General features: G+C 39.2%; 2 protein-coding genes across 4 annotated transcripts; both read right to left on the bottom strand.

Annotated features, from left to right (window-relative positions):
• Positions 1–6,986: 6,986 nt before the first annotated feature.
• PIWIL4 (piwi like RNA-mediated gene silencing 4) lies at positions 6,987–104,823 on the bottom strand. Of its 3 annotated transcripts, XM_081064070.1 has the most exons (21): positions 104,602–104,724; positions 99,983–100,087; positions 50,355–50,433; positions 47,280–47,411; positions 45,159–45,373; positions 40,380–40,501; positions 38,761–38,841; positions 37,053–37,250; positions 35,512–35,623; positions 27,673–27,796; positions 26,494–26,611; positions 24,043–24,154; positions 20,913–21,097; positions 18,786–18,858; positions 14,958–15,158; positions 13,859–13,962; positions 12,068–12,138; positions 10,509–10,662; positions 8,536–8,661; positions 8,276–8,423; positions 6,987–7,594 (listed from the first exon to the last, which is right to left on the bottom strand). In XM_081064070.1, the coding sequence occupies exons 2-21, from the start codon at positions 100,010–100,012 to the stop codon at positions 7,478–7,480; spliced, it is 2,502 nt and encodes an 833-aa protein (XP_080920196.1). In that variant the 5' UTR covers positions 100,013–100,087; positions 104,602–104,724; the 3' UTR covers positions 6,987–7,477. The 3 variants fall into 3 exon arrangements, with proteins under 3 accessions (XP_080920196.1, XP_080920197.1, XP_080920195.1); XM_081064071.1 differs by lacking the exon at positions 50,355–50,433 and having other exon boundaries at positions 47,280–47,405; positions 104,602–104,823; XM_081064069.1 differs by lacking the exons at positions 99,983–100,087; positions 104,602–104,724 and adding an exon at positions 52,456–52,629.
• FUT4 (fucosyltransferase 4) lies at positions 59,726–70,460 on the bottom strand (the record flags this gene model as incomplete). The annotated part of the gene is made up of 1 exon (XM_081064950.1): positions 59,726–70,460. The coding sequence occupies one exon, from the start codon at positions 70,458–70,460 to the stop codon at positions 68,910–68,912; it is 1,551 nt and encodes a 516-aa protein (XP_080921076.1). The 3' UTR covers positions 59,726–68,909.
• Positions 104,824–118,017: the final 13,194 nt, after the last annotated feature.

Below are 118,017 nucleotides of genomic sequence, written 5' to 3'. Positions count from 1 at the left end.
GGCACACACAACCCACACGAGGGACACTCTGGAACATACAGTGCAGGTGACCAGGGAGACTGTGCCACTGGGCCCCACGCGGTACCTAGTACATAAGGCCACCTGGCCAAGACTGGCGGACCATAGCAGATCTACCTAATACACAGAAGCAAACAGAGAGGTCGCCAAAATGAGAAAACAAAGAAATACATCCCAAATGAAAGAACAAGAGAAAACTCCAGAAAAAGAACTTAAGAAAATGGAAGCAAACAACCTACCAGAGACAGTTCAAAACATTGGTTATAAGGATGCTCAAGGAACTTAGTGAGAACTTCAACAAGGAGATAGCAAGCATAAAAAAAAACATAGAAATCATAGGGAAAAAAAAAAACCAGAAGTGAAGAATGCTGTACACCAGAAGCTAAACATTAATGAATTCCAACTATAATTTTATATATATAATGTGATGGTTCAGTGTGAGGTCGGAGGGATAGTGGATGGGGGGAGGGGGGTTCACAGTGTGAGGGATATAAATGATGAACGTCTAAGTATTACCTTGTCTTGTACACCTGAAACTAATAAATAAATAAATTAATTAAAAAAAAAGAAGTGAAGAATGCAATAACTGAAATGAAGAGTGCACTAGAAGGAATCACCAATCGACTAGTTGAAGCAGAGGATCGAATCAGTGATTTGGTAGACAGGTAGCAGAAAACTCCCAATCAGAACAACAAAAAAGTAAAAAGAATCCAAAAACATGAGGATAATTTAAGATACCTCTGGGACAGCATAACAACATTTGCATCGTAGGGTTGCTAGAAGGAGAAGAGAGAAACCAAGGATTGAGAACTTATTTGAAGAAATAATGACTGAAAACTTTCCTAACCTGGTAAAGGAAACAGATATACAAACCCAGGAAGTGCAGAGTCCCAAAAAAGATGAACTCAAACAGGCCCACACCAAGATGCATTATAATTAAAATAGCAAAGGTTAAAGACAAAAGGAGAATCCTAAAAGCAACAAAAGAAAAGCAGTTACTTACCTACAAGGGAGCTGCCACAAACTGTCAGCTGATTTCTCAACAGAAACTTTGCAGGCCAGAAGGGATTGGCATGAAATATTCTAAGTGATGAAAAACCAGGACCTACAACCAAGGGTACTCTACTCAGCAAGACTATCATTTAAAATTGAAGGACAGGTAAAGAGCTTCCCAGACAAGAAAAAGCTAAAGGAGTTCATCACCACCAAATCAGTATTACAAGGAATGTTAGAGGGACTTCTTTAAGATGGAAAAAAAAGAGATAAAAAATATGAATAAAATCACAATAACTACATGTCTATCAACAATTGCTTTCAATGTAAGTGGATTAAATGTTCCAATCAAAAACATAGGGTGGCTGAGTGGATAAGAAAACAAAACTCTTACATATGCTGCTTACAAGAGACTCACTTCAGATTGAAAGACAGACACACAGACTGAAAGTAACGTGATGGAAAAAGTTATTTCATGAAAATGGAAACAAACAAACAAAAAGCTAGGGTAGCAGGTGGCCGGATGGCTCAGTTGGTTAGAGCATGGGCTCTGAACAACAGGGTTACTGGTTCGATTTCCACATGGGCCAGCAAACTGTGCCCTCCACAACTAGATTGGAGACAACTATCTGCTGCTGAGCCCCCGGAGGGGCAGGCAGATGGCTCAGTTGGTTAGAGCGTGTGCTCTTAACAACAAGGTTGCTGGTTCAACTCCCACATGGGATGGTGGGCTGCGCCCCCTGCAACTAGATTGAAGGACAAAAAGATTGAATGACTTGGAGCTGAGGGTCCTGGGAAAAACACACTATTCCCCAATAAAATCCTGGAAATCCAAAAAAAAAAAAAAAAACCCGAAAAAAAACAAAAACCAAAAACAGAAAAAACAGAAAAAAAAGAAAAAAACTGGGGTAGCAATACTTATACCAGGCAAAACAGACTTTAAAACAAAGGCTATACCAATAGACAAAGTTCTTGGAATTTACCTGAAAAAAACCCAAACGCTACTTCGAAGGACATGTTCCATATGTTCATTGCAGCATTGTGTACAATAACCAAGATGTGGAGGTAGCCTGGGTGTCCATTGATGGATGAATGAATAAAGAGGAGGTGGTACATATATACAATGGAATATTGTTCAGCCAGGGAAGGGAATGGGTTCTTGCCATCTGTGGGGGCATGGATGGACCTGGAGGGTATTGTGCTGAATGGAATATGTTAGACAGTGAAAGATGCAATGTGATTTCACTTATATGTGGAATCTAAAGAACAAAATAATCAAACAAAACAGAAATAGACTCCTAGATACAGAGAACATTTTGATGGTTGCCAGATGGGAGGGGGGTTGAGAGGGTGGGTGAAAAAGGGGAAGGAATTAAGAAGTACAAATTGGTTGTTAGACAGTAGTCATGGGGATATAAGGTATAACAGAAGGATTATAGTCAATAATATTGTAATATCTACATATCTATGTATGGTGTCAGATGGTTACTAGATTTATCGGGGTGATAAATGGGAGAGGGGTTGAGGGACAGGGTGAAAATGGTGAAGGGATTAATAAGTACAAATTGGTAGTAAGGAAATAGTCATGGGGATGTAAAGCATAGGGAATACAGTCAATGATATGGTAATAACTACGCATAATGCCAGGTGACTACTAGACTAGTCAGGGGTCTCATTTCTTAAATTATATAAATGTCTAACCATATGCTGTACACTTGAAATTAATATAAAATAATGCTGAATGTCAACTGAAACTGAAAAATTAAAAAGGAGGAGGAAAGTTAAAGGGCAATAAGTAGCCCAAATTCCCAGGTATTAAACAAGTAAGTCATAGGGATGTAATGTACAACATAGAGAATATAGTCAGTAATATCACGATAGCATGGTACGGTGTTGGATTGTTGCTGGACTTACAATGGTGATCACTTCTTTAGGTATATAAATGTTGAATAACTATTGTGTGCACCTGAAACTAATACAATATTGTATGCTAACTATATTTTTAATAAAAATCTTTTTTAAAAATCCTGCTATTTTCTTATTAACATATGCTTTTATCTTTATTTTCTAATTCTTTTGGGGGGATTTTCTCTGTTCTTTAGTTTCTCTCAGTTAAATGCTTAAATAATTCCAATATTGTTTTCTAGTATGCACATTTAAGCTGCAAATTTCCCTGTAAATATCAATTTAACTTTATCCTTCAAGTATTTTATTATGTAGTGTTCTTTTCTAATTAAAATTTCCAATGTGATTTTCTTTAAGCCACAAACTATTTTGAACTGTGTCCATAAATGTATCTATATGGTATAAATTATTTGGAATTTCTACCAGCTTGCTTTGTGACTATTAAATCATATTTGCTGTTCTTTCAAATAATCGATATAATTTCTAATGATTTTGTCTTTTTTTATCAGTTTTTGAGACACATTAAAGTCTCCTTTAATTGTGAATTAAAGAAATTAGCAAATTTCTCTCTGTAATTATTTCAGCTTTATGTTTGTATTTCATTTACACTAATCCATGCCTACTCATTCATGATTGTTATATCTTCTTGGACTTATTTTGCTACTTTTGTAAATATGTAATGTCCCTACTTTTAGCCTTAAATTCTGTTTTGTTTGATATGAATATTGCTATTCCAACTTTATTTTGACTATTAATTCAAAGTATATATTTTCCTATTTTACTTTTACACTTTCTATGTTGTTTCATTTTAGATATGCCTCTTCTATACAATATATAACTAAATTTTTTAAAAAACCCTATCTCCCAGTCTTCAGTAATAAATGATATTAATTTTTTACATTAATTATATTTTTGAGTGTATATGTACCATTTTATTTGGTGTTTTCCAGTTACCATGTTCTTTTTTCTTTAGTCTTCCTCTTCTCTTTTCTTGTCCTCTATTGATTTGATAATATCTTTTATCCTCTTTTCTTCCCTTCCATTAATTTAGAGTAATAGATAGTACTATTATTTTTAGAAGATACCCAGATTTTAACTTTATCTTCTAGTGACATGTAAAGTTAATTATCTGTAACCTCCTTTCTAACAAGATAAGGACTAGAGCACACTTTAGTTTTCTTCTAAATGCTCTCATCTCTCTTGTGTTACTGTTGCCCATCTAGAGGCTGTCGGCCAGCTCAGGAAGATCTGACTGGTACACCTCAAGGCCGCCACAGTAATGTATTTAAAGTACACTTTCTTCAAGAGTCTCCGTCCTACCCCCCAAATAAAAGCAAATCCAAAAACCTTCTCCATAAAACAGCAAGTACTAGACTACTTATAGCTGGAGACAATATTAAGCTTTTCCTTAAGTAGGACTGTAGAATTCAGAACCTAGCACACAGTGCCTAGCACATTATATGCGCCTGTGAGTACCTGTTGACTAAATTATACCATTTAACACTTCTCTTCTCATGAGGTAAAATAATGTCATTCTTTATTAAAGTCAGATACTTTAGATATTTCTAATCTTACAACAACGCTATGATGTGGACATTGTTAGGTATCTGTACAGGCAAATCGGCTCGGAGAAGTTAAGTAACTTGCCCAAGGTCATATAGCTAGTAGTAAGTGGTGGTTCTGGCATTCAAATCCAGCGCTATCCTAGACAGTAGTCCTCAACCCTGGCTAACCATCAGAATCACCTGGAGAACTTTTAAAATATTCAGGTGATCAAGCTTTATCTCAGACCAATTAAATCACTATTCCTGGAGGCGGACCCAGACATCTGTATATTTTTTAAAGCTATTAAATATCTATTCCAATACTGTCTCATATTGCTGATGGGTAACTGAGTTTCAGAAAGGGGACCTTATTGCATATTGCAGCTAACAGTGTTGGAACCGGAGCTCAAATGAAGAGTTTCCTAATCTCATGTTCTCCCGTGGAGTTTGCTCACCTGATGTTGACTCTTCTTCCACTGTCTGTTGAACCCCACCCACAAAGGGAAAGGGCTCTGCTCATAGGACAGTCCTTGTGTGCCCCCTGGTGGACTAATATGGTAAAGGAGCCTTTACCTTGGGCCAATACTTTATAGTCAATAGGTAAGAAGCTCTACACACCAGTGTATTGATTAATCCAAATACTGCATGTAGATTTATTTAAGCCAGCTGTTAGGTGGTGGCACTTGACAGCATCCTTGCACTTGGAAGGAAAAAAAACAACATCCACACAAAAACACGACCACTCTGGATTGGTCCAGTACCTTGCCTCCACTTGCTATACGATGCCAACTTTAAATCATTTAAGGCACTCCCTCATCTAAGAACCCAAGGAAGCAATTTAAAATCTTATTGTACCTTATCATACCTTGTTAAAGCAGTAGAGTCTTGTGGTTCATCTCACAGGTTTTGGAGTCAAACACACCCAAGGACAAGTTCTAACTCCACAATTTATTAATATTATAAACATTGGTGAGTCACATGGCATCTTTAATCCAGTTTTATCATCTGTAAAATGGTCATTATAGGGCCTAATTCATACAGTTGTGGAGTTTAAATGTGAATGTAATGTGTTTGGCACTGTGCCTGGAAAGTAATAACCCTCTCCACCCTCATACCCCACAAATGGTTATCATTATTACTGAAATGGACCACGTTACCAGGCCTGGAAAAACTCTCACATTGGAGAATGTTTTCAGTGCCATCTTCTATGATCTCTGCATTGGTGTCTGCTTTTCCTTTCCGCTCTGAACCTTCGGCTCTCTAATTCCCCTTCACTGCAGCCTTCCGCATAATATTTCCCATGAGAATCTAGAACTCTGTTTCCTTCATTGAAGCAGTTTTTGCATGTAGCCATATTCTCATTTCTGGGCATCTCATGTGCAAATGATGAGATGAGGAGAAACCAGCAAAGGAGACTGGGAATGAGTGGCTGATGCAGTAGGAGAGAAACAAGGAGAGTGTGTTATCCTAGAGGTCAGAGTGTCTCAGGATGCAGGAAGTGACCAATTGGGTCACATGCTGTAATGTTAGGTAAGTTGAGGACCTAGACTTGATAATCAAATTCAGCAAAGCAGAGGTCATCAGTGACCTCAACAAAAGCAATTCTGATGTAGTGGTTGTTAAATTCTTTTTTATTTTTTTCCCCTTCTTCCATCTCCCCTCCCCCCAACTCTGGTTCAAGCCATTGTTTCTTAGTCTAGTTGTGTAGAACACAGCTCCCTGCTGGTATTATGAGCCTTGCACTCCCCCCAGTGAGGCAGTCGGACGCTGACTGAGGCAGCCTAGCTCCCAGGAGAGCCATTGTTCACAATCTTAGCTGTAGAGGGTGCAGCTCACTGGCCCATGTGGGACTTGAACCCACGACCTCATGCATTAGGAGCACGGCGCCCCAAACACCTGAGCCACCCTGTTTGTTAAATTCTGATTGGAGTATTTGATATATCAAACACAGACTACTCTTTTGAGAAATTTTTCTGTAAAGAGGAGGAAGAAATGGAGGTGGTAGCTGGAGGGGGAAATAGTTTCTTTATTAAGATGGGAGAAATAACAGTATACTTATCAAGCCGATGGGAATGATCTGGTGTGAGGGGGAAATTGAAGATGCAGAAAGAAGAGGAAAGAAGTGCTAGAGAAGCGTCTTTCATAGGTCAGAAGGCATGGGGTTTAGTACAGAGGTGGAGAGCCTTCCATAGAGCACAGACACGGTTTACTTATGATAGCAAAGTGAAAGGCAGGGTCAATGAGCATAGATGCCCTTAGGCGGGTAAATGGAATGGGAGCCTGTGCAAGTTCTCTTCTGATGGAGTATTTTCTCAGTGCAGTATGAAGTAGGGTCATCAATGAGAGTAGTTTTTATGAAGTAAAATCAAGTACCATGAAGAAAGCAAGTGATACGTTCAGTTTTAGAAATGTAACTCAGAGTGATTGTGATGTAGTCTAGTGGGTAAGAATCTTTGCTGAAGACACTTACAAAATGAGGTGCACCTGTAATTTCAAGTGAAATTCAAATGACAATAAACACATTATGCGATGCTCTAAATTTTCTTTATTTTCTAATAACTATTTAAACCAGTCTACAAAAATGCTCTATACCATTATTTAAGAAAACTTTTGTAAAATTTAGGGTGAGAATTAGACCCCATTTACCTACCATCAAACATCATGCAATTGCTTCTCCGCCTTTTGGCTAAGATCAAGTGTAAAACATCATGCAAACATTGATTTTCTTAGGGGCTATTTAGCTTGTGGAATTAGTTACAGGTGAGGGTAAATTTTAATTCCGTGTATCACAATAAGAATTTACCCCAAGCATATAACTCTAAAATAACACAACATACATTTCTTTTGAACCTTTTCAGATTAAGTCGTTTTGTTTTGTTTTTTTCTTCCAGAAGTTAAAATTAAGCTTTATCTCCTTTCCACAGTCACGGCCTCGATTGAGAACTGATGGCAGATTTGCACAAAGTATACTGACTGCTCCTCGATTCCTCATCTAGTGGTGCCAATGGTTCATGTCATCACAGATAGAAGAGAGAATTGGCTAATTCCAAACTTGGTTCTTTATGAATGCTTTGTGCCACCAAGAAGGTAAGCTTGTGGGCATACTGACACGGTGCTGGGATACTGATTAAGCCCTGAGGAGGAAAAAATATTGATGGAAATTAAGAGGATAACTTGTTCTTCAAAGTGATTTTTTCCCATGAGACTTTTCATGTACTAGTTACATATACAATAGAGTATATTTGTGAGTAAACAATAACTAGACTCAACCAACAAAGCACATCTTTGCTCATTGGGAACTTAGGCTAACTGGGCAGAATGGGGTGGAGGGCCAGTATGGCTTCATGGTTTCCAAGCCGAGATCTACATTTCCTACCACTTAATGTTCTGCGGGGCTCAGAGCAAATCTTGGCCTTGGACTTTGACAGCAGCTCTTGGGGTCGTGCACAGGAACACAGACAGAGCCACGCCTGTTACTTTCCCACCAGACAACATCTGAGGTGGCTTTAACTTCCTCAACTCTAATGTGGAAATCACAATATCCTAATTTTCTCCCAGTCTTACATAAGATAATGTATATAATGAAGTCCTCTGGCAATTATAAATACTAATGTATTATAACAGTTATTGCTATTTTGTTGCTATGACAGACTGGGTTTCTCCCACTATGGACTCAATAAGTCATTCATTCATTCATCCTTTGTGAAAAGTCAGACATAGTGCTAGGTGTAGGGATACGAAGGTGAATTGGGTGATAACTCCTGAGTAGCAACGTAGAGTAGCAATACTCACATACGTAAACAGCTGTCACTCACCGGCCAGTTGTAGTACAGGTGGCATAATTTGAACGTAAGTCTTTGCATGTGGTCGGGCTTCAAGCCATTGTCATCATAGATGACATTATAGTAGGTCGGACTAACAGTTCCCCGACAAGCGGCCTGGCTGATCAAGTAAAAGTCATAGCTGAGGGGGAAAAATGGAATGAATGTGAGAAAGAAAGCAAACAGAATAGGGGCAAATGTGAACACCACACCATGAATGTCTTATTAAAAATAAGCTTTCTAACAACACTTACCATTCAGGACGCGTTGCTTCAGAGTCGACCACGGTGCCAAGTGGTGGGTTCTGAGCAGTGCGGTTCCCCTCCGTGAAGAATCGTGGCACGCACTTCTTCCTGACCACAATCACTGACAGTTTGGAGCTGGGAAGAGAAAAACAAAAAAACCAAAACAAATCAAGACAGAAAGAACTGGAATCAAGCCATGCAGCTTTCCATTTCTCTCTCTCTCTCTCTCTCTCTCTCTCTTTCTCTCTCTCTCTATCTATCTCTGGTAATATTTTGATGGAATAAATAAATTCATTAGAAAATGACTGCAAAAATGAAGAAAATAAAAATTACCCCAATCTGTCCTCCCCTAGAGATACACACAATTTTTTTAAATTAAGGATTGTCCTTATTTGTTGCAAAAGTGTGTTGGTCCAGTCACATGGCTAGTTTATGTCATTTAAAGGGGATGGGGCGGAATGCCAACTATAATTTTATGTGTATAATGTGATGGCTCGGTGTGAGGTTGGGGTGGTGGTGGATGGGGGGAGGGGGGTTTACAGTGTGAGGGATGTAAAAATAGAATAAAATTAAATTAAATTAAATTTAAAAAAAAGGGGGGGGATGGGGAGGAAGGTTGATAGGGCAATGAACTTCAATTAGCATTTCTAAAGAAAGATTTTCCAGAATCATCCATGGAGACAAGAATAGTCCCTCTATTATCCACCTTTAATCTTCCTCTCAATGTCTGGATAGCAAAGGAAGAACCACAAGTCCCACTTATTTCTTAAATCATTGCTTCTGAATCCTGCAAAACACACATCTGGTACGATGAGCGGACTGACCAAATATACATTTGGGCCAAATGCTGAATGACCAAGTGTTAAAGTCAGCATTTAGTAAAGCCAAGGCCAATACATCATGGAAGGAACCTCTGGGATGCAAGGAGTCACCATGACATTTCACATTAAGCATTTTCATTGCATTAAAAATGTTATAAATATTTTCAATACTGAGACTTTTAAAGTTGATGTTATTGTGTAAGAAAACTAACTCGTTGTCACTGTCAGCTATCCCTAAATTGCATACTTTTGATTCTGAATAGATACATTCACCTGAGGTCAGTGGGGAATGAGATATCTTGGCTCTGACAGTTTGGATATAGCTGAAGGTGGTACTGCCCCAAGCTTTTAGGCTCTGCCTCCTCTCTAACAGTCACTGCTGAGGTCAACGCTCAGCTTCTTGTGGCTCCTGGCTGCAACACTTGGTTGATGGTGGTGATGGTGGTTTAACTCTACAGACAGACAGCTGTGCACTGCTTGAAAGAAGATGCTTTCAGAATCTTTTAAGAAGCCAACTGAAGATTATCATCCTCCTCCATTTTCCAGCTCTAATATTTTTCTTGCACTTGCCACTTGACGTAATTAAAGGAAAATGTTGTACCGAAACATCGAGTCTAGAAATGTGACGTGGAGCCAGGTGCTGCACTGGTGTTTAAGATGGTCTGATTCCCACATGCAGCCAGCATTCAAAGCACTACACAGTGCTTTTCAGTACCTTCCACAGACCTAAGCTGCCCATCAGAGCCTGCATTTCAGAGGCTCCAGCTCTGTGTGGATTTGGGTCTTGAATTTGAAACTATAGCTTGTTTTTTTCCCATGGTATGTTACTATGTGCAAAGCGTCTTCATCTGCCAGCAGCCCCCGCAGGCTTCCTGCTGAATCTCAGTGTCAGCTGCTCTGGAGGATGTCACCTGCCTTCTTCCAAGTGATTCCACCAAGGGTCCCCAAAGCTCACACCACCCAGGCTACTAACATAAGACCATCCCCACTACCTTCCAATCTAGGGGAAATCAATCTATCCAGCTGTACTCAAATGATACAGAAACAGAGCAAAACTTAACTGCATGGAAAAAAAGATATGCTGGCATTTGTTAATTTTAACAGTTACGATGAACGTGCTATGATAATTGGGAATGCAGAGAGAGAACACAAATTTTATACCTGACATTTGAAGTGGCTTCTGTCACACTGCTCAGCAGCTGTGGAACTTCGTATTCAACAAGTGTTTTGAGCTGGCCGTCCCCTACGCCATCACGATACACAATGACCCGTGCTGGCAAGCCATGGTTGTGCTTGTACCATTTGTTGAGTGCTCCTGCAGAATTTGGTGTTAGTAAGAAAACAAGAACTTTTGTCTGATGCCAACAAATAAAATCCCCATATCTTTCAACTTAAATAAGTCTGCTACTTCAAACCACTGTGAAATAGGGTCATGCCTAATTTGGGTTCTATTGGCAATAATATAAAAATGGATAACTTTAGAGAACATCTCTGCATCTCTGCTATTCAGGGAATCATAATAATCTCTACGGCAATGTATTTTATACTTAGCATTTCTCCAGCAAAATGTTAATATTTATGCAATAAATTAAAATGTAATTCATACAATTCATGCATTCAATTCATGCGTACACATTCCCCAAACCAAATTAATACCAATTTAATTTCTTCTCCCCAAAGCAAATTAATACTAATTTAGTGTCTTTAAATCCTCTCAATAAATAGAAACGGGATAATTTTATATCATTTTCTTCTCTAATGAACATAAATATGAAAACATGAGGAGAGGACTTGGCTGTTCCTCTCCATGCATCTTTTCACAGAAACTCACCCAATTAGATTCCAAGTCTCAGACAATATGAACTCTGAGAGCATACCCACCCACTCTAACTAGAAATCGCCTAAAGAGCAAAGCCCAGATAGTTATTCCTACCTAACAGAAACTTGTCATAACTACTAAAACAACAACAACAAAAAAACCAGGTTTGGGTAAGGGGAGAGTAATATGATACAATAACTCATTTCACGTATATATGTTGTACAATTGCTTTATAACAGTTTACTGTCCAGGAAATGCAATTTAGTTCAATAGAAGATGATCACATATGTAAGTCCATTACCAACACATATCACCAAATTCACTTTTTTAGGAAAGAAAATATTTACAATCCCCCAAAGTTTACAGATGGAAAAATGCAGGTCAGGGAGGGAGTGAGAGACACCAGCACACTAAGGATGGCAAAGCCACATTTGGGCCAGGGCTGGGGAGGGGATGGGAACCCTAGACCCCTCTTCCCACGGCATTCCACTGTGGAAAGGGCACCGTTCCTCGCCTGCATCTTCTTCTGCTATGCCACACTTGATCTGCCAGCATCCCTATCCCATCCCAAAGACTTCTCTCCTCTTTCTAGACCTAACCCTGCTAAGTCATGATCCTTGTTCCTCTAGGGTAGGTTTCTTTTGGCCTTCAAACTACTTGCAAAAGCCACCAGCAGCTACAAACTCTCCCTCCTCCTGGCTTTCTGTTTATCACACAGACTATAAATTCTACAGTCGGGCTGGTAGCCTGAATCAGGACACGGCTTTGGGGTTTCCAACTGACTGCCAGTTGACTCAGGCAGGCCTGGAGAGTTTGCTTTCTCCTATCTGGTCTGGCATGTGGACTTTGGGTCTGAAGGAATAGTCTTTGGAGCCCTCCCTCATTGTTGTGTTTTTAGTACCGATCATGAAAACTTTTAAGCAATCTGCAACATCAGTTGTTGTTTTCTGAAGGATACAGCGGGAAAACCACCTACAGGAAGCAAAGAACAAAAGTAAAGTTCAACTTCAAAATTTCTACTATAAACATGTATTAGGATTAAGACATAGATATTATGAGTAAAAATCAATGTTCATACTTGTGTGTATGCTATACCATCACAACTGTATTAAAAAGCTCCCCCCAACCACAAAATGAAGCTTATAGTAAAGAGAAGCTAAAGCATTGTGCTGGCATCAAACACATCTGGGTACAGATCCTGGCGGTATACTCCTCAGCTCTGTGACTTTGCTGTGTGAACCTAAGTGTCATCTGTACGAAGGCAATTTCCAAGACAGTAATGTAGTTACTACCTCATAGGGTTGCTGTAAAAATTAAATTAGATACTATATGAAGTCCTTAGCGCAGTACTTGGCACATAACAAGCACTAATAGAGGCCGGTATGTTATTATTATAAAGGAATTTATTACTTTAGCAGTGTATCTTCTATTCTCAATATATTCAAGATTTCTCATGCATAAACTTCCACTTCTATAAATGAGCCTTTTAGATTTAAAATCTTAACATGATAAACTTATTTAGATTTCAGAAGCAAGTTCTCTTGCTCAAGTCATTAATTAATTAAAAGCACTTAGAAAATGAAGGTCATGACTTGGTAAGTATGAGTCAACATTATTATAGTTCTCTAAATACTATATGCAACAATAATGATGCAATGAGGAACGCTGCTAACTCGCTGAAAGTCCTTTATCTGCTCAAGGAAGTGACACACAAGGTAGGGACCTCATACAACCTGGAATGAAGTCGGAGGCATGCTGCTACTTTTCCTGTTTCCCACAATCCCAAATATATGCCTGACCACAAATTTAATGGAGTAAATCAAACAGCTTAAGGCTAGGGAAAATTTTTTTTTGCAAATAGTTCCTACAGCCTCAAAACATTGTTTAGTAACAAATACTAAAACAATTCTAAGAAGTAAAATTTAATAAGCATTGGGTCCATGTTTGAGGTGTCATCTCTAATCCTGCCTATGTTTTTTTTCTTCATTTTTTTTTTATTAGGGAATGTTGGGGAACAGTGGGTTTTTCCAGGGCCCGTCAGCTCCAAGTCGTTGCCCTTCAATCTAGTTGTGGAGGGCGCAGCTCAGCTCCAAGTCCAGTCGCCATTTTCAATCTTAGTTGCAGGGGCGACAGCAACTTCCCATGCGGGAATTGAACCAGCAATGCTGTTGCTGAGAGCTCACGCTCTACCAACTGAGCCAACCGGCCGCTCCTCGGCCTATTTTTTAATGGTTGTATGAATAACCACTACATCAAGTATCTGTGAGCATTAAGGATAATAAAATAGTAACAAGCATGTATCGAGCATTTACACAGAACAAGTGACAGGTCAGGATACACATGAGGGAATCTGCTTCTCAACTGCTTGACAGAATGTATATCAAGTTCCTAGTACAGTGCATAACACAGAGCACATGCTCAGAAAAGAAATGCACAAGAATTTCGACACGGCCATCACTTTTGGAATATGACTGGCAGTAGATTTTCCTAATGTATATATAAAAATAGTTTCTTAATGAGGCTACCTATTACTCCAATATTATCAATCACATTTACATATGCAGGTATGGTTTGTGACCATAAATGTTCATATTTTAAAAATGAGTGACTACAAACTATTCCTTGCTATACAGTTAAACCACAATTAGTAGGCAAATAATGGAAGAATGTGTAAGGGTAATTTTAAACGTACCTGGTGATTCTGGGGTTAATACTGGCCACAAATCCAACCACCACCATTCCCTTGTTGAATGCATCTTTACAGACATCAATACCAACTACCATCAGGGACTTTAACTGTAAAATTAAATTTTTTGTGATTTAATGGGATGAGATATTATTTCCCCAAACAATGATTTAATATGAAGTTTTTAAAAAACTGTCCCTTGTTATTTAATTATTCAAGTTAAGCTATGTGCCAGGGAGATCAATGTCCAGGTGAGGAAGATTATTAAACCAGAAACCAAAGAGATTTAAAGATAGAGGAGAGAATATGGTACATACTTTGCTTAGGAAACTCACTAGAGTCCAAAACAGCCACCATCCTTTGTGGAGGTGGCCAGGAACCATCAGTGGCTCAAGAGATTCTGGGAAAGTGGTCAGTCCATTTATCCCTTGCCTCTGGACTGAAGGAATCTGAAGAGGAATTTCATTTCCCTTTCTTCAGATGTCTAAAGAATCCTCACTTGGCTCTATAGCTCCTCCAGGAGGGGCAGATGGGGGTAAGCTCATACACCCTGCTTATGGAAACATAAAGGAATGGGCAACATTCCCTCACTTCTTGTCCCCTCACTTCTCCCACAGTGGCCATAGTTCAGGAAAGAAGAGGATTTTCTCAGTTCCCACTAGAGTTTGGAGGTTTGGATCATAGGCTTTGCCAGTTCCCCGAGGTCTGGGGAAGCCCCATGCAGGGCGCAAAGCTACTCTGAGAGTTAGCACCTTCTGAAAGCAGGTAAAGGCAGAGGCCATGGAGCACAGATTTTAAATAGCGGTTGAGAGGTTCCAAATAAGGCCTTCCAAGCCTATGTCAAACTAGATTCTCTTTCATGAAATATTCTGTTATCGGCTTAACTGAAGCTCCTTGAGAACAGGGGCCACGCCTCATTTTCTTCTGCGTACCCTCATGGTGGCCTTGTGTAATGTTAGCACCCAGAACAAACTACAAACAAGCCCAACACACAAACAAATCAAATACCTCTAAGATTATGTAAAAATATCTCCTACTCTAATTTAATGTTTAAAATTAATTAACTGATTGATTACTGAAAGAAAAAGCATGACAGATTGCTCACAGGGATCTCAACAGCCCACAGCTCGCCTCCGAGTTTACAGGTCATTTGCATGGCAATCTTGGTGGCGACACTCATCATCATTCCCTGTTTATTCAAGGTCCGAACAAGCACACACTGGCTTGGGACTGGACAGTCAGAGGTCAAATATTTCTTAATGGAATCATAATAGTTCTGCTGATTAGAAGGCAGAATACACATTACCTGAGAGAAAACACACACACAGGAGGAAAAAAAGTTAATCTAGTTATGCTTAGAAAGAGTTTTTAAAAAATGGGAGGGAGGTTTAGGGATGAGAAAGGGGAAGGGATTAAGAAATACAAATTGGTTGTTACACAGTAGTCATGGGGATGTAGAGTAAAGCATAGAGAATATAGTCAATAATACGGTAATAACTATGCATAGTGTCAGATGGGTACTAGGCTAGTCAGGGGATCACTTCTTAAATTATATAAATGTCTAGGCACTATGCTGTACACATGAAATATAAAATAATATTGAACGTCAAAATAAAGTATAAAAAAATAAAACAGAAAACTGAAAAAAATATAATGAATATGTGGATTCTCCAAACATCTTTTGCCCTTAAGTTTCCAAGAAGCAGATATGAACACGTCTACAGGCCTTTGAACTTTTAAATAGCCTTTAAACCACTGACAGTTAAGGCCATTTGAAATGCCTTTTCATCACTCCGCCAAGTCCCACTCGAATCTTACCCATCTCCCTTGCTTTCCTTTCCTCCTCATTTCTCTACTGATTTGATTCTATTACTGTCCTCAAATTCCTTTCTAACCTAGCTCTTTCTCCAGCTACCTCTCCCTTCTTTGCCAAGATCCTTTTCTGTGGTTCTCCAGCTCTCAACCCCTCTGCCCCATCCCCAACTTCACCCATGGATAAGCCAAGTGAAGAATTAGCTTACACTGTGGTTTTTTTCCCAATAGGTACTGACTGGACAACCAAAATTTAAACAAACAAAAAAAAAGACCAACAACAATTTTTTTGTTTACTGGGACTTGAGAGTAAGGATTTGGGAGGAGGGAAAATAAGGAGAAAGAAGCTCCAGAGCCTCCGGTATTTTAAATTCCACCCATTTCTGTCACTGCCCCTACTTCTTATCAGGTATTTCCCTCAGAGAAGGGTCTCTCCTGGCCTATTTCTATCTCGTTTCTATCTTTTATTTTCTGCCTTCAAAACCCCCAAATTATAGAAAAGATAAGCAATATTATGATTATCAAAAGAACATTTAAAAAGTGATTTTTATTTTTATCACCAATAGAACTGACAAAATACTGTCAAGAGCTAAAATTATTTACACTTAATGATATAATTTAGGGGGAAATATTTTTAAATTGTCAGCAAAATTCTCTTAGGGCTCTTCCTTCCTTCCATCATATGCGTTTGGGGCCAAGCAAGTTAGGTGGCAGAACAAGAGTGGAGCAATGGGGCGAGAATCAAAAGAAGGTGGGAGCCAAGTGAGACTGGTTACACAAGGGATAGATGAGTAAGTACATATGTGTAGAATGACAGTAGCCACGTTTTTCACTATCAGAGAAGTGGGGATACAAAAATGGAAAGGGGGAATGTTTTCCTGTAATATTGGATTGGAATTAGCAGTATGAACACGTTTTTAATATATACATAGATACACCTAGTAATAAAATAGATGTGATTGTGCATTATATATATGAGTATGTATATGTAAACACATATATACATCTTCTAGCTTTGCACATTGAGAAAGCCTGAACCCCAGTAGCAAATGAGCATATCCAATGCCCAGATCTTTGTTCCTAAATACTGTTCTCTACCCAAAGGAATCAGGGCTCATTGGAGAAATATCTTCCAGAGCTAGGCAGCAAAACTTCAAGATTAACCTGGAATATCTTATTGTGCCAGACAATAAGGAAGCAGTTCGTGAAATATGGGGACATGTCAAAGAGACACAGAAGCCAGTTTGAATAAGGCTCCCACTGGCAAAACAAGGGACAATTTGGGCAGCAAAATAAATAATAATCATAATGGACTATAAGTTAGTAAATAAAATAGGGATCCATGAATCCATATTGATAAAATAAATGAACAAGGAAATGGGGAGAAGAGAATTGCTCTTTTCATCTAATGCCACCTAATAAACGTAGAGGGAAGTATGGAATTAGGAATCTACAATTTGGCAACCATCAAAGTAATAATGAATTCAGACAAGAATTATCAATGGATTCTAAAACTATTGGGTGAACATTTGATGAGGAACAGGACATTTACAAAGTCTCAAAGTATATCCCTACCAAAAAATTAAAACTAATTAATTCCAAAGAGAAAATGTAACTTTGCAGTGAAGAAATTTGACAGATACCTCCTTAATCAATGGGTACCCCAAGATAAAATGCAATAAAAACATTTGCTTTAGTAATCCTGCCAGAAGTACATGACCTGAATTTAATCATCAAACCCAAATTGAAGGAAATTATATAAAATAACTGGTTTATACTCTTCAAAATTGGAAGGTCATCAAAGTCAAGGTCATCATGCAAGATTCAAAGAGAGACTAAAAAGACAGACACATTAGATCCTTTTGCTAGAAAGGATGTTTTTTGGGACAAATGTTCATAAAGTCTGTGGATTAGCTGTTCGTACTGTGTCCTGATTTCGATGGGTCCTATGGTTGCTGGAGAGTGAACTTGTTTGCAGGAAATACGTACTAAAATATTCAAGGATAATGGGGAATCATGTCTGTAATTTATTTTCAAATGGTTCAGGAAAAAGATAGATGATAGGTATAGATATAACAATGGATGATAGATATAAAATGATAAAGCAAATATGATAAAATGTCAACAATGGGGGAATCTGAGTGAAGAGTATGTAGGAGTTCTTTGTACTATTCTTGCAATTTTTCTGTAAGTTTGATTTTATTTTTTTAAGTGAATAACAAATACTCTTAGGGTGAGAATTCCCTTTGTTTAATAAAACCTCTTTATGGACCTTTTTTTTTTATGTGTGTGTCTGACTAAGAGAAATAAAGGGCTAAACTTCTTTGCATGAGATATAATAGGAATGTTGGGAGTTGGAATGAATGAGCTAAGGAGGTAAGACGAGGAGATGGGACAGGAAAAGCATTGCTATATAGTATGAGGCTGAGGCCTCAAAGAAGAGTGAACACTTCCAAGAAATAAGAATGGTTGAGAGATTAAAAAAAAAAAAAAGACGTCAATTTTAACTTGTCTGGAATGTTGGGGTGTGATGTAATCATGCCTTGGACACAAACCCTCTGCAAAGTCAGCCTCACACTCCCTCCCGCTCCGACCCCCCACACAAATACTCTGGGAAATGAGTCAATTGTGGCTGTCCCACAACGTGATGCAATGCAGGAGGAAATGGCACTCACAAAAGATGAAACACACAGAGGAGGGCAAGAATTCAGAGGAAGTAGAACACATGGGGCAACAGGTGACATGGAAAATATAAGTCCTGCAAGAATCCCCTGAAACATTGGTGAGAATGCTGGGTGCCCCAACATTTATAGGATAAGATGGAAGTCCATTATCTTAAATCTTAAGTAAGTGATGACCCTCCCGAGAAGTTGGAAAATATGTAGACATCAAAGAGGCTGATACAAGGGTAACAACAGTGTTTGAAAATGATTATTAGAAATATGATAGAGAAATAAGCTATTGATTAAAATACTAAGATTAATACTTGCTTGTGTGCTTAAAGAAATGCACAACAATTTGCAAACACATCTGAGAACATGTTCAGATTCTTTCAAGACTGTTAGATATAACAAAAAAAATTAAAACTACACATGAAAACACAAAAAGTATCCATACTTACCAACTGAACACTAGGATCGAAATGTTTCTGTACGGCACTAAGAAATGCAGCTGGGGTTTCTTGTACTTTTATGCTACATAAAAAAGATTTAATTTTGAAGATATACAACCCATCTTAGTAGCATACAATCATATGTAGTTTAAAATAATAAAAATGGATTTTTATACCATACTAGCAATTTGAGGGGAAAAAAAATCACTGAGAAAATTGACATTTTGAGCCTAAAATTGTTTCTCCCACTATAAGATATGCCAGCAATGTTTAATAATCATTTTTATTAGCTTAAAAGTAGTTTGGTAGAAAATAAAAATTTCTCAACTGTATAGAATACAATTAATAATTATGTTGTTCAAAATGGGGTTGAAAGTGAACTTTTGAAATCACAAGTCTCAATAATCAAGTATCTGAAACAGGATTCAAGTCCAACTGGGATTAAGATTTCTCTAATACTTAATCTCCAGGGTAACTTTAAAATGAATGTTTCAAAAATCATCAGATTAATAAGACCAAGATATTCAACTAATCTGTATGATTCAGACTAAAAGATTTTTCCCCCCCAAGTGGCTGCTTGTTTGGAGACTGGAATATTTAGCCTTCATCGATCAGTCAGCAAGTACTTAGCAATTATCTGTTCTGTGCTTACATTATGTCAGGGGCCAGAGGCTATAGAAATAATTCCTACACAGAGGAATTTATAAGTCCACTTTCTTTATGTGGAATCAGCCTCTCATATATGTGGATATGACTGGATTGTCCCAATGCCCAGTGGCCTTTTAAAATTTGCCCAGCAGGGGGCAGGACCTCTGTCTCCTGCTCGCTGATTCCAAATGAGCTGCCAGAAGGGCTTACAGCTCTGTTTAAACAACTAAATGCTTCTGACTTTTCCAATTCCATCTCTTGTATGCAGACCCAACTGCTATTTTACTGTTTAGTCCTTCTAAACTCATCAGGCAAATGTGTCAGATGGGAGAAACTATGCATATAAATCTAACAGGTAAATGGATACTTCATGGGAAAGACAAAGGATGGAATAAAATACGGGTTTTCAAATAACACAGGCCAGGAACAGAATATAGACACGAGCTTGTTCGTGGACCTGGTGTGAGAAAGACGCCAGCCCAGGGTCTGCTGACTATGGCTTTTTTCAATAATCTTGTCTTGCTTTATTAGCTCATGGGTTTAGAGAAATTAGAGCAGGTGAAACTCAAACCAGGCGATTTGTTAACAGATTTGATAAGAGGAGAATTCTAAACTACAGTGTAAAATGAGACTTTGGAACTATCTGTGGTTTTCTACAATGCTTGCACTACTGATATAATTAATTACTAACCATGTGTTTCAAGAATAACTGCCCACCCTGCCAGTGAGGACATTTGTACCTCCACCATAACAAAGAAAAAGAAGTATCCACTGCTTCTTGCTAAGCATATCAAGCTCAACAAAAGAAGGCATGATCAACTTTACGGCTTTTCTAAAGCAAAACAATATTCAATTTTGAGTGTGACTGTGTATGTATGAATCCCCTACTAATCTGAAAGCCACTTATCTTTCTCATCCCCAGCAACTGGTACAGTATCTAGCATATAGCAGATTCTTAATACATGTTGAAAAACAAAATGAATGATGACCTTTGTTTTCTCAGAAAACTATCTAAATGACTAATTTCATGGTATAGTAACAGAATCAGAAAAGCTTATTTCAAATCTATTTTTACATTAAATTTTGAAGTATCTAATCTATCAAATAAGTCAGGAAATGCAACTTTTATTTCTTGATATCCTTTTTGATGCTGTTTCATAAATAACTGTTATGAAAGAATTTTTTAAAAGTTGAGGAGGTAATATATGGATTTATTAAGGATTTATGCCCTAACTAGTACTGATTTTGAGGTAATCAGACTATTGCCTAAACAACTATGAAAACAAAATTTTACAAAAAACAACAAAATATATTTAACTGTATGAAATCATTTATCTACTTATATCTATTTTCTTGGCACTTTATATTAGAAAAATTTACTGAGATAAAGAAGCTTTTCTAGCTACCTCAGCCCTTATTTCCTAGCTTTGAACCAAACCAAATTAATATATATAAAAAAAGTTGGGATGATTTTCAATGCATTCTCACATTTTGGGGCAGTCCACATTAAAGCCCATGGAATTTCCAACTCTTCTCAAGCAGCTCAAAAAGTTCTCAGTCACATTTTCAGCTCTGTCGCTACATATAATCAACCATTTATTCAGAGACGGCGTACTTAAAATCTTCCAAGTTCGCATATCCTTGGACCAATCAGCAGCAGATGTTGGTTGACACTGAGAAAAAATAATAATAGTGAAAGGAAAATGAAAACATGTATTCAGAAAGCAATTGAATGATGACAATGTGAAGCTGGTCCACATGTGTCCTATGAGAGCTGTTCAGTACAGTTTGTTATTCACAGACTCGAAACACTGATGTAGACATCTACAGAACACACGTGTTTCCTGGGAGTGGACGCATCTGAGCATCATCCCGTCGGCTACTCCCTGGCTGCTGGTCCTTGGACAAGTCGCTTTACTTCCTGGGCCTCCACCGTGTGCAAAGAAAGGTGCCTGGTCCAAAGATCAGAATTGATCTTTGACTCTAAGAATTGCTGACCTTTATTATGAATGCTCAGGCAAGCAGGCTGTCCAGTTTGGTGTCTTTGCTCTAGGCAGCTAGATGTCTCAAATAGAAAATGCTGATTACTGATACTCCAGGTCATCATACTAAAACTAACAAACCCCAAGGGCAGTTAAGAATATACATTACACTAGGAGTAGCTGCGTCTAGCAGCAAAGATGTGGCCAAGATACAAGCTCCTTTATTACTCTTGGAAGGCTCCCAGGTGACCAGGAAAACAAGCTCCCTGCACTGAAGAGGGGAGATTTTACACTGGTCACTAGCCTGCTTATATCTATGGATTGGAATTGAATGGAAATGTCCTCGTTGTGGTGAGCTGGGAAGAGCTCAGCATTGTTAGACTTTAAGAGGACCACCCTGTAATCTAATCCTTTATTACGCAAAGTGTTGTTTTGTGGCAGTATAACTATCTCCTGAGAGCTTGTGAGAAATGCAGAGTCCTGGGCCTCATCCCAGACCCCCTGAATGAGAATCTGCATTTTAATTAAAAAAAAACCACAAAGAAGTTCCCAGGTGATTCATCTACACATTAATGTTTAAGAAGCAATGTAACCAACCCCTTTGTTGTATAGACTCCAAAGCTGTGGCTGAGAGAGATTATGGAGCCAGTTAGTAGCAGTGACAGTTTAGAACGCTGATATTCTTGACATTGACAGCAGGACACTTTCTACCAAGCACTCAACAACCAGCCATCCTCAAGATGTCTTGCCATTAGGTGGCCAGGTGGGGACTCAGCTGCAGAAGGAGACCTTAGCCTAAGAATGAAGGGGAAGGGCAGCCCTCCATGAAAGGTTCTATCTGGAGCCCAGGTTCGTTCCTTCCCATTACAGCCAGTATGAGGAGAGCCACGGCCCTCTCACCTACACTCCTACCTGTGATGGGCTGGCAGGAGACCCAGGTCAAATGCTCAAGGCCCACTTTGAGACCTGTGACCATTCAGTTTACTCAGTTCCTAGAACCCAATTTCAGAAAAGCTGAATTGGTCAAGAAGTCAATGACACAGTCACCTCTAACCATCTCCCACAAACTCTAGGGAGCGGGTTCTTCCATTTATTGCCCCCTTACCTATGGAGACTTGTTTTCATACCAAAAAATGCAAAAAAAAAAAAAAAAGCTCTGACAAATATGACTTTACTTACAGAGACGAGGACACAGGTCATTTTAAGTATTTGTAATCCTGTTTTATATGTGGAACTCAAACTCAGCTTCTCTTTACTAACTCCTGACCAAAATCCTAATTGGGGCCTACCTTTTCACACTTCACCAAATTTTTTGTTTTGTTTTGTTTTATTTTTAAAAAGTAGTTTTTCCTCAGCTTCTCCAATAAGGGTTTTGGTAATTTGGAATGGATTATCAACAAGAAAAGATTTTAAAAAATCCTTGGGCTGGCCCTGTGGCTCAGGTGGTTGGAGCTCTGTGCTCCTAACGCTGAAGTCTGCTGGTTCAATTCCCACATGGGCCCGTGGGCTCTCAACCACAAGGTTGCCGGTTCAATTCCTCAACTCCCGCAAGGGATGGTGGGCTCTGCCCCCTGCAACTAAGATTGAACATGGCACCTTGAACTGGGCTGCTGCTGAGCTCCTAGAAGGCTTAGTTGGTTGGAGCGCAGGCTCTCAACCACAAGGTTGCCAGTTCAACTCCCGCAAGGCATGGTGGTCTGTGCCCCCTGCAACTAACAACAGCAATTGGACCTGGAGCTGAGCTGCACCCTCCACAACTAAGATTGAAAGGACAACAACTTGACTTGGAAAAAAGCCCTGGAAGTATACATTGTTCCCCAATAAAGTCCTGTTCCCCTTCCCCAATAAAATCTTTAAAAAAAAAAAAATCCTCAGTCTGCCAACAGAAAACATTTTTTGTTCAGTTATATTAGTTTAGACATGTTGGCTTATTATATCAAATAAATGCAAGAAGAGAGCCTTTAAAATGATATGAAATATAACTAGATTTTAAAATGGGCATAACACCAGGGATAAGTTGAAAGTTAATGCACAATTGTTGCATAAAGTAGATACATCTCTTCAACAGAAGTTGAAAGAGGCGATGATTGGTCTCTTCAAGTTTCAGAATACCTTTCTCCCTAAATACTATGGCTGAGGGTGGTTTCTACGTGAATATCTTCCTGTTTATGCCAGCTGAGCAGCATTCTACTTTGGGAAAAAAACAACTCTGGTATCAGGAAGCATAGTCTATTAAAATTAACCTTCACCAGTTCATAGAATTTTCCCACATACTATGGCTTTTTTTTTTTTTTTTTTAGTGACAGAAGAGCACAACACCCAATAACAGGGGGGTATGTTTTAACTGCAATGGTTTGAAATGCCATTTTCTAATACATCTTTAAATGTGACACCATATCATACTAACTGACTTAAATCATGTCCTGTGGGTGCCACTAAGCCCACGCAAGTACACTGAGATTGAAAAGGAACACAGAGGGGACCTCAAGGTTTAGGACAAAGGAAGTACAGGAACATGGCAGCTCTGGGGAAACCAAATGAATAGGACAAGCCCACTTAGTCACTCTGGCATCTGATCCAACTTAACACATATTCAAGCAAATACTGTTAGATAAAAATAAAATCACAGCACTTACTATGTGATCTTGCATTAGTATTTTTTCTGAAGGCACAACCCGGCCAGTCAGAGACATCTGGCATCCAAAATGCAGTCCCCAGGTCTCCAGCTCAAAACGGGCATCCTTGTTTCTGTGAGAGAGTTGAGTTTTAAGTCATTAAAGTGCTATCTTCTAAAGAATTTTAATCATTAGAGATAAAATTATAATTTACTGAATTATTCAGAGGTTGATTTTTTTTTAAAAGATTCCTGACTTATATTTCTACTCACTATTATTTTTTTCCTCCTGCTCTAAAGAATTAGGGGACTGTGCCCATTTGGGACTTACAGGGATGGAAAAAGCTTCCAGTGCGGCACATTGGTTAGCAAAATGAGCCTTTGAGCCAGACAGACCAAGGTTTTATTCCTAGTGCTGACATTTAAGCAAACTTTTAAGTCTTTTAAAGCTGTGGTTTCCTTATTGGCAAAATGTAGGGATAATAGAACTAGCTACTTCATAGATTTGGTGTAAAGATTAAATATGACAATACACAGAAAGTAAAACCAAAGTGCCTGGCACATGCTCTGTGCTCAATAAAATGTGACATATTATTCCTGATAGTAAACTTGTTAATAAAGAGACATTGTGGAGCCTCTGGATGTGGAGATGTCTTCTGGGAATATCTGAATTTGGCACTTGGGAGTGGATGAAGAATGACAAAAGAAGGGGACATAAGGACCTTACGTTTCAGAATATTCATAGGATAGAGAGGGCAATGGGAAGACTAAGAGGAGAATATTAGTACTAGCAATAACCACTTTATATTTGCAAAGCACTTTAAGTTTATAATTTAGTACACTTTAATCATCGTTTCTCTATTATCTCAGTGGTATATGATGTATGGTCATCTCTATCAAGCTGTAAGCTCCTTGAGGAGAGCTACCATATTGATTTTGTGTCCTGGCCTCTATTACAGTAGCCCGTGCATGGTAAGCCAGGCACTCACAGAAGAGACTGATAAAATTCATGCTTTTATTTACTTATCAAAGCTTCCCCTCTCTTTAGGGAAGCTCGAACCTCTTTACCACGGACTTTATCACAGATCATTATTTCCATCTATTCATGTTATGTCTGGTCCGGTCACACCGAATATTTTGAATTCATTATTTTGTTTTAGATACTATCTGTCCAAGAAGAGATATGTGAGAAGATAATTGGTCAGGACCCTGGGTGGGAATAAATGGGATTATTGGAAGGTGGCAGGTAGCTGTGTCAGGAAGATTAATCTACAGCCTGGTATAAGGGGAGAGAATGAGAAGTAAGTAGGAATAAGTTATTCTCACGTAGGAATAAGTCTGAGGGATGTCCAGGATAAATGACCTAAAGTGTAGCCATAAAATAAAAAACTCTGAAACCACTAGCATGATAATAAACATGCACAGTTATCGTATGGAAATGTTCAGGAAGAAGCAAGTTACAAAACATAATGTAAGGTACTCTGCCATTTTCCTCAAGAGAACATGATAATATGCATTTGAAAATATCTGAAATAATTTACATGAGTCATTCATTTATTAAACAAATATTTACAGAGTATACACACACACCTCTTTTTGTTTATGTAAATTTCCAATTTACTCCTCCAAATTTTTCATTTTTTATAAAAGAGACCATTCTCTAATAAAGTTGCCCAGTAGAAATATAAAACAAGCCACATATGTAATTTAAAGTTTCCTAGTAGCCGCATTAAAAAAGTAAAAATTAACAAATGAAATTATTTTATATATACATAGATATATGTATATATAAAATATATATCCAATATATCCAAAATGTGGTCATTCCAAGATGTGGCACTAACCACATTTTAAGTGCCCAGTAGTTACTTGGGGCAACCCTACTAGAAAGTGACGTTTTGGGAGGTCAGAAGGAGAATGGAGGGGGTCGGGGGGAGGCTCCATTTTCCCATCACAGTTTATAGCAAACTATCATCAACGAGGGTAGGAATGCCATCTGAGAATCAAGTGGGCTGAACCAAAGGTACAAAAGTATTCCTAAGTTTAAAGAATACATAGTGGGGTTTTCCTAATCATCAGTGTGCTGTAGCCATTCTATTCAGATCTGAACATTCCTGACCCTGAATATTGGAGGCTTGGAATCGTTTTTTGTTTTTTTAATTACAACCCTTTTCTTCATTCAAAAATTTATCCAGAATCTCAATGTATTAAATAGATGAAAGCAGAGCTGTGTAGCTGAAGTGGGGTGGTACCTCGCTTCCTGCATGGCCTTCAGCCACATCCCCTCAACCCATAGTCCTGAGGCCTCTTGGATGAACCTGGCTCTGGACAACACATTTCAAAAGTGCATTGCTCTGAATCAGTAGAAATAAGACATTTTCATCAAGGAATGAAGTGTCTTATATATCATCCAATTCTATAAAATAGGCCTTCAAGTGGGGTGCACGCTGGTCCCAGCAAGGTGTCCGAGTACCTGTGGATGTCATCAGCAAGTCTGGCCAGGCGCTGCTGCCTTCCCAAAGGACTGAGCCGCATTTCTTCAGCCACGACCTTCATCAATTGGAAATCAGAGGTTACCCGGCTACTCAGCCCTATTAAATGGAAATAAAAACAGTGAAAAATGAACAATATACCATGTAACCCCAGCCATCTCGGGCACAGGGTAAGCTTTCCAGTTAAACTGAATCAGATTTAGTATCTGGATAGCACTGTTCAGTAGAAATGCAAGCCACAGATGTCATTTAAAATTTTCTACTAGCCACGTTAAAAAAAAGAAACAGTTGAAATTATTTAAATAACATATTACTAATAATTATTTAACTCTATCTAAATTATCATTTCAACATGTAATCAATATAAAAAAATTACTGAGCTATTTTCCTTTTTTTTGTTCATACTAAGTCTTAGAAATCCAGTCTGCAGTTTACACTTACAGCACAGCTCCATTCAGGCCCTTAGGTGTGCTAGTCACGTTTCAAGTGCTCAATAAACACATGTGGCTACTGGCTACCAGGTGGGACTGTGCAGATCTAGGATATCAGAATACCAGTAAGAATCAGCACCCCTCCCTTCACGGATTATATCCTTATGAGTGTTTCCAATTGCAAAATAAACATATACACACCATAACTGATTCAAGCAAAACAAAAAATGTAAAAAGTAGAAAGTCTGCCCTTCTTAGTCCCACCCTGTTAATCAAATGAATGTCATTAAGAACACTCAAGACAGTTATTCAGATTCTACTACATAGTGAAGGTTACCTTCTGGAAGCTCATGCTGAAAGAGACACAGGATCATTTTGGCACACTCAAACAGTATACCAGACGAAAATCAAAGTCTTATGGCTTCCTGAACTAGTGAAGTTCAGAAAATGGTGAAGAGCTGCTTTGTTTTAGGACAATATCTGGGGCCTATTTCATGAAGTAACAAATGGAATACGTGAGATAAAGGAAACAGGTAACTTTCAATGTGCCACGCAATTTCCAAAGGGCATTCCATCCTCCCTCTTGCTCTACTATCAAAATAAATCATTTAAGGGTCCATCCGCTGAGGACTGAATTCATGCTCAGCTAACTGAAGGAGGGTCTGCCCACTGCTAAGAATCAGAAGCCTGTGATCGAGAGCCTGACAGAGTATAAAATATAAACATTACCCGTTAGAAAGCAGAGCTCGGGTATCAGGTGGGCCATCTGAGCCTCAGCGTTGTCATTTCTCTTGCTTTTCAACAGACTAACAAGCATTGGCTGATGTAGGTCAGATAAAGTAATATCATATTGCTACAGAATGCAAGATTAATGAAGGAAAAGTTAACATGGAAACACTGTAAAATGAGCATCTTTGCTTGTAAGCAACAAGGTAATCCCAAAATGCATAAATAAGCAAATGTTTTCAATGAAGAAAAAAATAATCCCAGTTACCTACTCATTTCTACTTCCCAGGCTCTGTCTTTTATAGCTGAGGGTCAGGTTTATGATTTTATCTACCTTTTATAGGGCAACATCATTTTGTTTTGTTTTTAATCATTTTCCTCCTCTCTTCTGGGTTTCACTCAGGGTCAGCATGGCGTCCGGCTAGCTCAGACGTCGTACAATGACCCTACTGCAGCGGACTCAATACCGGCATTTCCGCTACTGAGAACTGAGGCAGACTGCCCCAGGCATCGCTAACTGGCTGTAAGAATGTGTATTCATTTTGAAACTGTCTATACACAAGTGGGAGGCAAGGGTTATACTGAGTCAACCTCGGATTTCCCAAAAAAGCATGACTTCCTTCACTTCCAGGATTGCCTGATGTTATAGATAAGCAACTGTGAAGTCTGACAAATGTGAATGTGATCCCCGGCTCTTCTACTTAATTGGACTGGACACTGGGGAAGTCACTTACCTTTTCTCATCTATGAAGTGAAGCGCACACCAACTCAGAAGCATGCCATGTAAACCACTAAGCATAGTGTCTGGATTTTAATGAGCTCCTACCTCACCCCCTTTCCTCACCTAAACTTGAATTTCAACATTCTCACCTTGTCAAAACTTCCATTTGCCCATCCAAAGGCAAAGGTTTCAATTCACATTCATTACTAGTATAATTCGCTCAGTACTCATAACAGAACACATGGAATTATAAATTACAAAATCCCTGGGCACTATGTGATGCTCACATCAATAATTATAATTAAGTAAGAAGTGAGAATCTCTCCAATTCAATAAGGACTTTTATTTATTTAGTCATCAAAATAAAAAACAATTCAGAAAAGTGCAATGTAAAGTCGTGATTGCAGCTAATGTTATGGCTAAAAACCCTGGACAAGCCTTTCTAGAAAGACAGTTTTCATACATGACTCCTTTAACTCAGTACACACGTCTGTGCCTACTATGCTCCAGGACCACAATGGAAACGAAGATAAAAGAGGGCACAGTCCCCGCCTTTACACATACTCCATCATCTACGAAGCAAGGTAGACGAGAAGCACAAATAATGGCATGCTAAGCACCTGCATCTTTCCTCATTTAATGTTAACAACAAACTTATGAGACAGATATTATCATCATCCCCTTCGTAGATGAGGAAACACTGTGAGATACTAAACAACTTTCCAAAGGCCTCATAACTGGACATTAGCACAATTTAAGACTTGGGAATCACTGCTTGTTACACCACTCAGTATGGGGTCCCTGAGGGTGATGGAGGAATGGTGGTGGTGGTGAAACAATTCATGGTTGGTAAATCAGGGAAGACTTCATGAAGGAGGGAGAATCCAGAGAGTACCTTGAAGAAAATGTAGGTTAGATAGGTAGATAGAGAGACCTGGGTAAGAGCTCAAGCAAAGCTGGAGAATGTTCCAGGAAGAGGTATTCTCTTTACCAGGAGCATGGCCAAGAACTCTACCCCGTAAGCTGTGTCATAAGGCAAATATCAACATGTCTTCCACTTCGAAACTTGGCTACATAATTATTTGGTGTTCCTTTCCTGAATGGAAAGGAAAACATTTTAGAAATTGACATAATTTTGTTTTGTTTTTTCTCCCTAATTACAATATAAATGCAGTGAACACAACTCATTACAAAGTAAGTGAGTTGGTTTTACTATGATTCCTTTTTCAGAATGCCAAAGGTCCTTAAATACATCTGTTCACAGAAGAACAAATTTAACCATGCAAAAAAGAAACCCAGATGTTTAACAGACTTTGTGTTTCATAAACAAACACTTGTAGACCACATTTTATGCACAAGATGCTTTGCTAGGCACTACACATCAAGGGCTAGCCAAATGACATCTTGTTCTCCAAGGAAGATGTGTTCTAGAAGCAGCCTGATGTGTGGTACAAGTGCGTAGAGAAGTGAACATACAGCTGTTCTGTGACTTTGCCAGGAAACAAAGTCAGAGAGGACTTCACAAATGAGGTGGCAGTTGACCTTGAAGCTAGGATTTTCCTGGTGGTGAAAAGGAAAGGTACAGCGTGGCTTTATGCAGATGTCTAGTGAACACGAGCAAAGGCTGAGGAACATTTCGTGACAGCAAGTGGATTGGGATGACAGCAGCATGGGGTGTGTGATGGGAAAGTTGTGGGAGATGAGGCTAAAGGTGAGATGGGGCAAAACTGTGTGATGTTAGAGATGAAGAAGCAGAGGCTAGGAAAAGAGGGGCAGGGTCCCCACTGTTTACCTAGTACTCGCAATGTGCAGGCACCGGGCTAACGGCTCTGCGTGCGTTACTATCTCGTTCAAAGAGTACACTGCACCACGAAGGCAGCAAGACAACTCCCTTTACAGACAACACTTCATGGTCAGTGATTTGCCCAAGATTGCACAGCTAGTGCCAAGACCATTTCATTCCAGAGCTTATGTTTTGTCTTTTTTTTAAAAAATTAAAGTTTATTGGGGTGACAATTGTTAGCAAAGTTAGATTTCAGGTGTACAATTCTGTAATACATCATCTATATATCCCATTGTGTGTTCACCACCCAGAGTCAGTTCTCCTTCCATCACCATATATTTGATCCCCCTTACCCTCATCTACCACCCTCCACCCCCCTTACCCTCTGGTAACCACTAAACTATTGTCTGTGTCTATGAGTTTCTGTTTCTTCATTTGTCTTGTTCTTTTGTTGTTTTCAGTTTTATATCCCACATTATCAGTGAAATGATATGGTTCTCAACTTTTTCTGTCTGACTTATTTCTCTTAGCAGTATAATCTCAAGATCCATCCATGTTGTCACAAATGGTTCTATTTCATCTTTTCTTACCACTGAATAGTATACCATTGTGTACATATACCACAACTTCTTTATCCAATCATCTATCAAAGGACACTTTGGTTGTTTCCATGTCTTAACCACTGTAAACAAAGCTGCAATGAACATTGGAGCACACGTGTCTTTATGGATAAATGTTTTCAGATTTTTTGGGCAGATACCCAGGAGAGGAATTGCTGGGTCATACGGTAATTCTATTCGTAATTTTCTGAGGAACCTCCACACTGCCTTCCATAACGGCTGCACCAGTCTGCATTCCCACCAACAGTGTATGAGGGTTCCTTTTTCTCCACAGCCTCTCCAACACTTGTTACTACTGTGTTTCCCCAAAAATAAGACAATCAGCTCTAATGTGTCTTTTGGAGCAAAAATTAATATAAGACTCGGTCTTATTTTACTATAAGACCAGGCATAATACAATATAATATAACATAACATAACATAACATAACATAACATAACACCGAATCTGATATTCATTTTTGCTCCAAAAGACGCATTAGAGCTGATTGTACGGCTACGTCTTATTTTTGGGGAAACACGGTATTTGTTTTGTTGATGATAGCCGTTCTAACTGGTGTGAGGTGATAATCTCGTTGTGGTTTTTATTTGCATTTCTCTGATGGTTAGTGATGTCAAGCAATTTTTTCATATGTCTATCGGCCATTTGTATGTCCTCTTTGAAGAAATGTCTCTTCAGGTCTTTTGCCCATTTTTTAATTGGATTTTTTGTTGTTGAGTTGTATGAGTTCCTTACATATTTTGGATATTAGCCCCTTATCAGAGGCATTGTTTGCAAGAATCTTCTCCCATTCTGTTGGTTGCCTCTTTATTTTGTCGGTTTCTTTTGGTGTAGAAGCTTTTTAGTTTGCTATAGTCCCATTCATTTATTTTAGCTTTTACTTCCCTTGCTTCCCTTTAGAGTCAAATTCATAAAATGTTCTCTGAACCCAAGGTCCATAAGTTTAGTACCTACGTTTTTTTCTATGCAGTTTATCGTTTCAGGTCTTATATTTAGGTCTTTGATCCATTTTTAATTCATTTTGGTACATGGTGACAAATAGCAGTCTAGTTTCATTCTTTTGCAGGTGACTTTCTAATTCTCCCAGCACCATTTATTAAAGAGGCTGTCTTTTCTCCATTGTATGTTTTTAGCTCCTTTGTTAAAAACTGTCTGTCCATATTTATGTGGGTTTATTTCTGTGTGTCTGTTTTTCTGCCAATACCATACTGTTTTGATTATGTCATTACAGGCCTATCTCAAGAAACAGGAAAAATCCCAGATTAATAACCCCTTAAAGAACTAGGAAAATAAAAGAACAAATGAAACCCAAAGTCAGCAGAAGGAAGGAAATAATAAAAACCAGAACAGAACTAAATGAAATAGAGAATAAAAAGACAATAGAAAAAATTAATGCAACAACGAGCTGGTTATTTGAAAAGATTAATAAAATTGACAGACCCTTGTCTAGACTCACTAAGATAAAAAGAGAAAAGACACAAATAAACAAAATCAGAAGTGAAAGAGAGGAAGTTATCACAGATGTCACAGAAATACAAAGAATCATCCAAGAATAATATGAAGGACTATATGCCACCAAATTCAATAACCTAAAGAAATGGATAAGTTCTTAGAAACATATAGCCTTCCTAGGCTGAATCACGAGAACTGGAAAATCTAAATAGACTCATCACCAGTAAGGAAATTAAATCAGTCATCTGAAACCTTCCCAAAAGCAAAAGTCCAAGACCAGATGGCTTCACTAGTGAATTCTACCAAACATTCAAAGAGGATCTAATACCTGTCCTACTCAAACTCTTCCAGAATATTGGTGAAGAGACAACACTCCCTAACTCATTTTATGAGGCCAACATTATCCTGATACCAAAACCTGAAAGGATAGCACAAAAAAAGAAAATTACAGACCAGTATCTCTGATGAATACAGATGCAAAAATTCTAAATAAAATTCTAGCAAATCGAATGCATTAAAAAGATTATTCATCACAACCAAGTCGGGTTCATCCGTTGGGCACAAGGATGGTTCAACATATGCAAATCCATCAATGTGATACATCAAATAAACAAAATAAAGGACACAAACCATATGATTACATTAATTGATGCAGAAAAAGCATTTGACAAGATACAACATCCATTTATGATTAAAATACTTAATGAAATAGGTATAAAAGGAAAATACCTTAACATGATAAAGGCCATATATGACAAACCCTCAGCTAATCTCATAATTAATGGTGAAAAACTGAAGCCCTTTGCTCTATATTCAGGAACTCAACAGAGCTGTCCCCTATCACTTCTGCTTTCCAACATAGTGTTGGAAGTCCTCGCCAGAGCAATCAGGCAAGAGAAAGAAATAAAAGGCATCCAAATTGGGAATGAAGAAGTTAAATTGTTACTTTTTGCAGATGACGTGATGTTATATAGAAAATCCTAAAAACTCCACCAAAAAAGCTATTAGAAACAATAAACAAATACAGTAAAGTTGCTGGCTACAAAATCACCATACAAAAATCCATTGCATTCCTATATACTAACAATGAAATCTCAGAAAAAGAAATTTTAAAAAATTCCTTTTGCAATTGCAACATAAAAAATAAAATACCTAGGAATGAACTTAACCAAAGATGTGAAAGACCTATATACTGAATACTGCAAGACATTTTTAAAAGAAATTGAAGAAGACAAAAAGAAATGGAAAAGACATTCCATGTTCATGGATTGGAAGAATCAACATAGTTAAAATGGCCATATTACCCAAAGCAATATACAGATTTAATGCAATCCCCATCAAAATCCCAAGGGCATTTTTTTAAAGAAGTAGAACAAAAAATCATCAGATTTGTATGGGACCACAAAAGACCCCGAATAGCCAAAGCAATCCTAAGGAAAAAGAACAAGGCTGGAAGTATCACTTTCCCTGACTTCAGCTTGTACTACAGGGCAACAATAATCAAAACAGCATGGTATTTGGCAGAGTTTGTGTGCTTAACCACATTTCTGGGCAGAATTTCAGAAAGATCTCTCCAGTGACCATAAGGATGGCGGATCACAGAGGAGAGAGCTGAGGCAAGACCATAAAAGGGTGATGGAAATCCCCAAATGGGAATCGTGAGAAGTTCTGCATTGATGCAGTGAATAAGGCTGGGGAGAGTCACAGGTTCCAGAGAGAATTCAAGGGTAAGGAGACAGAACTCATCTTGGTGACAACTGAATGAGGAGGTGAGGGTGAAGCAGAGGAAGGAAGCAAAATGATTTCCTGAGAGGCAGAGTTCCCAAGGAGAAACAGGAGTGGGAAAGACAATGAATTCGGTATGAATCATGTTAGTTTGAGATGCCTGCAGGATATTTATGCAAATATGGTCTGAAAATAGGGACGAATATGTAATTTAGAAATGAGGTCAAGGTAAAAATACTGTATTTGAGAGGTCTCAAAATATGAAGAAAAGATCCAATACAAGGGAACCGTGGTGAATAATAGCATTTAAAGTTTGGGGGAAAGGAGGGGGAAACATCAAAAGAGGATGAGAAAGGACAACCTGAAACCTACTGGAGACCCACCAGGGGTGTGCCCCGGGAGTCAAGGCTGGCAGTTCAACTAGGTGGAAGTGGTCACTAGTGTCAAATGCCATCAAAAGCCCTTTAGGATGAGAACAATAACTGAATGTAAGTTTCAGGGAGTTATTTCCAAAGCAGCGAAATTGGGTAACAGGCTGCTGAGGCTTCAGGAAGGAAGAACTGAAGAGATGCTGGGCGCTAGTGTAGATGACCTTCTAAAGAAATTAGCTAAGAAGAAGAAAAGAGATAGCTTTTCTTGAAGGCATAGAAAGGTCAAGGAAGGGTTTCTGCTTTGGTTTTTAAAACATCTGTGAGATTTTTCAGACTCTCTTGAATATGACTGTACATTAAAGAGAAGGAGCGTCTGAAAGGAACTGAAGGTGGAAAGTGGGGGCATCGGTAATGGTGATAATTGTGACTCATGTTCCCAGAGCAGCAGGTGATTCCATCAATAAATGTTTGAATATCTACTACGTGCAAGGCACTGTGCTAGCTCTGGGTATCCAACAATAAAGAGATCCAAATCCAAGAGGGCAGTCAGACCATGCACGTTCTGCCTATAATAATCTGACGCAGCTAACTGCAGGGGAGGGAGCCCTGGGGAGAGCATAATGGGGCTCACCTAAGAGTTGATGGCTGAGCTGAGTATGAGAGGGTGTTTAGTGATTGGCTGGCTGAAAAGGGGTGTCCAGGTAGAGGAAGCAACATGTGTGAAAAAGCACAGGGGAGTAACTAACTCGAGGAACCACAAACAACAGGCACAGCAGAACATACAAAGGAAACGGATGAAGCTCAAGAGGCAGGGAGTGGCCAGATCATAAAGGGCCTTGGAAACTGCCCAGGAAATTAGATATGGCTCCTAAGGCAAAGGGGAGCGACGGAAATGTTTTAAGCAGGGAAGTGACATTATTAGATACGCTGTTAAGGGCGATTGCTCAGATGACAGGAATAATGACAATAGGAGACAGGATGAGAATCTGAGTCAAGCCAAAGATGGTAGGGATGGAGGGGAAGGGACAAGTCAGAGAATTATGCTGGAGGGAGACTCAACTTGACAATTTGGTGTGTGAGTGGGGAGGTGCTGTTGGACTTGGAAAGGAATAGAGAGACTTCTCTGAGCTAAGAGGAAGGGAGATGAGGATGAAGAGGGAAAAGTCCTACCTGCTTGTAGTAATCCACATAGGTGATCTCAGTGCCATCCCGCTTCTGAAAGGTATGCGTGGGCTTCACTGACCAGTCAATGTCATCGATGCGATAGGTTTTGTTATTGTATCTGGTGAATGCAAGGCATCTTTAAAATAATTTTTCCAAATCATACAAGATAAGCAGCTATTTCACTACACTTTTAATTCAAAGTATTAGACTCCAGAATTTCAGAAATTATGAAAGATAGTAACACAAGAATGATCACTTTTTAACAAAATGATTAGCTCTTATCTAAGAAAAGAAATAATTAACTCTTCAGTGTACAGGAAGACCTCTGTATTCCAACAAACTGGTAGGAAAGCCGTTAGACCACAAACGGTTTTTTTCACTGCTCAACACTCTGACTTCAGGTAAATCATTGTTCAATGATGGAAGGCCAAACCCTTGTTCAAATCTTTCCCATCAAAAATTCCCAACAGGAAATTTTGAGCTCCTAGATAGCTTTTCGAATAAAAAGCACAAAAAGAATGCTCATCGACCATGCAGTTCTGGCATGCTGTTCCATCTCCCATCCAGGGCTGGCTCTAACCAGCGGAGCACTTCAGCTAAAACCATGCTAAGCCCTTTTTCCCCTTCAGCGTTGCGTGGCCTGGAATATCTCCTCATGCTGCCCCAGCCTTGGGACAGAACCCTCCCTGTCAGGTTTCTGCAAGGCTCTTGGTACTTTACAAGGTGACTTTTAAAAAGTGTGATAAACTAGGTAAACTAGTCATACAGATCACGACAGGAGGATAAGAAGGCAGTCTTCTCATCCCAGGTGGTGCGGAATTTAACAAGCCCCACCTCTCTGCTATGTAAACCAGAAAAGCAACTTGCAGTGGAACTTCCAAGCCAGACCACAAGAAGGCCGGCAGGTCCATTAAAAGAAGTACTGTGGACTAGCAGCTGCACGTGGTCAGCTTTTTCGTACTCAGGAAGCCACCTCATCTGCCCATGTTGAATTTGGCTCAATGTGCATCAAGGGAGTATTATATATAGACAAACCTAGAGGTCTCAGAGACCTCCTAATCTTATAGAGAAGATGAGAATGGGCCTATTGTTCTATCCCATAATGTCATAAAATGAAACAAAATGGCCATAAAGAGGAGGCTGTAAGCAATGTGCTCTTTGAGCAGCACAGGGATGGAACTGAATCATTTTAACTGAGTGCACAGAAAAGCAGTAACATTTGAGCTAGGCTTTTGTGGAAGCAAAGATTTAAAAGCAGAATTAGGGATGGGGAATGCAGGCAGAGACACTGCAGCAGCAAAGTGCAATCTACTGGGGGGTTAAGGGAGAGCAAGAGATAATGCAAGGCCACGTCAGACTGTGGACAGTCCAGAACACCACTCAAGAAAGTCTGAACTCTAGACAACTGAGAAGGATATGGTCTTCTGAACAGGGGAATGAACTGATCAGATCTGTGCTTAGGCCAACACCCTGATGCTCTTCCTGTCCCCAAATACCATAAATAATTCATTCTCTGGGGAAAAGTTTATTTAAATGCAGGCATTTACCTTGTAAGGACAATGAACCCAATCAGCTGTTTTTCACATGTCTGGGTAAAGCCGGACATGCCAGTTTGGTGGCAGAGACCCGTCATGAATTCCAGAACAGTCTCATTCCGGAGGACTTTATAACTCACATCAGCACTGAACAGGAGCCTGCTTTCAAACTGTGACACCGAAATGGTGAACCCAGGCCAAAGGGACAAGCTTAAACAAACAAATAAAATTTAAGTTATTATATCAGAAAAACAGCAAACATTTTTAAAGAGTGATTTTACATTCCAATTTTCTAGATTTTTATGAAATAGTTTTTTGTTTAGTCTGATTTCTTCCAGTCGCTAACCAAAAACCTTGGATATTTCCAGCTGGAGTGTCTTTAAACGTATATACAAGATTAAATATACTCGTATTCCTGTAGAGCAGGGTTTCTCATTTTGGACTGGATAATTCTTTGTTAGGGGCTGTTCTGTGCATTGTAGGATATTTAACATATCCTGGCCTCTCCCTAGTAGCTGCCAGTAGTAGCCTCCCTGCTGTGACAACCCAAAATGTCTATAGACATTGCCACATGTCCCTGGGGGCAAAACTGCCCCTGGTTGAGAAGCTCAGCAGAGGACTGATACGTTTATGGAGTGATCTTTCCCAGCATAAAAACATCTAGGTTCAGAAAAGCATATTGACTCAGTAGTGAAGACAGTAGACAGACTTAATAATGAGATTAAGAAATAATCGAAGTGGTACCCTGTACACACAAGAGAAACTGCAGTTTTCTCTTGAGAGGCTACAGTTCCTTTCCACATTTATTAATATTATGACTGAAGTCTTAATTAAGAAAAAGGGATGGAAATGGCATGAAAGAAGAGACAAACATTTTTTCAAAATCATTTCAGTTGATATTTCATGGACTTCATTCACTGTGAAAGTAAGCCAGCCTTCAGGACAAGCACACACACTGAGTGCCCAGTGCAGCTCAGCACACACTGGCCCTGCAAGAATTTCTAATCCAGGTGGAGAGATAAGTGAGAGGGAAGAACAGCATGCTCTATACAGACCACTCTGACACACTGAATTAACACATGAAACCCCGTTTTCCTCCACCTGGCAGAAGGCCAAACACCCTGCCCTATTTTCCATCTGCTGTGCACTTCACCCTTTGTTTACATATCTGACCTTGGGTTACTAGAAGCCTCTCTGTCTTGAGCTTGACCAAATTATTTGAGTAACAACCCATTCAAGACATAACTGAACACTTTCCCTGCAGCCTCTACTTTCCCAGTTAGGGTGAAAATGCTACAAGTGTTCCTAACAGTTCTACCCTTCACTCCGGTAGTTTAGTTGGCTTGTTTGTCTGACCTCTGCTTACCCAGGAATTTCAAATCAACCACCCTGCCTGTGCTAACTTCCTGTCAGTAAGAAAACAGAGCACCAACTCTGTGGTGTAACAATACAGCTTATTCTGCTTTCATTATTACTTGTCATTCAGAATCTGCATGCCTTCTAGGATTTACGATCACAATCTAGCACACTAATATAAGAAAACTGTCTAACTTTAGGGTGACATTCTCCATTCCATAAAAAACTTGAAAATTAAAAACATCCATTACTTTTCATACCATGGAGTCTCTTATAGGAGGCATAATGGTATCATACTGCATCGTAAATTATGGTGCTCATATTATAACAATGTCAGAGGAACAGAAAATATAAATAAACCTACTTGTGCTGGGGAATTTCCACTGGCTCGGAAGGCTTGTAGAAGTTCCGTCCAATTTGGTACATAGACAACTTTTTTAAGATCCTGCAAGTATACATTTTTTTCACTCTTTAGTAAACATCAGTGAATGACAGTGTAATTCTAAGTTTGCACTTATGCTGAACATAATGATACAAATATGTAGAAAGTACAGAACTCTCATTCTCACAGCCCTGGAGGGTTCAGATACTTAAAATACATATGAGTGTGTACTCGTATGTGTAAGAATGATCAGTTCTTCATATTTGAGAATGACAACTGAAATTATTTTTATTTGCCTGGGTTTAATTGCAATGCTAAATACGTTGTCACCAATTACCACTGTGGTTATAACATTCTGGTTAGCCTGGGGGAGAGTGAAGCAAGCCATGTCTGAAGGCTCTTTCGGCCTCTTCCCGATTTTGAGAGGAGGGGGCTGCTTCTAAGAAGGCTACTCAAGCTCCCCAGGTGCTACCAATTAGCATGGCTGCGTCTTTGGCCACTTATCCTGGTCACCTTTGGAACCTGACACATCACTGATCTGACGCTGCCCAGAGGTTCCAAATATCACTAAGCCTCAGCCTCCCCATCTGTAAAATGGAGAGTTTAATAGTACCTGCCTCAGGGCACTGAAGTGAGGATCCAATAAGATGAACTACAAGGAAAGAGTTCTGTAACTGAAAAGCACCTTCGAAATGTTAGCTAACGTAGTTCCCTCGCAGGAGGGCACACGCAGGACTGGCTTCTGGAGAGCATTATGCAGTACGAAACTGAGCCCCTTGTAAGATCTAAAAACTCTGCAAGTAGTCTGAGTAGAATGAGAAAATAATGTATGGGGGGGGGGGGGATTCCTTTATGTGCCCTACTCAGCAAAACCCCAAACTCCTCTGTCCTCATCCTGTCCAGAGGCCACTATTGAGCAAAGGGCTCGAATCTTAAGGTTTGTGTTTTTTTGTTTTTTTAACAGATCATCTTATTGATCCACACCAGTAGCACGGAAAACAGTGGTTCACAAGCTTTTGGGTATTCACGTGCCACCCGAGAAGCTTGCTAAAAATGTGGATTTTCAGGCCCCACTCATGAAATTCTGTTTACTGGGTCCATTGAGGGACTAGGGAATCTGCATTTTATCGAGTTCCACCCAACCTCCGAGATAATTCTGCATCAGTCTAAAGAACACTGAAAAGCTGAGTCACCATCTTCCTTCTGCCCCCCCAAGTGAGAGCTGAGAGCAGCTGGGAGGAAAACAATGCCTTCAGTTTCCTAATCCAGAGAAGCCTAACTATTAAGTCCAGGGGTAGAGGATAGAAGGGAGTACAGGGTATGGGAAAAGGTACACTCCCCACTACCACTGAGACATCACAACCCTGAGTTCTTTGTCTCAACTCAGAAAATACTGGATAATGACAACTGATGCCAGTTCGAGGCTGTGATTCACTGCAGTGCACGTTATTGCACAGGTTCAGGAAGGTACACGGATCATTGCCCTAAGATGACATTGTGGCTGGCACATTGCCTACCAAGTGACTAAGAATCTTAAGACCCAGGCTCTATGCCGAAGGACATCATTAGGCTAAATCAGATTCCCATTTCAGGCACCTTACTTTCTGAAGATGATGCTGAAGACCTGGGTGCACACGGGAGAACTTGCTGGCAGCTCCCTTGTGAGAGTGACCGTCATCTTCACAGTCTCACCTCTTTGAGTTTCACTTGACAGTTCTGTGACCTGGGAAAAGAAGTACTTCGTATGCACTCTACATATTACCCCCGAGTGTGCAGAATGGAGATATGATAAAGCCAGCACAATTTAATTCCCAGGAACACAAACAAGACTACCAATGATAGCATGGGAGTAATAATGTCATCAACACATTATGTTTGCTGCGGTTATTTTCTCTGTATCTTGCTAATCCTAGAAAAATGACGTATCTCTCTACTCTATAATTTCTTAATGGAGAATTAAAACCAGACTCAGGGTTTAAAGATTCAACCCAAAGAGAATTCCAGAATAGTGGTTCTTAACTTTTTGTAGGGAGTGGTGGGAGAGAGGCCATAGATTACTTTGAGAGTCTGATAAAAATTACAGACATTCTCTCAAGAAAATTTCACATCTGTATAAACCACAATGATGTACATAACATACCCACTTTCAGGGGGCTCATGGATGCCCAGAAGCCTGCTGGGGACTGTCCTGCCCATCTTGGGTGCATGGTTTTCAAGTAACAGTCTCTCAAAAGTTTATTTATAAAAGAGAAGAGAAAAAGAAAGCTAAGGACAGGGGATAGACGAGGGGAAGTAAACATGGAGAGAAAGGAGAAAGTGGTAGAAGTTTAAAAAGATAGGAAATTGCTTTTATTAATTTTTGAAAAGTCTAGAGAAATCCCTAGGGTTTTTATAATCTGAAACAATGTTCTAACAATATAATGAACGCATGAATAGGTCTCTGTATCAGCTGCCCAACTAAATTTAGAGCTCCTTCAACCAGACAGGGTTTGGTACAGGTTTCTGAAATAAAAGAATGAATTGAATCAGTCAATAAAAATCACTGATCAAGGATTTTTCAGAAGGGTAAGGAATTAGAAGAGGTCAGTTCATTAGCAAGCATTTATATATTTTACCCTTATTTTCTACAGTTAAAATGTAGTTTTAACTATTTAACTACTGTTAGGTTGAACCAAGAATGTAAGGCAGGAATGGCTCATTGCATGGAAACAGAGAAACGGGTCCTTTCCCAGGATATGAAATATTTCACTGAGGCAATCTCTTGCTTCAGATAAAATTGCAGAGAAATCAAGAGGTGGAGAGCTTCAGGAAGAACTCATCAACATCTAGGAGAAGTCTGGCAGGCAGGAGAGATGAGGGGCTCCCCAGAGATTTCCGGACAAAGAATTAAGATACCAGAAGATGCTGGCTGGCATGAGTAGGTGGGGGGAGAGCAGATGGTCCCCACCAAGACCTTTAGCCAGCAACAGCATTCCTAACAGCCTACTGTGTTTCCCCGAAAATAAGACCTTACCAGAAAATAAGGTCTAGCATGATTTTTCAGGATGACATCCCCTGAACATAAGTCCTAATGCGTCTTTTGGAGCACAGCTTAATATAAAACCCGGTCTTATTTTGGGAGAAACACAGTAAGAGCAACCTCTTCAGCGACCTCTGCACCTCCTTCCCCAAACACCAACTCCTTGCTTTGTATGTCTGCTGTTGGACACCGCACCCTCCAGTCCCTGCCTGGGCTGCTAGCCTCAGAGTGAGCTGTCATTTTTCCTCCATCCACTATCTAATTGGTTGGCAAGTCTTAGCGCTTCTACATCAGCAATGTCTAATTTCAGCTGCTCCAGAACCCCAGTATTTAGCACAGAGCTTAAGAGCACTTGATTTGGAATTGGACCTCTGCTTCTCGCAGCCTGTGTGATGTGGAGCAAGGCACTTCAACTCTTTTAAGACCTTTCCCCATCTCTAAAATGGAAGTGAGTCCAGGGCTCCCTTTACTCTCAAGATGAAATGAGATAATTCATGGATCTCATCCACAGCAGCACTTTGAATCTTTGTTCAAGACCTTTTGACAGCCTGCCCAGGTAATTCCAGTGACACTTTATTAATAATCTTCCCACCTTCTCCTGTCAACCATTCAGTAGGATGTGATCAGAGTAACTGTAATTTAACACAGCTACCATAGATGCTCTCTCTCAAAGGCTTCAGGGGCCAATGGAGGACAGTCCCTCTGCCTCAGGAGGACATTTAAAGTTCTCCCGACTTTTAGAGCCACGCTTCTATTCCTTCCTGACTAAAAATCTGAATGATCAGAAGTTTCTAAAATGTGCCCCTCACTTCCTATCATTGTGCCTTTGCTCCTTCTGGTTCTTCTGTCAAGAAACCACCCTCCACCTCCACCCAACAATTCCTTCATTGATCCAAATTCTACCCAAGAAGCGAATTAAACATCACTCCCTCTGAAGTGTCCTGCTAGAAACGATCTTGCCTTGCATTAAGCTCTGTACCCAGACTTTAGACTTCACCTCTCAAAGGCTCCGGGTGATGAGAGGATTAAACGAGACAAATGTAGCCTGGCAGGTGTAACAGCAGCACTGGTGGTAGGTGGGACAGAAAGTTTCGATCTGTTCAATATAAGAGAGCAGTGCTGGGGCTAATGCAGAGAACCACCAAGCACAGCATCTAACACCTAGGAAATGCTCAGTAAATGTTAGCATATTCAAACTACTCATTATTATCATGGCACTTATTTTGCTCCACTTTGCACTTCATTTATGTGTAGGTAACTTCAGTACTAAATTGAAGTTTTTTTGACAGCAAGCGCCTTTCCTTACTGACTTTTGTTTCCTCCATAGTGGCAGAACCCTGCCAGGTACACAGTCGGCTCTTTCTAAGTATAGAATGAATGCATGAGAGTGGCAAATAGATGTGACCAGTGACAGATACCCAGAATGTGGCCACAGATGGGGTCTGTGAGACAGTGGAAGGCCAGGAGGCAGCAGCACAGGGCTTCTAGAACAGTACCATTTGGGAGTGCAACGAATGAATCATTGGAGGAGCTCTCAACTAAAATAAGCTTCCGATGAAGTATGCAGAGATGGATGGGAGTGCAGGATTCCGCCTGAGTCAGTATGAAGAAGGCTAGAATTCAAAGGTGAGAATAGCAACAGCTTCGTTAGGACACTATTTCTTTTTCACTGTCACTGGGTGGCAGGCCATATGTTGATAAGGAATAAGACAACACACTTCTGTCTAAAGCTAAGTAAACCTAGGTTTCTGTCTAAACCTAGTATCACCTGTGTCTGGGAAATAAAATCAACAGGCCTGATTTGCCAAACCATGATTTTACCATCTATTTACTCACCTGCCTCCTCATTAGACTCATCCCCAAGAACAGAAGGTATGTGGCACATATTATATGCTCATTTTGAATGAGAACTGAATAATATTAATGTATTCCTAGTATCTATAGAGTAAAATTTCTCCACTTTGGTTAGGTACATTAAGTAAGCTGGACCACTCAGGGGGGATATATAATAATTTTAATATATCTAAATTTCCAAACCGTTACTACAGATGTAGCTATCTATAAGCAAGATAATCTTAAATGACAACAATACACTTGAAATATTTATTTAAGTGGAAATGTAATGGCTTGGTGTGATATCAGAGGGATAGTGGATGGGGGGGGGGTCCACACAGTGTGAGGGATATAAATGATAAATGTTTAAGCATTACTTTGTCTTGTGCATCTGAAACTAATAAAAAATAAATAAAATAAATTATATATATATTTAAGTATGAGTGGCCATATTACCACACTGTCAACATCTGGTCATATGCTAAAACACTGAGAGATCAATAAGAAGTTATGATGAATAAAAATGTTTCTACATTTACAGGTAGAGATTTTCCAGGCCCTTAAATTTAATCATATGGTATAACTTTAAAGTTCCATATCCAGATGAAATAAACATTCAAGTAGGCTCCTATAAATCTCAAGATCTCGTAAAAAGATACAGGCCTCAAAAGGACTTAGAAATACATTTCTTGAGGAAATTCACAAAAATTTACACGGAGTCCAGAAATTTACATTTATGCTATTGGTACCATTCTGATCAAAATGTTGAACTAAAGGATTAAGTTTTCCAAGGGATAGAAGCACAACGTTTTCATCCAATGCTCTGTTTTAATTTTTCATACAGAATCTAGTTCTTTTTTCCTTGTAGTGATTTTAATATTGCTTTAGAAGAAAGCATGTGATGAAACTTCAAGACCAATATCTTTGTTTTAGAACTGAAAGTATTGAAGGTATAAAAAATAGATAAAGGAACGTGAATCATGCAAGTGCCATATCCAGTGGTCACACAATTAAAAATATATTTTTAAGACTGATATCAATAACATTACTTCATATGATGGGGCAAGTCAGGAAAGAAATGACAGTTTTAGAATCAGAGATTGATGTGAAGTTATTAGGACACATGAGAATAATCATGCAGGAGCAAAAATGTACAGTAAATTTGAAGCTCTGAAGCCACAGGATAAATAGTGTTTCTCAAAGTCTTATCTATTTTGGGAAAAGTTGTAAAAGAATGCCTATTTTAAGGACATTTTGCCTAAAACACGTAGTTGTGAAAACAGTGTTTGTATTACACCTTTTATTTTTAAAATGCCAGAGCATCAGGTTCTTTATTAAGAAATTAATTACTGATGAGGCCTTATTTAGGAAGTGCTTTTGCTCTCAGATGTGGGAACAAGCAAGAAGAAAGGAGTGAGGGAAATACCCATTCCAACTGTCATGAAAATCAGCTAACCTCTTAAATATATATGGATGAGTATAAATATATGCGCGTGTGTGTATATTTTTAAAAATAACCATATTATACCTTTTCTTCCAGCTTTTGTGAGAGAAAAAGGATGACACCATCAAATGCTTTTGCTTTGTTGGAAAGTTCCCTATGACTATAAAGCAAAGCAATTCTCATTCTTCTAGATTCTAAATTTGGCGTGTATGTCACATGATACTGGTAAAGCTGCCAGTCCTGGGGCAAATCTAAACTAAAGAGATTTGTGACCAGTTTCACAGGTATTCCACTGGAACCTGAGGAAAACAAATAAAAACCATTTTTTAACAACAACAACAAAATCATTCCATGTTAATATTAATCACAACATTTAAAAAATGTATTTGCATATATAAGCACAGCTATTGCTACAAAGCCAGTATTCTCGTTCAGTGACACAAGACAAGCTCTGATAACCTATAGCTTTATAAACTTATGGAGTCTTATAAACACACATTTGGGAATTAAAAAGGGGTTGTGCGTAAAGCAGGCCTCATAAGAGCAGACACTGACATTCTTATTCCTGGGAGAAGAGAAGCATCTGAATTCAACTTCCCCAGGACTCCTTCCAAAGCTTGCCTTCCAGTTCTGATTCTATGCAATTCAAACCAGCTCAAATAATATTTTCAGATGCTACTCTGAAATTACGCTGATCTCAGGTTATAAAGAAACTGTCCAGTTCTTACCATGAATACCACCCCCAACCTCTTGGAAATCCAGATAATCGAGTTAATCATACTTTTGAAAATTCTAAAATAGTTCATTCCGTGGTTAGACCGCTCTACAAATCCCAGAGATTGAGGGGAGGACTGAGGAGAGAAGGAATTATACATCTTTCCTCTGTGAAAACAGGGCCATTGGGCTTCTGTTTTCTGCAGGCACAGGAGGCCATGTGTGCTTCCAGGAATTCCATCACTTACAAAAATTTTTATTCACCTCTTCTAAGTCTATAGGACAGAATCAGAGATGGCCACGATATATTCCAGTTGGTCAGTGCTCAAGATGGCGCAAGTTCCCTTCAGGACAGAATCCAGAAGGGCACAAATGAGGTATTTCTCATCTCTCCTTGAAGGGAATTATCCAGTGCTTGTCTTATAGAAAAGAATTATATCAAACAATGGGAGAAGTAGAAACATGAGCCCCCGAGTTGATGAGAAAGAAAAAGTATATGCCTTAGTATTTCATCAGCTTCTACCTGTGGTATAAAATCTGTTAGGAGCAAGGAATTATTGTGCTATTTTAATTAAACAAAAGCTTTCGTTTGTTCTTCCAGATCCTGAAGAAATAACAACATGTTTTACCTGCTCATATTAGGACAAAGAGAAGTCATCCTAGAATGTCAGAGCTGGAAGATCCTTCGAGATCCTCTACACCAGTATTTGCAAACTAATCATGACACCCCCCCCCCATCATTTTCATGAAAACACACAACTGAACTGGGTCAGAGAGACTTCCACCCAGTTAGGGCAAGCACTGTTTCATGAAACCTGTTTCAATTGTGTGTGTATAGTTTGTGTATGCTGGATAACAATATATCTACTTCTTATTTTACTGCATGGTTTTTAAAAGTTTGAAAAAGACTGATCTGTATCAGGAAGTCTTAACTTTTGAGAGGGACTCTCAAAGCCTTTTGAGGATCCAATGAAAACAACAGACCTACTTCCCTGAAAATGCTATTCCCACAATTCTGGGTGCAATTTCAGGGGAGAGCCTAGAATCTCGGTTAAGAATTAAAGAACTAGGCCACATTTTTATTTTCTACAGCTGAAGTAGAAAGGTTATTATTCCCATACAGGAAAAGGACTAAGAAAGAGACAAAGCATCTTTTTTAACCCCTACCCCAGTTATAAAGAGAAAATGTTTTCAATGAGTGAAATGGGGAAGCATTTGAGATCTTGCTCCACAGCATGGCATTAGCTTGGCTCAAATAAAATCTCATTAAAAAAAAAAAAAGTGAACTGCAGTTTTGGGGGAAATGTTATTATTTCTATTAATAAAAGAGATTTAAGGCTAAAAGAACTATGTCTAGATAATGCCTTGAATATAGACGTTCAATAAACATCTATTAATTATATGCACTCATTTATTTTAGATCTAGAAATTAAAATTCCTTAAGCAAGATCCGGTAACATTAAAAAAGTAAGGTACATGAAGACCAGGTACCTGTTTTGCAGTCTCTCACATGGGTCAATTTCTCTCTGGTACACACACCCAAATCCATGAAGTCTCGTCTGATTTTCCCACCTCTTTCCATGAAGGTACAACCAGCATCATCTGAAGATATGTTATCTTTATCTAAAATATGAAGAGAACACCGTAATACCTCATTTTATTCTAGTGATATTGTTTACAACTATTATATCAAAAAAATGCATCTACAACCAAAACTTAGATTTTTGTGGTTTTTAATAAAACTGGTCCACATTGCTGAAAACAGTCATGGTTATACTGACGTCTTTAGCCTAAAAATTGGAAATTGTAAAGGAAGCATAGCATGTTTTGTTAGAAATAATAGACCCAAGTTAGCCCCATTTCCTAACATTGTGGTCTGGTCTGATTCTCCTCTTTGCTAAGGAGATAGCTCTATGTCCCTATGTCCCATCCCACACCCACTTAAGGAGGGTACTCTCCCTCCTTCAGCTCTCATGTAACACCATGAAGCTATACAAGGTCTGACAATTAAGTTTGCGAACTTGTTGCTAACCTTTTTTTTATATCAGAAGGATTGTTCATTATGAATTTGCACCAACTGGACAAACAATTAACCAAAGTTTACTATTTGGAAGTGCTGAAAAGTCTGCATAAACAAGTTAGTGGAAAACGACCTGAACTTTTCGCCAACAATTCATGGCTCTTGCATCACAATAATGCATCAGCTCACACGGCACTGTCTGTGAAGGAGTATTTAACCAGTAAACAAACAACTGTATTGGAACACCCTCCCTACTCACCTGATCTGGCCCCCAGTGACTTCTTTCTTAACCTGAAGATAAAGAAAATACTGAAAGGAAGACATTTTGATGACACTCAGGACATCAAGGGTAATACGACGACAGCTCTGATGGCCATTCCAGAAAAAGAGTTCCAAATTGCTTTGAAGGGTGGACAAGGTGCTGGCATCGGTGCATAACTTCCCAAGGGGAGTACTTCGAAGGTGACCGTAGTGATATAGGACTTTCTCTAGGATGAGTTTGCAAACTTAATTGTCTGACTTTGTAGACTAGGACCGTCCACACCAACTTCTGCACAGATTGGGGCTGAATCTCTCACCTTTCGCATCACAAGAAGAGAAATGCCCAAAACACACTGCCGTAAGTCTTTATGCTCGATCATTCCCTTGAGAAGGAAAGCCAGCATTTCACCTTGGGGCATACCACTCACAGTTAGGTTCTAGAGAATATGCAATTAAAATCCAAACGTGTATTTTCTGTTTAAACGAGTACAACGAGATGTTGATGTTTTTAGATACAACTTAGGCACTCTAAAGATAACATGACAATGTAAAAATACAGAATAGTACAACAAAGTAACAGGACTCACAGTGTGACGCATTTCCAGAACTCTGACTTGACCACTGTCCTTCAACAGAGTCACTGGATACAACTAACCCACATGACATCATCACTTTCCCAAAACTGCTGTTCACCCCGTTTCAGTGGAGTCTGAGTCTTCCAGGAAATTTTTAAAATTTAATTTTTAAAAATTATCCTCACTAGATTATCCATATTATTCTCTGCTCTTTGTTTCAAAAGATGTTGGGTGGTTTCTAAAAATTCAGTCTACCATAGAATGGTAGTTGCCAGAGGTTAGGAGAAGAGGGAAATGGGGAGGTTTTGTTTCATAAGTACAGAGCTTCAGTTTTGCAAGATGAAAGAAGTCCTAGAGATGGAGGGTGGTGGTGGTTGCTGAACAATGTGAATGTCTTTAGTGCCACTGGACTGTACAATTAAAAATGGTTAAAATGGTAAATTTCATGTTATATACATTTTGCCACAATAAATAAATAAATAAATAAATGCTGAATCTACTCTCAAAGGATGAAGGGTTTCCATCACTTGAGAGTCACAAGAATGTATAGCAAACATGGAACGAAAGTTCCAAGGAGAAGCTGGGTTATGGTTTGAATGGGGACAGGAGTGTTGAACCTGACGCACTGGCTCTCGGAGCAGGTCTTCTGAGGGACCGCATTCACTTCTGTGACTTCAGATCACAAAGGGTACTTGAGCAGAGCTAGGAAAACCCCAGTGGAAAACAAGAGAGCCAAAGTGGGTGGAAGGACTGATGATCCTAAGAGTCTGGAAGAACCTGAGTGCTTAGAGCTTACATGGTTATTAGCAGTTAATCACTTAACTTCACCTGGTCACAGCAAAGGAGATGGCTAACAGATTTCTGCAGTGGTTTTGGGCTGAATTCAACAAAATTCCTATGTTGAGGTCCTAACCCCTAATATCTCAGAATGTAACTGTATTTGGAGACAGACTCTTTAAAGAGGTAGTTAAGTTAAAATTAGGATGGGGCCTAATCCAGTATGACTGGTGTCCTTATAAGAAGAGATTAGGGTACAGACAAGTACAGAGGGGAGACCATGTGAAGGCACAGGAAGAAGATAGACATCTACAAGCCAAGGAGAGAGGCTTTGAAGAAATCAACCTTTCAGACACCTTGATCTTGGACTTCCGGCCTCTAGAATTATGAAACGTACATTTCTATTATTTAAGCGGCCCAACTTGTACTTTGTCATGGCAACCTTAGCAAAGTAATGCTTTGGGTATATCAACTCACACTGTGATAGCAGCTACTTGGAGTAGCATGTTGACAAGAAACCTGAGTCCAAATATGGATTTACAAGGAAGAGAGCCACCAAATGGTGAGATTTGCCACAGGTGGGGAAGGAAGGAGAGAGCAGTGGCAGCAGGCACGCCAGGTTTCTACCATCCCTGCCAGGTGAAGTCACTGACATTTACATGTCATAAAGAATTTTAAAATGTTTTTTCAAAAATTATTGAGTCAACACAAAGAATCCAAACACTAGCTTCCTGATGTCTGCAGATTCCCAACTGCCAACCACCGTCATGAAATTCAGCAGCAGACTCTGTGTTTGGGAGTCCCAAGGAAACACAACAAACACAGGGGATCCTTCAAGAAAAGGTAAATGGGATGCTCAAGACGTGACCCTGCTGCTGTAAGGTTTAGTAGTCACTCCTGTTCCATTCAGATGGAACAGACTATCGTACTTACATTGCTGTGAAATCCCGCTTGTTCCCACGAAGCCACGGTTAGACAATGCTTCATTATTACTAGGATCAACAGATATAAGCTAAAATGGGCAAAAAAAAGTTTTGGTCAGATAGGAGATGTTCATTCATAAACCAAAATGTTATAATAAAATAAGACCAAGGCATGTCCTAAGTCATTAAATTGCCATGAACTAACATTAACAGGTAAAAAGCTTAAGAAATGAGAGATTGCCCATTCTAGAAAAATGGATAAGAACAAGCAATGGTTCTCCCCATTCATCAGACTTTGATTTCAGTACCAACTGTGAGCCAGATACAGCCGTTAGACCCTGGAGGTATGAAGAGGCAGGGATGTGATCCTTTCAACCAGGGAGCTCATTAAAGGAAGTGGGTACACGTGACCATCACCTCACGCTTCCATGGCCCACAGACACGGGGCCTCCGATGTGAACATGTTTGTAGCAAGAAATAAATTGAAACAAAAACTCATAGACACAGATAATGGTTAGTTTAGTGGTTACCAGAGAGTAAAGGGGGAGGGGGTGGTAGATGAGGGTAAACAGGGTCAAATATATGGTGATGGAAGAAGAGACTCTGGCTAGTGAACCCACAATGTTATATATATGGATGATGTATTACAGAATTGTACACTTGAAACCTATGTAATTTTACTAACCATTGTCACCCCAATAAATTTTAATAAAAACAGAAAGAAATTGAGCCCAGAGGATCTGGGTCACCAGCTCAGGTGATGACTGTCCTGAATAAACTAGTCCAAATTAGTTCATAGGTGACGGGGAGCCGTTAATTTTTCTTTTTTCACAGTAACTACTTCTCTTTGTTCAAGAAGGAATATATCTTGTGCTGCTAGAAAATGCATGAAGTCAAGCGAAGACATTTTTGTGAGAGTAAAGGCATAAAGACCACAGGATACTCACTTCCGTACTTTTGGTTTAAGAGATTGCTCCAAATACTAAAGAATACGAGTAACATCACTCAAAAGTTATTCATTTGATGGTCAATCCATTCCAGCTGCCTGAGTCTAAGAAGGAGCCCTACCTACCCACAGAGGCTGCTCAAGAAAAAGTAGTTGAGGGGCCGGCCCAGTGCCTCAGGCGGTTAGAGCTCCGTGCTCCTAACTCCGAAGGCTGTGGGTTCGATTCCCACATGGGCAGTGGGCTCTCAACCACAAGGTTGCAGGTTCAACTCCTTGAGTCCCGCAAGGGATGGTAGGCTCCGCCCCCTGCAACTAAGATTGAACAGGGCACCTTATGCTGAGCTGCTGCTGAGCTCCTTGATGGCTCAGTTGGTTGGAGTGCGTCCTCTCAACCACAAGGTTGCCCGTTCGATTCCTTGACTCCCGCAAAGGATGGTGGCTGTGCCTCCAGCAACTAGAAAAACGGCAACTGGACCTGGAGCTGAGCTGCGCCCTCCACAAGTAAGACTGAAAGGACAACAACTTGAAGCTGAACGGCACCCTCCACAACTAAGATTGAAAAGACAACAATTTGACTTGGAAAAAAGTCCTGGAAGTACACACTGTTCCCCAATAAAGTCCTGTTCCCCTTCCCCAATAAAATCTTTAAAAAAAAGAAAAAAAAAGAAAAAGTAGTTGAATCAAAACCATAACTATGTCTGAGATTACTTATATTTATATATGAATTAGCAAGAGGATTCGTATTAAATTATATACCATATAATGGTACTACTGAAGCTACAGCAATTTTTACCAGAAGACTTAACCCCAAATCAAGTAACTAAAATTGAGAAACTAGCAAAGGACAACACACTTGCCTCCAATTTTCAGTCCTCTTCACTGGCCAAAATATCTACCTTAAAAATCTTACTCAGGATAAGATCCCAGAAGAAAAATAAAAAAGAGAAACCCTGGAAAGACTCAAAGTTCAGAGAGACGATAACCCACTACTTCCTAAGAGAGAGGAAGAGAGATCCACAGAAGGCAGTAGCCATGAAGGAGAAAGGTAGGAAGGAAAGGTGGGGTGGGGGGAGGAGAAGGGAGAGGGGGAGCGGGAACGGAAGCGGGGGTGGGGGTGGGAGAGAGACAGAGAGAGAGAGGAGGGAGAATGTCCCCTTGTACGCACCCACTGCGAGGATTCGGGGCGCCCTATTTCCACGGCGCTGGGGCTGCGGGCGATGCCTCTCGCTCTCACGCGGGCCCGTCCACTCATGTTCCGGATGAGCCGAGTGATTTCCAACGCAGTAAAGTGCCAATTAGCCTATTTTTCCATTGGCATCCAAGTGGCACGGCTGTGACTGGAGGTGGTGGTTCTCTGGTCCCTGGACTGGAAACGACCCGCGTTCCCACGCGTGGGCGGACAGAGCACGCACAACCCGCTGGTTCCAATGAGGGTGGGGAGGAGAGCAGTGGAGAGAGCGTGGGCGGGGCGGGGGCGTGGGCAAGGGCGCAGGCTCCCCTTTTCTTTCCACCCTCCTACCCAAATTTGGCATTATTCAGCTCCCTAGTTTTTTGCTCATCTTATGTAAGGTCGCATCAAACTTTTTCTTTTTGTATTTTCTGCTCAAGTGTAGGTAAGCACCTCATGTATGTGATACCGTATAAGACCCGGTCTTATTTGGGGGGAAACACGGTAGTTCTGTAGTTTTTCATTCTGTGAATTGTCTGTTTATGTGCCTTGTTTTTAAAGTTGGGCTTGTCGTGTTTTCCTTTGTGATTTGGAAGAAGTTTTATATATTTTTTGACATTGCAAATATCTATTCCCAATCTATCACTTTGTAATTTTGACTCAAGTCCTTTATCTAATAAGGTATGTACTCAAATATACCAATTTTTAACTTTATGATTTGTCTTTTCTGGGTCTTCTTGAAAGAAAATTTTCCCTGCCCTAAGATTACAAGGATATCATATGGCATTAAATATCTCGTAGCCTTCAGGAATATGTATGGACACAATGCTAGATGTTTCCATCTGTTCAAATTCCCTTTAGATCCTTTAGTAGCATTTAAATTCTTTTTCATAAAAGTCCGGTGTATTATTTAATTTCTGGAAATTTTATAGTTTTTTTGTTACTGCTGTGAACTGTATCTTGTTTTTGTTATATTTCCTCATTAGTTATTACTTGTATAGCCACAAAATACTGATTTTTATACATTGATATTGTTTGAGTTTGCTAAACTCCTTAGTTCTTATAGCTTCTCTTCTGATTTCATTTGAGTTTGAATGTAGATGATCATGCCACAAATAATAACAATTTTATTTCATCTCGTCTTATCTTTATTTTTCTTGTCATGTTGGTCAAGTTTTCCTGTACAATGTTGAAAGTTACTGTGACAGCTGGCATTCTTGTCTTCATGTTATTAAGTTAACTACCTCTGTAATGCCTTCATTTTGTTTGACGTTTGCTGTAAATATCTGGTTTATTGTGTTTATCATTTTAAGGAAGCTCTCTCTATTCCTAGTTTTCAAAATTATTTTAACCATAAATATGTGTAGAACTTTATTACATACTACTGAGGATCAATTGAAAAGCTTGTGCTAAGGTTATAGGCACAGGACAGACAGTTCATCAGAGTTATGTGGGATTCATCAGGATGGGCAATAGGTGGGTAAAATGTGGTAGATGCATAGAGTGGAACACTAGGCCAACAGTCACAAACAATGACTTAGCGATACATTCAGCAGCATGACTAGATTTTTACACATTGCGTTAAATGAAGAAAAGGCAAGAAAAGATTGACATCTATACTATGGCAAAACACCGCGTTAAGTTTTAAAACATTAAGGACATTTGTACTTGGATATGTACTAATTTTTTCAAGTAAGGATTTATACCCAAGGATATCCAACAGGTATAATAAATTGAATACCTATATAAGGGAGAAAAATAGAGGAGTGGGAATCGGAGAAATGAAAGGGAAAGCAAAATATAATACAATATAGAATTTGCATAGACCCATGAAAACCATGTATAATGAACGGAAGAATATGGTTCATTCAACTTTCTGTACTTAAGATCCTACAATTAAATAAATATTATAGCAAATGTCCAGAGAAAGAAAAATTCCCACTATGTACTAGATGTTAACTGCTTAACTATTGTGATAGAAATCTTCCCTAACATTATCTGCCTCCTGATCTACAGTGAATGCTCTAAAGGTCAATTAACTCCTTCTGGATACCTGAACTTACAAGCATTGACTATTCTGTGCTGCAGAAATGTATGTTTGTTTACACAGAAACCCACTGTGCTTCAGAAAAGGATTTAAATAAAACAAGAGGGAAAATGGTTACAGTGGAGAGCTCTCTGTTCGCTAGTTCCTCCCTAGTTCTCTCGACCTTAGGTTTGTACTTTCCTAACCCCAGCACTCTTTCCCTGGGAAAATCTATCCATCTCCAGCAGGAAGCCACACCCAATGACCGGAGGGTCAATTTTGATTTTCTTTGGCCCTAGTACTTTTACTTTGGTGGGAACCTTCTTCAATTAAAAAAATATACATATTAGAAATTATATCTGACAAATTAGATGGTATAAAAATGAATATAGTTTAGATTCCACGTATAAGTGAAACCATATGGTGTTTGTCTTTCTCTAGCTGACTTATTTCACTTAGCATAATACCTCTTAGGTTCATCCATGTTGTCACAAATGGCAAGATTTCATTCTTTTTTATTGCTGGGTAATAGTCCATTGTATAGCTATACCACATGTTCTTTATCCATGCCTAGAAACAGAGACCAAAGGGATGGTTACCAGAAGGGATGTAATGGGGGTAATGGGTGAAAAAGGTGAAAGGGAATATAGTCGATAATATTGTGGTAAGTTTGCACAGTGACAAATGATTGCTAGAATTAGTGGGGTGATCACATTGTAAGGTATAAAAATGTCCAATCACTAATATTGTATACCTAGAACTAATACAACTAACATAATATTGTATAGCAACTATACCTAAATTAAAAAAAATTATTCACTAACCTCAATAAAATAAAATAATATATTATATATATTAAATAATTTTCTTCTACATCAAATTTTTTCTCTTCTGCTTTTAAAGGAAATTAAAACATTTTCAAGCACCCCCAAAAGTACTGTGGGCCTTAGGCACTGTGCCTGCTGTGTCTGCTGCTATGCAGCAGACTTAGGCCGTCCTGCTCTGACCTCCATAAGCATTTCGCAGATGGAATGATGTGATATGGAAGCATAATCAGGGGCTACAGCAAGAAGGTCAGGGAGGATCCTCGACTGCCATTCCCCACGGAAGTGTGCGGGAGGATCCACTTAGGGTGGGTTCTAAGCCCAAGATCAATAGCCAAGGTTATATGTGGGTCTCCGGGTCAGAGTTCCTTTACAGTATTGTGTTTCCCTGAAAATAAGACGTAGCCAGACAATCAGCTCTAATGCGTCTTTTGGAGCAAAAATTAATATAAGACCCAGTCTTATGGTAAAATAAGACCTGGTCTTGATATGATATGATATGATATGATATGATATGATATATGATATGATATGACATGATATGATACGACATGATATGATACATGATATGATACCCAGTCTTATTTTACTGTAATATAAGACCGAGTCTTATATTAATTTTTGCTCTGAAAGACCCATTAGAGCTGATTGTCCAGCTAGGTCTTATTTCCGGGGAAACACGGCAGTCCCTTCTGTGTAAGTCGCAGGTATGTCCACTTTTTAAATCATGGAATCCTTCAGAGTAGTACATGTACTTCTCCTAGGGAAAGGTATAATATGGGGGTTCGGGGGGAGGTATTGCTTCAACTCACATTAGGAAAGGAAATATGTCCTTAATTAGCAGGCTTCTCCTCCTTTCCTGCAAATTAATATGTCTCCCATTTTTGTGTGGAGTTGCCTTTGGTTACCACCTCTGCCTTGGAGCCTACCAGAATAAAAAATGAAGTTATATACTCTCAGCATCGGCTGCTTACTTTGTTCCTCCAAGGAAGGACTCCAAATTTATAACTCTAGTAAGAACTCAATGAAAGCTTTTGATTTTTTCAGTCTAGAGATTGAGATGGAGAGATACAGTTCATTAGTAACTCTATACTATGAAAGAGCATTATCAGGAGTCTGCAACACACTGGCCTAAGATTTTCAAAATTTAGAGCTGTTGACTTCAATCTGTAGAATTGAGAACGTAAACCTCCTACATGTCCAATGGGCTCAGCTGCCACTCACACTCCCTTACTGAACTCATGGCTCAAATAACTCCACCCCCAATATGCCCTATTGTCAGACTTGAAGGTCAAAGTCAAGTCTGCCCAAATGGAGTTATGATAGCTGAGATTTTTTATGGTGATAAAATTCAAATTTGGTAAGATTCCAAGTAACTAAGTCTAATCTTGTTTTAGCCTGATATTACGGTAATATTCACTAGACAAAGAGTTCCTGGGACACACTGGAGCTTAGTCATTGAGAAGGAGTTTCCTCAGAGGGGTGGCTGAGGGAAGCAGTGAGTAAGGCTCTGTCAATACACCCCGGTTCCAATAGGACTACTCTGCTTTACTTCATATATTGAAGTTTCACACACAATTTTGCTTGAAAATTAGATTCTGCTCCTAAAAAGAGTTTGAAAACCACCCATATAGGCTTTTCCCTTACTTTGGGGCAAGAAACTACCTAAACAATGAGTTCTCGTGTGTTAGAGAAACTTATTTTATTTATTTGGTTACTTGTTTATTTTTTGTTCCTTCCATATGGTTCCACCATGAGGACTTGAACTTCGAGTGTCTCTACTTTATCCCCAGCAACTAATCAGGGCCCAGCACTTAGGAAAATATTTGTTGGATGCTTGAAGATGCTTGAAGATCATGAAAAATTCCCCTTAGTTTTTTCCTCTCTCCTTCACATTGTCCTATCACTTCACACTTTTCCATACAGAAATTTCATTTCAACTCTTTCAAACTCATTTTGAAAACTCATTTTCAAACTCATTAGGGATTATCTTTCCCTAATGACTCAGTAATTTTGGCAATTATGGCAACAGAATACAAGTTAAAGACAAAAATTGTTATTCCAATGTGTTATGATATCTAGAAATAAACTTGAATCTTGCTTCTGTAGTTCAACTTGCTCACTGCTTAGAGTCTAGGTCATAGACTAATACACTTAATAAATAAAGCAAGATAGTATAACCATAATCCCAAAAGAATGAAAAGGGAATTTCCAGCAGAATGGCAGGTTGCTAAAGTTGATGTCGAAATAATTCTGCCAATCACCAGAATCACTGAATTAATTGAACTAACTAAATTTCATTAGGCTTCAGATGTGCAAATGGAACTTGGTAAACTGAACACGTGGGACTTCTATCTGCTCAAAAATCTGTGAAGACAGGAAGCACTGTCAAAGGCCATATGTTCTCTTTAGGATTTATTCTGGGCAAACTAAACTGATTCCTTTAGTGTTTCCCCTCACTTTTAGAAAACAATCCAAAGTTCTTATTCACAAGTTCAAGGCTCTTAATGATCAGACCCTGCTCTTCTCTCCAGAATCACCTCTTAGCCTCCTCACCTCCTGCCCCCAGCACACTCTTGTCTTCTACTGTGTTTCCCCGAAAATAAAACCTACCCGAAAAATAAGCCCCAGTTAAGATCGTCAGCCAGATGGACACATTTAGTACATTATGATGATGTTCCAGAAAAAGATGACATGACTTTGAATAAATGTAGGTTGTTGTACATGAAAAAAAATAAGACATCCCCTGAAAAAATACCCTAATACATCTTTTGGAGCAAAAATTAATATAAGACCCGGTCTTATTTTGGGGGAAACACGATAGTCCAGTTCCTCTAACCTACGACATTCTCTCACACATATGGGCTTTTGCCCTTGCGAGTTCCTCCCAAATAGATATCTCTTATACTCACATCTAGTGTGTACTGCTAGACTCAAGATTCACACAGACTTCTCTAGATGAGGGACATCTTCCCTCATTCCACTCACTCTCCACACCCAAGTTGAATTAGATACCCCTTACCTATGCTCCCATTATGCTCCATACATTCCTTTGCCATGACTCTAATCAAGCCACTTGAAAACTGTAGCTTCATTTGTCTGTGTCTGCTTCTAGACTGTGATCTCCTTGAGGGCAGGGACCATGTTTTCCACCTCTGTATCACCAGAACCTAGTATAATACCCATTATGTGTAAACAGATATTGATTAAATGAATGGCTGACTGGATTCTTGCCTGGATGTGGATGGATGGAGGTTGGATGGATGGAGGTTGGATGGATGGATGGATGGATGGATGGATGGATGGATGGATGGATGGATAGATGATAGATAGATAGATAGGAGCTATAGAATAAGTAAGTGAAAAGCACTCTGAGAACTGTAAATTTCTGTCTCTGTGTTTCTTGTGCATCAATACATCTGAATGCCTCCCTGACTGATTTGGATTTCTACTTATCCCACCACCTGTTTTCAAATGTGAAATTCATAAAGATAAAGTTAAGATTATACTGTGGAAGATAACACATACCAGGTTGGAGGGGACCCACATATTTTAGCATTGGTTGGCTATGGATGAACACCATTCAGGAAATACTAGTCTCATCGCTTGCACAGTATCAGACTAGCCAGAGTTACTATATACTCTTCCAGTTTGATTGTGGTTCTTAAGGCCCAGATTTAATCTCAAGTATAATGTCAAATAACTGAAATATAACTCTAATTCTGTCTACTCTGCTTCGAGGAAAAGGAGAAGTGACAGGAATGGAGAGAAGAGGATGATACACTTTGCTTAGAAAATTAGTTGGGGATAGAGGCAGGCTTAGATGAATGAAACAAACATGAATAAATTTTAAAAATTAACTACATGTGAGGGAACAACCTAAGAACAAAAAAGTACTTTTAATATGTACTTTTGGCATAACAATGGCTTCTCACAAGTATCTTTAAAATTTAATGAGTTGGTACAATATAGAATTCAAGTAATATAAATAAATATGCACATAATGTGGTATAAACAGAAAAGCAACCAATTGTCAAGCTGTTATTAAAATAGTATTGAGAGTCAGTGTAATAATTTTGAGTTTTGGTAATTGGAATATTGCCCTAATTTTATCATATCATAGTTTCTAGTTATTTCTGTTTGCCTGTAGTGCAATATAGTTATTAATAATAAAAGCATAATTCTAGAACAAAGATACCTTAGCTATGAACATAATTCCAGAGTAATGATACTGTAACAAAATAGGAAATATCTGATATCTCGGAGAGGATAGACACATTCTAGTGTTCCAGTTTTAGACAAGTCTATGTAAGGAGAAATCCACAAATCTACACTATGTCAGTAACACTTAGATCAAAACGGTGTAGAGAGCTACCAAAGCTTTTTTTTTTCTTTTTTTTTTTTTGTTATTCAAAATTTTCAGTTTAAATCAAGAAAGCATCTACTGACTATGGTAAACTCTGTCAGTCCCCAAACGTCTGGTTCTCTAAAAGCAAAGAAATAATCAGAAGCCCCCAGTGCTGCATAGCAACATCTCCCTGGCAGCCCAACATGCACACACCTCCTCTGCCCATTCACTCACAGCGAAAAGGATTTTGTCCCGATTGAATTGGGGCATTCAACACAGATAGCATAAACCCTCAGTCACCAATCCATGAGCAGGGAGGCTGTCCTCCAAAGTTATGGTACCACATTCTAAAACCCCAAATTGGGAAATGGAGATAAATATGCCTACATCACAAAATATTGTAAATTGGGGCATCTGAGAAAATCCAAGGCCATGGCTGCAATAAGTTGGAGCTGAAATCAATGGCCAGGGCTCCATATCACTCTAGAGCCAGTACTATTTCTTCATGTTACCAGTATTCGCTGTGCTTCCACCACTGAGAAATGCAAAGAACTAGAAAGGTAGTGACATGATGGAACCTGGCTCAATAAGAGGGACCTATTAAGAAATGCAGTTGTGTTTTCCACCCCGTTTCCCCAGCCCTGCTCAAAAGACCTAGAATCTTCTCTAGCTTTTGCCAATGTCAAAATTAATGACAGACTTTAACCAAGATAAGAATCAGTAGCACCTGTAGGAGGGGCTTCCCCAGGTATATATATAATTTCTTTAGTAAAAGGTTTATCTGTGTCTTAAGTAAGCCCTGCCCATTATTCTTGTGCATCTAGGTTAACACACTTTTGAGATGCCAGAGTAATCCTCTTTTTCAGACCCATCAGGCAAAAGCACCCTTGAGGGATCACATAGTTTTGGTAACTGTCCTGTAATCCAATCCCCACCATGCTTTCTCCCACATTCGTTTAAACTCCTTATGTTCCCTCCTTAATTCCAAGTAAAAGAAACTGTCATTCGCCAAGAGCATCTGAGATCTTCCCGGCAACGTCATCAGTTTGGCTCAAATAAACTTATAAAATTCTCTACGTGTTTGGATGTTCTTATGTCAATAACACCAACCTCGTCCTTCTAGGGTCTAGACCCCATTTTCTGCACTCCCAGCCTGTGGCTGTGAACCTGCTTAGACATCATTGACTGACCACCTGAAACAGCAAGGTCACTGCTTCCCATCTGGCCCCAAGTCATGTCCATCTGGAGATTCTTGTACTTGGCCCACAAGATCACAACTGCTATTAATTTGATACTGGCCCTCCCCTGAGGGAAGAACTGCTGGGACTATGCAAAGGCATTGCCTCTAGTGAGTCAGGCAACGTTATCTAAGCCCTTCCCAGTCCTGGCTCCTGCTTCTTTCTAAATGTCCCTGCAAGCTTCCTGGTAAGCCAGTGCTAGGTATGTGCCCCCGTATTTTACAAGTGAGAAAATCCAAATTCAGAGTAAAGATTGTCCATATAAGCAGCTGAAGATTAGTGAAACATATGTAAACTAAGACAGAGGGGCATGTACCCACCACGGTTACAAAACTTAGACTTACTGACAGAGTAGAGTACTATACTGAAAGATTTGGAATCACCAGGACATATATTAGGATCTTGGCTCGGGTACTATCTGCATGACTGTATGAGACTCACCTCTTTATCAGTTTTCTTCTCTCTAAAGTGGGGATGATGCCTGCATTAGTTATCTATTGTTGCATAACTTATACCCCCAAACAAATCCTGAAACAACAAACATACATTATGTATACAGAGTCTGAGGTCAGGAATCTGGGTACAGCTCACCTGGATCTCAGACTCAAGGTCTCTCGTGAAGTTGCAGGTAAGATGTCAGCCAGGCTCGGGGTCTCATCTGAAGGCTCCACTTGGGGAGAATCATTTCCAAGCTCACTCATCCGGTTAGCAGGACTCAGTTCCTCTTGAGCTATTGGACTGAGGACTTCAGTTTCTCACTGGGGTTGGCCAGAGGGAATCCCTCAGTTTCTTGTCACAGGGCACCTACGTTCGCTTTTCTCCCAATAAACAAGCTAGAAAGCAAGAAAAGGCTCCCCAAGACAGAAAACCAGGCTTTTTCTAACCTCATCTCAGAAGTTTCAGCCTTTCACTTCTGCCATATTCTCTGTTCATTAGAAATGAGTCACTAAATCCAGATCAAACTCAAAGGGAGATAATTACTCAAAGGTGTGAATACCAAGAGGCAGGAACCAAATGAGGGTCATCAGAGAGGCTGCCTACCACAGTGCTTTTAATGTAAAGGAGAAAAAAAATATGGCAAGTATCCTGTATGTAGTAGGAGCTTCATAAATAACAAATATTAGTGAACTACAATATCTGACAAAGAATCCGTTTAAAAGCCACAAATTTGTACTTCCAAACGGAGGCTGGCTAAGTCATTAGATAAGACTCATGTTTATCTAAAGGTATTTCTCTTCACTAAGATGGTTGTGCTTAATTGTAGTTCAGAGTAAGTTTCAGGTAGTGGAACAGAGATTTCTAAAATGTTTACCTAACATTATGAGAACAAGGAAACCATAGGATGAGACAGGTATTCCTAGTTGCTAGAAGATTAATCCCTAGAGAGATTAGTCATTTTGAAGGTGATGCTTAATAATGACATTTATTTTGAACTGTCGTATTAGTGAAAATAAGCAGGTAGCTGTGTTGAGACCAGAGGCTGCCACATTTGCATTTCTCAGAAAGAACATTAAGACGTAGTTTGTGATGAAGGAAGTTCAGTCCTGACCCGTAGTCCTCTGACCCCTCTGAGGCTGCTACTGCTTTCTTTTCCTTCAATTCTGTGATTCTGCACATTATCGAACACATCTTTCTCTGACAACACTTATGTGTTAGGATTATCTGTCAACATGTCTGTTTCTCCCACTTGAATATACTTGTTGAGTGTAGAGTGTGGGGGCAGAGCCCCAGAGAGCGGTTTCCAGGCTCTCGGCCTCATGTGGAGAGGTGCTGGCTCAGATAGTGGATGGCCGTCAACTGTGGCTGGTTGGCCATCAGCTGTAGCCATTAAGCCATTGGTCACTGATATAACTGCCTTGGCTACAGAGGGGAGCCGAGGAGAGTGAAGGAGGAGACTGAAGGAGAGTAAGGAGAGTCCAGGAGAGTTGGTCGGTTGGCAGCAAAGCGGACAGCAGGTCGCACGTCGTGTAAACCCAGCCTCCAGTGAGACCATAGTGGTATGACTTCCCTACCTATGGCTCCGTGGGTGTTCCTTTCTGGCCTCACCATGTCCTGCGTTCTTATGTGGGGAGCGGGAGCAGAGACCCCGCAGGCCGCCCCGCCGGACACCCTGCATGACAAGAGTCTTTGTCTTTGTTTTATTTACATCCCCAGTCCTGCACACAGAAGGCACTGAAGAAATGTTTAAGTATTGTTGAATAGTCCATTTCTACCCCTTTTAAAAATCATTCAGATTAAGATTTTTAGCACTCATGGTCTAATAGGGCACTATTTTTTAGTCTATGTAGGTAAGATTCAGTAATTTTTAAGAACATTAATTTGAAGATCTCAAAAATCCAATTCTTTACAACTTAACTTGAAATAGTTTTGTAATAGGGTTCCACACAAAACTAGTAAGTGCATTAAATGTACTGAGTCCTTGACCCTTCCTTCTTCCAAGGAGTCAGTTGGTGATTATGGCTATATAAAAAAGTAATAAATTTCTCTAGAAGTGGATATTGAGTACAGTTGAAGCATGCCAAGTGGGATTTTTCTAAAAAAAAAAAAAAACCACAGAAAACGTAAAAAACAACAACTGCAATGAATGTGATTTTTCCATGAAAAAAAAAAAAAGCACACATGAGTTCAAGAATCTGTTGTAATGAATCACGGGAGTTTTATATTTCTGCTGAAATAGTTGTTCATTCCTTGTTAAGTTCCTGACTTTCCCTGTCAGTGAGTTCAGACTTCTTGATTTCATTCCCCATTTGCCAACAGATGCTGCATTTCAAGCTGGAACAAAGGTTTCTTTTTAGAAAAGGGGCAGTGAATGGTGGCTTTTACACCACTCCCTCATTCTCTGTGCATATGTTCCTCCCTTATCCTACCTCCTTCATTGTCATTGAACCCTTATCTTCCCTTTCATTTTTTCTAATCTCACTTTCTCTTCAAACTCTTCTTACTCGCTTACCCCAATGTCTTTCCTTCTTCCTTTTTTCTCTTTACTCCTCAACCATATTCACCACCTGTTCTACTTTATGGTGCATTTGTGTTTTTACTCATTCATTCATTCATTACCCAATCCTTTTCTTGTCATTCCTATCCTCAGCTGGCCATCATCATTCTTCAAAATCTGTTCTGAAATGAACATGTCAGTGTGTGTGTGTTTGTGTGTGTGTGTAAGGAAAGCAGAAAAAATATTCAGTGTTTTTTCCAATTTCCTATTTTCCCCTTTCAATAATTTGAGCACCATCTGCTAAGAAAGATACCTCTACCCACCATCACACTCCCAGACTTTATTGTACCTCCTTAAAAGTGGCATTGGTTAATTCAGTGAACAGGAGCTAGAGACAGTACATAGAGGGCATCAGAGAACTTAGTAAAATAAACTGGAATGAGAGAAAGGAGTATATTACTTATGGCCTTGGAGATGAGTCACCCTGTTAAAGTGAGGCATCCAAGGAAGAAAGACAAGAGGTCGAGCTGAACAGGACCAGGTACAACTCAGAGGCAAAGCCATCACATTTCAGTTACCAATCTAGAACCAATGAACTTAGAGAAACCCCTTGACCGAGAAACTTCCCACGTGTCATGGTTAACCACATTAGTGCATGGGAAATACACATTATAAAGAAAGACTCGTTTTGTGCTCGCTTCGGCAGCACATATACTAAAAAGAAAGACTCGTTTTCAATCTCATTACTTTAATCATTTTGTCAAAATAACCCAAATACGGATATATAAATATTTGATTTGTTATAAGAATGTTATTAGCATAAAAGTCCCTGAGACACATCCAAAAATGACTTGAGATGAATTCAGTGCAATTACTCACTGTACTAATTACCAATGACTTGTCTCCCTTCCCTGCCTGACACCTAAGGCATGTAACACTTTAATATATATACATATATGCTAAATCAGTCTCCCTCTCTCATGTGTGGTTTTCTCCCATTTACTAGTGCCATGTAGTAAGTCATTTCTAGACTGAGGAAGGCACATTGGGAGGTGAATTAGTTCTTTAAGGGAAAATTTTGTCCAACTCCCTCATTTTGCAATTTAAGTGACAGAGGCTCAAAGCAGTTGTGACTTGCACAAGCACGGCTTGTTCTGCCACTACTACTGTCACCTTAGGCAAGGCCTTCAATGGGTCAGGACCTCAGCTGCTTCTTCTGTAAAAAGGACTAGAATCACAGCTGACATCGCCCAGGTGCTTCCTACGTGCCAGACACTGTTCTGAGTTAAGCGTCTTATCTAATTCTCCCAATACCTCCTTCCTGAATATAATTACCTTCAATTAGAAAAGAGACTATCAAAACACAGAAATCTTAAAAAATTTGCCCGAGATACGACAATTAGGAAATGTGCAAAGCTGGTCTAGGAACCCAGGAATATCTGCCTCCAAAATTTTAAAATTCCAACCCTTAAATCCCGTCTCTAAGAATTCCCCCATCAGGTTAAGTTCTCAAATTCCTTACATCTCTAAAAGTCTGGAGCAGAGTTGATGAGCTACAACCCATGGGCCAAATCTAGTCACCCCATTTGTTTCTGTATTGTCAATGGCTGCTTTTGAAACAGTGAAATTGAGTGGTGACACAGACTGCTGGCCTGCAAAGCCTGAAATATACATACTTACTCTCTGACTGTTTACAGAAAAAGTATGCCAACCCCTCTTCTAGAGCCTGGAAAATTTAGAGCGTCCTGTAACCGGACAGTGCTTTACAATGTACAAAACACCTTGGCATACATCATCACATTTAATCCGTGTAGGGGCATTCATACATTATAAAGGAGGAAGCTAAAACTCAAAGAGTTTAAGTAGGCCCTGACTAATAAGGGCCACGGGGGGCAGAAAGTGGCAGAACCACATACCCAGGTTCTGATTCCAAATTGCAAGCTCTATCCATGATACCACCCTGTCTCCTCTAAATTCCGAGCCAGGGAAGGGCTCGGAAACTGGAAAAGGACCTGTGAATACCAAAATCAAGTCAGGCTGTCTTCCTGATACAAATATCATTCCAGGTGCAGTCATGTAATTAGAGTCACCGAGGGCTAAAAATATTAAATTAAATTTGTAATAAATTTATAAGAAAAGTGTATGTCTTAAAGAAAGGGCGTGGCAATAAGTGGAAAGACATTTTTGAAATCTATATGCCTCTTATATCAACATATGTCACATTTTAACCTACTCAATTTAGAATGATATGAAAAATAATATAAAATAAGCAATTGCCATATTTTTCTTGGTCTTTGATAATATTAGCCTAGAAAAAGTGTTTGTTCTATACCCAAAATTTGCAAATAAAAAATGCAATTATACCTTCCTCATGCTAAATAGACTTAATACTAAGAAGAGCATTAGTAAAACAACAGTTAATTTATTTAACTATATAACCTAACCAAAACAAAGACCAAAATAATTGTTTTTCAAAGAAAACATAGGTGCTTCCTCCTAGTCTGCTGATTCAAACTCAATCTAAATGGCAATGATTGTTGAAATAATATAGCTTAGCTTTAGGGATTCATTTTGATGTACATTATATATAAAAGGCCTTTCCTTTTATTTTAGATATATTCTGTAACATACCTTGAGCTTTAATTTTTAATATATAAATGAATATGGCAGCAGCCTAAAATCACTGCATGGAAAGGAGAAAATATCTCTCTCATCAGTTGAGTGACCGTTGTGTTAGGCACCTTTACCTATTTTATTTCCTGAAATGCTCAGTGAGCTGTGAAGTATCTTCCTCCCCCAGTTTACAGATAAGGGAGCTGAGGCTCAGAGTTATTACTAATTTGCCCAAGGTCACACTGCTGGAATTCAAATCTAAGCCAGATTACCTTCAAAACCCAAACTCTCTCCCACTGCCCCATGTAGATTCCCAGGAACACCAACGTCATTGGCCAATATCTCATAAATACTCATTTTAAGAATAGAATTTTTCCTTTTCTTTACTGAATAGCTGATAATTTGTCATTGTAATTCTGCCCATGCTATATAATATTTTAATAAGTAAATTTTGTCCATAGATTTTAATTTCTCCTTTTAAGGATACAAGAGAATTGAAGCACTTTTTAGATTTAAGTGAGTCTGTAACAAATGCAGAGATAAAACTTTGATTCAGCTAATTGTAGTACTCACATGCAAAATTACTGTTTACAGCAAAACTCTGTATAAAACAAATAACCTTGGACCCTACCCACAATAATTAATCATTGAGGGGTCTTTATTATCATAAATCAAGGAGAAAAACTATTTTAGGCTGTAAATCAACTGGCTTTCTAATAATTCATTTATGGTCTGTGTCACTATGAATGTCACTTTACACAAACAGATTCCACCAATTGATTTATCAAATCACTATTTACTTGTTCGCAGTGGTTGATTGTAAGAGCCTTCATGAGAGGGACCTTGTTTTACACATTTTTGTCTTTCCTGTCGTACCCCAAGCCCAGTGTTTAGCACGGAGTAGGCACACAGTAAGCCCTATGGAATATGCTACTCATTCAACAACTTTTAAAGTCGATGCGTATATTTTCAAAGTTGGTCCCATGGCATAGTCTCAAAGGCACTAGAAATGAAGAGTATTATGTAATACTATGCAGACTAGGGGGAAACCTGCTGGTCCCACGGAGAACTGCAGATTTACCCTTTAACAAAAGACAAAGTTCATCGCAGGCACTAATTTTAAGTTCCATTCCCTAGCAACTAAACACTTAATAAAAAAACTGACAGAGAAACAAAAACTGCCATTAACAGACACAAGGAATCTTTTCCTTTTGCATGATTCCACAATACAGTACAATATCTTTCATTGTTCTGCAGACAGGTAATGCAAACACCCTTGAAGGACTAACATTGCAGTTTAAATTTCAAGTCCAATAAATACACAAAATAAGTGATTTTGTGGAAAATGACACTGTGGCTTCTTTCTCTTCTGTTTGTAAACACAGTCTGGTTTTCTGGGAAGAGGGAAAAAGAAGGTTGCTTCCAGTTTATCTTCACATCTATAATTTTAATATGCTTTTTAAAAAATCGAGATTATGGAAAAACAGACACAGATGAAATTAGTTAGGAGGTGATCATTCACATTGTGAAGGGATTCTCCATAGGGTTTGATTAAATACTGAAATCCCCTAGGGTAGTGAATTTGGGATTTGATTGAAAAGCAGCTTTTCAGGAATACCGTATTTTGCCGTGTATAATGTGCACCTATGTTTTTTGGCCCAAACTTTCAGGGAAATGGAATTAGTACTACCCATGTATAACGCACATCGTTATTTTTCCCTCACAAGTTTGGGCAAAATGGTGCACATTATACACAGCAAAATACAGTATATCTGTGTAAAGTGAGGTACACTTATACACATATATTCATCTGAACTTTTCTCCAAGGACAATCCAGCATCATATTTCCATTCATGGGGCAGGGGAACAAACAGTACTTGTTAAGGAACAGTCAATGGATTCTTGGACGACCCTCCTCACCTTTCTTAGGAGCTGAGGCTTTGAGGAATCCAACCAAGAAAGATCCCCTTGTGGCCACAGTCCTTCCACTATCCTGCAACAAGGTTCTTTCTAAAACCAGGGGTTTGCTGCACATTGGCTCAGTGAAATGTGAGTCAAGGAGCAGTGTGTACGAGATTTGGACTCAGTTCAGCATAGGCCACAAATATGACCTGTGGCAGATGAAGAAATTCAGAGCAACTACCTCCACAGTTTCTTATCATTAAGCTCTTTCTTCACCTCTGCACTGGTTGAGGAAGGACCCCCACCTCTGAACACTCATGCCCATCAATCAACAGCAAAGGGAACCCAACTGCTAGTTGCAGGTAAAAACATGAGAACCAGGGATCCTTACCACCCAGTCTTTGTGCTGAAAATATTAATTGGTAAATCACCTTCTTCCCATAGAGTAAAATTGGGTGTTTGGAAAACTTAGTCCCATGATCTGGCACTCAAGGAGATATGCACAGCAGAGGATCAAAAAGCTGACGATTTGGCCTCCCTGGATTACATCCAGGAGAGGGTGGCTTCACCGTTCAAACCAGCGAGCCAAGTTGCTTATGCTTTGGGGCTGGTCCCCCGCCCTCTGCACAGCCTGGCAGGCCCTGCACCAAGGCTCGTCCCAGAAGGAGATGGTGTGCACGGCATAGCTCCGGCGCCAGTTGAAGTAACGGCGGTAGGCAGTTGGATTTCGATCTAGGAAGAGCAGGTAGGCGGCCAGGGAGGAGGCACTTGGGAAGTCGTCCACGTGGATGAAGGCACCTCGGGGCACAAAGCGCTCGTAATTGGCACGAGTGGGGCCCAGCACCACCGGTACCGCCCCAGCCAGCAACGCGTTGCGCCAGAGCTTCTCGGTGATATAATCTAGATGCTGAGAGTTCTCGAAAGCCAGGTAGAACTTGTAGCGGGCCACCGTGTGCAGGAGCCCAATGTCAGGGACTGGCCGCCGGGATCCACCCTTGCCGAACACGTCCACGAACACGTGCTGGCTCAGCTGGTGGTAGTAGCGGACCCGGGCCTGTCGCTCATCCCAGTTGCTCACCACCCAGGCCACTAGCCCGCGTTTCCGGGCCAGCGAGGGCACCAGGCCTGGCGGCTGGTCGCTGGGATGGGTCCTGGGGTAGAGGTAGCCATAAGGTACAAAGACGTCCGAGTCGGCCCGGTAGGAGAGCGTCCAGTTAAAGAGATTACCTTCCAGGTTCCGCAGCCCGGGGGAGTGGGAGGGTGACTCGAAGTTCATCCACACCCAGCGCTGGCCCGGGGGCCTGGGGCCAGAGACAGCCAGGGCTTCGGCAGCCACCGCCGCAGCTCCCTCCTCGTCGTCCAACACCCGCAACTCCAACTCCTCTGCCGTGCGCTCCCGGACGCCCCAGGGTGGGGGCCAGTCGGGGGGTCCCTTCACGAGGTCTCGGTGGTGGAAAAGCACAGCCTGGGCCTCCCCGTAGGCCGCACGGTCAGTGAGCAGGCGGCAGCCGTTGATGTGGAAGCGCAGCCAGCAGTCGGGGGGCGGCCTTGCAGTGTTGTCACGCCTCCCGAAGGGCTCCCACCACAGCAGCACGCCCACCGGCCGCGGCGGGGCTTTGGGGGCCCCGCGCAGCGGTGGCAGCTGCCCCCAGCAGGCGTAGGCGGCCAGAGCCGTGCACACCAGGCCGGCGGCCGCCAGCGCCGAGGCGGTCCGTGGCAGCCCCCAGGCTCCGCGCCGCCCGCACCGCCGGCGGGCCCCGGGCCCCCACGGCTCCCCCATGGCGCGCGCAGACAGAGCCACCGCCGCGGGCCGCGCGTCCGCTGGCGTGGAGCAGCGGCGCCCGCTCTCATACTGCCGCTGCGGCTCAAGCCGTCGTTGCCGCTCGCCGCTGGCCCTGAACCCGGAGAGGGCAGTCCCGGAGTCCCAAGGCCCGCAGGTCCCGCTCCCCTCTCCGCGAGTCCCTGTGGGGCGCGCCGCCAGCGCGAGGGGCGCGAGCTGGGCAGCCCAGCCGGGCGCCGCCACGGCCCGCCCCTCTTCTGAGCCCCTCGCCCAACCGGCCGGGCCAGGCCCCGGGCGTATCCTGCTGCACCTCCGCCCACTTCCCACCTCCTTCATCGCTCCGGCACTCCCCGGCCACGCCCCACAGGTTCCCCACCCGCTACTCCCGACCCCGTCTCAGGGGGTGCGGGGCCATTCTGCGCGCGCCCACCGCTCTCGTTTTGCGCCCGGGCCCGCCCGGAGCTCCCTCCCAGCTGCGCTCCCGCGCTCAGTCGCGGTGGCCCCCACCCGCGCCTTCCAGATTGAGGACCCGGCTCATCCCCGGGTGAGTGCTGCGGGGGCGAGACCTTCCAGCAGACGCTGCGGCGCGAAGGCAGGCGCAGGCACCCCGGGAGGGCGGGCGGGGGATGCCTGCAGAACTGAGGCTCCGAGTCCACTTCCTTTCTCACAGCCCTGCTGCGGCAAGCGACGCCTGCCGGAGGGAGCGAGCTGGAGAGGTGTCGGTGACCTTGACCTCGTGACCCACCGAGACTGGTGGGTTGTGCAGGCATCTCCGCTCAGCGCGGACTGCAGAGGTTGCGCATTTTGTGAAAGCAAGTTTTCAGGTGAATAGTTAAACCGTACTGTCAAAAGAACATTCCCTTTGCCTACCGCCCAGCAGACGATAGATTTCTGAGCAATCGAAATGCGTCCTTTGCTTTGCTCCCACACTGAACACTTCTGACTTCCCGCACATAGCATTCTTTGTACCAGGGCTAGGAGGACCCTTTAAACCAAAGATACAGATAAAGGCCCTTGAGGCCTTTGTCCTCAAGGAACTTCCTGCCTATTCAGTGAGGTGAATGTTTGAACCTCACCATTAATTTTACTGAGCACTTAATAATTTCCACGTTTAAGATTATGCAGAACATTGGACTGTAAACTGATGACTCAGATAAATATTATAGCACCCAAGTTTAGGATATAGAGGATAAGTAGCACACTGGCCCCTCCAGGTTTATTAATGAGGCAACAATCAAGACATTTACTGCTACAGTCACTTGAGGAAGTTTTTCCTCTACAGCTTGAATTTTAATTTCTGGGTTTTGGCCTTCATTTATGTTATGAAGCTTTTATTCAGCGAAATTCGAAATAGGCCGAAGGAGGCAGTTATTCTGCTGACCTAAGGAGAGGAGTCAGGTTTTGAGAAAACTTTTACTAGAACACAACTGTGCGGGAGCCCAGTGCCACGTAAGTTACCGGATGTTAAGGGAGAAACAGACTTTCTGGGAATGGGGCCAGCCTGTCAGGTGTTTTTGATGTTATGCATACAGAAAATAAACTTGGGTTTGCCATTTGGATTTTTTGGTGAAGAACTTTTTGATTAAAGTTCAAGTACAGATTGTAAATGCTTTTATAAAAATGGCTTCCCAGCCCATAGTAAGAGTTTGGGAGCTTAATGGGCAGCATGAGGTGCTTTGGCTATACCCACCAATCTAGGAAGATTTTCTACACATTAAAACCTTTTATAATGTTTCTATTTTTTTAATTTCATAGAATCATTTTCAAGCTATTAAGCAAATTGTCATTGAAATCAGGAATTTCAGTGATGCTCCACTTATTTTTAATTAAAAAGAAAAAGCTACAAATGCACAAATAACTTTTTTCAACTAAATAAAGGAAAGGGCATATTGGTTTTTCTTTTTATGCAATTCAAAAATCTGTACATCTATGCACATTCCTCCCCCACTGTTAAGTAAGACATCTTAGATAGAGCCTATCATTGTGTTCAGGACATGTTAACCTGCATGCTTGCCTCTTTCCCCCATTCCCAGTGTTTCCTTAAGTCCTCCAGATATTCCAATTAAACCAACTTTTTCCTGGCAGAATGGCTCAGATCTCATGAATATCAACTTCCATTGTGTCCACTTACGCTGGTCAGGTACAAGACCACAGACTGTCCCTACTTTAGTCTTATCTTGGTGTGGTGGGGAGGGAATTCCTAGCAGGAGGGTATGGCTGGATCAATGGAAACCAATCATGACTTCTCTACAAACTACAGTCATGTGCCCCATAAGGACATTTCGGTCAACGATGGACTGCATATACGACGGTGTTCCCATAAGATTATAAGAGAACTGAAAAATTCCTTTTGCCTGGTGACATCATAATTATCAGAAGGTCATAGTGCAACACATTATTCAATTTGTGGTGATGCCGGTGGTAAACAAACCTGCACTGCCAGCTGTATAAAAGTATAACACAGAATTATGTACAGTGCATAAAACTTGATAATAAATGACTATGTTACTGGTTTATGTATTTTCCATACAATACTTTTTGTCATTATTTTAGAGTATACTTTTTCTATTTATGAAAAGAAATTTGGTTGTAAACAGTATGCTGTGTTACACCGGCAGCAGCCTTACACATCTGATGAATACTGCATCTCTTGATTGTATCATTTCTCTTGTGCTTGATTTGTCTCCTGTTGTTTTGTACAGTAACGTGCTGTACAGGCTTGTAGCCAAGGACAGTAGGCTATGCCATCTATGTTTGTGTACGAACACTATGATATTCACACAAAGACAAAATCACCTAATGTCAACATTACTCAGAACATATTCTTGTTAAATGGCACATGACTGTACTAGTTGAAGGTCATACACCTTGGTTTATTCACAGGTCAATGGTTTGTTCTTATTTAAAAAGAATGGAGGGGAGGAGGGAAAGAGAGAGAAGGTGTTAGGGAAAGCAACAATGCCAGGTGTTCTCATTGATTCATTTAACCAATTGGGAAACTGGGATGAAAAACACGATTTCTACCTTCAATCTATGAGAGAAACAGACAGTGGCGGGGGAAGGGCTCATGGAAGGTTTTGAGAAAGTGGCTCCTGGAATCATTAGGAATGATTAAAGTGGGGGAGAAAGAGGACTGAGATATTAGTCTTAACAGAAGGAGAAGCATACTGCAGTAAGGTTAGGAATTACTAGGGTTTAGTTTGGCTAAAGAGAAGAGGTTTTATGCTGAAGGCTGTGAAGAGTCCTTGAAAGGTTTTAATAAAGCAGGAGAGCAAAATGGAGATTAGTATTTTTAAATGCTTATTGTAAGGGGAGGTGAGTATATGGAAGGGAACATGAGGTGGGCTTCTGGTGTCCTGGCCATGTTTATGGATATCCTCACTGGTTACTGGGTGTGTTTGCTTGGGGACATTCACCAAACTGTATGCTTACATACCGGTATATACTTTTATATGTGTATATTATACTTCAGTAAAATGTTTATAAGAAAAAAAATCATTCTGTCAAGTAAAGGATGAGTTGGGTATTTGGGACTGAGATAAGGGTAGAAGTAACAAGTCCAGTTGGAAAGCTATTGCGTGTATTCAGATGTGAAACCAAAAGAGCCTGAACAAGACAGTAGCTGGGAGAATGAGGAAGAAAATGAAAGGAGAATAGAGTCCAAGATATTAGGAAGCCAGTCCGTTGTTTTCGGAAGCCTTCCTGGACACCCATATGCGCATACGCTGGGTAGGTTCCATGCTCCTATGGTGTGCTTCCATTTATACTCTTTCTGTTTCATTCATAACTCTATCCCATGCGCAAATCCAGGTATCGAGCAACATTTATCATCGCAATAGATACTTGAAGAATGAATGAATGCTCTTAATGTATTAGTGAAATGATCTGTCAGTATCTGTATTCCCCACTAGGATGTGTGTGGGTATCAGGAGGAATTGGCTATGTGAATGACTTATTGTGACCTTAAGAAGCCTCTTAGGTGTTGAGTGGAAGATTCTACACATGTATGAATCAGAACTCTAATGGCAGGCATCACAAACTCCATCAAATTAGGCTGGTTCTTATTGGCCTAGCCTGGACCAAGGGCTCATTCTTGAAGCAACCACTGTGGTCCAAGATGTCTCTTTAGATCCTCTTCTTGAACTACAGGATAGAATCAGCCCCATCTAAACCTCAGGAACTAACAAGGGGGCGGGGGAGAGGGGAGTTTCCAAAAGGGAGAAATGAAGTGTTGTTACCTGAAGAAGAAGGAAGGGATGGTGGGCAGGCAAAAACAACATAACCATTTGTAAGGAATTACTATTATTCTAAATGAACTGTAAATCACCTGAGAACCTTAAACATTCTATGATTCTTTTTAATTTGGTAGCAATAAACACATTATTCTTTGTGTATTTAAAAGTCTCTCCGTTCCCACAAAATATTACACAGAAAGAACTGGTTTTCAGTTGCAAACATGAAGACAATAAGGCCAGGTATAAAGAAGGACTTTTGGAACCTGAAGATGGATAAAGCACCACAGAAGAGAGCTTCGTAAATCAAGGCTCATTTTATCAAGCTGAATGAATAATCAACTCACCATGTGTCCAAGGATGACCTATTCAGTTCCAAATTTAATATAGGACACAATGCTTGGGGGGCAAGAACCAGGCCAACTGTGGTTCCTAAAAGCCTAACTTATTCTTTGTTCTTCCCCAGGGAAATAGTTCATTTTAAGCCCGTCCTGGTGCTCCCACCAGAGACATTTGATCTTTCCTTGGGAAGCCCCAGAACACTTTCTGAGAACACTTTTCCTACCAGCACCAAGCTCTGTAAGCCTGGGATCCATGAGGCTATCCTCCAGTAGGTTGCTGTTTTTGATTGGATCTGAGATTTCAGTGACTTAACATTGACCTGTTAAGTATACTTTCAATTATTTTGTTCTTGGAGAAAAGGGCAATTCAGAGTCCATTCCAGCATTATGTGCTCACTGGGAAATGCGAAGCAGCCAGTGAACAGGTGTGGTTAGAAAGGTTAATCCATATGCAAATAGGTGGAGATTGTTTCCTTTGGCAGGTGAGGACGGAAATAATTATTTAAAAAGAATAGAGAGAGAAAAAAAGAAACAACTAAAACAAAAAAAATTATTAAGATTTGTATAAATACAACAATAATCCACAGTATATTGTTATTGCCCTATTAAATCCATAATAGAAAAATAAACCTAACGCCAACTTACAAAGTCTTTTTCTTTTATCCAAGTGTAAAATCTTACTTCCTGTAAAAGGCGCTGTTAGGAATAGTCAATATGAGAACTTACTATATTTATTTTAGGGTTTTACTCTTTTGTGCATTCAAGTTCTTCCTGTGTACTTACTTGGCTGAACAGGTAATGCAAGGATTTTGGATGTTCAGAAAAATGTATGTAGTGAAATTTTGACGATAGTCAGAAATGAACATGTTAATATCACACAGTGCAATGCCTGGCACATACGAGGTATTTAAAAACTATTTGTTAAATAAATGAATAGATAAACGAGTGAATAAATGAATGAACACCACTATTAATTTTTCATGAGGCACTAAACTTACTATTCAACTTCTGCACTCATGAAGATTATGCAAAAGAATTTAGGCTATAAAATAATGACTAAGATAAATAAAATAGTACCCAAGTGTAGAGTAAAAATGGTAAGTATCGTACTGGCCTTCCCAAATCCTCTTGAGGTTCACCAGTGCTATCCTCCTGCCCACCCCAAGTCTACTTGGGTCCTCAAGTCCCGTGAGTTGGTACAATGCTGCAGCTTCAGAAACTCAGATTTATGTCCTGGGCTTCCTCTGGAACCTGCCCCACATCAGTACTTAGATGTGGCCACACTCCAGGCAACCAGACCCTAACTCAGGGAGGCAGCCCAACTCTCCATAGATAGAGGAAGGGATCTTGACTACTCTCCTCCTCCCTCCGTCCTGACCGCACTTCTCACACAGACCCAGGGCACACTTCATGAAAGAAAATGGAGGGAAGATGCATTTTCCCTAGAAATCGGGTAATTTTGCCTTAACCAGTACATTTCCCCAAAGCAGCCAATCAGACCACAGTAGTGGTCGGGCTGGGTTCCATCCCACTCGTTCCTGTGCTTCCTCCTCTAAAAGGGGTCTGAGGCACTTGCAGTATCAAGAAATACTTGTTGGATTAAAATAAACAAAATTAGTGACATATAAATGATTTTGGAAAAGTGTGGAAATGGAAGGGTACGAGCATGTTGCTCATATGGCAATGAATAAAATCATTCCTGAAGAAGTGGAACTTTATAGTTCCAGGTCAAGCTTACTGTGGCCAAATAAACCACAACACAGAAATCTTGCATGATGCATGAGGGTGAAATCACATTGAAAATGCTGGTTATAATAGGATTATTTTCAACCACTCCAAAAAGAACCTTTGGTCTGTTTTTACCAAGAACAGACCAGAACCTTTGGTTCTGTTTTACCAAGAACCTTTTGGTCTGTTTTAAACATTAATAATGTTTAGCACAATTCAACAAACATTTGGTCTTGGGAGAAAGAGAAAGACGGGTGAGGGAATGAATAAACACTGCCTGCATGGCCTAACTGTACTGCAGGAACTATTCTGTCTGGCAGCACCACTGACCTCTGCATAAAAAGGGAACTTCTTTCTTGAGTGAGCTCACTATTCAGAGACTTAATTTCCTGTATCATCCAAGACAGCAGGGAAATAGAAACTACTCTTTAAGTCAGAGAAGAGAAATTAGATGTGAATGAGAGAGGGAGATGCTGTCTCACCACCCATTTATAGAGCCCACCGCTCGTCACTTCTACCACTGAATAGCTGTTTTGCTTTTTTGTCTCCCTTGAAGCAACCCTGGGCCCATTTCCCAGTCCACAGTTTGAGAAAAAGCCAAGAGGATTATTGTAAGAAGATTTTGATATGATGACTTCAGGATTTGCTGTGTTCCTTTAAAAGATAAAAATACTTGAGTTTTTCTTTACTTTGATATATTATGGTATGACTCTTATTATTGTCACCTTGTAGAGCTGGTTCTAACGTGTTTTCCAAGAAATACAGGACTGAGAATTGGCCTGTATTGACATTTGCAGGGCTATAGTAGGGTCAGACCTTGTTTGAGCTTACAACCCTGCAAAAGTATAACTTCATGCAATAACATGTATTGAATGCTAATGATTTGCCAGGCACATGAGGTATATGTGAACAGACAAACATTTCCGTCCTTATGGGAGAGTAGCTATCACACTCAACGCACCCATTTGAATTACAGCTTCAGAGCAATTCCAGACTTAAGGAGTCCAAAGGTTGATGTCAGAAGCTGTGATGTGTTAGGCCTTCAGTAACCCTGCCCACTTTCCTCTTGAAGAAACACTTCCTTGATTGACTTTGTCACTCTGTCACTTCTGTATTATTCAAGTGCTATTGTCAGAGTACGAAGACCTTTTATTTTGATACCCTTAGCTGTGTATCTTTTATTTATTTTTTTTAAATTAAATTTTTTGGGGTGGCATTGGTTGGTAAAATTATGTAGGTTTCAAGTGTACAATTCTGTAATACGTCATCTATATATTGCATTGTGTGTTCACCACACATCTTTGCACCTTCCTCATCTCCATTTATAAGCAGTTAGGCAAGGTGTGTCAGATTGTCAAGGAAGTTTTTCAAGTTAAAGGAAATCAGGTTTCCTTTTGGGGAGGAATCTCTCCACTCCACAGTTTCCATTCTCCCTCTTTTAGTTATACAGATGTCGAATTATAAACCAGAAGAAAGCTATTAAGCCCACACGTGTACTCCAAGCAAGCACTATAATTAAGTCAGATAAAACTAAAGGCAGTTGTAGTAATAAGGGTTCTTTTGGTTATAATTACAGGGACTTCCTGGAGGCAACTTTAGAAAAGAAAAAAGGCCAGCGTTGGAGACAAAATTTAGTATCATTTTAAGTGGCATCATGTATTGTATAGGCACCAGAAAAAGATAAAGGTTTGTTATTTCAGAAATGTCATTACCATTTACTATCAAAACTGAATGGTAAGAAAATAAAGACAAAACGTAACTGAGAGACAGTAAGAAATAAAAGATACAAAGGTACCTTGGTATAGTCAGGGAAGATTTTTTCATAACATTTATTGTGTTTGTCTCATATATAGAGAACATATTTATTATGTGAAATTTTTAAATAGAAAAAAGTATAAAGAAGAAAATAAATAAAATACTGCTCCTCTCCCATCTCTACCACAAGATAACCGCTATTTATATTTTGGTATTTAATGAATCTACAGTATATATAAAGATCATATTATAATACTACTTGTATTCAACTTTCCTCTTTTAATATAAGCTTTGTCCCATGCCTTTAAATGAACTTTGAAAACATGACTTTATAATGGTTTCTACTTATCACCAAAATATACATATATATATATATGTATACTGGCTAAAAACTCCCTCACAGTGCCATGTTAGCTGGTGCATTGTTCTGATGCAAGAGCCATGAATTGTTGAAAAGTTCAGGTTATCTAACTTTTTCACACAGCGTTTTCAGCATTTCCAAATAGTAAACTTGGTTAACTGTTTGTCCAGTTGATAAAAATTCATAATAATGAATAATCCCTCTAATATCAAAAAAGGTTAGCAATATCGTTGCAACAAGTTCAAGAACTTAACTGTCAGATCTCATATATAACTAAAGAAGTGATTACAATCAAAAGTCCAGCAACCATCTGACAACATACCACACTATCACAGTATTATTGACTATATTCCCTATGCTGTATATAACATCCCCATGACTTATTTGTTTTATGCTTGAATGTTTCAACCTCTTATTCCCCTTCATTTTTTCTCCCCTTTTAAAAAATTTTTCAATTACAGTTGACATTGAACATTATTTTATATTAATTTCAGGTGTACAGCATAGTGTCAAAACATTTACATATTTAAGAAGTGATCCCCTAACTCGTCTAGTACTCCCCTGGCACTATATATAGTTATTACCATATTATTGACTATATTCCCTATGCTTTACTTTATATCGCCATGACTATTTTATACAATAACTACCAATTTGTACTTCTTAATCCCTTCCCCCTTTTCACCCAGCCCCCTCAACCTCCCTCCCATCTGGCAACCATCAAAATGTTCTCTGTATCTATGAGTTTGTTTCTGTTTTGTTTGCTTGTTTCTTTTGTTCTTTAGATTCCACGTATAAGCTCAATCACATTGCATCTGTCTTTCTCTGTCTGACATACTGTACTCAGCACAATACCCTCTATGCCCCTCGATGCCGTCGCACATTGCAAGAACCCATTCCCTTCCATGGCTGAGCAGTATTCCATTGTACCACTATTGGAATGTACCACCTCCTCTTTATCCATTCATCTATCAATAGACGCCCAGGTTGCCTCCATATCTTGGCTATTGTAAATAATGCTGCAATGAACTTGGGGATGCACATGTCCTCTTGAAGTAGCATTTTGGGATTCTTTGGATAAGTACCCAGAAGTGGGATTATTGAGTCCATCTTTATCTCTTGTTATAGCCTTTGTTTTAAAGTCTATTTTTGTCTGGGATAAGTATTGCTACCCCAGCTCTTTGTTTTGTTTTGTTTTCATATTCCTGAAATACCTTTTCCCCATTCCTTTACTTTCAGTTTCTGTGTGTCTTTCGATCTGAAGTGAGTCTCTTGTAGGCAGCATATGTATTTATAAGTGTCTTGTTTCCTTATTCATTCAGCCTATATTCATTCACCCTTTATTTTGATTGGAACATTTAATCCATTTACATTGAAAGTCATTGTTAATAGGTATGTAGTTATTGCCGTTTTATTATTCATGTTTTTTATATTTTTGTTTGTTTTTTTGTTTCATCTTAAAGAAGTCCCCTCTAAGGTTCCTTGTAATACTGGTTTGGTGGTAATGAACTTTAACTTTTTCTTATCTGGGAAGCTATTTATCTGTCTTTCGATTCTAAATGATAGCTTTGCTGGGTAGAGTAATCTTGGTTTTAGGTCCTTGCTTTTCATCACTTTGAATATTTTTTGCCAATCCCTTCTTCTGGCCTGCAAAGTTTCTGTTGTGAAATCAGCTGACAGTTTATGGCAGTTCCCTTTAAGAATCTTTCTTTGTCTTTAAACCTTGGCATTTTAATTATAATGTGTTTTGGTGTGGGCCTGTTTGGGTTCATCTCATTTGGTATTGTCTGCACTTCCTGGGCTTGTATATCTATTTCCTTCACCAGGTTAGGGAAGTTTTCTATTATTATTTCCTCAAATAGGTTTTCAATTTTTTGTTCTCTCTCTTCTCCTTCTGTACCCCTGTGATGTGAATGTTGATATGCTTGTTGTTGTCCTATAGGCCCCTTAAACTATCCTCAATTTGGGGGATTCTTTTTTCCTTTTGCTGTTTTGTTTGGGTGTTTTCTGCTACCTTATCTTCTGTATCGCTGATTCAATTGTTTGCTTCATCTAATCCACTGTTGATTCCATGCAATGTATTATTCATTTCCATTATTGTAGTCTTTATTTCTGACTTGTTCTTTTTTGTTTTCTATCTCCATTTTTATGTTTCCTATCTCTTTGTTGAAGTTCTCCCTGAGATCATTATAACCAGTGTTTGGAACTCTGTGTCTGGTATATTGCTTGTCTCCATTTTGTGTAGTTCTTTTTCTGGAGCTTTTTTCTGTTCTTTTATTTGGGACATGTTTTTTTGTTTCCCCATTTTGGCTGCCCCCCTGTGTTTGTTTCTATTAGGTAGGGCTGCTATGCCTCCTGGTGTTAGCAGAGTGGCCTTATGTAGTTGGTGTCCTATGGAGCCCAGTAGTACAATCTCCCTGGTCACCAGCACAGGGTGCTTCAGGTGTGTCCCTTGTGTGGGTTATGTGTGCCCTCCTGTTGTAGTTGAGCCTGGGTTGCTTTTTGCATGTCAGTGAGAGGGATTGTCCCTCGGGCTGATTGGCTGTGAGGACTGGCTACAGTGAAGGAGCTGTTGTGCAGGGGCTGACCCTATAGAGCAGGATTCACTTTAGCAGGTTTCTGGTTCCTGCCCAGTCTGCCCTTTGGGTGTGTTGTCCTTGGAGGCAGCTGGATGAGGCTATGGTTTAGTCTGAAGTTGGCCAGTGGGCATGCCAGCTCTGGTCCTCCTGGGACAGGACTCGATGCAGGCCAAATTCAGCTGCAGCCTGTGCCCTACCTGGGGCCACCTGGCATGTGCCACAAAGCAATCTGTAGATGGCTATCATTCAGGCTGGTCTTGGAAGTGCTTCAAGAGGCCAAGCCACAAACCAAGGCCAGCTATCACTAGTGCTGGACTTAGGGCTGCTCAGCCAGAGGTATGGGATATTCCAAAGCCAGATGCTGCTTGTTTGAGTTTTGTGAATATTTGAGAGATTTTAGGAAAGTGTGCAGCATGAAGCTGTTTGTACAGAAAAGCCACCGGAAGCGGCTTGGTTGTGCCCAAAAGCTGGATGGGGCAGGGTCTCAGGGAATCACCCAGGCAGGTAGGACAAACAGTGTTAGCCAGGTTGATGGAGACTCATATGGCAGCCACCTGCATCTGCACACTGGGAGCCGGGAGGACTCAATAAAGAAACAATAGTTTTTGCCAGCTCCTCCATCCAGGAAAAAGCTGCCCCTCCAACCCTTGCCCTGAAGCAAGACAACTCAGTTCCTCCCTGTACATCCCTGGTGACTTTCCAGCTGCTGCCCCAGCACTGGAGCTCAGAGCAAGTGAGTCCATCAGTGAGAAGGTCCATGCATGGGCCCTTTAAGAGGACGCCTAGTACTGCAGCCACCCATGTCCCATTCAACTACAATCTCTTCTGGTTTTCACAGCCAGAAATTATGGGGACTTCTCTCCCCAGCCCTGGAACCCTGGGCTGGGCAGCTTCGTGTGGGGCTGGGACCCCTCGCTCTTCCAAGGAGGAACTCCACAGCTGAGATATCCCTCCTGACTTTTAATGGCCACACGCGGGTATGGGACCAGCAAGTTCTGTATCTCTGCCCCTTCTGCTGGTCTTGAGGTGGCTTCTTCTGTATGTCCTTAGTTTTAGGGCTTTGGTTCAGCTAGACTTCAGGCGATTCTCAATGATAGTTATTCTGTAATTTAGTTGTAATTTTGATGCGGTTGTGAAAGCAGCTAAGCACAGGATTTACTTTCTCTGCCATCTTGACCAGAAATCTGTGATAGTATTTTTATTTTAATAAGACCTCCTCATTATATGATTTCTATCACTTTAAGTATTTCAGTTGTAAGCCAAAGAATAGGTTGACAAGATAAACCAAGCGATATATTTCTTTAAAAGTAAGACTGAAAAATTATCTTTTCAGAAAAATTGTGTCCCATCTCATGCAGCTAAATAGTCTTCCCAGTCGTTTTGCCTTTTTGTTTTCTACTTCTAATGTTTTCATCTGTGTGGCTCACAGATACTTTTGCCACAACTATTTGGCCAAATTAGGGAATGAGGTGCAAGTCTATGGCACCAATTTGTCCAGTATGCTGCAGCAATTGTCTCTGGCATAAAGGGAGGAAACTCAAGGATTCCAGGGCCAGGAGCATATAAAATGAAGAATGAAAGTGAGCAAATTGCAAACATCTTTAGAAAAAAAGCATTTTTGTTTTATTCCTCACCTCAGAAGGAATGTTTCTATTGTATTTCATCAAGTATGAAAATGGCTGTTGGTTTAAGATTGCTGTCGATTATTATCATTTTCAAGAAGTGTTCTTATAATCCTGGCATTCAATGAGTTTTTATTTTTAAAATGCCTAATAAATTCAAAACAGAAAACAGATCTATCATATTATATAGTAATTTCTTAAATTACCCTCTACATTTGGTGTTTAGATGGTTTCAGTTATTATAATATTATAATCCTGGCATGAAAGACTATGTACGTGAATTCAGTTAGTAAGATGTGCGATGGGGCAATGAAGAACAGCATTTAACCACAAAAGGAATCAGGACCCCAAAGTAGAATAAGGACAGATACCCTAGAAAAGAAACAGTGCCATGAAATCAGTTCTGGGTGGTGTTGGTGCTGCTCAGGCAGGAAGAAGCTGTTGTGGAGAACTCAGCCCAGGCAATAGGGCTGAGGTTAAATGGGGGAGTAGGGGAGGGACTTGTTTACCAGGCAGGAGTAAAGTGGAAGTGAGGGAGGACATCCCTAAGCCTGTTTGTAAAGTCACACTGCAAGCTCAAGTGCAAACAGGATATCATTTCTAAAGAACGAATAAGACTCAATACTGCCCACCCACAGCACTTTCTCTGTGTAATCCTAACATACACACAAAAAGGTGGATGGTAAGAATTTTTAGAAGGTTAAGGTTTTCGATTTGTAAGAATAGTAATTGCTTTACCCCAACCCCAGGTGGGTTTTGGTGTTTATTTTTTAACTAATTGAAGATGTAATCTCTCCAATTTTAACCATTGGCCTGACCACTGTTACTGAAGTAGCCAGTGATGAGAGAGTTCCATAAACATGGTGGTGTCTGGAACTGGCTTACATGTAGTATCTCTCCTGGTGTCTGGAACTTGCTTACATGTAGGATCTCTCCTAAATGGAAATTTTTATATTAAATCTGGAAAAGTTTGACTCAAGAGGTTATTGACTGTTTCACAGTGTAAATATTTTTAAGTAGGGAAGGGAAATATCCAGTCAGCAAATCTTTGTTTACCTGACTTGATTTATTATATTAAACCTGGGAAATGAATTTAAGAGCCAAAAACTGGAGGAATTTTTAAGGTGATCTTAGCGTAGAGAGGAAGGAGAATGAAAAGCGTGTAACCAGAATGCTAGAGAAAATAATTTTTTTAAGGGGAGGAGGGTAAGTACATCACAACATTTATATACAAAATAAAAAATCCAAAAAACCCAAATGTCAACAAAAAATAGAGTAATAAATTCAAAAATTTTGTAGAAACATATATAGATTTTTGATGTAATTATTTCAGGTTATATTTTAATGGATGAAAAATTATATAATGTTATGTTAACAGAGGTAACGAATACAGATATTATACAATGTGATTTCAAACATGTAAAGTAAAACATATGCATAGGAAGAAATAATAAAACAATATCAGCATGCTATCAGTGGTTGTTTCTGGGAATTGAATTACAGATGAGTTTTTTTGTTTATTTTCCAATTTTTCTACTGCACATATATTGCTTTTGACAACTGGTGTGGGGGCGGAGGTTGGGTTTTTTTCTCCTTCTTTTAACCTCTTTTTATCCTACTTGTATTAGCAAAATTCCTTTTTTTCTTCTTCTTTTTTTTTTTTTTAAGACCTCACCATAAATTTCCTGGCTGCTTACTATTTAGTGGACAAATTCTAGAAAAATGATGAGCTCTATCAAGGCTAGCATGAAAATGGTTGCCTGTGAGTCAGAGACTTTTCATCTATGTCATTCATTTACTAACCTATACATATACATGGATTTATCTGTTTTATTTTGTTTTTAATAGATGAACATAATACCCTAGTAAAAGGTTAAGGTTTATAAAGTTTACTTTGAAGTAAAGACTGAATAAACATGACTTTGTTTGATCACGTTTTACATATTTAATAAAACAATCTGAATTAGAAGCCCAATGTATTCCAAATGTGACAACTAAAAATAAGTTTAATATTTTCCTTCATTGTTTTCAGGTTCTTTGCAAACGTCACCAATAGTCTGTCATTACTTTGGATTAATTTATAGATAGGAAGTTACACCAATAATAGAAACTATAGATTAACATACATTTTTTTAAATACATGTTAAACTGTGAAACAAGCTTGGGTTTCTTCTGTTTTTTAGACATCAGGAGAAAGAGGTTTCTTCTCAATAGAAAAAAATGTATTCTTCTTATCCTAGTGTAAAGAAATATGTGAAAAAGTAAGTAAGTTTTTACTCTGGGGAAATGCTCTTTAATCCCAACCCCAATTTAATCTAAATTTGATTTAATGTTCCCAACAGTGTTTCATTTGGTAGAGCAGAATGTAAAAGCCACAGCCACGTGACCTAAGTAACTGAGAAACCACTCTTCAGTCTTGGAGACTGTCACTACTCAGAGTGTAGTGTCTGGACAAGCAGCATTCGAATCCCCTGGGAGCTCATTAGAAATGCAGAATCTCAGAGCCCACCCCCGACCTACTATATCAGAATCTGAATTTTAATAAGATACCCGTGTAACTTGTAGGCACTTGGGCTAGACAACTTATGGTGGTTGTTGTTACATGCCACAGAATAAGAAGGAAATTGATGAACGTAAATGAATTAAACTTGTTGGTTGTGATAGGAGTGAAACTTCTGTTCACAGTCTCTACCAGAAATGTGTTTTAGAACTACAATTAGGGGATCATGGTCCTAAATTTAAATTTTAAATGACGTGCACTAAGTGTTGGAAAACTCACAGCTATCACGATCGTGTTGTTCATGAGAAAGAGGAGAGAAGCACAAGTGAATAAGAAAAAAGATGACAAGAAGGGTTGACTGAAACTTTTCATGGCTCCCACAGTCAGTAGGTTCCCTTGCTTCTCGCTGTATTGTTTGTATTCTGTTTAATTTAGCCGTCTCAAGTAAGGAAAACCATACGTTTTTGTGTAGAGGGAGACATATGTGTGTTAGCAGCAAGAATATTCTGAACGTGTAGTATGCATTCAACACATACTTCCGGGTTCATCATTCGCTGATCATTCTCCTGACAAAATGTAACTCTGCCCCGTGCGAGGTTCTAGACACACAGTGGTGAGTGAAAGAGACGTGGTTCCTGTGTTCATGGAGCTTCTGATAGTGTATGAATTACTACTGGTCAATTTTTGAAAATTGTGGATTTTGTTCATCTATGGTATTTCTGTGCCTTGCGTCTACCTTTTCTCGTTGATAACGAGAAATGTCTAATTCTTAGTTATCCGTCAGATTCATAAAGATTCATCAGTTGTGATTTGTATAGCAGAGAGTAGCAGTTTATATAGCAAAATGCAGCCGGCAACTTACAGAAATGAAGCTAAAATGTATAATAATATAAGTTACATATTATAACATGATCACTATAAGGGCTTGACATGGCTGGGAGGTAGAGGACTGGGGGCTGCTAGGAAGATAGTGTGGATGAATAACAATGAGCAGAAGCCATGAGCAAGTGTCTCCTAAATTGTATGGATGGAAGTAATGCAATTATGGTCGAAATGAAATACATATTTTTATCGTATGTCCCCAGTTGATGAACTGGGTAATCTATTAGACTTCCATGTCTTCAAATGAAGGTAATTTGTTCTTCAAACCAGTCTTACAATATGGCATTTAGAAAATTATTCATCTTCAAAATAAATTGCTTCATGAGTTTTCTTGGACTGATGGATTTACCCACTATAATTGGGACCTGACAAATTGGTGGGAAAATTGAAATAAACAGCCCCCAATGGGCAAGTGGCAGAGACTTGGGTTGAATCAACCATTACTTCAGGACACTGAAATCTTTGTGTATCTTGAGTGTAGTTGCCTCCCAGGTTCCTAACACTGCATTCCCACAGCCCTGGCACATGAGCCTGTTTAACCACCACCCACAACTGGTTCCACCCTTGTTGTCCAGTGACTGGATTCTCTGCCATGATGGCCTAGAGATTACGAGCATTGTCTCAGAAGTCAGATGGACACAAATTTGTAGTCTGACCTTATTACCTCGCAGACATAGGATCTTGGGTAATATAAGGTCTCTATGCCTCAGTTTTCTCACCTGGAAAATGGAGATTAAAATCTCATCCTATGTGATGGTGTGGATTAATTATATAACTGTATAAGACACTTACTGCCGTGCCTGGCACATGGTAGATGGTAGCTACTACTACTTTATTATTATTAAACCCAGGTCTCCATACTGGTTCCTTTCTGCTACATGAATCCCCTTTAGTAACAACTGTTTTTGTTTGTTTGTTTGTTTGTTTGTTTACCTTTGTCTCAGTTTCTTAGTGGCTATGTTTTCTTCCTACTGAATTCATATTCTCCAGGCTGTCTCCCTAGGGACCCTCTTCCTTTGTGACACCTTTGCTGAGCTCTTACTCCACTCCAGGTTCAACAGACACCCAGCTCCTGGACCCTGTTTGTCTCATAGAAGCAGTAGTGCCTAGTGGTGAAAAGCCTTTGGAGACTGGCTGCCTGGGTTCAAATCTCAGCACTTCCACTTACTAGCCGAGTGACTCTGGGAAAATTATTCAACCTTTCTGTGCTTCCGTTTCCTCAACTATAAAATGAATTGCACCTGTTTCATGTGATTGTTGTAAAGATTAAATAGCTTATTATAGATGAAGAGTCTAGCATCATAAGAGCTACCTAGCATTTGCCATTGTAAGTCATACCTTAGGTAACCCCATGCTTGGCACTTTCCCACCTCTCTCTTCTCACTCTGGGGTAACCTCCCAATTGTAGAGCTATTTTTAGGATCTGTATACCGCATTTTATGTCCCTAGACTATCTGGAGACCGCCTGTGCTTCCATGTCAAGATCTGATTCTCTACATCCTGCCACAAACGTTCCTGGCTGACCCTGGCTGCGACAATGAGGAATGAGGAATGTTTTCTTCTCAACTTTATGTCTGTGAGGAATAGTACACTGGGCCCAACCTGGTGTCCTCTTATATAAAATAGGGTGGAATTAGGGAGCCAAGCAAAGCGCTTGCCTTATTCTTCCTTGCTTCCCTCATCTCCCTTTCCCCAGTGCCATCGATAAACAACCATACCCCATCTAGAAGAAAAGATGGTGCGAGATTCCTCTACACGGAAGCTAACTGTGTGCTAGAAAGTCTTATGTAGATAAAAAGCAAAGGAAAGAGTCCAGAGTATAATTCAGTGTATGAATTTCCATCGTGTCCCTGGGATAAATTGGTTAGCTAAATTTTTACTGTTACACAATGAGGCAATGTGGCTAAACTAAAAGTAGTCTAAGAGAAGCAAATCAAAACAAGATTGAATTTTGACTGAGAACTTTGAATAAAGCATACACCACTGGTGTGTAAACTGTCCAGCCTCCTCAGGGGCTTTGGGGGAAGTAAAGGGTATTGGGGTCTTACTTCTCAGCCCTCCATGCCTCGAATAGTACTTGGCTTGTGGCAATAAAGAGTTTCTGCTCAGCAGTCCTGGTTTCAAGCCTCCCACCGGGAGGTTCCTTTTAATGCTCCAAATCCCCTCCAGGGCCACTGTTAATATTTTCAAAAGTAAGATGATAATTATTAGCTTATTCTAGTTTTAGCACAAAGTGTTTTTTATTTACTTGGTGATTATTTTTCCCCCCAGTCATTTGGATGGAGGTTTATTTGGTTTGAATAATCAAACCACCCTAGGTATTTATTATTTGTTTAATCTTTTTTTCCAGTCCATTCATTCAATTACTCCCTATGCAATTAAACCTCTACGGTGCTTAATTATATAAATAAGCAGATGAAAAGCCAATATAAAAATATAAATAACAAAACACAAAAAGTAACAATAAATAACAGTTAACATACAGACTTCACTCGGTCTATCTTGTCTGATCTTGATTTAATTCCTAGAGCACAAATATTTTGAAAGATAATATAACCCAAAGTTACCACATTAATTTACCCAATAAATCCAACACTCTTTAAAAGCCATGAACTAGAGATGTTGTTTAATCTCCCCTTGCAAGAAACAATAAACTCACTGGAAAACACCATAGCAAAATATTTGAAATGTGATGTCTATTCATTTGACCAAGGCAAATTATAGTCTTAACACACCATTCACTAAGTATTGGTTTAGTAATGATTTCCATTGGGCTTTCCTCCTTATCCTACAGTGAATTATTCAGTTTTCAGAGTCAGTCAACAAGCATTTGGTGAAAATCTACTTTGTAGAAAACTGTGACGCAAGTTAAGTAAGGCGGTGAATTCAGGTTAGTGCTGTAAGTTGTTTTTCCCATTTCTGAAGCTGCAAAATTCAATGCCATATATTGTCCACAAATCCCGGTCGCCCTCTGGCATCCACACTGACATTTGATCCCTCCCTAAAGGATTCTGTACCATGTAATGATTAGAGGCACAGCCTTTAAGATCAGGGGCGATCTGGGTTTTAGCCTCTGCTCCACCAGCTACCACTTGTATGATTTGGGGCAAGTTCTTTTACCCACTATGTCTCAGTTTCCTCATCTTTGAAATGGGGATAATAATAGCTGCCTTGAAGGATTATTATAGGATTTGGATGAAATGGATAAAAAGTGCTTTGCACTCAGTAAGTAGTAGCTATTATTTCTACAGTGTCAATGGTTTTCCTCTCCAATCATAGACTCAGATTCCATTTTCTAGAGGCACAGTCACTGAGCTGACTCACTGAGCTGAATGTCATTACTTGCCTCTCCTTTCCTCTCCTGAATGGAGGAGCTGAATCAGCTATCTATCAAGATTAGTTTCTCCCTCTTTTTCAAAGACCTTCAAGGAATACTCTACAATCTCCTTCTGTCAAGACTTACAATGTTTAAGCTGTTCCTTATATCTAACCTAAATCTTCCCCCACCATTCAGACTCATTTCCTCTTCTTCTATCCCATCTAGAGATAGAAAAGGGCTGCTTCCCAAGCCTCTGGATAACAGACTCTCAGATTTAGGAGTCCACACACATATTAAATACTGCCCATACGTGACACCCTATAAGAGACCAAGAAAATGGATTTAGATTTGTTCTACATTGTGGGAAGCTCTGATAAATGGAAAGCAATTTAAAATCAGAAGTCAGCACTATGTAGTAAAACCCCATCAAATTAGATAGAAGAATTGGACTAGTCTAATGTAGCTGTGCTCCTTCAGATGTAATCACAGGCATAGCTGGACGTTTACAACTTAATAGGGAAAATACCTGAAATGTAAATGCAGATATTCAGAAGTTCATGAGAAAAAAACTCAAAGCAAAACATAGTGACACATAGGTATTTACTATACTCAGGGATAGAGGCTGCTGGAAAAACTAGCACTACTTTGATCTGATATGATGTTTAGGTGAAGAAGTTAATGAAGGGTGATATATTCAACTGGAGGAAAAAAGAGATCTGGAAAAAAGCATGAATAGCCTCTGAAGAAAATGCTTCTTTAAAGAGAAACCCAACTCCGTCATCTCTGGCCATGCACATTCCAAGGGGAAGAAAAGAAGACAAAGTGGGGAGCAGGCCAGAGAAACTTCAGTGTTGACACACTTAACATGAAAAGGAAAAGGGCAGCAGGCATAAGAGAAAAGCTAAGAGAAAAGAATTCAATCCTTTCCGGAAGCTCAGAATCTTCTAGAGATTCTTCTTTCTTTCCTTCTCATGCCTCCAACCCCTTCTACTTAGAGACCTTTTTAGGTGTGTTTGTATCCTGAATTTTAAAGTTAGTAACCCATGCTATTATGCTGGAAAGTTTAGCCACTGGGACCTGGCTTGGTCTTTCGGGCTCACCCTTTAAAAATATTTTTGTTCCCTTCAGCTGTCTCTGGACTGTGAATAATGAACATTAAAGCTTGAAAAGCCAGTTTAGAGCCATATAGTCTATTCCTCCTTTGTGCAAACGTGGTCCGAGATTTGACCAAAGGAAGAAAAATTTAAGTAATTTTATGTTTGGTGACTTCTAGGCTCTGTAATTATCTTGACATGCCTTTGGTGTCTAGTGAATTCCTTGCATGTTGTAGGTACACAAAACATTTTTGTTGAATAAATTAATGAATAACAAACATATCTATACTTGCTAAGCAACATTTTACATTTGCTGAGTTGGTACTTCACATAATAAATAAACCAGAATCAAAATTAAGTTTGTACATTAAGGCACGTAGAGACACAAATTAAGGCAATTGGCAGGGCACTATTGAGAGTCATGGGTAATTTTCATTAATCAAATTTGCATGACTACTTAACCTCTGCAGATTTTAGCCAGAAAAATACAAACGCCTGTGTTATTTAAAAACATTTAATTAGACCATTAATTTATTTCTGCAAAGTTCTCTACAGAAGTTCTTAGAAACATGGAAATAATTTTAAGATAACTGGTAAAAATGAATGCTATCATTCCATAATGTGTGTCTCACAAGCTAACCTCTTCTTGTTAAAAAGTTGTAAGAAGGGGAAAATCTTTAGGAACTCACTAAGAATATGTGAATGATGATGTTCACTAAATTCTTATTTATCCAGAAAGTTCCATAAGTTGCCCCAAATTCATTTTCATCTGACAGAAGATCTGACAAGAAAATTGCATTTCTGTTCTTCAGGATGATGAGAATCTTTCATGTAGATCCCCGACCCTCTTTATCGGACAGGAATGTGCAATGCCTCTGAAACCTCTATTCTACCTCAAGTTTGAACCTAAACTGAACCTGAAACCAGAGAAAATTGTGTCAACTTTTTTTCTTTTTTTACCAAAGAGAGTACTATTTGCTACCAATACAATTCCAAACTTTTTCACCTCAAAAAACATAATCTCATGTTTTAAAGAGAGACAGTATAGCCCAATGGCTAAGAGCAAGGACATCAGCTTCTGACAAGCCTGCATTCAAATATGAGATATTTCACTGTTGACAATGGGCAAGTCACTCACTGTACCTCCCTGAGACTCAGCTTCCAGATCTGCAAAATGGGAATAAGAGCACAGCATGGTTGCAGGAATTAATAGAGATACTTTGTAAAAAACTGTCATGTCAGAAGACACACTGTGAATGATAGCCATTATAATAATTATCATTACCATCATCACCATCATTAATATATATACATATATATGAATATACACATACATACACTGGGGGTGCCAAAAAAAAGTATACAAGTGGTTATTCTGGTCAACATTGCTCAAGCAGTAGTTCACTGTAACCAGAAGTGTCTGGATGCTGATGGTAATCACTTTGAGCACCTCTGTAATTGCAGAGGTCAAACATAACTTGTATTCATCTTTTGTTATCAGTATATATGGAGTATTACAATTTTAATACAGTTTTCCTTTCTTAAAATGTATATATATTAAGTATATATAAAATATGTATACATATTAAGTATGTATATATGTATATATATGTGTGTGTATATATATATACATATATATACATATACATATATATATATATATATATATATATATATATATATATATATATAGAGAGAGAGAGAGAGAGAGAGAGAGAGAGAGAGAGAGACCCTTCGCCCACCCGACCCCTCACCCCAGCATCCAATGCTTCTTACTGAGCCCACAGTCTCTCCATCAAGAGCCTGGAAGAAATCAAAAGCACATAGAAGAGAGGACTTAGAGGCCTGGCAGCCCAATTTTTCTGTGTCATTGAGGCCATTCCCTACATCCACGTATGGGGTACACAGTAACAACCACCTAGACATCTTGGCCATTCCAGTGTCTTCATAGCTCTTATTAACTGTGGTCATAACATGACCACAAGAACAGATGTGGTAGCTCATTCACCTGAGGGCCCCAGAAGACTGAACAGCTCTTTTTCCTGAGTTCCCTGTTGCTACACAAACAACAATGCTCGACCAGAAATGTAATGTTCACTCTGTTAGACATCCACAAAACCTAAGTTCTGGATCTTTTGATCTTTTACCAATTTCATTCAACCAAAGGGAAAGGAAAACAGCACAGAAATCATTTAAGTCCACTGTTTCTGGACACTTCCATAATTGTCGTCATTAGCTTATCACAGTAAAACGTATTATAATTAAGTTGCTTAACTTCAAGATGAATCCCCCTTTCAATAGATGGTATAAGCTCTTCAGTAAGTTCACTCACATGTATTTTGCCATATGGTCATGTTTTGGTGTTTTAGCAATGGTTAAAAAGTCCAGCATGGACACATTTTCAAATCTCACTTGCACCAATCATATTGTTGTGAAAGCACGTGGAGTTGATTGTTTAAAAATTCAAACAAGACCAACAAATGCATACATAGTTACATAAATACACTTGGATACATGCATACACCTTCAGGTCTCTAGAATTTAGATAGACTTGGGTATATCTAAGAAATCGTGCTTTTTCTGGTTTGCAAGGAGAACACAGGTGTGGTAAAAAAAACACTGCTAAATCTAACCCAAAATGGGAATGGAAAAGACTCATATTAACATCGATGTCATTGGACACGTAGATTCCAGCAAGTCTACCACTACTGGTCATGTGTTCTACAAATGTGTTGGGATCGACAAAAGAAGCATCAGAAAATTTGAGAAGGAGGCTGCTCAGATGGGAAAGGGCTCCTTCAAGTCTGCCTGGGTCTTGGGTAAACTAAAAGCTGAACGTGAGCATGGGCTCACCACTGATACCTCCCTGTGGAAATTCGAGACCAGCAGTATTACGTGACCATCATGGATGCCCCAGGACACAGAGACTTTATCAAAAACACGGTTATAGGCACCTCAGGTTGACGGTGCTGTGCTGATTGTTGCTGCTGGTGTTGGGGAATTTGAAGCATGTATTTCCCAGAATGGGCAGACCTGTGAGCATGCCCTTCTGGCTTATACACTGGGTGTGAAACAACTAATTGTGGATGTTAACAAAATGGATTCCACTGAGCCGCCCTACAGCCAGAAGAGATCAAGGAAATTGTTAAGGAAGTCAGTACCTACGTGAAGAAAACTAGCTACAACCCTAACACAGTAACATTTGTGCCAATATCTAGTTGGAATGGTGACAATATGCTGGAGCCAAGGGCTAACATGCCTTGGTTCAATGGACGGAAAGCCAACTCATCCAATTGACAAGCCCTTGAGTCTGCCCTTCCAGGATGTCTACAAAATTGGTGGTGTTGGTCCTGTCCCTGTGGGCCGAGTGAAGACTGGTGTTCTCAGACCCAGCATGGTGACCACCTTTGTTCCAGTCGATGTTACAACTAAAGTACAGTCTATTGAAATGCAACATGAAGCTTTGAGTGAAACTCTTCCTGGGGACAACATGGGCTTCAATGTCAATAAAGTGTCTGTCAGAGATGTTCGTTGTGGCAGTGTGGCTGGTGACAGCAAAAATGACCCACTAATGAAAGCAGCTGGCTTCATGGCTCAGGTGATTATCCTGAACCATCCAGACCAAATCAGTGCCAGATATGCACCTGTGCTCGATTGTCACACAGCTCACATTGCTTGCAAATTTGCTGAGCTGAAGAAGAAGATTGATCGTTGTTCCGGGAAAAAACTGGAAGATGGCCCAAAGTTTTTGAAATCTGGTGATGCTGCCATCGTTGATACGGTTCTTGGCAAGCCCATGTGTTTTGAGAGCTTCTCTGACTACCCTTCTCTGGGCCATTTCCCTGTTTGTGACATGAGACAATTACTGTGGGTGTCATCAAAGCAGTGGACAAGAAGGCAGCTGGAGCTGGCCAGGTCACCACATCTGCCCAGAAAGCTCAGAAGGCTAAATGAATATTATTCCCAATACCTGCCACCCAGTCTTAATCAGTGGTGGAAGAATGGTTTCAGAACTGTTTGTCTCAATTGGCCATTTAAGTTTAATAGTAAAAGACTGGTTAATGATTACAATGCACTGTAAAACCTTCAGAAGGAAAGGAGAATGTTTTGTGGGCCACTTGTATTTTTGGTGTGTGTGGCCGTTTTTAAGTTATTAGTTTTTAAAATCAGTATTTTTTAATGGAAACAACTTGACCAAAAATCTGTCACAGAATTTTGAGACCCATTAAAACAAAGTTTAATGAGAAACCTGTATGTTCTTTTGGTCAACACTGTAACTTCCTACATACTACTTAGATAAGAGAATTAAAGAATATGTTTGGTGCTACATAGGCTGAAACTTTAGAATTTGACAATTTTTAATTTACATTATTTTTCTGGGTGGGAACTTTGTTTTTTTTCATCTTTTCTTAAAGGAAGAAATCATCTGTTTATATAGTAAAAATCTATGGGAGGGGTCTGTTGGTGCAACACTTTAAAGGTTAGGACAGATAAGCAAAGAGTAACGTTGTTGAAGTGTAAGCTACTGCACAAAGACCCAATTCTGTAATATTAAAGTCCACATGCTACATATAAAATTTTGTTTCATAAATATTGAGTAAACTTGTCGGTGTGTCAAATTTTAGTTTTCCAGTTTTTGGAATGTGAATTCTCATGTTTACAAATATTGAGGTCATTCAAAGAACTTAAAATGAGTCTTAAATAGTATTGAGCACTGTCTTGCTACAGGTAATTGTATCCAGATTCTAGGAAAAATAAATGATACTGGAAATTGAAAAAAAGGAAATAGTGTATATCATTTATATAAAGTCACAAATTCAAGTATATAATATACGTAAGTAAAGAATTGGCCATCAGTAAGAACTGGCCATCAGTAAGTTAATTATAATATAAGTAAGTAAAGAATGGCCATCAGAGCTGTGGTCATACTACCCTTGATGTCCTGAATGTCATCAAAATGTCTTCCTTTCAGTATTTCCTTTATCTTCAGGTAAAGAAAGAAATCATTGGGGGCCTGATCAGGTGAGTAGGGAGGGTGTTCCAATACAGTTGTTTACTGGGTAAAAACTCCCTCACAGACAGTGTCATGTGAGCTGGTGCATTGTCGTGATGGAAGAGCCATGAATTGTTGGCGAAAAGTTCAGGTCATCTAACTTTTTCAAGCAGCCTTTTCAGCACTTGCAAATAGTAAACTTGGTTAACTGTTTGTCCAGTTGGTACAAATTCATAATGAATAATCCCAGCTGATATCAAAAAAAAAGTTAGCAACATTGTTGCTACAAGTTTGGAAACTTAATTGTCAGATCTCATATTTATAATAAAAAATACAGTGCAGAAATACAAATCAATATGTCTACATGCTTGCAAGATGAATCTATCCTAGGAGTCAACAGCTTGGGATCCTAAGCCAAACTAAGATACCCCTGAGAGCCTAATGAGATGTGCAATGTGGTGATCTGGAGTGGGTATGGCGGCTGGCTCTCTGGTTGTAGACTTGGACACCAAGCCATGTCATTCATTGGGATGGGTGACATGTGGGAAGGAGCAAATGGGGGAGATGTATGAGTTTCACTTTGCACATGTTGATCCTAAGTACTTAAGGGACATGTAGGAAGAGAAATTTCACATGGAGGCACAGGTTTCAGTGGCATTGCAGTGGTGTCGTGGTGTAAACTATGGGGATAGCTGAGCTAATCTAGAAAGAGCTAATGGAGCAAGATGAGAAGACTGTGGGTAACACTCCGGGAAACATCACTATTTGGGGGGGGGTAATTTAACAATTATGTTAATAATTGTTAATTGTTAAATGTTAATTAAAAATTGTCAAATTCTAAAGTTGGGGGGTAATTTAAAATGTTCTTAAAGAAGGATGAGAAGGAATATCCGGAGAAGTAAGAAAAGAGTGAGGACATTTTATTTTAATATCAAGGAACTTGAGGAAGGAACAAGGTTTAAGCAGAGAGCTATCAACGATATCAAATGTACAGCAATCTCTAGCCAGCCAAGGTAGAGCAGGATCCACTGGATTTAGCCATAGTGTGTCACCAGAGACCCTATAGTTGAGTAGAAAGTCAATGGCATTTGTAGTCAAACCTGAATTTGAAATCCAGTTTTGCCACTTACTTAATGACCTTGGATAGTAAAAACCTCTCAAAATCTCAATTTACTCATCTGTAAAATGGAGATCATTATACCTGTATCACATGGTTTTTGTGAGGATTTGTGGTAAGCAAAATAAAGCCCCTGTCGTCAGGTAACTTATGTTCTAGGGGGAGAGATAGTAAAAAACAAAGTATACAAACAAATATATAATTTCAGGGAATAATAGAAAAAAAGCAGAAAGCAGAAAGTAATATAAAGGGTTAGAGAGTAACTTGTGAGGGTAGTAGTTTCTATTTTAACCTCAAGGTGAGTTTACCTCTGAGAAGGTGAAATTTGAACTGAAATTTGAATCAAGAAGGGGGAAGACATTTGATGGCCTAGGTGAAGTGTAAAGGTTCTGAGGTGGGAGTGGGTTTGGCATGTTCCAGAATATCAAGAAAGCCTGTGTGGCTAAAGAGGAGTGACAAAGTATAGATGAGTTCAGAGAAGTGAGCTCACCACACGAGGAGATTAAAATGTAAACGAAGAATAAGAAGCCATTGGAGAGTGTTGATACTGGAGGTGATGTGCAATGATTTATGTCTGTGAGAGAGCTTTCTGTTTCCTGTATAGAGAATAGACTGTAAGGGAAAACAGTAGAAGCTGTTAGAGGGTGTTACTGCTGAATCTGCAAGAGATGATGGAGGCTCGGGCACGGTTACAGTTAGGGAGATTTAGGATATCTTTTAGGATATATATATATATATATATATATGTATATATATATATATATATACATATATATATATATATAGGATATATTTCAAATGTAGATTCATCAGAGTTACCTGATGGACTGGATATGACTGGATTTCATTTCTAGGTGTTTGATTTTGTCAACCAAGTGAATGGTGGGACCCAGTTTTGAGATGGGGCAGACCTGTTGAAGAGAGGGATTTTAAAAGCTGGGGTATAGAATAGGAGTGCTGTTCTGGACATCAGTTTCAGATATCCGAGTATTCAGTATTCAGTATCCGAGTATTCAGTATTCAGGCTTATTAGATATCCGAGTGGAAAGTTAAGTAGGCTTTTGGGGCTTCAGAGGAAAAGCAGAAGCTAGAGATATAAATTTTGGAGTCATTAGCACAATCAGAGTGATCACCTAGGGAGTGAACATAGATAGAGAAAGGGGCCTGTTGACTGACTTCTCCAAAGTTTAGAGCCTGGGAGGAAGGACAGTCAGCAAAGATGAGAAAGAGTGGTACGAGCCAAACCTGGAGAGTGGAGCATGGTGACCTGGAGACTAAGTTGAGAGACTGTTTTTAAAAAGAAGAGTAGCATCGGAAACAACTGTGTCAGATGCTACAGAGAAGTTGAGTTTGATGAGCTTGTGAATTGTATTTGACCTTCAAGAGGAAAGTCATTTGCAAACTCGGAAAGAACAGCTTCCTTGGATTCATGGAAGCAAAAACCTAGTTGGAATGGGAAAAGGAGCAAATGACAAGTAAAGAAGTGGTGACAATGGGTCAAGTGTACTAACACAACATCTATGGGAGCCATACAAGTCCCTAAAGGTTTTATGCAGAATTCTGGGTGTATGTGACAAGCTGTGTTTTTCAGAAAGAGAAGCCATAGCTTTCATCACGTATTTAAAGGAGTGTGTCTCTGAAATCCTGCATTAGAAGGTCCAGTGACTGGCCCAGAACTGCCAACACTCAGACTAAGAGGGAAGAGTATGGCACCCTCTCTAGGCGCTAGTTCCTTGTTTTGAACAAGGACATGTGGCTTCCAGCCATTTAAAAAAAGAAGAAGAAGAAAAATAGCACTTTCTGTTTTCCATAATTAGAACTCCTGTAAAATTTAACCTTACAAAATTGATTCTCAGCTTTGAAAATTTTTTTCGTCTAAAATAGCACCTCTGTGCGACCTCTAGTGGATGTTACAAAAACGCAACCCAAGCATTATCCATTTTGTACGAAGGTATTCGAAAAGATTGCTTAGAAAAATGAATTTTTATAAACCGAATGATATTTCCTAATCACTTAGAATGTCTTATAACCAAATGTATCCAATAAGAATAATACAACATCCAACTAAATAAGTATATAACTTATAAATTTATAAGTGTATAAATGAAAGTAAACCCAAAATATAATAGTAAATACTTAAAAAAAAAATTGTATATGTTTAAAAAAAATTTAACCACCAGGGAAATGATACATGTAGGCTGGGTTTCAGAGAAATAATTATTAGGTTATACTGAATGCATTCACAGCATTCAAACTAGACTTTAAACTTTCCTTCAAGTTACCATATGAACAAAATTGGCCACTTTGCTGGCCTCTCCTTTTGTAAGAGTGGGTGATACAGAAGGCCTGAAAGGTGTTTCTATGGCTGATTTTGAAACATAAAGAGAGAAAATATGTCATGGAGTCTGAAATGATGCACTTCTGGGACTGCAGCCTCCGCTCTTAGGAATTGTTAGAGAATTTGGGCCTTACCTGCCAGGTGTTCAACAATCCTCCTCAGAAAATGTCACATTCTCTGAGTATAGGAGTCATGTCTTACAATTCTTTTATTTCTTCTAGCAATACTGGTACCCATGAAGGATGCAATAAAAACCTGATGATTTAAAGAACATGAAGTATGCACCCAGTAATCACTGTGAAAGTGATGGGCTCAGGCATCAAAATGAACACCTGCGAGGATTCTGGAATTTCTAGAGCATAGCTTCTTTCAGTGAACCATCAGTGAGAGCTATCGATACCCAGACTATATAATTCATACACCATGTGTATGTGCAATAAAATCCTTGGATGAGTTGACCTTTTCAAATGACTTAGATTCTTCTGGGTCAGTGATTTGCAAAATGGCGTCCCTGGACCAGGAACATCAACGTCACTTGGTAGAAATGCAAATTCGTCAACCCCACCCCAGACCGACTGAGCCAGTTACTCTAGGGATGGGGCCCAGCAATCTGCTTTTAACAGGATCCCAGATAATTCTGATAATGTCTAAACTTTGGGAACCACTTAGTTATTGGTCATACCTATATTGGTAAACATCCAAGATGTTATTGTGCTTTTCAGGCACTTGAAAAAAAATTCTGCTTGTCATTAAGTAAAAATAACTCCACCAAAAATGTGGGCTGGCAAGGTAGATACTGATACCTAGGCTCATTTTTCCTAAATGTAACAGTTTAATTGGGCGTAGGCAAAATAATTATAAAATTAGCTCAAGAGTTTGCTCCGAAGACCCATTTTTCTTTTGATAGTCATGGTTTTGTAATAAATAATCACTCTGCTCTCAAATAGGCAATTTCATATCCATTTCACAAATACAGTTAGTTCGTCACTGAGATTACCTGCAGGTGAGTTTTTAATGTGGCATTCATCTCTCTTAATATAAAGTTCTTCTTCCAGTACTTCCTTAATCCTCTTATGTGGTTCACAATATAAAAATTTCTTCCCTATAAAGACATTAATAAAATTGGTTACTTACCGTAAAATTTTCCCAACCTTCTAGCCATTGCACCTAAATAAATAATTATTTTTTGAAAAGACATATCCATGTATACAAATGCAAATGATTTACCCTGTGGACTCTATTTTTGGGAAGATTTGTATCCTTGTAGCTTCTGGTTCTTTTGGGACTTCGCACTTCTCTATAATTCCTGAACTTTGGGAGTAAGTTTAAGATACCTCTTTTAGGTAGTATGACGAAACATATGGAGTTTTCTTCATTAGCTTCAAGAAAACTTCCATTTATTCAATACATTCTTATTAAGGACCCTCTCTGTGCCAGGCATTTGGCTAGGGGCGAGGGCACAGCAATGAACAATTCAGATGTGTGCATGGAGTCTGCAAGACAGATATATAACAGAACAGCCTCCGCGTTATTTAGCCGTCAGTTTTAGAGACCTGAATGGTAGTGAATCACTTATGGGCATATGACTTTGTCCTGACCTCTAAACCTGGCCTTACAGGACATCCCTGCTATAGTGGAGGACTGTATTATTTGTTCTTAGTAGCTTAGTTATCTTTCTGTCTTTCTTTTTTTTTTTTAACAAGGAAAGGTAAAGTCACTATTGTTTATTCTTAGATAATCAGTGCATAACCGTTTTATGGAATAGATGTATCCCTCAGGAAAAAAAAATGCCCATATAGTGAGTTTCTTGAACACAAATCTCAACTTCAAGTGATCACCATTATAAAGTCAGCAAATGTATTCTTTATACACACAAAAATGCAACTCAATGAGTAAGTTTAAGTGTTAGAAAAAGGAATCAATTAAAATAATGGCCTATCCTGGGTGGCTGGTTAGCTCAGTTAGCGCGGTTCAACAACAAGGTTGCTGGGTCAATCCCCACATGGGCAGCTTTGAGCTGCACCCTCCACAATACAATGACTTACGTAACCATTCGTTTAATATAGCTCCTCCTTACCAGACCATAAATGCTCTAAGGGCAGGGATATTGTCTATTCAGTTCATCAGAGTTCTAGAACAGAGTTTGGCATAATCGTAGATGCTCAGCAAATGCATGCTCAAACAGAACTAAGCATTGTTAAATTAGAGCTCAAAGACTGTGCGCATGTCTACCCATTCTGCCTTGTGAATGTCAGAGAACCAGTAGTTCTAGTCTCAGTACTCAAAAGCTCAGTTCAAAGAATCATGGAAAACCTAAAGAACCAAATATTTCAGCTACTGAAGATTTGACTTTAAACTCACCAAGATATGGCAGGTATCTCATCTTTTCCAGACTAACCAATAAAGAACACAGATGAATAAATTTGGCTCGTGTACAGACTGGCCCAAATGGGGCAAGAGACCTGCTGCTTCTGGCCATAGCCCTGGGTCATTCCTGGTCATGAAGACCCAAGCATATCCTTAGGGACAAGGGAGAATTAGATACTTTCTGGGTCTCATTGTTATTTCCCAAAAGTTAGGAGTCATATAAACTTTTTTCAGTAAATCATGATCTTTAGGCAGAAATGGGTTTAAGAAGGAAGGAAATCTGTAACAGGTCAGTAGAGAGGAAGAGATCACTTGCTATAAGTTCAAGTCTGACAGATTTCAGCCTTATTGCTATGAGAATTTATAGAGTAAATCACTAAAGGTTTTGAGGAACTATGAACAATGGAAGAGTAGAAAAGAGCTGCTATAGGCAAATACTCCCTGCTCCAAAAAAGAAATGGAAGGAAAGGAGGGAAGGAGGGAGGGAGGGAGAAAGCAAGAGGGAGGTGGCGGGGGGGAGAGAGAGAGAGAGAGAGAGAGAGAGAGAGAGAGAGAGAGAGAGAGAGAGAACATTTTATAAACTAACATAGCAGCTTAATGTTGCTCTTCACCAACATGTTGAATGAATTGGTCAACAGATTGACTGTGAGTACAGACAAGGAGGAGTTGTGATCACTAAATGTTAAGGACTGCTAAAAACAATATTGTTCCAGACTAAACTGCTTTCTTTTGTTAAGAGCTGATAATTGCTACAATTTATTGGATGCTACCATGCCCTAGACATCTTACATACATTATCTCTCTCACAATCACCCTATGGGCAAGTATAATTATTCCCATTTTCATAGGTGAAAAAGTAACTCCCAGAAGTCACAAAACTCAAAAATTAAAAGCCTTACTCAAAAATAAAAGACTCAAAGTTATTAGCTAGAGACATGTAGCCAGAATGTACCTGCATTTCAGCAAGGTATTTGAAAAAGTGTATTTGTAGGAGGCAGGATGTCCATGCCAAAGATGCTGATTGACACATCAGGGGCTTCTAGAGACTCTACTTGGAACTGTTGGGATCATCATCTAATTTTCTAATTTGGATTTAGGAACTGCCAGCAAACTCCTCAAATGTAAGCATGGTACAAACTTGGGGAATGGCACACTCAGGACTACTTCTGAGTAGTCCTGTAGAGAAGGGCTACTTCTACACCTGGAATGAAGTGCTAGAATCCTTAGGATAGTATTGTTGGGAATAAATATAACGACTTGTATTTAGGATCAAACAAATGCATAAGTATAGGATAGAAAAAAAACTGGTTTAAATATTTTCCATTGAACAAAGGGGGAAAAGAGAAACTATGGATGTCATAGACTGCCTTTGTTATATGTGTTAATAATATAAATCGTCTGCCAAAACATCTAATGTAATTTGTGATCCATTTAATAGAAGTGTGATTTCAGATCAAAGGAGGTTATAGTCCCACCACACTACTCTGATCTGATTATACCTAGAATACTGGATTCAGTGATGTAATAAACAGAAGAACGTTGGAAGAGGTCAGCCAGCTTGGTGAGAGTGCTATGAATTATTTTAAAGGTAATGCTGAAATCTATGAAAGATTTGGTGGGTGCTCAAAATGCCACCTTTATATAGTTCAAGGTTGAAATTATATAATTTTGGTGGGAAAGAACCACACTTTATTTCTATGTATTTGAGAACAGCTCTGTGATGAGGGAGTAGAAGCTGTAGAGAGACTGAAGACATTTCCAAAAAACGAGAGACTGAAGAATTTTTCAAAATACATTTTAAAATTGAATGGGTACTTTGGGTGTGAACAGCCTGTCTCTGCTTAGGCTGAGGCCCTAGAAGGAGGTTTTCAGGGAGGCTGAGGCAGGAATTCTTTGTATGCCCTGACCCTGACTTTGTGAACTCCAGGATGTTTGGTCACCTGCCTTAATTCATTACTCGTTTCCCTGCAAGTTGCCCAAAGCCTGGCAGCACTAAGGACTCAGTACTTGTTGAGTTGAGGAGTGAATGATTAATTCTACCTTTTACTCCTATAGCCACATTAATAAAGAACCTTTAAATTCCAGCATCTTAATGGTAAAAGTCCCAGATAGAACTTTAAGTTGGAACAAGGAATTAGCGAATTATACTGAATACTTAAATAAAATGAGTTTAGTTGCTCTAAGGCGTCTCCATGCTGTTGATGATAATAAGAGGAATAAGGTATCATAAGCAGTCATCTTAAGGCTGATGCTGAGGAAAGAGGCCTTTTCACTCGAAGGTAGCAGTTCTGTGTGGCTCCTTGCTAAGGTCTCACGGGAGAAGGGTGTGTGGTCCCCTGAGGAGCCAGAGCTTAGCCGCTTCTGTCCAACTCTCCCCTCCGGGGACGGCGGATCACTGAGGGAACTTCCAGAACAGAGACCGCTCTCTAGAGAGGCAATCAAGGAGATGCTGCTGAAAGACTGGAAACCGCTGCTGCTCCTCTTTTGCCTAGTATTTTCACTGTCATCATTCCTTAGCACCTGCAGTATGGATGAGCGCTGCAACCAGCACTGCCGTTACTTATTTGAATATTGTTTGTGTGTTTGGCAGGGCGGGAAAGAAACAGCAGTGTTAAAATGTGGCCCAGAGTTGTGAGATTCTAAATGGATCAGGTAATAATTGATGGACCGAGAGTAGTCCAAGGGATAGGAGTTTCAGTGTTTTCAGTATTTCTCCAGCACTGGCTGAGTGACAGTGGGCAAGGCACTTTTTATCCCCCCCAGTCTAGACTTCAGTTTCCCGGTCTGTAAAACGAAGGAATTGGCAACAATGATCCACATGTTTCCGTGTGTAGAAAATGTACATATATTATAAATTTCATATTTTATTATATGTAGGTTTTAAATTTACATTATATGTAACATTTTTATCACTTATAGTTTTATACATTTTTATAGAGACGTATGTACAGTTTTTTTCCCCAATACCTTTCGGGCCAATGCCACTTCTACTTAAGTGGGAGGCTCCCCGGGTTTTGTACAGGCGAGCTTGGGGAGTGGACAGGATGTCACCGCCGCAGTGCCTTCCCTTCCGCCACAACAGCAGCTCCGCCCTCCGCCTCCCAAACCTTCAGGGCTCCAGCCAGTCTCACGGAGGTGTCCCCCAGCGTCCCTCTCACCAGCTTCTCCCCCCCCCCCCGGTGCGTTTTCACCCCGGTTCTCCCCGCCGCGCATCCCCACGCGCAGGACCGCGGCTGGAGGCGAACTCACACTGTTGGCGGGACTCCTGGAGGCCCTCGCCGCCGTGCTCCCCGCCGCGGCCCGTCTCCGGCGCCGTCACGGCGGCCACCCCCGTCGCCTCCTCCCCGCTCATAGCGCCGGGGCTCCGCGGTGGCTCCTCTGGGTTCCACTGCGGGCGGCCGGGACGCGCCAGGCGTCTCCGGTTGCCATGGGGACTGCGGATCCTCCCCGCGCTCAGCGCTCTCCACCCGCTTCTCCCTGGGCCTCCTTGGCGCGCAAGGAGGCGCTGAAGTTGGGGAGCTGCGGTGACTGACGGACCGAAGCGAAGGACGTGCCTGTCGTCTTTCTTTGGTGCCTCGCGCAGATTTCGCCAGAGAGGCTTTACTGTTCCCTGGTAGGGAAACTGAGGTTCAGGAAAGCGAAGGAAATCGTCCCAAGCTATTCGGTGAGGACGTGGCACAGCGGGAATCCCAACTCAGAAAAGTCGGGCACCGAAGCCCAAAGAATAGATCACCGCCTGGAACAGGTAGGGGCGGGAGCAGGTGCCCAACAGGTGAGCTCCAGGTAAGATCGCTGGTTTCATTCACCCAGTGTCATGCCTGTCGTTTCCTGCTCCCTGCCTTGCACACGACGGGATCAAATAAATGAATGCTGAGGATTCCCAACTTTGGGATTGTAGGTTTTTATTATTATTATTATTATTATTATTATTATTATTAAACAATTATTGTAGTTTCCAAGCACTTTTGTATTCACAATATATTTCAATCCCTATAATAACTAATTGTACCGTTGAGGAAATCAAATTCAGAAGTGTTTGATTGGAACAGCCAACAGGAAAATCTAGAATTTTATTTGGAGCATGAGGTTGCTTTTATTTTGTTTTTGCAGCCATTTAAAAAAAAGTGAATTATGTTGTATTAGTTTTATGAAAGCTAAATGTGCATTAGTTTTACAGAGTTAAATAGTGCTACGAGGCTGGTAACCAAATATGGGGGACCCCAGAGGCAAGCAGTTTCACCTCTTTGGGCTGATAATTTACTATTTACAACCATATAACCAAATGCTTATTTTGCTGGGTTTTTTTGCTTTTTGTATTTTGGTTTTCAATTTGGGATCTCATACGCGTATGTTGATTTTCTACTATGGAAGATGAGAATTTAGCTCTCTTTCATGCTCACCACCTCACATATATTTGCTGCCCCCTCAAACTGCTGCCTCCTCACATAGATAAGATGAACTTTTGGCTGGAGCGTTTACATTACTATGACCACATAAACTTCAGTCACCGCTGTGCTGTGTAATAGCCTATGATCATTTTTCCTTCCTACACAACCTATTAATTACCTGGAGTTAATTGCCTTGTATTTTTTAAATTTGCTTGGTTTTTTATGTCCTTTTCATGAATTAATCCCCAAACTTCGTCCTTGTGTAAATCTCTTAATATGTTTAAACACATGAGGAATTCTATCAATTTCATCTTTGCTAAAAAGTCCCTTCCAGAAAGACATGTGATCTGCTCCAGTTTGGACTGGATACTTTCTAGACCTGTGGTTGCACAGCGGTTGTCTAAGGATTTCTCATCACCATCATGCGTCTCTCTTGCATTGGATCCCTTATTTGTGGATCCATCTTTTTCCTTTTTAGTATATCCACTTATTTGGTGGAGTATATCTCCAGTAGTTCTTTGAGAAATGGTCTTTACCTGAAGATAAAGGAAATATTGAAAGAAAGACATTTTGATGACACTCAGGACATCAAGGGTAATATGACGACAGCTCTGATGGCCATTCCAGAGAAAGAGTTCCAAAATTTGCTTTGAACGATGGACTAGGCACTGGCGTTGGTGCATAGCTTCCCAAGGGAAGTACTTCGAAGATGATCATAGTGATATTTTGCAATGAGGTATGTAGCACTTTTTCTAGGATGACTTCGAGGACTTAATTGTCAGACCTCATATACTTAGAAATGAAATTGCTGAACAGTAATTCTATATTTTTAACTTTTTGAAGAATCTTCAAAACTTTTCAAGTGGCTGTACCATTTTACATTCCCACCAGCAACGCACAAGGCTTCCAATTTCTATACATCCTTGCCAACATTTGTTCTTTTCCCTTTTTCCTTCCTCCCTTCCTTCCTCCCTCCCTCCCTTCCTTCCTCCTTCTCTTCCTTCCTTCCTCCCTTTCTTCCTTCCTTCCTTCCTCCCTAGCTATCCTAATTAGTGTGAAGTGATATCTCTGTGTTGTTTTCATTTGCATTCCTTAGTGACTAGTGATGTCGAGCGTCTTTTTATGTGGTTGTAGGTTATTTGTATATGTACCTTGGAGAAATGTCTATTTAAGAATTGTGCCCATTTTTGAATTGTGTTCTTTGTTGTTGTTGAGTTGTAGGAGTTCTTTATACGTATGTTTTGGATATTAATCTCTTACCATGGTTTATAAATATTTTCTCCCATTCTATGGGTTGCCTTTTTACTTTGTTGACATTGTCTTGGATTTTAAAATGTTTTAATTTTAATGTAATCTCATTTATCTATTTTTTCATTTGATACCTATGCTTTTGGTGTCATATACAAGAAATCACTGCTGAATTCGATAACATGAAGATTTCCCCCCTATGCCTTCTTCTAAGAGTTCCATAGTTTTAACTCTTACATTTAGATCTTTGACCATTTGGAGTTAATTTTTGTATTAACATTATAGTGTGATGTAAGTAGGAGTCCATCTTCATTCTTTTGCATGTGGATATCTGGTTTTCCCAGAACCATTTGTTGAAAAGGCTATTTTTTCCTCCATTGAATTATCTTGAAGCCCTAGTCAAAGTCAATGGTTCATAAATGTGAGGGTTTATTTCTGGACTCTCAATTCTATCCCATTGATCTATATGTCTATCCTTATGCCAATACCACACTGTCTTGATTAACACAGTAAGTTTTAAAATCAAAAGTGTTGGGGCCTCCAAGTTCGGTGCTCAGTAACAACATTTAGTGCTTCTTTAATTGTTTTCATAGATGTTTTGTAGTTCTCAGAGCAAACGTTTTCCATGTCTTGTGAAATTTATTCCTAAGTATTTTATTCTTTTCGATTGTATTGTAAATGAAATTTTCTTAATATAATTTTCAGTTTGCTCATTGGTAATGTTTAGACATACAATTGATTTCCGTATATTTATCTTGTATTCTGGGGCACTGCTAAATGTATTTATTAGTTCTAATAGTTTCTCTAGGGGATTCCTTATGCTTTTCTATATACAAGATCTTATCATCTGCAAATAGATGCATTTTTACTTCTTTTCCAATCTGGATGCCTTTTATTTTATTTTCTTGCCTAAATGCCCTGGCTGGAATGTCCAGCCTGAACACTTCAGTCTAACTGAAGTGGTGAGAGCATACATCCTTGTCTTGTTCTTGACCTAAGAGAGAAAGCATTCAGTCTTTGACCATTAAGTATGATGTTAGTTGTGGGATTTTATAGATGCCCTTTATCAGGTTGAGGAAGATCCCTTTTTCCCCTAGTCTGAGTGTACTTATCATGAAGGTTAGCTATAACTCTTTGCTGTGTTTTTTCATTAGTTGCTTTAGTGTTTATAGTGTACATCTTTAACTTTTCACAGGCTACCTTCAAAAGATAGTATATCACTTCAGGTATAGTTTAAGAACCTTCCATTTTTCCCTTCCAGCCATTATATAATTGTTGATAAACATTTTACTTTAAGATGTGTCATAAACTCTATAAAATTGTTAATATTTTTGTTTAAACAGTCAATTATCTTTTCTAAATACTTATTTTATAAATCTGTATTGTAACGTTTACTTGTAAATTTAATCTGTGAGACTACTTAGGGCATTTTGACAATCACAAACATTTGAAATGATGTTTTTTATATGACTAATAGTTTTTTTATCACCTTGATTATTTTTAAGTGTTATGTATACTTATATTGTTGTGTAACAGATCTCTAGAACTTTTTCATCTTGCAAAACAGAAACTTTATACTCATGGCAAAACAACTTCCTATTTCCCCTCCCCTCAGCCCTGGCAACAACCCATTCTATTTTTTGTGTCTATGAGTTTGAATACTTTAGATCTCATGTGAGTAAAATCATACAGTACTTATCTTATTGTGACTGGCTTACTTCATTTAGCATAATGACTTAAAGAGTCGTCTCTTTTGTAGCATGTGACAGGATTTTCTTCTGTTTTAGCACTTAATAATACTCCAATTTATGTATATACTACATTTTTTTATTCATTCATCTGTCAATGGACATTTGAGTTGCTTCCACCTCTTGGCTATTCTGAATAATGCTGTAATTGATGTGGGTGAACAAATATCTCTATATATTCTGAATATTAACCTTTTATCTGATACATGATTTGCAAATACTTTGTCCCGTTCTGTAGTTTCCCACTTGAAACTCCTCCAGATTGCTATTATTTATCTTCTGTATAGTGAGTTTTTATTTCCTTATCCCTATACTGATTATTTAATTTCTATTCAAAAATATAAAATCCTTCCCTTTGCCACGCTAAATATTTCAAGCTTATACTTTTCCTTTGTGACCTATTTTCTTGACAAGATCATTTGGTCTCCAGTTGCTCACAGCCAATTCACTTTTTAATTGCCAATAGTCTGTTTCCACTCTCACCACTTCATTGAACTCAGTCTTTTGAAGGTTGGCAAGTACGTTTTACTTTCTAAATTGAGATATGCTCTCTCGTGTCTTTTTACCTCTTTCATAGCATTTAACAGTGATTTATACCCCATTTTCCTTGAAAGTTTCTTCTTGATTTCCAAAACTGCATTTTCCTGACTTTCTAGCTACCTCTCTAGTGGTCATATCCCTGTTACTGTCACCATTCTTTTCAGAATTCCAAACTCATCAATGTAGACATTCCTTCACGTCCCCTCTTTGCTCTTTTCTCTCCTTTTGCTATTTCAGTCCATCCCAACACTTTTATTAGCACTTTAAGGTGCTGTGCCTCTTAACTATCTCCAGAACCAATCTTTATCCTGAGTCCAATCTTACATGTCTAACTGCTGGTTGAACATCCCAGTCATGAAACTTTGGAGCAGTGAGAAGCCTAGAGATCATCTAATCCAGTAGATTTCAGCACCTGGAGACAGAGCAGATGCTCCTTTATCTCAAGCAGCTGCACTTATTTCTGCATTATTTGTTCATTTAATAGGAATTTATTGAATGATTCCTTAATGTCTTATAGACATTAAAAAGGTATTAAGAAAAAAAAAGGTATTAAGATATTATGAATAATTTGATGCTAGTAAATTTGACAATTTTAATGAAGTGTACAAATTACTTAAGAAAACACAACTTTCCAAAATGGGCACAGGAAGAAATATAACCTTAATAGAAGTAGTTATAAAAATACAACTACTAAAGATACTGAATTCAAAATTAATACCTATACCACGAAGAAAACCTAAAGCCTCACTATTGAATTCTTCCAAACATTTAAGAATGATATAATACCAATCCTACCCAAACTATTCCAAGAGTTAGAAAAAAAATATTAATTCTTCTCAACTTGTCTTTATACAAAATCTGAAAGAACACTACAAAAAAGGAAAAGAATAGGTTAATTTCCCTCATGAAGACTTATTCAAATACTAAATAAAATATTAGCAAATATAACCCAGCATGTTAAAAAATGGATAACACATCATAATAAAGCTCTGATTGTTCTAGAGATGAAAGATTTGTTTAACATTCGAAAATCATGCAATGTAATTTTCTGCATTAACAACATTTTTTAAAAAGGAAGAAATTAAACTTTTTATTATTAGTCAACATGGTTGAGTACATAGAAAATTCAAATGAATGTATAAACTATTAGAATTAATAAACTTATTAAGGTCACTGGACATAGTCAATAAAGAAAAATAAATTTTATTCTTCTATACAGCAACAAATAAGTAGAAAATGGAATGTAAAAAACAGTATATGTATAATAGCATTAAAAGCCACCAAATACATAAGAATAAATCTAAGAAAAAACCTCTGCTTATATACTCTAAAACATTATCAAGAAAAATTCATGAATATCTAAATAAATGAAGGAATATGTTATTTTCAAGAATTGTAACAGTATTATAATGATGTTAATTTTCCTCAAATTGATCTATTATATAACTCCAATCTAAATCTCAGCAGGGCTGTTTCAAAATAGAAACTGAAAAAGGATTCTGAAACTGAAAAGGAAACGCAAAGGCCACGAATGGCAAAAGCAACCTTGAAGAATAAAAGCAAAGTTGGAACATTTATATTACCAGATGGCAAGATTTACTGTCAAGCTACAGTGTTAAAACTGTGGTACTGAAGGAAAAGATAGATCAATGGAACAAAATAGAGTTTAGAAACAGACCCAACTCTAAATGATCACCAGATGTATAACAAAGGTGTCACTGCAATGTAGTGTGTGTATGTGTGTGTGGGTGGTGGTGGGGTGGTGGTGGTGGTGGTAATCTTTTTAATAAGTGGTATTGGATAAATTGGATGTTTATGTGGGTAAAAATGAACCTTGACTCCTACCGCACACTAAACATAAATATCAATTCAAAATGGATTATAGCACTAAAGGTAAAATCCTAAAGCTAGAAAAGAACAATGAAAAACCTGTTCATGATCTTAGGGTAGCCAAACATTTCTTACACAGGAAACAAAAAGAGCTAACCATAATGAAAATTGATAAATTAACAGTCATTAAAATTAAGATATTCTCTTCATGAAATCACCATTAAGAGAGTGAAAATGCAAGCCACAAATTTGAAGAACATTTTTGCTATCCATATATCCAACAAATGACTAGTGTCCAGAATACATAAAGAACTCCTACAAATCAATAAAAGGGCACACAACCTAATAAGAAAATGGAGAAAGATGAACAAGCACTTCACAAACGAAGAGATCTAGGTGGCCAATCAGCACCTGAAAAATTGCTCCACATCATTAGTCATCAAAAAATTGCAAATTAAACATACAATGAGATATTACTACATACCTACTAGAATGGCTATTTAAAAAACTCAACAAGGTGGCAGTAGGAAGAGTTGGAAGGATATAGAACAATTGGAACTCTCATTGCTGCTAAGAGTATAAATTGGTACAACCACTTTGGAGAACTGTTTTGACCATTTTTATTAAAGCTGAATATAAATATACCCTATGGCCTAGCAGTCCTAACACTAGGTATGTACACACCAAAACCATATTCTAAAACACTCATGCCAGCACTATTCATAAAAGCCCAAACTGGAAAGAATTCAAAGTTCCTTCAAAAATCAACAATATGTGTGTTTGTGTGTGTGTGTGTGTAGTGTTTTGTGTGTGCATATAGTATTGTGTGTGTGTAAAGTATTGTATGTATCAAATCATGGAATACTCTATAGCAATGAAAAAAACCTCTGCTACATGCAAAAATATGGATGAAGCTCAGATGTATTAATTAAAAGAAGCAAACACAAAAATATGCATAATAAATGACTCCATTTATGTAGGCAAAATGAAACAATTGTGACAGAAATTAGAATAGTGGTTCCCTTTCAAGGAGCACTGAGAGGGAGCACAAAGTAGGCTTTTGGGGTGCTGCTTGTGTTCTATATCTAGATCTGGGTCATAATTACATGGGTGTGTTCCCTCTGTAGAATTCATCAAGATTTCTGAACTTTACTGTGTTTTCTATACCTCTACAGACTATACAAAATTAAGCATATTGTAGTTAGAAAAAATTGGTCTGAAAATTATTTTACTCATAAAAAAGTGTGGTTTATTTTGATCAAATAATAAAGAATTATGCAACTGTGTTTTTTTTCTGTTTTTGTCTCCAATATCAAAAGCTTGGAGATAATTTAATTGTCAATTGCAGTAACCATACTATTAATTTAGGTGATGTATTTCCTTTTTTCTCCTAATGTCTTTTGGTTTTCTAATTATTATATGTGTGTTTTCAGTTATGCACCACTCAAATTTTGGAGGGATAAATTATTGATAAAAATTAGTATAAAATTTACTGTTTTATCTAGGGACCGTTATTACTATTTTTCTTTTTTTAATTCCAAAAAAAATTAAAAATGAACAACAGAAACAGGATGACTTGTCCTTGTTTCATTTTAATTAAATGTAAAAGACCAACATATCCACTAGATGGAGGCAAAACCCAAGACTAAATTTTTTTTCGTAAAAAGTTAAAAAATATATTTAATGTAAAACATCATTGAGGTCTTTATCAAAGAAACAAAAATTTAACGTATTACTAGAGTTAATATATTACTTTGTATTATTTAATGGTATATTAGCAAAAACTAAGTAGATTTTTACATTTTGTGATTAATCCTATAGATTTTGAATACATCTACAGAAGTCAACTCAGTCTCTTCTGCTTAGTAACAAGGCAATTGAATAAGCAATGTATGATTCAAGTTACTGTTTTTTTCTTCAGCGAAGTATTAGGTTGGTACAAAAGTAACTGCGGTTTTTGCAATTATGTTTAACCTTTTAAACAGCCATTACTTTTGCACCAACTTTTGCAATTATTTTGTTTCCTACTCTATCATTTAATGGAAAAACTGCTCCTTCCAATTACATAGGGTGTTTTATTCAGGATTTTAAAATTCCAGTGCATTGGTGAAATCTATGTTTTTAGATAACTCACTGGACTCTGCAGCCCCAAGGGAGATACACCCTTAGAATTTGGTGACGAGGTCCTCATATGTCCCTACTTGCTATGGACAATGAGAGGATGAAATTAGTCAGTGCTGGATACCTACTTTTAAAAATCAACTTTATTGAAGAATAAGTTATGTATACAAACTGCATTCCATTTAATGCATAGAATTTAATGACTTGGGCAGGTGTAAACATCTGCAAAGCTACCACCACAATCAAGATATAGAACATTTCCACCATCTCCAAAAGATTCTTTCTGCGCTTTTGCAGTGCTACTGCCATACCTGTCATCAGGCAACCACTGCTCTGCTGTCTAGAAATTAGTTAATTTTTCCCCAAAATGGATATTCAGTTGTTCCAGCAGTTTCTTTAAGAATATACTTCACTGAAATCTCTAACACCTTTGTCAAAAATGAATTGAGCGTTTCTAACTGGATCTACTTCTCGACCCTATTCTGTTCTATTGCTCTATATGTCTATTCACTCAATACTACACTGTCTTGATATTGCTGTTTCACAGTTGGTTTTGAAATCAGGTTGTATAAATCACTCAACTTTAATTTTCGTTTTAAAAATTGCTTTGGCTCTTATGATTTAATGGAATTTTTGTTTATTTGTGTTTTATGATATAAAATGTGTTTTTGTTTATTTGTGTTTTATGATACAATTTATTCCTAATAGTGGTACATTTTATGCCCTCAAACACTGTCATAAATTATGTAAAATAATATTAAAGAAAATGGAATTTTTTGGTTATGATTATTTGATAGACTAACTGGTGGTACATGGATATTAACATTCAAGGACACCATAGATGAAAAGCTATAATATTTGAATGTGAGCTTTCTGGAAACAGTTCATTACAATGGGTGATTTACTTAACCTCCATAAGCCCAATTTCCTCATGTGTACAATGGCATCTGCCTTATGGGGTTACTGTGAGGCTCTATGAGATAATAAACGTGAGCATCTAAAGTACAGTTGACACACAGAAAACACTCAATCGTTAGCCATGAATATTATCACAGTGGTTCGGTGTATCACATCTTGGATATACAAGAACTTTCATAAACAATATCAGATGAGATTGCTTCATTCGTGCATTACATAAAAGATGAGTGGGGAAGGCAGATTAACAATGTAGAATTTTTTTAAATGTAGAATATTTTTACATTATGGTTTTGACATATTTTATCTTAGAATTAATTTTTATTTTATTTCTTAATTTTTATTTTTTTTAAGGAGGGCGCAGCTCACAGTGGTCCATGCAGGGATCGAACCAGCAACCTTGGTGTTATTAGCACCATGCTCTAACCAACTGAACTAATCGGCCACCCCAAGAATTTTTAAAGTGAAAGTAATTGCCAAAATAAATTATACCATATTATTTTTCTATTTAAATAACTAACATAATTTTAGATCTGCAATGACATGAAGAGATTATCATCTGTTTCCCCAGTTGTTTTATGCCTGGAAGCTGTTAGCTCCCTCCCCACTTCACTCTTCTCTGACAAAAGCTGTTCGCTTTGCTTATCCTTCTTTTCTAGAACTAAAAAGCCTGTGTATCACCTTCATAGCATTTTATCCAACAATGAGATAAAAAATTTACACTTTTAATGGAGCAACCTATTAAAAATCAGGATTTGGTTATCATTTCCATTAATACCCAGAAGTTAGAATTTATCTAAATTCATCTGATCTAAGGGGTACATTTCCTAGAGGCCAAACCTGGGAGTTTTTCTTACAAATGACACTGTGTTGAAGTTTTCTTATCCCAACTGTACATTTTAGCCCAATTTTTAAATGTGTTTAAATGATCTCATTAATAAAATACTAAAAATTTAAAATAGAATCAATGATTATGTAACTTTTGAATGTACACTGATGAATATTTGGAATCAAAGGAGAAGATGCTTTAAATAAAATTTAATTGCATGCTAATAAAACAGCTTTGAGGCTAGCCAAATTATGAAATCTCTTGCCTTACTTTTGATGACACAGAGCTGGGAACGTTCGGCAATGTCTGGAGACATTTTTGGTTTTTGTAAATGCAGAAGGGAAGTGGGAGGTGCTGCTGGTGTCTAGGGAGCAGAGGCCAAGAGGGCTACTAAAGATTCTGCCACACACAGGTTGCCCCACAGCAAAGAACTGTTTGGCTCTAATGTCAATAGTGTGAGAATCCCTGACATGCAATTACCTCTCCAGATGGACTCCAAAACCTCCTCACTATCTAAGGGTGAAGAATAAAATCAAAAGAATGGATGAAAGGACCCTAATATACGATTCTTCCTTTTGATTCTTCTTATAAGATTTGCCTGTCTTCAAATAAGAAATATGCAAAAGCACATGAAAGCAAATCTGAACTCGAGTGCTTTTTGTCTGGTAAGTCCGATATTGTCTCAGTATGATTCTCACAGCACAGCTACGTCTTGGTCCTTAGAGTTGATCCCTTCAGTAAAGATGTTTTCTATTTGAGTTATTAAATTTGGGTCTGGAAAAACCTGATAGGCACCTGAGTTTTTAAATAATGGTAAGCTCACTTTCTCATCTTTTTGGTTGCTAAAAATTGCCTCTGTTTAAGGCAGCTGTGTCTGAAAACAGAATTCTAATGACTGCTCGAGAGACAGTGCTCCTTATAAACTCACATTAATTCTCCCAAGATATTTTCTTAATTTTCAAGTATTGTGGATCTAGTAGAGATGAAAAGCTGAACCTATTATAACAGAAAGGGAAGGAAGGAAAAAATATTAGGCAGCAGCTCGCTTTTAGATTTTCATAAGCTATATATTTCATTAAGTAGATTTTCTGGCCTACAAACCCTTGGTCATGGGCATGGCAATTTCATTAAATTCATAGTGAGAACTATTAGATTTACTTAAATTTTGATTAATTCAAGTGATAAACCAAAAATGAGTATTTTTGTGTGTTTATTCCATTTGCTCAGTGTTAACAAGAGCCACCCTGAAAAGGAGGAAAATTTGGTATAAATTCAAAGAGAGACTCATTTGATAGGCCCTGAGAAGCTGCACATAGTGAGCATTAAGCCATTCTCAGTTTCAAGGTCCTGGATCCATTCTGGAAATACACGTTCACTCAGAATCTCGTATCTTTTAAATTCTTATAATTATTTGCTGAAACTCTTTTGCTTTATTTTGCTTATGTCTTGAGTTTTTTCTTCTGTTGGGGATCTTTGACACCTGTCAGGGGCCTTTGAAGATGGGGTAGGTATGTTTTCTAGGTGTGGAGGTGTTTGGATTCTTGAAAAAAGCTCTATGCTGCATATTTTACTGGAAGTCACGAGAGGGAACTATCTACAGGAATATAAAAGGGAGAGTTTGGGATCTTCAAGGATCCAACTATCTAAAACAGGAAGGGCATTCCTGCTTGCAATGCTGGGCAAAGGAACCACTCAGTACCATGTTTTGAGTACCTATCATGTAATAGATACCTTATACACATTATAGCTCATTCCTTACAAAACCGTAACAAGATAGATATTATCTCCATTTTACACATGAGACACTGAGGTTATTTGCCCAAAGTCACACATGGGTGGTAATCAGGATTTGAACCCAGATGTGTCTGGCTCAGAGTTTAATGCTCTTCCTCCTAACCATTCTGCTGTGCCTCCAGGGAATGTTTCAGGTATCTGGACCTACACTGTTCAATAGAAAAGCCACGAGTCAAACGTGGCTAGTCTGAACTGATGTGCCATAAAATACATACTATATTTTGAAGACTTATACTATCAAAAACAGTAAAATATCAACAGTAATTTTTAAATATTTATCCCATGTCGAAATGAGTATTTTGGAGTGTGTTAAATAATATGTATTATTAAAACTAATTTCACCTGTTTTTTCATGTGGCTACTAGAAAAAAACTAAAAATTACACATGTGGCTCTCATTGTTGCTTTGTGATAGTACTGATTTAGACCATTTCTACTTAGGTTCCCAGAAGTGCAATTTTAGGGCTCCAAAGGGAAATTTTTAGGAATTTCAATCATCAGTAGGCAGCACTCAATCCTTCTTAGTTTACTGTCTTCTGAACTTAATAAACAGAGATCTTAATCTCCCTTTAGAGAAAGCACTTCATATTACACACGTTGAATGGTCATCTGGTAATTCTATAGAGATTAGAGCACCCCATGATACCAACTACTGTAAAGGCATAAGCAGTTGTTTTGTGATATTTTGTACCTCCCTGAGCCAAAGCAGTTCCATAAATTCCTAGAGCCATTTCAGGTAGGGTGAAGGTGGTATATGTGATCAGGAATCCAAAATTAATCCAGGTTTCATTTTGGTATTGGACATAAGTCTCAAGAGCAAGGGTTACTTCTCTGGACCTCTTTTGATCATGATTTAGTATAGTTGGGGATGTGATAATTGATGTTGACAAATAGAAATAAATGGATGTTTTCACATCCAAAGACTCTAAATTCCATCACTGTGGTAGGTCGTGGGCCAGAAAGTTCCCTGGAGCAGCGTATTTAAGATTTAAAAAGCAAAGCCAACTAATTTCACACTGGGCATAAGAATTATGATGTGTCCATTGAACAATGACAAAAAGTTACCTCTTCTTCAAGTATGTAACTTAATCACAAGTAAGCCCTTGGTTATGAAAAACATAGAGTTTTCTTTCTTAAGTCTTTGGGTAAAGTTTGTAGGATTAAAGAAAATTTTGTTTGAAAACAGCTATTTAGCCTTCTTAAAGCAAACTGGAAAGTACAGGTAAGTAATAGTCAAAAGCATTAGTAAATAT

Source organism: Rhinolophus hipposideros, assembly GCF_964194185.1.
Source record: "Rhinolophus hipposideros genome assembly, chromosome: 10".
In the NCBI taxonomy this organism is placed as follows: Eukaryota; Metazoa; Chordata; class Mammalia; order Chiroptera; family Rhinolophidae; genus Rhinolophus; species Rhinolophus hipposideros.
The sequence above is the reverse complement of the archived record's forward strand: the minus strand, read 5'-3'. Positions and strand labels throughout refer to the sequence as shown.

Bases quoted from the DNA above. Each gene is read 5' to 3' on its own strand.
- PIWIL4 (XM_081064071.1), bottom strand. From the start codon at position 104,704: ATGAGCGGGGAGGAGGCGACGGGGGTGGCCGCCGTGACGGCGCCGGAG. The intron at 35,624-37,052 runs GTAAATGCCTGC...TGCATTCACCAG, and splicing joins GGGTTCATTGTCCTTACAAG to ATACAATAACAAAACCTATC. The intron at 8,662-10,508 runs GTATAAAATTTG...TTCTCTTCCCAG, and splicing joins GAAGCCACTTCAAATGTCAG to CTCCAAACTGTCAGTGATTG.